This window comes from Pezoporus wallicus, unplaced genomic scaffold (genome assembly GCF_028554395.1).
Source record: "Pezoporus wallicus isolate ANWC-B61680 ecotype Strahan unplaced genomic scaffold, APGP_CSIRO_Pwel_v1 contig_8013, whole genome shotgun sequence".
Classification (NCBI taxonomy): domain Eukaryota; kingdom Metazoa; phylum Chordata; class Aves; order Psittaciformes; family Psittacidae; genus Pezoporus; species Pezoporus wallicus.
This window is the reverse complement of record NW_026636761.1, coordinates 1673788-1793175: the sequence shown is the minus strand read 5'-3', so window position 1 is coordinate 1793175 and position 119388 is coordinate 1673788. Positions and strand designations below refer to the sequence as shown.

General features: G+C 41.7%; 7 protein-coding genes and 1 long non-coding RNA gene across 30 annotated transcripts; 5 read left to right on the top strand and 3 right to left on the bottom strand.

Moving 5' to 3' along the window:
• Window positions 1-3330: 3330 nt before the first annotated feature.
• On the top strand, window positions 3331-5397 carry LOC130595156 (uncharacterized). Its single transcript, XM_057401630.1, has one exon. The coding sequence runs from the start codon at window positions 3392-3394 to the stop codon at window positions 4721-4723; it is 1332 nt and encodes a 443-aa protein (XP_057257613.1). The 5' UTR covers window positions 3331-3391; the 3' UTR covers window positions 4724-5397.
• Window positions 5398-5923: 526 nt separating this feature from the next.
• On the top strand, window positions 5924-14175 carry LOC130595154 (uncharacterized). Of its 6 annotated transcripts, none has more exons than XR_008971238.1 (2): window positions 5924-6016; window positions 6430-6554. XR_008971238.1 is itself a non-coding variant. In XM_057401626.1 (2 exons), the coding sequence occupies exon 2, from the start codon at window positions 11925-11927 to the stop codon at window positions 13290-13292; it is 1368 nt and encodes a 455-aa protein (XP_057257609.1). In that variant the 5' UTR covers window positions 5924-6016; the 3' UTR covers window positions 13293-14175. The 6 variants fall into 6 exon arrangements, 5 of the variants coding, with proteins under 5 accessions (XP_057257609.1, XP_057257607.1, XP_057257608.1 ...); XM_057401626.1 differs by lacking the exon at window positions 6430-6554 and adding an exon at window positions 11925-14175; XM_057401624.1 differs by lacking the exons at window positions 5924-6016; window positions 6430-6554 and adding exons at window positions 8196-9293; window positions 11925-14175.
• Window positions 14176-16481: 2306 nt separating this feature from the next.
• Window positions 16482-24195, bottom strand: FBXW2 (F-box and WD repeat domain containing 2). 2 transcript variants are annotated; one of them, XM_057401622.1, is made up of 7 exons: window positions 24043-24195; window positions 21959-22468; window positions 20363-20557; window positions 19684-19817; window positions 18978-19064; window positions 18194-18363; window positions 16482-17971 (listed from the first exon to the last, which is right to left on the bottom strand). In XM_057401622.1, the coding sequence occupies exons 2-7, from the start codon at window positions 22446-22448 to the stop codon at window positions 17683-17685; spliced, it is 1365 nt and encodes a 454-aa protein (XP_057257605.1). In that variant the 5' UTR covers window positions 22449-22468; window positions 24043-24195; the 3' UTR covers window positions 16482-17682. The 2 variants fall into 2 exon arrangements, with proteins under 2 accessions (XP_057257605.1, XP_057257606.1); XM_057401623.1 differs by lacking the exon at window positions 24043-24195 and having other exon boundaries at window positions 21959-22675.
• A 219-nt stretch (window positions 24196-24414) lies between these two features.
• Window positions 24415-41292, top strand: SLC2A8 (solute carrier family 2 member 8). Of its 3 annotated transcripts, XM_057401616.1 has the most exons (12): window positions 24415-24488; window positions 24642-24801; window positions 25892-26098; window positions 27438-27537; window positions 27677-27888; window positions 28581-28724; window positions 29217-29325; window positions 29520-29795; window positions 30243-30416; window positions 31043-31188; window positions 31320-31459; window positions 41162-41292. In XM_057401616.1, exons 1-11 carry the CDS (start codon window positions 24430-24432, stop codon window positions 31455-31457), a joined length of 1725 nt encoding a protein of 574 aa, XP_057257599.1. In that variant the 5' UTR covers window positions 24415-24429; the 3' UTR covers window positions 31458-31459; window positions 41162-41292. The 3 variants fall into 3 exon arrangements, with proteins under 3 accessions (XP_057257599.1, XP_057257602.1, XP_057257601.1); XM_057401619.1 differs by lacking the exon at window positions 29520-29795; XM_057401618.1 differs by lacking the exons at window positions 24415-24488; window positions 25892-26098.
• GARNL3 (GTPase activating Rap/RanGAP domain like 3) lies at window positions 34206-70930 on the bottom strand. Of its 9 annotated transcripts, none has more exons than XM_057401607.1 (29): window positions 64862-64996; window positions 55913-55982; window positions 54966-55040; window positions 54781-54880; window positions 54250-54368; window positions 53430-53494; window positions 52682-52745; window positions 52398-52424; window positions 51931-52006; window positions 51696-51794; window positions 51101-51204; window positions 50350-50458; window positions 49516-49561; window positions 48011-48117; window positions 47061-47182; window positions 46192-46296; window positions 44806-44880; window positions 43779-43890; window positions 42963-43061; window positions 42186-42302; window positions 41415-41587; window positions 40966-41124; window positions 40585-40651; window positions 39381-39488; window positions 38838-38956; window positions 38289-38424; window positions 37565-37774; window positions 37162-37273; window positions 34206-36451 (listed from the first exon to the last, which is right to left on the bottom strand). In XM_057401607.1, the coding sequence occupies exons 1-29, from the start codon at window positions 64933-64935 to the stop codon at window positions 36295-36297; spliced, it is 3006 nt and encodes a 1001-aa protein (XP_057257590.1). In that variant the 5' UTR covers window positions 64936-64996; the 3' UTR covers window positions 34206-36294. The 9 variants fall into 9 exon arrangements, with proteins under 9 accessions (XP_057257590.1, XP_057257591.1, XP_057257595.1 ...); XM_057401608.1 differs by having other exon boundaries at window positions 47067-47182; XM_057401612.1 differs by having other exon boundaries at window positions 50350-50407.
• On the top strand, window positions 60114-97703 carry LOC130595152 (uncharacterized). Its single transcript, XR_008971237.1, has 4 exons — window positions 60114-60277; window positions 85991-86209; window positions 89351-89565; window positions 97521-97703. It is a non-coding gene; the product is annotated as an uncharacterized LOC130595152 (long non-coding RNA).
• Window positions 74982-85945, bottom strand: GFI1B (growth factor independent 1B transcriptional repressor). Of its 2 annotated transcripts, XM_057401620.1 has the most exons (7): window positions 85808-85945; window positions 80376-80504; window positions 78972-79118; window positions 78153-78415; window positions 77757-77894; window positions 77125-77290; window positions 74982-76688 (listed from the first exon to the last, which is right to left on the bottom strand). In XM_057401620.1, exons 2-7 carry the CDS (start codon window positions 80488-80490, stop codon window positions 76510-76512), a joined length of 1008 nt encoding a protein of 335 aa, XP_057257603.1. In that variant the 5' UTR covers window positions 80491-80504; window positions 85808-85945; the 3' UTR covers window positions 74982-76509. The 2 variants fall into 2 exon arrangements, with proteins under 2 accessions (XP_057257603.1, XP_057257604.1); XM_057401621.1 differs by lacking the exon at window positions 78972-79118.
• Window positions 97704-98559: 856 nt separating the features above from the next.
• TSC1 (TSC complex subunit 1) lies at window positions 98560-118114 on the top strand. Of its 6 annotated transcripts, none has more exons than XM_057401596.1 (21): window positions 98560-98865; window positions 99507-99610; window positions 100248-100400; window positions 102116-102260; window positions 103287-103441; window positions 103787-103860; window positions 105312-105490; window positions 105926-106035; window positions 106274-106397; window positions 106788-106900; window positions 107237-107309; window positions 108625-108723; window positions 108824-109394; window positions 109901-109944; window positions 110585-110751; window positions 111630-111812; window positions 112180-112290; window positions 112862-112984; window positions 113966-114153; window positions 114267-114428; window positions 115015-118114. In XM_057401596.1, the coding sequence occupies exons 1-21, from the start codon at window positions 98760-98762 to the stop codon at window positions 115499-115501; spliced, it is 3471 nt and encodes a 1156-aa protein (XP_057257579.1). In that variant the 5' UTR covers window positions 98560-98759; the 3' UTR covers window positions 115502-118114. The 6 variants fall into 6 exon arrangements, with proteins under 6 accessions (XP_057257579.1, XP_057257580.1, XP_057257578.1 ...); XM_057401597.1 differs by having other exon boundaries at window positions 106785-106900; window positions 113969-114153; XM_057401595.1 differs by having other exon boundaries at window positions 98561-98865; window positions 106785-106900.
• Window positions 118115-119388: the final 1274 nt, after the last annotated feature.

The following is a 119388-nucleotide window of genomic DNA, read 5'->3' as shown; positions in this document are numbered from 1 at the left end:
GTGTTAGTTATTAATACAGCCCCACCAGCCCATCGAGTGTTGACTCAAATTACGTAACAGCCTTCCAGTACATAAAGGTAGGCCTTACCAGGCATCTGGAGAGGAACTTTTTACAAAGGCACGGAGTGACGGGACAAGGCAGAATGGCTCTAAAGTGACAGAGGGGAGATTTAGCTTGGCTATAATGAAGAAGTTCTTCCCTGTGAGGGTGCTGAGGCGCTGGCACAGGGTGCCCAGAGAAGCTGTGGCTGCCCCATCCCTGGCAGTGTTCAAGGCCAGGTTGGACACAGGGGCTTGGAGCAAGCTGCTCTAGTGGAAGGTGTCCCTGCCCATGGCAGGGGGTTGGGACTGGGTGAGCTTTAAGGTCCTTTCCAACCCGAACAATTCTATGATTCTACATCCACCTACTGTTTCAGACACCTTCTGTGGTAGATTTAAGGTTGATGTGATGAAATACTAGGTTGGGGTTTTTTTGTTTCACAACTGTGCACACAATTGCTCTGTTGATTTTGCGTCACTAGAAAGTGAAAGAGAGAATTTTAACAGAGGAAGCTTACCCGAAAACGCCCCAAAATTGTCATCTATCATTCTCTCAGTTAGTAGAGAAGCTGACATGGTAGAAACATCAGCTGAAATGTGTATTAATTCAAGTTGCTTATGTGAGAAAATAACAGAACAGAAAGCAAATTGATTTGCTGTATACAGGAAGCTAACAAAGTTGTGGGATTTCCCCACAGGCTGACAAAAGTACTAATAGAATTGTAGAGGAAGCAGATGCTGGGGAATGAGCAAAGTTCCAAGGTCTCTCATTTCAGTGGAAGCATAAAGCAGAATTGGACCAGTGGAAAGCATGAAGTGCTAGATGAAGAGGCTTGAAACTGTGAGTAAATGCACTGTCGTTTGATTCCTCTTATAAGGACGGCATGATTTTATGTGTTTGAAATACCAAGATTGCACATAGCAAACATGAACTCCATTGTTTACATAACGACTGAAAAATGTTGAGGTGTTATTTAACTATTCCAGGCAAAATGGGTGTCAGATTTAGAATGTTTCAGTAAGAACAAGATACTAAAAACAAGGCTTTTATTTTTTTGTGCAAGTAAGTGTCTTGAACTGTGTTGATATAACATACCTTGCAGTAAAAATTTGTCTTCCAGTTTCTTCTCCGTCCTGCGAGTGGTATTAACCCAAACAGGCAGAGAAGGTCCAGAGTCGCTGAAGTATTTTCAAACTCTTTTAAAGAGGAAATATATTTTTCTGCTTGAGAGCACACAAATATTTCATTTAGTAGCAGAGACCACAGTGATATCAGACACAGCGAAACAGCAGTCGTTTGCTCAGCTTATTATTATTAAGAAATATTATATTATTATTATCTTATATAATATTATTATTATTAAGAATATTATCTTATATGAAGTGAGGCTTTGCCAGCATATGTTCATTTGAACAGAGAACAGTACAAAGCAGTACAATGAGTACCTCTTAAAAACTTCACAAGTATAATCTTTTATCAGAATGACAGTGGGTAATTCTGCTTAGAAATTACTGCTTTGAAAATAGTTGAACTGCTGCATTTTTTTAAATGAACTTGGAACAACAGAAACAGCATTTTTAGTCCCTTGTTCAGTGGACATCAGGTAGTGGTTGCAGCCTGTGGATTCAAAAAGAAGTGGCACAAGCCTGAACCCAAAATCATATTTCATATTTGGGAAATGATGCCCTTTCTTGGAAAATCAGCGTACTTCCCTTTGAGTAGGTCAAGGTGAAAAACAAATGGATGAAAGTTAGCAACCACTGGAGGTTTCCAGACATGCCTCTCTTTGAGGAGAAAACACTAGATTATTTAAAGAGAGTACATAGATCTCTGTGCTTCTGTCGTTTTTATAGGCTACTTTATGTAAAAGGGACTTACTTGTTTCTGTATAGTAACTGTCTGTAAAGTTTTACTCACAGTCATCATTCATGCCCTAGGAGGCCTCTGGTTTCCAATAGTTTACTTTTTTTCCAGATCAAATGCTTCATAATGCTTTTGGCATGCTAAAACTGCTCGTTGTTAGTCTAAAAATAAGCTATTAGGATGAATGTGCATAGTCCAAATTGGGAAACACATGCATACAAAATTCATTAAGAGAAACAATATCAAAAGGTTGCTTGCACATAGTTGAAACAAATTGTTTAACATACAAGACATGAGATGCAAGGGAACATTTGAGTGAACTTCCTGCCTTATGTAACTTACATGTAAAACTAAGATGGAGACTTCTGTGCAGATGAATTTACAGGAATTGCTCTCTTTTTGTATTGGTGAGAAAGCAGTCCTTGCCGTGGGTGGATTTTAACATTAGGTCTTTATTGCAGGAAGAGAATACTGGTTTTCTAACATTCCTTAAATCTTAAAAATGCAATTTTATGTAAATTTCCCAAGCCTGATTTAACAGGAAGTCTTTGAGGTGTATTTCTGCCTGGTGTAAGACTGTCAGTGGAAAACATTTTTCACCAAAGCAATGTAGTGGTTGTTGCAGTTAGCATCTATATCAAAAAAAAAACAAACAACTGAACACTATTTCTGTAAATAAAAGTGACAGGGATTAATTAATGATGAGGAACTTTATTAGTGCCTTATTTCGTTTCACCATTCCATAAATTTGCCCCATCTCTTATGCAGTAAATTATCCTTCCCAGAAAAGTTTCTGTCAGGATTCTGTGATTATCTCTACCTTCCTCAGTCACTTCGAGTCGTACTGAAAACAACGGTGGATTCAGAACTGTGGTCTGAGCATCTTTAGTGGCAAAAGCAGTTTACGTTTAAGGTAATCTCAGCCCTCTGAACGAGTGAAAAGGTTCATTTCAAACCTCTTTTCCTAGGTAACATTGACTAACGCAAGATCCTACTACGCTCTGAAAACATTTTCTTTGTGATTTGACAATTAGGAGACTGAGAGACTGTGACAATACAAGAAAAGGCAGTTTGAATGATAACTCTACAGTTTCACAAGCTTATTGGAATACCAAAAGATAGAAATTGTGGGTTTTCACTAACATAAAATTTCTTCCAGGCCTTAAAGTGATTCAAATTACACTGTATTACCATTACTATTTACTAAACCAGCTGAAACTGTTGCCCTGGGCTCAAATGTAGAGTAAAATATAATAGAGTTTGGAGTGCATTCCAAACCTGTATGAAAAGCCAGGCTTTCATACTGAAGTATCAAAACAGTAACTACTGTGTTTAAGAAAATGCAGTTGAATACAAAACATTTATTCTTTTTGGCAAATACTGAAAATGAAGGGGGGCGGTGTGTTTGTGTTTGTTTTTTTTTTACAGAAAGTGAACAGAAAACTGAGTGTAAAGACCTGTGAAGTTCCAAAAACGTGAAATTCAGCAATGATACACTGTGGAAAGAAACGTATTTGTGCTGTTGCCACGTGTATTCTTATTTTTGCAACTGGTTTAATCTCCTACTGGAAAGATCCTCAGCTACAGAATAACATCGCCAGAAATATCTTCCCCCAGGCAACAACAGCCAGTCCAGCAGGCCAGCTTTGTAGGGGTAAACCTGCTCAAGGTGTTATAACACCATTAACAGATAACAGAACTTTTATTATATCCCCATACTTTGACAACAGAGAAGGCAAAGTCACTCGTGTGATCGGGATTGTTCACCATGAGGATGTAAAAGAACTGTTCTGCTGGTTCTGCTGTCAGCCCGATGGAAAGATCTATGTATCAAAAGCAACAATCGATGTTCACTCAGATAGGTTTGGGTTCCCTTACGGAGCAGCAGATATAGTTTGTTTGGAACCTGAAAACTGCGACCCAACGCATGTATCCATTCACCAGTCTCCACTTGGAAATATTGACCAGCTGCCAAGCTTTGAGATCAAAAACCGCAAGGCTGAGCCCTTCCCTGTTGACTTCACTGTGTGCATCTCTACCATGTTTGGCCACTACAACAATGTCTTGCAGTTTATACAGAGCATGGAGATGTACAAGATTCTCGGGGTACAGAAAGTGGTGGTCTATAAGAACAACTGCAGCCACCTGATGGAGAAAGTCTTGAGGTTATATATGGAGGAAGGAACTGTAGAGATAATTCCCTGGCCAATAAACTCACACCTCAAGGTTTCTTCTAAATGGCACTTTTCTATGGATGGGAAAGACATTGGCTACTATGGACAAATCACAGCTCTAAATGACTGTATATACCGTAATATGCAGAGGAGCAGGTTTGTGGTTCTTACTGATGCTGATGAAATAATTCTTCCCCTTAAGCACCCAGACTGGAAAACCATGATGAGCAGCCTGCAGAAACAGAACCCAGGGACTGCTGTTTTCCTCTTTGAGAACCATATCTTCCCAGAATCCGTCTCCACTCCCATGTTCAACATCTCATCCTGGAATACTGTGCCGGGTGTTAACATATTAGACCATGTTCACAGGGAGCCTGACAGAAAAGAAGTTTTCAATCCCAGGAAAATGATAGTTGATCCACGAAAAGTGATTCAGACTTCTGTCCACTCTGTCCTCCATGCTTATGGGAACAGTGTGAATGTTCCCATGGATGTTGCCCTCATTTATCACTGTCGGAAGCCCCTTCAAGCAAACCTTCCCAGAGAATCCCTCATCAGAGATACAACACTGTGGAGATACAACTCATCATTAATTACGAATGTTAACAAGGTTCTACATCAAACTGTACTGAAAGCTCAAAAGTGAAACCTCAGTTATAAGGAGGGAACGTGAAGAGCTGCCTGTGTCATGGGGAGGCAGGGGAGATCATTTGAAAATCATAAAATGAAATTCACTTCCACGTGAAGTTTAGACCTCACAGAGGTTTAGGAGAACATCCCTGCTACATACTATACAAAGGTAAATGCTTTTGATTTGTGAACTGAATCAAGGTATCGAGGGAAGAGATTTTCAAAACTGAAAAAATCATTTGATCCAAGGATGGTTGAGGCCTCAGCCCACTACTTTTCAGTCCAGTTTTGTGGGGATGCTTGCACATGGTTGGGAAGGGCCTGATAACATTGTTGTTCCATCAGTGTGACATATGTCATAGCAGGGATACATCCTTCTGGAGATATCTTTGGCTCTGAAACTTAACTGTGTTGGGTTGCTGCAACTTTTAAGTGCAGCAATGAAATTTAAAGGTGTTGCAGTAGGCATTTAATGCCATGTTCTCTCCAACAATAAATGCACTGTGTATTTAAGATGATTGATTACTCACAGGAAGAAAGGTCTGTAACGTACGGCCACCACCAGAGAAAGTCCCATCCTCATACAGGGTCTTATATGAATGTATTTTGTTGTAGGAATGATTCAACTACCAATTGCTGTCTCTAAAAAGTAAAAGTACCGGTGTCAACGACTGGGTTTATCACCTTCAACTGTCAAATTTTCCTTTGCTTTTTCACGAGTGATTTCCTGGAGCTCGCTTCAGCTTTTCCATTTCACACAAGTTAGCGAGGAGAAGTGACCGGAGCCCTCCTCCTCCCCTCTCCCTGCGCACTCGCGCTCCCTGTGCTGTTCATCCCATGCGGGGCGGTCCACGGCGCTGCGCGGGGCATCCCCCATAAACGCATCGGGGAACCCTCGACGGCGGCGAGAGCGACCGGCACCAGGGCTGCGCTGCTGGGGGACCCGCACCGTGCGCGCCGTGCCCCGGTGCGCAAGCGGCAGTCCCGCCCCGGCAGGGGAGGGGCCCGCGGGGTCAGCGGGGCTGGCAAAGCATGGGGTGAGGGGGCCCTGGTGTGCGGTGCTGCCCCAGTGTCCGTCCCCCCCCCCCCCCCCAGCCGATCCCGCAGGATGGAGGACGCGGGGAGCAGCGGGACATGAGGCACATCCGTGTGGTCGCACCGCGGAGGGTGTCGGGCTGCGGCTCCTCAGGATCCGGTGACCGGCATCGCTCCCAATAGAGGCTCGGCGGGCTCGGAACCTTATTTCTGCTCCAGAAGTAACAAATCGGTGCTCAGCTGTAGCGTTGTTTTTGGGTACTGATGCTTAACGGTAAGTTAAAGGTGTACGTTAATTGCGCAACACAAGTTTTTGAAGTCTCACCCTCCAAACCTGGAGTTTAATTTTAGATTTAAAGAATGTGTACTTCCTCACAAGAGCGGTTTCAGCCTGTGTTGTAGGCAGCGAAGCATCACACAGCTGTTCACTCACTGCCTCCGTCCTCCACCCCCAGCAGGATGGGGAAGAATGTTGGAAGGGCAAAAGTGAGACAACTTGTGGGTTGACATTATTTAAGAGGTAAAGCAAAGCTGCATGGACAAGCAAAGCAAGATAACGAATTTACTGCTTCCCATCGGTAGGGTTTTAGCCATTTCCAGGAAAGCAGGGCTCCATCACAGAACAATGATTTGGGAAGACAGATGCTATAATGCTGCATATCTCTCCCTTCCTCCTTCTTCCCCCAGCTTTAACTGCTGCCACAGCATCTGGAACAGGCCTTTAGTTAGGCTGGTTCAGCAGTCCCGGCTGTGTCCCCTGCAGACTTGTGCTGCCTTATGCCTGGGAAAGGGAGGAGGGAACAGTATGAGAAACAGAGGTGGCCATGACAGTGTAAGTAAGCACTGTTCAACATCAGCTCAGTCATCAGTGTGTTCAAAATTTGGTCACAAATCTAAAACACAGCCCCTTACAACCTGATAAGAAGAAGATTAACTGTGTCCCAGCTAAAACAAGTGTAATGTGAAAGACACACAGCTGAAAGAACGTCATGCCTGAGCAGTTGCTCCTCAAAGGACACAATGTCTGATTGTTTACAATAGCAGAAACTTGCCTAGGGGATGTACAGTGGATTATAGTGGAGAAGTTTATGACTGTACAGGAAAATGTGTGGTTTGTCAGTTCCAATGGCACAAATTAAGTAGATGGCAACAGTATCTGGCTTCCCTTCTTGTGTTTAGAATAGAAAGGGTCAGCTTAAACTTTTTTTGGAGCAATATTTTAGGAATAGTGGGATAATACTGCACTCAGCTTAATAGCATCTGACTTTGGGTTGTATGAGAGAGGAAGGACGCTGGTGTTTCAGAGAGTGTACCTGGAAAAAAGATTAGCTTCCAAAAGATTAGCAACAGACAATCTAGTAAAGATGGTAAATGATTGCTAGTCTTTGGAATTTCTTATTTAGTTAGCAGTTTGTTACTTTTGGTGAAAAATGTAAACCAGAGGATAGAGAATAACTTGTTTCCAAAAATAAGAAATTAATAAGGCTATTTGTTAATGGTGACTTTTTAGTTAGGGCCTGGATAAACCAAGGATTAGGCTGTTTCTTCTTTGTATACTCTTGAATCTAATACTAGATACTAGGGACTGAAACTTTGCAGTCACGTCCTCTCCAATTGTGCCCCATCCTCACCCTAGGTAGGGAGATAACTGAGAGTTACCAAAAATCAGACTCAATGTAGGCATTGCAAAGATACTGAAATGAGCAGCACAGAAGGTCTTCAGCTGTCTCAGTGCAAAGAAAGCAAATGACAAAGGAAGGCCACAATGCAGAGAGCATGTGAGGGAGATTAGACCTTGGAGTGGCTCTTGAGCTAAATTAGCACTTTGTTCCACCTTAAGGACAGTTCTAATTGTGGATGGTTAAGGGAAGATGATGGAAACTAAAGTTTGAAAATAGAAGTTGTACAGCAGAGGTAAAAACAATATTCCAATTGGAAGGTGATACTGAATAATTTCCATTCCAAAATTCTAAGACACACAAGCTATCAAAGAACCTACAATGGGTGTTTAATAAATGTTCATGAGCATAGTGGTGCAATGTGGCAAAAGAAAGGATGAGTGGTTCCTTGGTTTAGGGAGGGGAAAACCCATGATTTAGATATATACAAGTTTTTAAGTACAGTCTTGGTCACACACAAGGTTTTGGAATGGGTTGTAGAAGGACTATGGCAAAAGAAATGAGAAGTGTGATTAATTTGAGCAACCTGATCTACTGAAAGGTGTCCCTGCCCACAGCAGGGGCTGGAACTTGGTGATCTTTAAAAGTCCTGTCCAACCCAAACCATTCTGTGACTCTGTGATTCTAACTGGGGCAAGAGATCTTCATTAGTATGACCTTGCCAATGAAGAAAACACATTGTGTAACTGCACCCAGCTGAAAGACTGGCTAGATGTGTTGATCCTTGGCTGATGACAAGATTACATCTATCTGTGCAGTGTGATGCATCTGCAAAAAAATATAATCCTAACATGTGTTGAGAAATAATGTTTCCAGCAATGATAAGGGCTTGTCGCTGTCACGTACAGATGGACAAGGAACAGAGATTTCTGGTCTCCTGTGCTAGAGGTTAATTGAAACTGGGCCAACAGCACAGAAGCAGCTGTGCAAAGAGTGGTTCTTAAGAAATGGTATTAGAACTGCCTGTCTCATTTAATGGAAAAGTAGGAGGTGATCTGACTGCAGTCCGTAAATGCACTAGGGAGGAAGAAAGGCTCTTTACTATTAAAGGGAATACTGAAAAAGAACAAACTGGTGCCAGGTAGCCACTGATGCCATTAGCTAAATTGACTGTTAAAACAAAGCTCTGTAATTTAGACCATGTTCTGTCTGAATAGTAATTGGGATTAAAAGATGCAAAACCAGAATGAATTATTGTTGTTATTCTCATTATAAAATAAACCCTTCTAAAGATGCTGGAAACATATTTTTTTGAAGTTAAAACTTGCCAAGTACTCTCCATAGTGAGGAAACACAAATGTAATGTTCCTAATTAATCTGACTTTATATCTGACTACACATCTGTGCTGTTAATTTCAAGGGACAAAATTCATGGGTCACATGTTGGGAAAACCATTAATTTCACTCAAATAATTACATGCTTCTTTAAGATTCTGTGTTCTGCTGTGTCTTGAGTTCTGTATTTTGCTCTTTCTGCTTCTAGAATCTTCTGTTGTTTCAGATATCTCTCATACTTACTCATCTGTATCTACCTATTTTAATTAGGCTTGTAGTATGTTACTAAAGAAATGATTGCCCAAGAAGCACTGATATATAGTACATTTTTCTAGTTCTCTTGAAGTATGTGTGTGAACTGTGGCTATGTCAACACGCAGCATTCAATCCCAGAAGATTAAGTAGCCTGAAAAAAAGTCCCCCAAGTGCTTAGGTTTGATTTGCTTCAACAACCCCACACTCAAGTTTGTAATTTATAAGTTAATGGGAGGCAACTGTGCTTTACACAAGAGAAGGAGAACTTGTTTTCCCAGTAGGTGTGGCAGCTGTTACTGATATTAAAGAACACCAAGCATGGAAGTGAAATGTATCGGCAAGGTATCGTACCAGCAGTTTTTGCTTCAGTGTTCTTCTGAATTGAATGACTCTTGCAGTTTCTCTTAAAAACATTGAAGTTTTTGCCTGGTTACAATAAACAATCTATAGATCATACCTTAGCAAAAAATAAATGGAGGACTGAACAGAGCTTCACTCGTCTATCTGCTTTAAAAGGTACTTTTTCCATACTGATGTTCACTGCTCAAAACACTGTTGAAAAGATATAATTTTAATTGTTTGTTATTTATAGCTAGCAAAAGCAGAAGAAACAACAGGTAATAAATGAAATTGTATTATTTAATGTTGATAATGAATGATAATTCTCTAGTAAAAACTATTTACAAGACTGAACAATATTTTTAAATCATAAATAGGTAAGACCGAGATAAAAATGTTGAATATGACCTACTCTGTGCTGTAAGAATGGTGGGAATGAGAATGTTCAGGGGAAACATTTTGTTTAATGAAACCATTCATGTTTAATGAGAGGACTTAGAAAATTGAAGTTGTTCTCAGTCACAGATCTCAAGCAGAAAGTTGTGTGACAATGTCAGGCTCTTACCCTGTATCTGCAGTTCTGCTCTAAATTGTAAGGACTTATTGGGGGGATACTTTAGATGAGTCAGTGCTGGCAGCTCTGCTTTGTGTCTAGTGTGATGTAGTGAGATTTCTGGTGTAAAGCAATTGCTTGGTGGCTGGGAAAGCCTGCTATAAATCGCATCAGCTTTGGCAAACGGGGCATTTTAGCAAGTACGTTATGACAATAGTTCTCCTTTTTCAGGAAAGAGCAGTTGTGACAAGACTGCACAGTTTTCTGAAGGCATGAGCTGTTGGTTTTTTGCCTAAATTCAGTTGAGATTCAGAAGATTGCTGTCTAGAGGCAAGGTTTTACTGGTTGGGAAAAACTGTGTTTAAGCAGAACACGAGACCCCAGGAGAACTTTTCAACCCAAGTAGTGAAGTGCCAAGGAATTCAGGTACCTCCAAAGTTATGAAGCTGCCAAGTATGATATCTGGATCATAACTATCGGTTGAGGTTATTTCTAGTTTTCTACCTGTCTTTGAAAATGCTAGTTTCCTGTTCCATCGCAAAACTATGTTGAGACAGAGGCTCTTAAAAGAGCTTTACACAATGTGTGAAATGGGGGGGGGGAATCAGATTTAGTTATTATTTTAGAATAGACTAATATGCTTTGGAAAAAACATTGTTAGACATTATTTATCATGTGCATGCTCCCTGAAGATGCTTAGATTAATAAGTATTTAAGCAAGTGATTTTATTAAGTCTTGAGAAGGGAAAGGACAAGAAATATGTGAAACTTCCAGTACCTGCCTCACCTATGACATTACTACCTGTTCTAGCTATAAAATATAAACCTAGAAATCTGGGCCTTTTAATGGTATGATTTATTTTCTTCTCAGGAGCTGGCATTACGCAGTAGTGATATGTCTATTAGAAACATTTCCTTCATCTTGTGCAGTCGAATCAGTTTATGGTGTCTTGGCATTCTACCCTACATTTCTTGCTGGCTGTCTGGACTACTCTTTTCTACCAGTCCAGTTTTCTGATCTAACATGCATCTGATTAATCTGGGACATTCTTCTTGCAAGAATCTCTGTGGTACAAGCAGGCCTTTGAAGAGACTTGCTGTCACCTAATGGATCATATCTGGATGCCTAAAGATTAATTTGATGGGGAAACTTCAATTTGGGCCTCATTTACACAAGTGACTGCTTGAAATTGCCAAGAGCTCCCTGTCAGGCATCAAAGCTTGGCAGCATGAGTGCCCCTAAATGCTTTGGCCAGTTTCTGGGAGGCATCCAGTACTTGGGTTCCTGCAGCAGCAAGAGTTTAGCACCTGACCCTCAAGCCATGCCAGGATCTGAGCCAGCAGTAGTGCAGTGTGAGGAGGCCCAGATTTCTAGCAAGCACAATATGAGGTGACATATTCCTGCCTTGTACAGTGCGGAGTAGGGTAGAGCTAATAACTAAGAAGTCTTACACCTGTAAAGGTTTCACCTGTCTCCTGCTGAATTATATGAATTGACCTTCCTCTGTATATACTGGCTCATCTGTGGTGAGCTGCAAGTTAGGGAATTTATGCATTAGCAATTGTATCTGGACCGTCATGTGCAATCCCCAGTTACTTTGTTTTTAAGGAACTCAGCTAATTCTGTATACATTTAATTTTTGTGTCTGCCCCTAACTTTTCTGTGAGAAGTCTGTTCAGGGTTTTTTTTCCTGTATAATTTACATTTACACCATGGGGAGGGAGGGGGAGGGAGAAAGCTTTTCTTCTGTTTAAACATTACATTATAGAATATTAGAATATAATGAATAATGCCTCCTTGTTCTCCTGTATACAGACCTGAGTCATACTCTTTCACAGACTCCTCCACGTACAGAAACCATTCCGCACATCGACATACAGAGGCATTCAGTGTTACATACACTGTGGTGCAACCCACTGAAGGTGTGTTCTGGGATTGATTTACATGAAAGCCCAGTAGCTGGGTCTCTGATGAAGTCAGTGCACAATGCTAGAGATTTGCCCCACATCTTGTTTGTGAAGTTCTTGAGCAATGATCACAAGTCCATCTGATCTCATGCTACCTATTTTCTTTTCTACAGATGCGGCAGCATAAAGTGCAAGGACAAAGAAATGTGCATCCACATTTAGTTACATTCAGAATGTTGTGTGGTGGGAGAAAATCTTACTTCGCTGCTACTGTGTGCATTGTTACTCTAACTTCAATGATCACACTTTCTTATCTTAGGTTACAGAGACCTTCTCACCTGCCAAAAATAATTTATGAAGTTAGCAAATGTAGAAGGGAAATTGCCAATAGCACAATAACACCATTAACAGATAACAGAACTTTTATTATATCCCCATACTTTGACAACAGAGAAGGCAAAGTCACTCGTGTGATCGGGATTGTTCACCATGAGGATGTAAAAGAACTGTTCTGCTGGTTCTGCTGTCAGCCCGATGGAAAGATCTATGTATCAAAAGCAACAATCGATGTTCACTCAGATAGGTTTGGGTTCCCTTACGGAGCAGCAGATATAGTTTGTTTGGAACCTGAAAACTGCGACCCAACGCATGTATCCATTCACCAGTCTCCACTTGGAAATATTGACCAGCTGCCAAGCTTTGAGATCAAAAACCGCAAGGCTGAGCCCTTCCCTGTTGACTTCACTGTGTGCATCTCTACCATGTTTGGCCACTACAACAATGTCTTGCAGTTTATACAGAGCATGGAGATGTACAAGATTCTCGGGGTACAGAAAGTGGTGGTCTATAAGAACAACTGCAGCCACCTGATGGAGAAAGTCTTGAGGTTATATATGGAGGAAGGAACTGTAGAGATAATTCCCTGGCCAATAAACTCACACCTCAAGGTTTCTTCTGAATGGCACTTTTCTATGGATGGGAAAGACATTGGCTACTATGGACAAATCACAGCTCTAAATGACTGTATATACCGTAATATGCAGAGGAGCAGGTTTGTGGTTCTTACTGATGCTGATGAAATAATTCTTCCCCTTAAGCACCCAGACTGGAAAACCATGATGAGCAGCCTGCAGAAACAGAACCCAGGGACGGCTGTTTTCCTCTTTGAGAACCATATCTTCCCAGAATCCATCTCCACTCCCATGTTCAACATCTCATCCTGGAATACTGTGCCGGGTGTTAACATACTAGACCATGTTCACAGGGAGCCTGACAGGAAAGATGTTATAAATCCCAGGAAAATGATAGTTGATCCACGAAAAGTGATTCAGACTTCTGTCCACTCTGTCCTCCATGCTTATGGGAACAGTGTGAATGTTCCCATGGATGTTGCCCTCATTTATCACTGTCGGAAGCCCCTTCAAGCAAACCTTCCCAGAGAATCCCTCATCAGAGATACAACACTGTGGAGATACAACTCATCATTAATTACGAATGTTAACAAGGTTCTACATCAAACTGTACTGAAAGCTCAAAAGTGAAACCTCAGTCATAAAGAGGGAAGGTGAAGAGCTGCCTGTGTCGTGGGGAGGCAGAGGATATCATAAAATAGAAATCACTTCCATATGAAGTTTAAATCTTACAGAGATTTAGACTAACAGCCTTTTAATGTGTTGTAGGTAAATGCATTTGATTTTTGAACTGTGGCATGGTACCTTGTAAGAGTCCACAGTGATCAAATGCTGACTAATGATTTAAGTTCCTCAGGTAAAGTCTCTACTGCAACCTTTTAAGATGTGAGAGATGAGGCATAGTGAGAGGATAGCTCTTTTGTATGCCTGTAACTGTGAAAGGGCATTATTCCAGCCATAGGAAGTGTCCATGCAGAAATTTGAAATTTAATTTACCAATTTCCAGCTTTCTCTCTTTTCCTGTTCCTATCCTCATGCGTTTTAACTTGTACCATGAACTGTAAACTTCCTGAAGAAGGAATTAATTGAGTTTTGGTTATTTGTCTCTGAAGGACTTGGTGGTTAACAATATACAGCTGTGTTTAATGGTGCCTTTTAAAAGATGGCTTGGGACAGCATCTCCCAGGTGAAGAGCATTAACACTCTAACCCATTATAATCACAAAGGCAGGGTAAGCAAACCCACCACCTATAGCACTGGAGCTGTCACTTGTTAGAGGTATTTCTTCTTAAGGGAAATGAGAATTCATAGCAGAGCCATAAGTCATTTCATGAAACCAAGCATCAATGCAGATGGTATTCCTTCTGGAAAATGTAAAATGAGGTTATTTTCACTAAGGAAAAATAAAAATCAGTATTTCTCAACTGATTCAAATAATGCAAAAGGCTGTGCAGAGTTTTCAACCAGTGTACAAAAGATAACCACTATGGTCCTTAGTATTAATGTTGTTTAATTCTTGCAGTTTGTATGTCACTGTTCGGGTACAAAATTTCTATGTGCCCAGTTGAGTAAGAGGCAAACTAATAAATTGTGAAAACAATTGAGCACAATCTACCAGTTTCAATTGTAAAAAAGGAACCTTTTATATTCTTGTAACAAGTGTTTGTTCAAGTGGTGATGTATCATAACACTAAGCATAGCTGTTGCAGTTTTGCCGATCCAAATGGCTGCTCAGCTGGGGCTTTGACACATGTGATTTTAAGAAGAATGGTGATCCCTCTTGTTGCCCACAGCTGTTGTGAATTCCTTAAGTGATAAGTGCTGAGTTGTGCTGGAAAGCTTTAAAACAGAGGCAGGGGGTACACGTTAATGTTGAAGAAACTGTGAACTGAAAAGGTGGCTGTTTCCGGGTGGAAAGATGGATGGATGGATGAACAACTACTTATAACAGTTGTTTTCTTTTTCTGTGACCTTGAAGCCTCCTAACAAACTGCTGCTTCATGGAAATTAGACACCAGGTGGATTTTAGACCTTCGCGTGATGGGTAAGTTAAATTATATTGTTTCCTTATGTAGGTGTAAGGGTACAGAAACTGCATCTTTTCCAACCCTTATCTAAAAACAGTGCCAAATAGTTACTAACTTCTGCCAAACGGTCATAAGGACAGAAAAGCAAACAAAACCCATGTGTTCACTGTGGTTTCACAAGTTCAGTTTCTGTTTTTTAAATGCTATGTGCATTGTACTGATGGTGTAATGTATTAGAACATTCCTATGAGGGGACGTCTGGGGGCAGTTGTAGTCTGATACTGATATGTGACAAATGTGCGTGAGAGCAGCTGTGCTTGGTTTAATTTCGACACCAATGTCATGTTTTGAGTTGTTTTGAGCTGTCATTAGTGGGTTAGTATCATTAGCTTGCAAATGTCCAGGGGAACTTTCACTTGGAAGTCTTCAAGAGACAATCTGTAAATAACTGTTTGCTAATTGTGTTTACAACAATCATCAGCTGCTATGTAACAGGCTACAACTTCATTTGTAAAGCTAAAGGGGTAGAAGAGCAATGTTGTGTGGATTGGATGCTTCTCATCATGGTTTTCTGCTTGTATCCTCTGGATAATGCTTCCCCCCTATGCCTACTACCACTTTCCCTTCCCACCATTCTCTCTGGAAAGTTGAATTCAGCTCTCAGATGCTTTGTGCTCTGCCTCTCATGGGACTTCCTTGTGTGTGTCAGTGTTTGGTACTGGGCAACTGAACATTGGACTTGGGTGTGGCTTTGAGCACAGAGGTGAAGAATCCCTTCTCTTTGGCGTCTAGCTATCTACGTGTTAGTACAGCTCAGTGTAGTTGGCCACCTTTGCCACAAGGGCATATTGCTAAATTTGTTGTGCAATAGCATTCCCAGGTCCTTTCCTGTAGAGCTGGTTTCCCTCTAGTTGGCTCCAACGTGCCTGTTGTGTGGGATGTCTGTGTCTCGGGTGAAGGAGTTGCTTTGGCTAAACTTCATGAGATGTCTGTCAGCCTACTTGTCCAGTTTGTTGAGAAGCTTGGAATTAGGATTCCCTGATCTCTTGCATATTGATCGCTTGCCCTTCCCATGGTTTCCCCTTCCCCTCCAAATAAATCAGTATTGTTGGAAACTTGCTGAGAGACTGCATCATAAAGGTCACTATTAAATTAATCAGTTCTAGCCCCTAAAGAACACTTCCAGTAAGTGGTTTGCAGTGTTTTACAGGTGGTCCATCATCACATGGCTCCTTTAGAGTTAACTGAGTTACAGCCCCCATCATACACAGTATAGTTACACCCACATTAAGAATGAGAACTGAGTTTCAAGGAAAGTTATCGAAGCTGTTTCATGTAAGCTTTCACTTTCCACTGAGAAAACAAAGCTCATTAGTGCCCCAGTCAGTGAAGGCTGTGAATTTGGCTTCCAGTGGGTAAAATCCTTGACAACAAACACATCTGAAAAGTAAGTTCATGTGAATAAAGGTGGAAAACAGTTCCTTGAGACTAGCATTGTATTCAAGAGACACTGTTCCACTGTGACTTTGTACAGTTCCAACCCCACCACCCAAATGCTTACTCTTGCATGTAAGAATTTCCCTTTCATTAGTATAATTTATACTGTATACATTTGGGAACATTGGCCTTTGTTCAGTGCCAAGTATGGAATTAGATTTCTTTGGATGGTGGGAAGAAAAAAAAAATCACGCTAACAACAGTAATGCCACGCAGTTTGGGCAGTTTCAGCTTTTCAAGGATTTGAGCCAATCTTCATGAAAACTCATGTTTTCAAGTTGTGAAAACAAAGAAAGACATTAAGGGGACATTTTATTATAAGGGAGGAGGGGAAACCAACCTAAAGCATTTCTAAACCAGATGTTGTCATAGATACAGCTTTTAAGTACATGTCAAATACCACAAAAGTATGTTGACAGGCATTTGCTACTCAATAGTTAACTGGTGTGTACATCAGGTCTCCTATGATGATCAAAGCAAAAGACCTTTTCCTACTCCTATGCTTTTCTTCAGACTTTTACTTCTTATTTTCCCCCAGAGATGTGGCATTCTCACTGTTATTTGCCCCCACTTTCCAAATCTAGATGTAGCAACTACATGAAGTGCACGATTATCTTAAGTGTAATGTCTGGAAAGAATGAATGGCTGCTAGACATCATTTACTATAAGAAAGTGATGCTGTAGAGATTGAAAATCATTTTCCCATTCATCAGCTTTCTACCTCCCTGTGAACTAAATTATGTTCTCACACAAACTATAGGAAATGTGGTCTATAAAATACTGGTTAAGCCATTCTGAGTTACCATCAGCAAATATGATGAATACTCAGAGGTTCTCTACGGTTAATTGTGATGGCAAGCTCTATCAGACAGATGAAACAGTGGCTCATTCTCACTGAGGAGTTCATATTGACATGTTCCCAAACTTAAATTATTATAGTTAGCATCTGATCCTAGTTAAAGGACTCACTTGATTCCTTTATTTCAAAGGCTAAGTATTTAAAGCTATCATTAGGAAAAAACATTTTGAAGAGGATGCTGGAGAGAGAAAGGGTTTGCTGTCTTCCCATTTGCAGTGAGCAGCCATGCACTGTAACCAGTATTTGCTGTTACATGTACACAAGCCTATGGTTCTAAGATAGTAGCTTCACCTCCTGTTTCAACATCAAAAAACAGATCAGAAGTCAGGTCAAGCACTACTTCATTTCAATCTCGATGGTGGATTTGAATGGTTTAAATGTTACAAGCTATGCTCCAGAGCCCAAATAGGTATGTTTAAACATGAGTACAGACAGAATTTTGTGGAGAATACTGTTGGCATGCTGTATTGCATTATGTCCAAAACAACCCATTCCCAAATGCCCAAATAAAAGTAAATGATTGTGCATTGCATGATGATACCATTAGGTGTGCAACTTTGGTTCATGCAAAGTCTCGTTTTATGGAAACGCTGCTGATAGTCCATAGATTCCTGAAGATGCTGCGCATGTGAGTGTCTCAGCAATGTTCTTTCCATAACACCAAATGGATACTATGGTCTGGCATACTGGTGGCAAAAACCAGGCCCATGTCATTTTGTCCATTAAGTCCATTTAACCAAGACATTTCACCAGCCAAAAAGCTTGAGCCTCTCTTAGATTTTCTGTACTCCGGTAGAGGCCAGCGGCTTATCAGTTTTTCTGTCCTCAAGTCCATTATATACAGGTATCTGTTATCAAACAGTAGAGCAAATATCTCTCCAAAGCCCAGCAAGGAAACATTTGAGAAGTCAGGAGGCTTGATAACCCTAGAATACAAGACAACATCGTATTAACAGATGGTACATTAGAATTAAACCTGGCAATATGCGTAGAGAAAGATGTTTACAGAATTTTCACCAATATTCAGCCTATATCTAAAATTATTAAAACTAGTATGTTCCACTTCTCATTTATTTAAATAGAAATATTAAATAAATATATATTCTACTTCTTATTTAAAGACGACTAAGTCTTAAACAAAGGTTTACCTGAGAATATCATAGCTGGCAAAGTCCCACTGGTATAATCCTAGGGCTGAACTGCACACTATGTATTTGCCATCAAAGTGCAGCCTGGGCTGTAGGGAGATGCTGCGATCCTCAGAAACAGACAGTGTTTTTAAGCATTTGCAGTTTATTTCCCTTCCAATAGGCCAAATCTACAATTAAAACAGAGTTTAAGGCCATAAAACATTCCTGTTATAAACAGTTACACAGAGCAAGCCTCACAGTCTCTCTTTAAGCATCAGGTAAATGTGTGCATGTTTCCTCAGAAGTACTTATTTCCTTTAGGGAGGAACATCAGTTCTGTGACTCATCTTACAGTGTTGTTGCAATATGTGATGTTTCTAGCCTAAAAAAAAACCCAGTGAAAATGGGCACTTTAAAGAACAAATCAACCATCCAATTGGACAAAAATGTGTTTCAGTTGTGGAGCACATCCATAGCCACAAACTACAGCACTCTCCCACCCAGAAGTCCCCAGCCGTAACAGTACTTGCAGTTAAGTGCTTTGCTGTCAAGATAGCACATTAAGCATGCACTGAAAGCACTTGTTTTTTGCATTACCATTCATGTAGAGCTGTGATTTAAATCTAAATGTGAAGGGAAGCATTGGAAGGTTCGCTTCCAAAGAGCTGCATGTCTTGTACACAACTTTACAAGCAGGGAATGCAGGAGAAAAGAAAGCTTTATATTATTTGTAAACTCCATCAAAGCACTCAAGCATTTCTCTCAGTACTGAAATGATGTATGTATGAGATATGGTACACACCTTGATTTCATACTTATCTGCACTTAGAAGAATATAATCCCCAGGACTATGCATAAGAGATTTGACTTTGCACTTCTGCAAAACTACCTGTAATTGAAGGATGTAACGATTTATGTTGATGCTGTTAAATAACCAGACTTTCATTTGCATTTTTCATTTAATTGACAACCTGTATTCTGTACTCTTGTACAAAGGCAACTGTAATACTTTTAGCTACTGAAGGGAACCTACAGTTTACACTCTTCTTGTTCCTACTAGTGACAACTTTATTAATAAGCAAACGTGTGCACTACACCTCTAGAACACCCCCCCATCTTCCAGTTCTGAAATACTCTGAACTAAAATACTGTTTCTTGACTTCACAACAGTTTTCATGCTCAGATTTTGGTTATCACCACAACTTAGTTTTTCTACATTATTTTTAAAGTAGATTTCTTTCAGAACCATTGTTCTTACTTGGTCTTTGAACCAAGAACTGATTCCTAATGTTATTCCACCTGCTTTGAACTAGAAATATCTTCAATGGTCTGAAAGGTTTAATTACAGCTTCTTTCAGTGGTTTTTCTGCTGTATTTTGCAGTATTTCCTGAAGTTCTAGAGATTCTACACATACGTGTATGGTTAGGATTAGGAAACAGAAACTTGGAACATGTTACAAGCTTATTGCAAGTGTTTTGCAAGATTAATTGAAAATCATTATTCCCACCTTAGTGACCCATTCTGTGTGTCCAGTGAGGGTATTCAGGCACGTTCCTGTTGATAAGGCCCATACTTTCACAGTGAAGTCTGCAGAGCCACTGACCAGAATATCAAGTTCATCATTGTAATCCACACTAAAAACTACAAGCAAAGAGGGTACTGATGAGGAAGACCAGTCTCTGTGCCCATGGTTTTCTGTGAGACATTAACTAGTAGCCTCTATATGAATTTAGTAGCCTCTAAATTCATAAGCTACTGCAGCTTTAACTATTGTTCTTGAACTGTAGACATGAATGGTTGCTCTGGATTCCTAAGTTTACATCACAAAATGACTGATTTTTGTCCAAATTAAGAGTATGTACATCAGTGGTTCCTTTATGCTTGGATTATGGCAAAGCATAATTTAAGATAGTTCCTCTTTTAAGAGTTCTAGTAAATCAATTCCAGTGGGATTAGTACATTTGATATACCTTGTTTCTCACAGGGGAACAGACCTACACCTGAGTTGAAGATAATTTGCAGTAGAGGACAGAGAAGTTAATTATGAGGGAAATGCAAGTAACAAACTTGGGACAGAGCCTAGAAGAAAAAGGTATTATGTAAAGAGCTAACTTACATTATAATTTGTTTGATGATGATTTATGTTACTTGACTGGTGAAATTACAACTTGAAAAGCTCAACATACCTGCACCAGTATGTCCTCTAAAATGCTGTGTCTTTGCCCCAGAGCTCCATTCCCAGCAGGCTACTGTGTTATCAAAAGATCCTGTTACAAGCTTTTGTTCATCAAACTTCACTGCAGCACAAGTGTGTGTCTGGATACCATATATGCACTGTCCTGTGCTTACATCCCACAGTTTTGCAGACAAGTCATCTGATCCTAGAATATAAAAGAACAGGGTAACTGGAAGCAAAGAGTAAACAGCATTTCCAATTCTTTACTCGTCTTCTACATTTGTCTCAAATTTTATGGAATCACAGAATGGTTATGGTTGGAAGGGACCCCTGGAGGTCAACTCTTCCAAACCCCCCTTCCCCAAACTGGTTGCCCAGGACCATAACAAGATGGCTTTTGAATATGTCTAAGGATGGATGCTCCACCATCTCCTTGGGCAACCTGTGCTCAATCACTATCACAGTAAAAAAGAGCATTTTAGAGGGAACCTCCTGTGTTTCAGTTTGTGTCCACTGCTTCTCGTCCCCTCACTGGGCACCACTGAAAAGAGCCTGCCTCCTCCTTCTCTGCACCCTCACTTCATGTATTTAGGTACATTGATAAGATCCTCTCTGAGCCCTCTCTTCTTTAGGATAAAAAGTCCCAGCCCTCTCAGCCTTTCTTTGTATGAAAGATGCTCCAGTCCCTTCTTTGCCTTCATGGCTCTTTGCTGGACTCTCCAGAGTGGCCGTGTCTCTTTTCTAGCCCAGAACTGTACACAGTACTCCAGGTGTAGCCTCACTAGTCTGAGTGGAGGGGAAGGAGCACCCCCTCCAACCTGCTGCCAGCACTCCTCCTAAAGCAGTCCAGGATACTGTTAGCCTTTGCAGCAGGGGCACACTGGTACCTCAACTTTGTATCCATCAGGACCCCCTGGTCCTTTTTGCCAAGCTGCTTTGCATACTGGTGCCATGGAGTTTCCTGTCCCCAAAGTTTATTTTCTTTTTTGAATATGCTCTGGCAGCATCTTAGTTACTGTTCTTCCATATTTAAGGTTTTGAATTTGTTCTGGCTATATTTTTAAGTTCAAACTGAAATCTTGAAGTCTGCAATCTTTGGGGAGGAAGCTGAAATTATCATTACAAGTCAGTCTAGTAGCAAGTTTAAATGTTACAGGTCTTCATACAAGCTCTTGTGTTAAAAACTGCAAGTGCTTACAGACTGTAGCAGAGAAACTGTCTTGTTTCAAGTAAGAAAATAGCCTTTTCCTGCCACATCTTACGAGACTGCAGCGATCACATAGCCCAAACAAGGATCCTTTAACTGGAAGTTACCCTCTAAGAAAACTAATGTATCTTTACTTCCCAAATCTGAAGCACGAAACCTGCTGTAACTGGCTTTTGAGCCAATAAAGAAATTGGTTTCCTTTTTTTTTCTATTAAAGTTAACTACTAGGTCTGTTGGTGTGCCAGGGGTTACAGAAACCAGGAAAAAAAAGGAAGTAATGTTGCATCATCTTAACCTGTGTTAGCACTATGGAAATAATCTGGTAAAGGAAAAGCAAACCCTCATTAATCATAGGAGGAGGTGACAAATGTAAGACTCCCAAGTTTTCTGTCTTCCTACCTGTACACAGAAGTCCATCCTTATAGTAAAGTGCATATACTCTGGCACTGTGTCCAATTAAAGAGGATGTCTCAAAGGCTTCGTGGTCCTTCAGTTGCTTCATCCTTAAAATAGCCTTTAGGTAAACCTTCTTCCAATGTAGAGGATCCTGAACAGAGTCATCTATTTGCCAACCCAAGTTCTTACATGCAGTCTGCCACACCTCTGTACAGGCACTTATAACCTTGTTCCACTGCTTAGAGACGAGGCAACATGTGAGTAAAGTCTGAGGATCAAGCCATTTTAACAGATAAAAACTAAGCTCCAATGGAAGAAGTTTGAGGAAGTCTCTCTTGAGGAGAATCTCTAGATTATTGGAGAGGTGCCTGAGCTGGACTGCTCCACTCAAGCTAATCAGGTGATCCAGAGTTTCATTTTTCTGCAAGTCCGTCAGAGAAAGAAATGTAATAGAAATGTTATCAAGCCATGCTTCAAAGTCCTTTTTCTCCATAAGGTTATGGAAAAATTTACCTGTGATACATCAAAATACTGTATTAGTTCTGTTCAGAAAACAAGGTAAGCATCACATCTTTATTACTGGTACATCAGTATTCCAAATGGCATGTTAACACAAAGGCAGAAGTTACCAAACATATTTTAAGATACACATTATACCAGGACTAACCATTTGCATGCACTCTCAACTATCATTTGTCCCACATCAGACCTAGAACAGAACTGTATGGAATGCTGGTGTTCGTTATGAATGGTAACAGCGTTCTTGTTCTAGGTTAACACTTTCAAATCCAGAATCCAATAAGGTAAGGGTTAGTTTTAAACCTATTAAAGCAAATAGAATCATAGAATAGTTAGGGTTGGAAAGGACCTTAAGATCATCTAGTTCCAACCCCCCTGCCATGGTCAGGGAGACTGCCCATAATAAACACCATCTTACGGTTTACTGATGGATAATACTGGTAAATGGAAGAAACCAAAGCGTTATAAGCAGGGTGATGAGCTCGCTGCTGACAGAACTTATTCATACCTCTGTCCTGAACTATTTTAAACACAAAGCAGGTAACTTTGTGTTTAAAATGAAGAATACATACAGACAGATGTCTGCAAGACTGTGTTGAAGGATATGTTGGCCATCTTTCTAGCTGGCTTGTGTAAAGACTATAGATTATGCTGGTCTAAGATCACTTGACATGTTTGCACTGTTTTGACTTAAAACACTTTTATTTCTTTTAATTCCTGTTTGGTTGGGGTTTTTTACCTATTTTAACAGGTTATTTTTAATGAAAAGAATTAACTTTGAAATTGAAGGTCTGAAATGCCACCTCCTGACCTACGCAATCTGTTTGCATTTGCACTATTGGAGTTCCTACAATAAGCTTGGACAAGACAGACATGAGGCAAGTTACAAAGCCATAGTTACTTTCTTTTCCCTGGGAGATCTAATTCTGCTCATTAGACTGGCTGAATTTCATTCACAGAGGCTCCCAAACCCAAAGAACTGAGGAATCTGAACGGGAGTCTGTGTTGTGTCTATTTCTGTACAGACTTTTTACCTTCATAGAGTGAGCCCTTAGAGTGCACCTCTTAACGTGGCACAGGAGAACAGCAAGTGCAGCCTTTGCTATGCACTGCTGCACAGGACACGCACTGCTGATAAACGCACAAGAAGGTGCCGGGGGTCAAACGCACTGGAAGCAGCCGCTTCTATCAGGTCGCAAGTTCATACATACAGTAGCTCCTACAGCTGACAGCACTTACCGGCTGTGCTCAGCACATAGGGCAGAGAACAGACCGGCTGTGCTAAGCGCCATGGGCTCGCTTTAAAACGCACACACACGTTTCCATCAGGCTCCCTCCGAACTAAACGCAGGTGAGCTCTAAGGGTCTGCCGTGCTCAACCCGGGAAGCCGATACTGAGCTCCGGTGAGGCCCCGGTGCCGAGCTCCGTGCACAAGGCTCGTTCCTCGGTGCCCCGCTCCCCTTCCCCCGCCCGCTCCCCGGCACCTCCGCACGCAAACGGCTCAGCCGAGGCGGGTGCCGGCAGCTGCCCCGCCGCTCGCCCGAGCCCCGCGGGCCGCGGCTCTCACCTCAGGTACCGGCCAGGAGCGAGGCGTCCTTCAGCAGGCGGCAGCCGCCACGGCCCCCCCGAGCCCGGTATGGGCTGGGGCTTCCCCGCGGCCATCGCGCCCTCCGCCGGACGGGGCCCGCACCGCTCGCTGCGGGGTGAGGGGTCGCTCCCGGACGGCGCTGGCGGGGCGGGACGGGTCGGGCCGGGGGAACCGGCCGGTACCTGAGGGACGGCGCTGCCCGGGACCCGCGGCGCTCCGTGCGCGGCAGCTTCCGGCGCACCTCGGTGTCGTCATCGCTCCCCGCTGCCGCTCTCCATCCGTTTCCGGCGGGGCTGGAGGCCTGTAGCGCCGCGCCGGGACCCTGGCTCGTACCGGCGGCCCCTGCAGCAGCGGCCGGCGCCGGCCATGGCTGCAGAGGAGTCCCGCTCCCTGCTGGGTCACCCCGCTCCGGACCCTGACCCGAGGTGAGCGCGGGCGGGCTGAGGGGCAGCGCTGGCGGCCATGGGGCGAGAGGTGCCGGGCCTGCTCGAGCGTTACGGGCCCTCCTGAGGGGCTGGGGCCGGGGCCGAAGCGGGAGGTGGGAGCGGCGTGATCCTTGTGGGCCTCTCCTGCCTCAGAGTGCAGAACAAGAAGCTGTACCTGGCCGCCTTCGCTGCTGTCCTGGGACCGCTTAGTTTTGGCTTCGTGCTAGGCTATAGCTCACCGGTTATCCCAGAGCTGAGGAGAATCGACGACCCTAAGTTAAGGTTGGACAGCGATCAGGCCTCGTGGTTCGGGGTAAGTCTCTACGCGATGATGTGAGTTCACTTGAAGGCATGGGTCAGGACGATGCTGTTTGTACGGTGGGGTCTTACTCCTCCTAAGAATGAGGGTAAATGCGGGTCCTGATGAAATCTAGCTTCTTTTTTTCTGATTTCGGTGGCTGGTTTGAATTTTCCCAGAGGAACGGTTATGCTCTCTTAGCACGTATTGTTAGAGCACAGGACTGATGACAGGAGCCTAAGGGAACTAGCAGGGTTCAGTCTGGGGAAGAGAAGGCTCAGGGGGACCTTGTCGCTCTCTACAACTGCCTGGAAAGAGAATGGGGAATGGAGCCAGGAGAGGGCTGGGCTCTGCTCCCAAGGGACAGGGCATGGGACAAGAGGAAATGGCCTCAAGCTGCACCAGGGGAGGTTTAGATTGGATATTGGGAACAGCTCCTTCCCCAGAGGGTGCTCAGGCATTGGAACAGGCTGCCCAGGGCAGGGCTGCAGTCACCGTCCCTGCAGGTGATCACATGCCGTGTACTCAGCGACCTACTGATAGACTTGGCTGCGCTGGGAAATGCTTGGTGATCTTAAAGGTCTTTTCCAGTCTAGCTGATTCTGTGAATAATATTCTTGTTATTTGGACTTAAATGCCTTCTAACTATTCTCATGTTTCTCAGTTGAACCTGTTAAGAGACCACAGGAAATAAACTTGTTAATGAATTAGTGCCATCCATTAACATGGGGAATATTTACAGGCTTCATGTTAGTCAATATAATGAATTCTTCAGGACTTTACATCAGCTTGAAAGGCCTGTTTGGGAAGGACAGCTTCGTGGACAGGTGAAGAATCAATTGCTGCTGCTTCTGGGCTTTTTTCTTAATTGAAAGAGCTTTGTACGTGATGTGAAATGCACTCGCCATTCACTGTGGTGAGAGGTGCTGCTGGGCTGGGTTTTGATTAAGAAGTTAATGTCTATTTTGACTTTCAAAACACCTGCATAGTCTTGCACAGTTTGTAGAAGCTGTTGGTACTTTTCAGCACGTTAAAAGCAATTGCTGTTATTTCTATATTTATTTATAACTGTATAACAGTATTTCTTTTTTACTTATTTTTGAAGTCAGTAGTAACATTAGGAGCTGCTGCTGGAGGAATACTAGGAGGCTGCCTGGTGGATAAAGTGGGGCGAAAGCTGAGTCTCATGCTGTGCTCGGTGCCGTACGTTTTTGGGTTTACAATTATTATATCTGCTCAGAATGTTTGGGTGCTTTATCTTGGACGAATGCTGACAGGCTTAGCCAGCGGAGTGACCTCACTTGTTGTGCCGGTAAGAAGTTTTGCTGGGCCCTGTGCATCTGTGGCTGCTTTTGTGTGTGTTTGTGGGGCTTTTTGTTTCTTTCTCCATAGCAGCATTATAGGTGGCTTGGGTGAAGGAACTGTGCCCAAGGCGGGTTGTGGGTTTAGAAGAAACTGATTTCTATAGAATCAGATTTTGCTTGGTTTTAATCACAAAGAAATCCAAAATAAAACCAATTTAGTTTCTTCCAGCGGCACTCCTGTGCTGTGCATTCCTGGCACAGCGATGTGATCTGTCAGTAGTGCTTTATTGGATTGCTTCTGTTGACGTTCTACTAGAGTAGTATCTCTGCAGCTTCCTTCAGTGTGACTGCAGTGATGAGGGAGCAGTGTCATCTGTAACACCAAGTATTTGTAGCTGTTCTTGAAATAAGGATTACTTATTGTCTGTGCAGCAGAAGTAAGAACTGTGACTTTAGGAAGAGTTGTAAGAAATAAATATGCATAAAAAATATGAAGAATTTCTTTTTTTATGCATACAGCTAAACCGTAGCTGTTGACTTGGGGTCAATGTATTAAAAGATAGCAGAAAAGTTCAGGTTGATCCCAAATGGTGGATGCTGTTCATGGTCTGTGCTAAGACGAGCGGTCAGCTTGGAACTTCAGGGAATGAAATCATTTGTACTCTCAGTGCTGAACGTTCCCTGCAGGCAGTTGGGCTGCACGTTCATGCTCTAAGCTCTGCTTCGTGAAGTGAAGCAGCTCTTGCTAACACCAGCTCGTTCACCTTCGGGAAGGGGCGCTGCATCAGGAGCTCCTCAGAGCCCTGTTACCCGTTAGTGAGGTGGCACCTTCCTGCCTGCGCCCTCTGACTGAGGCCCTCTTTAAAGAGGGAGGGAAATGCAGCTGCGAGGTCTGGGTTGGTTTTTTTTGTGAGATTTGTGTTTTGTTGTTTTTTTTCCTTTTTTTTCTTTCCGCCCCCTCCCTCCTTCCTATTTTTTTTTTGCCCCCGGAATTTTTTTTTTCCCCTGCTCTTTTTTTTTTATCTTCCCACCCCCCCACCCCCCGTTTTTTTTTTGTTTTGTTTTTGCGCCACCTCTTTCCCCCCGCCCCTCCCCCCCGGCGTTGTGGTTTGTTTTTTCCTGAAGGGGTGTGTGGGTGTGTTTGTGCCCCTCCCCCCCTTTTCTTTCCGCTGGTTTTAGTTTGGGGTTTTTTTTTCTTTTTTCTTTTCCCCAGGGTGGGGGTTTGGGTGGATTTCTTTTTATTTGATTTAATTCGGGGGGTGTGGGGTGTTCCAGAAATGACTTCTCAAGCCCTTGATCCCAACTTGCCACAAGTTGTTATTTGACATTTTTTTCTCTCTGCTTTAGGTGTATATATCTGAAATATCTCATCCTAAAGTCCGTGGTATGCTGGGCTCCTGTGTGCAGCTGATGGTGGTGACAGGCATACTGGGAGCCTACATTGCAGGTACCAGGCTTAGGGCTCTGGGTTACAAACAAGAATCAGTGCATGCAGTGAGAGCACTGCACTGAAGAAAGTGAATGTTAACTTGTTTGTACAAGTCACTGATGCTCACAGCCCTCTTTCTTTCCTTTTTATTACCAAGGAATAGCACTACCATGGCGCTGGCTGGCAGTGCTGTGCTCCTTCCCATCCTGCATAATGCTCTTGTTCATGTCCTTCATGCCTGAAACACCGAGGTTCCTGCTGAGCCGGAGCAGGCGCTCGGAGGCTGTAGCTGCTCTGCGCTTTCTGCGGGGGCCACTTGCGGACCACGAGGGGGAGTGTGAGCAGATTGAAGCTGGTGTTCAGGAAGAGGTGGTGAGAATCTCATTTACTCTTGAAAACACCTTTCTGTGTGGGTGTAACACCTGGAAGCAGACAGTGTCATTAAAATGGGGTTATCAAAGCTTCGTTAATGGACCTTTTTGTAAGCGGTGGCCAAACCTGTTTTCTCAGACAAATGATACTCAGGAAGCAAGTGAGATTCTTTGAATCTTTTTCCTCTGCCTTTCAGCTGTCACTGTTGGCTGCCGTCAGTGCACACGAGTAGCAGTCAGGCTCGTGATCTTGGTACGACAGCTATTTACTTTTTTGCATTATTTAGCAATGTGTAGGCTTGCTGCACACCTCTGACTCTATGTCCTGTTGTTTGTGTTGTATGAATGCATTTTCTCTTGTATCTCTGATTGCATCGCTGACCCTGTTGCAAGATGAATGCTTAAATAGGCATTGAAGTTCAGTTTCTGCAGGCTGTGGATTCGTGTTAACTTTCTCTGCAAAGTACTATTTATTTCTGTCCCTAGAACCTGAGAAAAGGGGAAAATGCTTTTCTGGAGTTCTCATAGTCCAGATGTAAACGTTTTTGCTGCTAAGGCACTTAGTTTTGCTAAAGGGGTTGTAAAAAAACTGAGTTTGAACAGATAGAAATGTTATGAGGAGGTTTTTTGTTTCTTTTGTTCTTTGAAACGATGAAGTTTTCCACCAAATCATTGCTTTATTTTTAACAGGGGCTGAATGTCTCTGAATTTAAGAACCCCTCAATCTACAGGCCACTTCTTATTGGTGTGGCTCTGATGTTCTTCCAGCAACTCACAGGCATTAATGCAGTCATGTTTTATGCAGAAACTATCTTTGAAGATGCAAACTTCAAGGTAAGTGGGGTCTGCTTCTAAACTGACAAATGTCTGTAATAGTTTCAGCTTAGGCAGTGCTGTAAGGAGCCTGAAACACACAACAAATGACTTGATAATGATCCTGCTGCCTGGGGTGGGAGGTTGGGGAAGTAAGTTGTGTTTTGCTAGTCTGAAACTTTGGTACTGATAGAAATCCATATTATAGGCATCTTCCTATATATTTTTTTTAGTTGGAGTTGCAAATGCAATGTTTCAGAGACAGTGAAACTAGAGGAAGAAGTTGTGGCTTATTTTAAACTTTTTAAGAGGATTGTATGTTGCATTAACTGAGGATGGGGTTTTGTTTGGGGTTTTTCCCCCTGTCCCCTGTTTTCTCCTCCCACCATTAACTTCTTTGGCGTAGTTTGTCTTCTTTCAGATTCAAGTAACAAATGCATTTGTAATGCTTGATAAGTGATCCTCTTGCCAGCCTGAAAGAATAAATTCTCCTTCCCTCTTACTTTCTTTCAGGACAGCAGACTGGCTTCTGTTGTTGTGGGTTCCATACAAGTGTGTTTCACTGCTGTGGCTGCACTTATCATAGATAAAACTGGACGGAAAGTGCTGCTCTACATATCTGGTAAAACATCTTACTGAGTTTTGGTCAGCAAGGAAAATTACCACATAGAGTATCAAAAAATGTCTTTTCTGTTGGGGAAATTAAGTCTTGCAATTTATGCATTATTAAGTGGTTTGCTTTTCTATTTATAACTTGGTATAGCTATAGGTTTGAACTCGTAAGAGGAAACTATCATAATTATATAGATGTTGCAGGTGGAACCCCTGGAAATCACATACGTCTTTTTGTCTTCTTACCACGGATGTTTCAGTTGGTGCTAAGCAGAGCTTACCCTAAGTCAAGGACTTTCAGTCTCTCATGCTCTGCCAGTGAGGAGGGCCACAAGAAGCTGGGAGGGAGCAGAGACAGGACATCTTACCTGAACCAACCAAAGGGATGTCCCGCACCACAGCACGTGCCCAGTGTAGAAACCGGGGGGAAGAAGGAACTGATCGCTGCTCAGGGACTGGCTGAGCATCGGTCAGCAGGTGGTGAGCAACTGTGTTGTGCATCACTTGTGTTTCTTGGGATTTATTCCTTCTCTTTTTGTTGTTTCCCTTTTCATTACTATTGTTATTAGTAGTAGCAGTAGAAGTAGTATATTTTACTTCAATTGTCAATCTGTTCTTACCTCGACCCATGGGTTTTACCTCTTTATGACTCTCTTCCCCAGCCCATTGAGGGGGGATGGCTGTGTGGTACTTAGCTGCTGGCTGGGGGTAAACCATGACAACTGTGTTGTGGGGCTGGTGTTTAGAATGTGTGTCTGGCACCTTTCACTCCTGTCAAGGCCAGTGTTCATTTCTGCTAACGGTGTCTTTTAAGAAACACTTTGTGAGGGGCACCACATCTTCTGTTTGGCTGACCAGCTGTGTTCTGTCTCTCAGAGCATACCCAAGTGGTAACTAGTGACAACTTGGTTATTGCTTACTTTTCAGGGGTAATCATGGCTCTCAGTACTGCATTGTTTGGGCTTTACTTTAAAATGGTTCTTCCAAATCCAACCAACTCATCAAATCCTGACGTATGGGCCGCTCTTAATTCAGCATCGCCAGGAGCAGAAAGCAGCATATCCTGGCTTGCAGTGGTGAGCCTGGGCTGCTTTGTTGCTGGTAAGTGGAACAGGCGTCTAAGCAGCCATTACACCAAACTCAAACCCTCTGCTGAATGTGAGGGGTTTGTTCCATTTTGTCACATTACTGATTAATGGGAATGAGTTGTGTCTCTGAGACTTTTTCAGGGTATAATGCAAAGTTGGGCTGAGCATTCAGAGCCGTGGTGGGAAGAGCTAAGAGCTTAGTTAAGCCAATTCCCTGCAAAAGGAATTTATACCTCCTTGTGCTAACAGTGAGTAGTGATTGCTCAGGTTAAATTGCTTTGCTGTTAATGGACAAACAGACTTTGTCAGTGTCTGAGCCACACTGAATTCTGTGATAGCACAAAGCAGCAGCAGTAAGAAACAAGATTGGATTTTAAGCTTATCAGTGACTTCATGGCAGGAAGCCTCTCTTGTTAAGAATACTTGTCATTAATTTGCTGTAAAATGCACTGGGATTTATCACGCTGCCCTAAAATAATCTGCTCTCTTTCCTTTGGGCAGAGGTACTGTGTTACTGGAATCATCCAAGAATCTAGAGTGAAAATTGCATCCCCCTTGCTTGACTAACTCGGGCATCATTCAGTCATCCCTTTAATATATATTTAACATGCGTTTATTCTCTTCTGTTTGTAATTGCAGGTTTTGCCCTTGGCTGGGGTCCTATTCCATGGCTGGTGACATCCGAAATCTTCCCCCTTAAAGCTAGAGGCGTATCAAGTGGTGCTTGTGTATTAACAAACTGGGCTATGGCCTTCCTGGTAACCAAAGAATTCAATGATTTAATAGTAAGCATTGGGAATTATTCTTTAGAGATGCTCCTGAGAGGGGCTTGAGCCAGTCTTTTCAGGCAGTACAGAACTGCACTTGTACACTTGTGAGCTCTTAATAATGTGGGGTTTTGTTGTCTCTCCTTCAGGGTTTCTTAACATCCTATGGCACGTTCTGGCTCTTCTCTGCCCTCTGCTGCCTCAACATAGCTTTTACAGCCTTTTATGTTCCTGAAACAAAAGGACAGACCCTGGAGCAAATCGAGGCCTACTTCAGAAGATCTTGAGCGTAAGGCTTTTTATATTGATACGAAACCTTTATATTGAGTTACGGTGCTGCAGCTGAAGGTAGCTGCATCGCATGGCAGACATCTCAGTTACTGAACTGGCTAGCAAATCATTTTAATGAGTTCTGCTAAATATGAATTCTGTTTTTTTTAAACACTGTCTCTGGGGATGTGCAGACACTTTGCATAGCCCCTGCTCGTCTCTCTCCGTGGGTGTTGCACACATTCTTTCTGATTCTAAGATGTAAATTAAAATCTAATTTTGTAAGTAAATAGATTTAGTTTCCTTGCTGCACTTTACCTTTCCCTTATGGCACAGTTTACAGTGAAGAAATGAATTACACAGCCTGGCTCATGCTAAGTTCAGACTGCAGTCCTTTACCTTTGTGGTGCTGCTACTGTTTCTGGGATGCCTGACCATGGAATAAGTCTTGGTCCCAATAGGAGATGAATACTTGGATTTCATGAGTGTTAGTGTTAAATTGACCTTACTTTTTCATATTGCTGTCCAGCTAGCCAGGAATACATCAAAATCACAAGAAGGGGTGTAGCTCTTAGGAATAATGTATTATAGAATTAAAGAAAGAGCATTTCTTTTTCAAAAGGAGTTACAGTATATTGCAGCCAGAGAATATACCCTTAGCCAGAAAAGGAGAAAAAACTTGTAATTTAAGGGGTAAAGATCTCCAACTGGAGGAGGTCTCTGAAAGTCTAAAAGATGCCTGGAAACACAAACCAGTGCTTGATTATAGTTCTTGTCAAGGATGGGTAATGCTTAAGACACAAACACCAGTCCCCCAGGTATGATAAAGCACTTAAATGAATGACATCTCTGAAACACAATTTCTAGAGAACTCAAATGGAAACCGTAATGCAGAGCTGTCTGCAGTAGTTCTGCCTCCTGCCTGCTTAATGTCTTGTCTGATAACTTAAATTCAGAATAGTCATTAGTTCTGCATGTGTGGAAAAAAAGGGAGGTCAAATTTACGATTCATTCTGTATGAAGGAATAAATCTGCTACTCCTTCATAAAGGTGATAAATGGCACTTAAAACCGTTCCAGCTGTGATAGGACTGTTTCTATTTGGAAACACAAACTGTACACGCCGTCACATGACATTAAAACCAGTGGTAATACAGCAGCAGTTAAGACAAGTGGTAGGTAAAGAGATTGTGTCACAAATGTAGCAACAGTCTTTAACAATAGGCAATTACTGAATTACAGAGCAGTCTGCTGACATTCAAAGACTTAGTTAAAACTGACACTCCAGGTTGATAACACTGTTTGCATAAACCTTTAGAGGCACAACATTTTCCATTCAACCAGATGAATGCCTAACAGAGCTAGAAACCAGGATGCAGAAACTAATCTCTCAAATTTGCTCTTTAACTCGTGTGCTGATGTCATGATTTCCAGTAGCAAACAGGAGTCAGCTGCAGGTCAGCAGCAAGTGAAGCAGGTAGGCAGTGTACAGGCTGGTGAAGCTGCTGTGCTCAACTAGTACAAATACTTTCTAACCCGCATGCAAGTACAGATGTTTGCTGCATTCTGTCACATGGGCTTTCCTGTACTGTTAGTACAGTTTATTCCCCCCACAAAATCAGGCTAAGCCTATCTGAGATAACACTGCTTCGACCGTAGCAAGCATTGTGTGTATGAACCATGCCATCAAACTGGTAGTAATGACAACAGCGTGGTACTCATTTTCATACACAGAAGGCAACAAAAATTACCTTATCGCTTGCAGATGTGGCAAGATCACATTACTTTAGATTCCTATATATGCTTAGGACTTTTAATCCCTTAAAACTTGTGGTAAAAATTACAAATATACACACAAGTATATATATATAATCCTTTGGATTTGGTTTTTACTGTATCTCAAATGCAGACTAAGGCAACAGCTCTGGGAAAGCTGCTGCTCAAATTAGAGACCCACACCTTTAGGAAAACATGCAGGAGTTTGTATCCGTGGCTTGGTCAGAGAGACACAGACCAACAGAAAGTAAATGGCAGGAGCAGCACCCTGGACCCTACACAACTGGTTATGTAGCAGTGTTACACTTCCCATGGGTGCTACTGTCCTGCTCTATTAAGAACTGTTTAAGTATTGATTCGGTTGACTGGCCTAGTAAAACTCAACCATCAAACAAAGCCATCCCCCAACAGCCCAAGAAACCAATCTGAAAACAGCAACCCCAGCCCCAAAGCAGGGCAGATCCATAATCCAAACAGGCTCTACTTGTTCCTTGCAAACTGAAGGTACCCGTTCGTCCATTCAGCCTAGGGGCACAGGTATGGGTTCTGGACTAGATGATCTGCAGGGATCCATTCTAACCTCAACTGTTGTGTGATTCCATGAGTCACTACCCATGCTGGTAAGGAGGCACGAGTACACTCTATACACTGCCTGTACAGTCTAATGCTTGCACCAAAGTAAATGACATTCCTGTAGTTTGGTCAGACTAAGGCACAGTGCTGAAGTGGTGACAATCCCATTAGCCAGCAGAGGTTAAGAGCCCTGCCTCCTCCAACAAATCCAGCATGTTGGGATAGTAAACATTTCTTGCAGAAACTCATAAGAGTCCAGAATGGGCCTTCAGGTGAGCCTGACAGCAAGTGTCCAACTTGGTAACAATCCTTCCTATATGGAAAGGATTTCCATCCATCTGTAGCAAGGTTTTCCAGTATTCCTCTCTATTAGAACAACACCCATCTTACACAGCTGTAAATTAAAGGTTATCTGCCCTCCCATCCATGAGCTGGTCAGCCAGCGTCAAGAATGCAGGCTAAAGGCAGCTTTAACAGACATGAAAGCAGGAAGGGTTGTGCTTAGGGTGGACATGGCTACAATTTGTGCCCACAACTATTTCCTAAGTTCTAATGAGCAGATGCATGCACATGCTGGAAAAGCAGAAGGGAAACAACATGGCTCTAAGGCTGGAGTGAACAACAATATAGCTGTGCACACCAGCAGGCTTCCAGAAAGCCTTGTCATCTACCACCAGTCTGAAGCAGGAGAGGTTGCATAGATGCATAAAAACCTTGCCCTTTATAAATGGTGCACAAGAGCTTATGTATCAATACCACCCATTGGCACTGACTTTTTTAATTGGAATTAGCAGTCAATGGTATGTATTTAAGACAATGTTTTGAGCGAAATAGTGGTTAGAAGCTAGTTCAGAGGATGCCAATTCATCACATCAAGAGGCACAGAACTCATGGGCGTCTGATGAGACACACTCTCTGGAAATAACGTTCTCACACAAAGTTACAAGCTCTTGTAAAGACTTGGAGCTGGCACTTCCTTTTAGATGCTTGTTAAGGTTCACCCCATACATCTATGGGTGCAAGAATACTAAAATCATAGTAGCCACTGGTTAATACTGTTTCTGCTCCTAGATTAGTTACTGCTTAAAATATTGCTTCTTTCCTTATCAGCCACTCCAGCTGAGAGTAAGAAATGATCCTTTCAGATAAGGCATTGTGTATTTTCTTAGGTGAAGCAATTAAACCATTATACACAATAATCTGGGCAAAAAAAATACTTTGCAAAAACAGTTTTACATTCAGACAGACTGAAGCAAAAGGCACACATCTCCAGATGGTCATGCTTGGAAAGAAAGTGAAATCATGACACAGAAATGGTATTATAAATTAAAGTCAAGGATACAGAAGTATTTCTACATATATAACAAGAAATACCTGCTAGTAAAGGTAAAATCTTTCTATATATATTAAAAGCCTGGAAGCATCACTCTTTCATGGAAAAACAAAACAAGCAAAACAAAATCCCCCCAAACAAACCCAAACCCTTTCAAAATAAGGTTTAAAATAAAATTATTGGCATAAAGGGCCGAAAAATAATAAGCTTTAAAAATGAAACCCTGTCCTTTAACGTAACAAAATGTTTAAGATGACTGTTTCATCATAGAAAACTAGCTTCTTAGCAGTGCAGTTTCCATCTGGATCTAGTTAGAAAAATGCAGTTATCTGGAATAATGACTTACACTGTTGGTGCAGGAGCAGACAACAGCTAATGCAGTGTTCCAGGAAATCGAGAAATGCACTTGGTTTGGGTTTTTTTTGCTTAATGTTGGGTATTTTTTTTGTTGTTTGGGTTTTTTTTAACTTCCAATTCTTAAAAGAATATTTTGAGTTTGTGTTTTCTATAAAAAGTCTCAGTTCAAGGATTCTTGACACCAAAACAGTTTTCAAGTTTCTCTAAAAAATACGCATGGACAGCAAAGGAAGCAGCATCTTCTTATCTTACCTGTTCTTTATAGAACATCCTTGATTCTTCACTGAACATACCACAGCTCCATCATTTGGAGGACAGACTGACTGGTTGGAAAGACCTTGCCTGCAAGCCTTTGGTTTGGTTTGTTTGTTTTTTTAAAGGCTTGAAAACCAAAAGGAGTGATTTATGTTGTAAAATTCCTCTTCCCTTATGACACACACTGTTGTAAAACAACTCAAGATAGTAATAACAGTATTAACTCAGCTCTTGTCACTCAGGTACTTCAAATTACAAGAAGCTCAGAACAAGTAATACTTTTTATTCATTTTCAGCCTAAATCTCTCATGAATTACCTACTGTTAGAATTCCACAAAAAGTAATGGTTCATTAACTGAGAAAACAAAACATACCTATGTCAAAGATATAAGCATCACCAAATCAGGCTGAACTATCCAGAACAACATGGGCTCTATAACGATTAATCACCAATACTTCCAGCCACATTTCACCACTAGAAGCAGTGTTTGTGACGTTCCCACAGAGCTCACAGAGTTGTAAGAAAATGTGAAGTAAGGAGGAAAGGTTTTAAGACTGTCTTCACTTCAAGTCAATGATGTCTTCATCGTATAAAGAAATGGGCTGAAAGGGACAGCTAGATGGTGAGCTCTCCTCCCTGTTGGCCAAGGTATCTGGATCTGAACTAGTGGAAGGATGACGTCCTTCAGAACAGCTTTCGAAAGAGCTTGAGATTATCCTGCAGAAAGGAAGACAGAAGTCACTAAAATACACAGATCAGGGCAAGTAGGATCACTAGCTACTTCTAGATTTAATCAAGTTATCTTAAAGACAGAGACAGACCATTAAAACTGAGTTTCTCTGGTTTACTCTGCTCAGTATCACCAAAAGGCAATTGTTAATGAAGTCCCTGCCCAAATAATTTCCAAATAGCACAATCAATCACACATGATTTTACATTGCAGCAGATTTTGTTTCATTAATCTCAGTCTGCTGTATCTTGGCTAAATTCTGTCACTGCTCTACACAAACGTAGGTTACGAGGCAGTGGAAATAAGAGAATGGCAGTGGGGTCAGGTAAGCAGAGCCAGACCCACCAATGCTGTGGTATTTCTTTGGAAAATACATCCTGGAAATAGCAACACAAGAGCATACACAGAAACCAGCAAGTGACCTGCACAGCGCAGACCTAGCAGTCAAAATCACATTACAGGCTCAACCACAGCAGGTCCCCACAAAATCCCATTTAGTGCTGCTTTGGTCATTAACATGTCTTTAGCATGAGTTTAGGTGGAGTTGTTTCAACAGTATTCAGATACTCTCAAAACACATTAGCATGAAACTCACATCAGTGTACAAAGGTCTCAGCACCAGACCAAGGCAAGCCTGAGCAATCAATTCTGAAAGCATTTACAGTCCAACAGGTTCTTTTCTAAAGACAGTATTTACCTGTCACTACTGGTTGATCTTACTGCTCCCTGCTTAGGGTCTGACTGTCTTCGAGGAGCCTTTTTTTGCTTCTGTGCAGTTTCTGTCTTGGGTATAGGCTCATCCAAGAGGCCTTAATAAGGGAATAAAAGTTACTCTTAACAGAAAAGCAAGCATCCAGGAAAAAGTTAGAAGTATCTGTTGCTGGTTTCTATTAACTAAAGAGCTTCTACCTGGTTTAGAATATAATCTGTGATCAGATGCTGGCTAGACTACTTGCAAATTCTGAGAGTTTCATTTGTTTGTTCGTACCTCTTAGTTATGAATACGGGTTGCATGTTACAAATCTGACTGTGATGGCCCAAAGATTAGAAATTCTGTACTTAGCAATTGCTACGTGCACTGAAGAATGAGGAGCGTTTACCCAGCAATTCTTTGCGTGTTCTGCTTGCAATTTCTTTAATTTCCATACGAGATAAGGATAATGAGTGAGTAACTGGCATAGAGGGAGTGCCACTGGAGGTTGTAGTAGTGATGACCTTGGGAGCCAAAGGTGACTTCAGAGGTCGTTCAATGCTTCGCCCAACCAGGTTACTGAGAGGAATTTTGTACAGGTTTTTGCATGGAACTTCACCTGCAACAGGAAAGGAAAAAAGAATGTTACATTTTCACAACAGAATCAATTCTTAGTATTTCCAAACAAAAATTATACTCATTGTGCTGGGTGCTTTTTAACCCAAATAACAAAGATCTTTCTTGCATTATCTACTTGATGAGCCCTTGTTTCTCTGTTATTGTTCCCCTACAGACTGATTGTTCACAGATCATGTTACACTACATTGACTGTGTAAACTCTTTCAAGGCTAGAACTTCTTAACTTCTTTCTTTAGGTTCTCAAAGGAGCTTTAACCATCCAGTGGTAATTTAGCAACAGTGCTACCACACAGTCCGAACTGAGATACTTATGGAGCAAAAGCTCAGCCAGGTGCTTTATGTCTGTGGAGAAACTGGAAAATCTCTCTCTTCCAGACTCTCAACCAGGAAGTCAAAATCTTCCACCTAATCGATTTCATCTTACTAAAGATCAGATGTGATAGCTGTTGGAATGATCAGAGATGGTTATTCAAGCTGCTTAGAAACCATGTTACCTTCTAGAGAAGAAAGAGGACTTTCTGGCATTTCATAAGCTGTCGGTGTTTGAGGAGAGCTCCTTGAACTCATTTCCTTAGCGCTGCTGTCACACGATCCACTTACTGCAGCAGTCGCTTTAAAGTAAATATCTGACTGAAATGACAAACAACTCATCGTTAGTACAGCGAGACTTTACCTTCTGAGTAGGAGCTCAAATGTTTGTCCACTGTGTTCTATTGCTGTAATGCTGCCATGTCAGCTAGGGTTGGTCATGGAAATGTTACCCCACTATAAGTGTGAGGAACATCTGTGATGTTGAGGATAGCATCTGCCCCATAAATGGTCAGATACCTCGGATCTGCATTACTGGGAGCATTAAAGGATAGTGAGATCAATCTTGATTGTACTTGATATAAACCAAGAGCACAAAGATGAATGGTTATCACAGATCAAGTAGCTCGTGTTACAGTTTTTGGTTGGTTGGTTTTTGGCTGCAGCAACTTTACATGTGAGTAAGATCCCAACACATCACAGAAATAGACAAATGTGATTTTCCTGTGTCTTACCTTTGATGCCACAAGTTGAAGCTCAGGCACAACTGCTGTGTGGACTAAGTTCCCATTCACCACTAATCGGATCTCAATGGAATCAGTAGTGAAGGCAAGGATATAAGGGAAAGCACAGACTGCAATGAAACAAAAATTATTTGGCAAGGAAAAATGGTTAATGGAAATGTTTGTTGGATGCTCCATCAAAACTGTTCTTGAGTATCTGACCTCTTCGGGCATCTCCCTTTCCTATGAAAAGGGTTGTCTAACATACTGATGGACATTGAGCTACATCAAGCCTGAAGAAAACGTCACTCTCCATGCCTGGCAGAACGCAGACTGAGTGGAAAATGAAAAACAGAAAAAAAGAGAAAGGAAAAAAAGTTCAGCAAAGAAAGAACTTGGCACCAAGACTCCACTTTTCAAATTACCATATGCAGAAACTTAGCTAAAGTGGCATCATGAATGCAACATGCTTATTCTTAGCACACATACTGTGATTCCACTAAAAGCCAAGTGCAAATCTAAACAACCACCTAGTAAAAAGAGATCTTTTCTTACCAACAGCATAAGGAACTTGATTCCAGCTGAAATGGAAGTCGTAAGCTGATGGCTGGATCAGTGGAGAACCTCCATTGAAAGGATGTACCTTTCTGTACTGGCAAACATCTGTAACATAAAAAGAGAAAAGGAGCATCCATCACCTTACACTGCACATGACAAACACCCATCTTACAGGCATATTTTCCATATGTGCGGGCATTATATGCATCATCAAGCATTTATGTAGAAGTCCCTTTATCTAAACAAATAAGGGAAGTGTGCTTCCTCTGGGAACAAAACATTTGAAAGATCAAAATGAAAGGCCTACATTTTAGTAAGTTGTCCCATTCTTTACTTCTTTACTCACATACTCTGTGAGGGTGGTGAGGCACTGGCACAGGCTACCCAAAGAAGTGGTAAATGCTCCATCCCTGGCAGTGCTGAAAGCAAGGCTGAATGGAGCCTTGGGCATCTAGTGTGAGGGGGTTGGAACTAGATGATCTTAAGGTTCTTTCCAACCCAAATTAGTCTGTGATTCTACAAGTGTAGTGGGGGCTCCAGGTAAACATCTGTGACCCTCTCAAATACATGCTGTTTTTAGCTCTTTTCTATTTTTAGGCAAAACTGGATTTTTTTCCTGTAATTGCTGTTCTTAGACTGAATCAAAGTTTATGCCCAGAAATGTATTATAGGTCTTTTTCTAAATACAAACTTAAGCCACTGCCAAATTCTGTGTCCCATTTTATAAAAGAAGATTCAGAGAATTACAATGAAATAATACCAGCAGTGCCAAGAGGCAGGCTGAAGGAAAAGCACAAAGACAGAATGGGGTAGCGCACAGAGGAAGAAGGGGTGGAATTCTAAATTAAATTGTACATGTCTGGCAAAAACCTAGGAAGTGTGTAACTACTTAAAGAATGAACTAGATGTGAAGAAACAGGACTTTTGTGATTAAGGTGGTAACATATATAAATATATACATACCCATCCATATACCTGAAATTAAAACCTAACAGCTAGTATGTCTACATTCAACATACCCTGAAATAATAGTTCAATTTTTAGTCTGTCTAATACACATCTAAATTCAAAAGCATGTATATTGAAAAGCTTCCCATGAAACAATGAAACTTACTTAAAAAGACAGATCTAGACTCCAGTGAAAAAGATTTACATATACAGATTAAGGAATTACCATTTTCAACCTTCCCTAAATACTTACAGTTGTAACACAACAGTAAACCAGCTTCACCATCTTCATAGACATCAATAGCTGCAACAAAATTAACCTGCAGAGATAATGGGAAAGGTTAATGAACAGGCACAGAGGATACTGAGATAACCTAACTGAAAATAACCTATTCACAAGGACCATCAAATGAAGAGAGAGACTCGAACTGCCTCTCTTGGGAGCGATGATTATCATGTATTCCAAAAGGAACAAATATCTCAGAGTGCCCTAAAGCAGAGGTGACAAAGTGAAGAGACATGAGGATGTCCATAAATTATCCTTCCAGGAGGCCAGCACAGGATGCACTGAGTCTGCAAAAAATTATGTTCAGTGTGGTTCTGCAAGAAAATAGTCTCAATGTTGAAAACTTACCTTGTTTGTTTCAACATGATGCAGTCTATAGGACTCCCCAGTGCTCTCATTAACTAAATCAAACTGATGCCGATACGCTACACAGATCATATTGTCACTGTCTCCAGTAGGTCCATCCACCAGTGTCATAACCACTGGAGGGTCAGAAAGGCATATCTCCTATAATGTAAATAACAGAATTATTCTCTTTTTTCAGGCTCGTGCTATTGGTGCTGCAGGTACTACGTGAATTTAAAAGGATGTGCTCTAAGAACAGAAACATGAAGCACAAACTTCATTAAAAAAAAATGTGAAAGGTCTCTTTGGCATACACGTGATGGAACTCCATCAGTCGGCTTCTCACTTTTATTTGTCTGGAGGTTCAGAAGATAAACCCCATGTTCTTTGGCTTTCCTCCCCCCAAGGGCTACCCAGTCTGTTAAGGTAATTAGTGGTTAGATCACACATACCCGGATGTACTGGAACTCCTCTACCGGAGATTCAGATGAGAACAGCAGAGAGCTGCTAGTTAAACTGTTGCATGGATTGTATTTCTTTGTGACAAGAAGTAATTTGCTCCGAATAGCCACGACAATCCTCAATTCACTCCCATGGTGAGTATTAATGGCATACAAATGGCAGCCTGAGGAAATAACGCGCTAGATCAGAAGTCTTTGGGGCAGGGTCTGTTTATCTGTATAATGATTAGTACAACAGGGCTCTGATATATGAATTAGAAACACAATTAAAAACCTCCCAAGAGGATAACGTTAACTTCTAGAAAAAGACAAAAGGCAAATTCTGCAGGCTCCAGATTTCCAAAGCAGCTTGCTTCTGAAGACTAGAAAATGGTTATGTCTACTAATATAACAGATGACATCCAAGTAATCTAAGCACTATTTGATGGAGATTTGTCAGTGTTCTTCCACCTTAAAATATTCAGTCTCACATAATTCTTCTCCTATTCCTCAATCCTGAAAGCAACGTATCTATTTTTCTCTATAGAGTTTTTCATCAACAGTGACTGCCAAGTACCATGGTATTTTCATACAGTTCTAAACTGTCATGCTGGACTACACCAGACTTACTTTCACATCTAAGCTTAACGAAGTTTGAACTGACTGTCCAGAGAAAAATATAAAGGTGAACACCTACAACTGCCTCAAAGGAGCTAGTAAGTCCCTGGCAACTACAAGCATCATACCACAGTAGATGTTTTTAACACAAGAGAAAACAATTACCTTTTGTTCTCTCCAGTTTATTTTCTCTGCAGTCATATTTGCTTCTTATGATTTGCTTTGTTTCTATATCCTTTTGGACAGCACTGAGCCTGAAGACAAGGAGACGAGAGTCTTTGCCTGAAGGATGAAGAAGGACACAGCAAATTAAAAAAATATGATGGTAGTTTGAAATTAATAATTCCAAAGAGAAGCAGCACCTCCCAAACAGATTTTACAGAGAATATCATGAAAGTTTTCTGTTAACTGAGTCCTAATCCTGTCAACCTTTGTAACAATTACGTAGGATTATGAGATACCTGCTCAGAAAGTCTTACAGCTTTTTGCCAACTCTTGGAAAGTGCAGATTATAATGGATGACTGTGGTTGCTGCCTAGCAATTGGTAGTTCTTGTCAGTCTAAAGTCCCTAACAAGTTTGTGGCATCTTTGATACCTGCTGCATTGGTGCCTTCTTCAACAGCATTAAGTCATTTCCCCAGCATGTTTGCATAACTGAATAAACATAATTCAGTCAAAGAGATTTCCAAGAGTGTCGAGTTCCAACAATGGCAGAAGGAAGACCAAAAGACCACATGACCTGTTTCAGGTTTGCCTTGAAGGAAGTATGAACGAGCATTCAGGGATTCTCCCTCCCAGCCTGTCATAAAATAACAGCAGTTGCTGTATATGCTCCCCTATTCGAAATGAGGCATCTGACACAACTGCCTCATGAGACATACATAGCCAGCACTAGCCACATTCAAATGAGAACAGAATCAAAGAACAGGCACCTCCCCTACCTTTGTCTGTTCGAGCAACCAAAAGATCCAGAGTTTCCAGCACATGCATCTGCTTTACTTGGAGAGTTTTATCAAATACTTGCACTGATGGTTGACCATCTAAAAATGAAACATATACATGTATTCAAAAACCTGCTAAAATTTGCTGGTCACTGGTTCTGACTTGTTTATTTCTTGTAATACAAGCCTCAGGGTTGTTTTTTTTTAAATAAAAAAGCTGATACATATACCATAGCATCATAGCCAGCACTTGCTCATGGGAGATTTTATCATCGTATGGATCAGATTATGCAACTGAAGCCCAAAAGGGACCTTCCTTTGGAAAGCCTGAGAATTATCACCAAGAACTGACATCATTCTTTTGGTACTGCTGGCCTTATGTGACACGCAGAAGACAAGGGGTCAAACTAGCAATATCATCACTATGGAAAAAGCAGGCTTTCTTTGTCACATAAGCCTTTGGTTTCATGCTCACTATTATCAAGGGCTAAGAAATCCAGACAAGCCATTTAAATACTCCTTGAGCTTGGATGTGACTTCATGAGTCTTTTCAGATGGTCAAGAAAACAGCACCTGAAATAACAAAGCATTCAACAATCTGCATTAACACTGACTGCTCAATATGGCTTGATTCTGGTGCAGTGAGAATTTTTGCAACTAGGTTACTTAAGTGCAATAAATTTACTTGGATTGGGAACTATCCCTGTAGGCGAAGACCTACCAATACCTGAACGCTGCTTATGAACATACATTTTCAAGAAAGTGGACAGATATATACATAAAGATTGACACAATAACACTGAATCATTTACTAACCATCTATTAACAAGATGCCAGCATCTGTAGAAACCAGCAAGGACTGGCCCCAAGAATCTGCACAGACAACCTCATGAGGAAAATTACTGCAGAAAGATTGAGATTCCCAAGGCTATGAAGTAACACAAGGGATACATATTAAGTACACTAGGAAATACAGATCATACAGACACAAAATGTGATGGACAATGGCAAGTAGTAACATAGAAATGTATCCTGCCAAAAAGTATTTACAGCAGTCTACTTTTCTGAATTTGAAATATCAAACTTAATTTTCTCGCAGAGGAAATAATTTCTGTACTTATCGCATCTGGAGACTAGTTAAATGTAAGACACATTCCTGAAACACTGGAATTACAACACATGCAGCTGATACCCAGTATGTATTTTACTTAAACAAAAAACTGTACACTTAAAAAGTAGGTACCACCATGCATATGCAATTTGCTCATATTTTATGGCTCAGTTTGTGATGTTTAGTCACTAGCACATGGTACAGTTAAAACTTTCTGCCAGACTGTTCTTTCATCATGTTCTCTGTACTTACCTCCCAGTACAGAGCCCCTCCTCCCCCAATTTAAATATTAGCTGAAGTCTCTGAGATTCTAGAAGTGCTTCTGAAGCTTCTGTATATAAGATGCATGCAGGAGAGCGTGGTTTGCACTTCTGACTCCCTAATGCCCTTGAACAAAATCTGGGACTACAGGAAATAAAAACATAACTGAATTTTGTTTTAAACTTGATGCAGAATTTGAACTAAAAGATGACTGCATATGGAAAATGGTACTTTCATCAAGTATTCTCAGATATAACAATATCCACACTTGCTTTAACTTGGGGAGTGCTTCTGCCTCTAGGCTCATCCTTTATTTGGTATTGGCTGCAGAATCACTTTGACACTACACATACCATCTTTGATGCTACAGCACTAATTACAAAAGTAAATATACAGATGCAGGTATGCAGTGCCATACTTGACAGTGTTTAATCTTTTCATAACTCTCTTCAGACAGACAGGTTCACTCACCTCCTTTTTACAAAAGCTTGTGGTTGCCAAGTTAGCTGTCGCATCCCCTTTCACAGTCGTTTTCAATTTCAGTGCCTAATGCAAACAGATGTTTTATTTAAATTGAGTTTCTGTCAGCAATACCCAAGCTAAATACTATAAAGAAAGGACAGTTTGGGACCACAGAGTAGCTTCAGTTTGAAATTCTTGTCACATTTCAAGTAACTGGGGAAGAAACAGAATCCTGTATATCCTGAACAAAGTCTATATGAAATACTAGAGGGCTGCTAGATACCTTCTCAGCCAAAATACACATTGGTTGGGGTTTGGTTTGGTTTTTTTTTTTTTGTCTTTAACTTCTGTAAAGTAATTAGTAAACTTGGGGAATAAATTATTGGTTACTTTTATCCGAACATTACAATTACTCAGTTTTTTTTCCTACATCTTCCAGGAGTGACCAGCTGGGGAAAGGGTGAGCAAAGCACAGAGTAGACTGAGATTTCTTTTGTACCAGCTCTCAACCATGTGGGGCCATTACCCGGATCTGGAACTTGTCAGATTCTTCCACTCTTTAGCTTACTAACTCAGATTCCAAAAATGGGAGGGAAAGGAGGAGGCCTGGGTTTTGGTGATGGTGTGGGGGTTTTTTGTTTGTTTTGTTTCATTTATTCTGTTTTGGTTTCCTGCTCTGTTAAATCCTGAGTACCCTTAAGATAAGCAGCAGAATCATGTCATCAGTCCAGGATCAAGAAGAGACAAGCAGGAAAGGACAAGGAAACAGATGAGAGTAGACACTGTCTTTCTTTCTGCTGCAATGAAGCATCAGATTAAACAAGACTAAATCATCATGAAGTTTTACTCCTCACTGAGTCAAAATGTCAGTAAGCCCATGGAAGACTGGAGCCAGCATCAGGTATGTTCAAAGCTGTGTGGTAATCTCTGACTTAGCAAATAGACTGTTGAAACGTCTTCCTGGCTGAAGTAGAGCAAATAATTTCTAAGAAATTCAACCTTAATAAAATACATAGAGGAAATCCATGAAACGTTCTGCTTCTCCAAAGCACAGAAAAAGACAAGAGCTGCTTGGAGGCAGAAAGCATCTGCTGCACAAAATACAGAAAGGCCTTTTAGGTTTGATCCTAAGGTATGATTTTTCAAACTTTCTTTAGCTTATGTATTTTGTAAGTATTTGTAATCATGTTGTGTACCTCAGGTGTTACAGATAAATACTTCTATTCATATTTACCTGAATGTAGCTTAAACAAATAATACAGTACTACAAAACTATTTCTAACCACAGAGAACTGCATTAAATTCTGACATAACCATGCAAGCTAACCAAATTCTAACAAAAGCAGCGATGCAGCCTTTGTAAACATAGGTGCATAGCTCCTAAACTGATCCTACCTGACCAAGTCGGACAAACTCTGCTTGCCGGGCTTCCTCTTTCTTCCGTGTTGATTTTGGTGACTCTGGTAACACATCACTGAAGGATCTTCTGTTGAGCATGTTCTAAACCAGAAAACATTTTTAACTAAACCACAAGTTTTCGTAATCTTTTAGTTTGAGTTAGTGTGGTATCACTTAAATTTTCTTCTTCTGGATATTTTCTTGTAATGATGAATCTAACTGTAGAGCTTTTCAGAGAACAGATAGTGCAGTTCTTTCAATCCATGACTGCTTTACTTTCCAACTTGTCATAGTTTGTCACTGTCACATTCTGTGTAATCGTAAGAAAGACCTCGGACATGAAGATAGGGACAGAAAAGTTCAAGCAGATCTATTTAGCTAGGAAAAATAAACTGGGGGGGAAAAAAAGATAGCACCTTGCTAATTTCAGAAGTACTAAACTTCTTTTAAGTATTTAAGAATCACCTTAATAATGTCTTCATCATCTAAAAGGAAGTTATCTCATTGTTACCCAAGGGTAAAAATGATTCAAATTTACACACAACGGGATGAGTAAGGGCAGGTTTTTTGGTGACAAGACTGATGTATGTATTTGCAGAGCCTAAATTTCCTGCCTGTTGCAGGCAAGCTTACACAATTGTTATGCTTCTCCTCACATCTGGATAAACAAAAATGCATGAAAAGTCCTATCTTGAAATGACTGTCTGACAACTTCTATGTAACTGTAAAACAAGTTATATGACAACTGGCATTTAGTCCAGTGTATGAAATCGAGTGCTCATTAGGATTACAGTCTTTTAAAGCAATAGAACATTGCATTTACTAGTGAGAACAGGAAAGCACATATGAGGGATGAAACGACTTACATTTACCTTGTGTAGATCAGGCATCAGGTCTTGGTATAAAGAGCGGATCAGCATGTCCAGAGTGCGCTGACGTTTCTGAGAAAATGTTGGGGTTTCCAAGGTGGCTTTTTCCCCATTTATTACTAAAACATGATGGAAAAGAATATACATTACCTAAATGGTGAGAACTCCCACTGACTCTAGTTTGCCTCTGCATAAAAAAACCTGTTCTACCCTTAGTAATTTAGAGTTGCCTTTTTTTTTAGTGAATAATGACACCTTAAGTTTAAAAGGGAAAAATAGCAATAGGAGAATTCTACAATAACCACTTAACTAATAATAGAAAAAACAAAGGAAAAAGAAAACACAAATTGCTGATCAATTTAGGTACTAAACCAATTTAAATCTGAGAAATTAGTTATTAGTCAAGTTCTTGTCAGCTAAGCATTAACTGTAATCATCATGATCCAAAAGATTTTGTTCTCGCTGATTTAGCAGGGCAAGTCAGGGTCAATGAAAATGGGAACTGAATCATAACAGAACTGAATCATAACAGAAGTGAAAAGTTTTTATAGGTGCTGAAGGGCACCTATGCAGCATGCATTCAGGAAAGTTTATACTTTCAGGTTCCCAAGGCTGCCAACCTAACAGCTTCTATTCCTAAATATCAAACAGCGTTACAAATGCCTTCAGATCTACAAGTCCTTTAAGAAAATGCAAAGCTAAATATGGCTGCACATTCTGCAGATGAGAAAGTCAGATTCTGTCTAGCAGCCCGAGAAGCATAATTGCAAAGAAATCAATTTTTTTTGTTAATCTGACTGGAACTGTTTGGTGGAATTGACATCCCACTGATGCTACAGACTTGGAAACAACTGTATACAGAACAAGAGCATACTAGGAAAATGTATGTACTTTTTAAGCATCATTCATTTAGAGCATTTTTTTTAGCAAAAGAAAAACTGACTTACATTTCACTAACAAAAAATCCCTGAATTCCTGGTGATTTGTAAACACAGGTGGGGATGGAAGGGGAGGCCCAAAAAGAGGAACACTTTCTTCTGAAAATATTTTCAGCCTATTGAAAGAACAAATCTTTATCTATATTGAAAGTCACAATCAAAATGCACCTTTTTTTATAGATGCTGTTCAACATAGAAGAACTGCAAACTGTTATCTGGGTATGTCTTAGGTAACAACTCCCATGGGTCTAACAAAAACCATTCACTTGGAATTATTCAGTAGAGCAAAATTCTGCTTCCTTTACACAAACTCATACGGAGTTTGTTACTAACAAGTAAAGCAGAACTTTGCAGTTCTACCCGTAGAACAGTGCTTTTAATGACATGAGCAAAATCTCGTCCTTTTCCAAAAAAGCTGTAAAACAGCTCTTCACCTACAAAACATGTTGTCCTAATAGATTTCTACCTGTGCACTCAGCAAGTACATGATGTATTTGTTTCTTTATGAAAAATAATGCCTTACTACAGCTGAATATGTATCTTGGGAATAGCAGATTCATTTTCACTGAGGAACAGAGTCAGAATGACTTCCATGCCAGCTGGACCTGCTGAGTTCTTTCGATCCATAAGGAATCCAGCATGGATCTTGTGTGGTATGCACTATGGGAAAATGTGTCAAGACTGGCAGAATGAAGCAACTAAGGAGTAAGATGGACTCCTCTAGTAAAAGCAGTCAGTTATTCACAGCAAGAGAGGTAAATTTATCTTATTTACTGCTACTCCTTTTCTTCCCAAATAAACAGCAGTGTAAAATGTGTGTTTACCATGGACAGCCCATCTACTGACTATGAGCTTATCTGGTTAAAGCCACTTTGCTCATTAAAGCCTAGGCACAAGGCTGCAGAAATACTTGCTTTTTAGATTATGATGAGACCTAACAGACTCAGACCTGGACGGCATGTGCCTCCAAGAGTGAGGGTCCCAAGGCTAACTGAAAAACAGATGAACACCACATTGTCTACCAGCAAAATTCCAGTAGGTTTTAAGTATGTGGTGTCCAACTGTACTAGTACTCTATGAAGATCCTAAAAATTAACTGGTTTGCTTACCTACAACCAAACCCAGACCTGTAAAAGGATCTGCAGTCCATGGCTATCACATCACATCTAATTATCACATCACACATGTAGTTCACTGTGTCACTGACCTCACCAGGTCAGAATATTCCAGGCATATCTTCCATCATTTTGTTACATTTCATCTAAAAAGCAGTTTTGTTTTGACCCTTAGCTTATGCCTGTTTCAGAATTTCATTTTTCTGATGGAAACAAGCATCTATTCAGAGCCAGTTTACAGCCACCCGCATCCAGGTCCACATTGCCCTTTAATTTCTGAAGTTCATTTAGCTTCCTTTGGCATAAAGACAATACAAAATATTTTTCCTTTATCTCTAAACCACTAGAAATTCAGTGTGAAGTTATTTGTTACTGTTGTGGTTTATAATCAGCACCTACCTGTAACTATCATTCTGCTTATTGTATCTCACTAAGGCAAAAATATCTGACATGCAGTTAAGGAAGTTAATCCAGTACTAATAACTCACATGTATTTTAATACAGCTTTTTTTTCCTGCAGCAGATTACAGATTTAATAAAGGTAAATTATATTAATCGATGTAAATATATAAAATATTCTAGACTATACACATTCTACTGTTTATAAAGGAGGTCCCATACAAAATTATAACACAGCCTGTAAGTTTTCAGTCCTCATAAACTGTGTCAAAGAAAACATAAGTCTGAATTAACTTCATTGGCTGTATGGGTTTGTTCCAGATAGAATGAAGAGACCTTTGCCAGCAGCTGTGATCAGCACTATAAGGGACTGCACAATAAAACAGACTTATAATGGGAATCAGTTATTTCAATGTAAGCATCCAGTGCAATTTAGGATGCTTAAGGGTATATTGCCTAGTCTCCAGTTGCTATTCCAAAAGGGACACAGATCTCTTGTAGGCCCTGTGTCATCTCTGCCAGACCTGTACAGGCATGTCAGATATGCCGGGATATCTCAATTGGTGCTGGATGCCTTTACCTGGGTAATTCAGGACTCCACTGACCAGTTGTGGATTACTTAAAATTACCTAACAATACCATATAGTCCTGAGGCAGACTCAGAGACGCCTACTCAAGCAGCTGAAGATAAAGAATGCAAGAATGCAACTGTCTTTCTAAAACAGCTTTCACTCCCATAACCAGCATGCAGGAGGGACTTTGGGTAGAATTAAAAGTAATACAAATCTCATAAGTAAATAAGTAAGTCACTAGAAAACGTAAGGAAAAAGATACGTGTAAAATGAGAGCGAATCATGGATGGCTTGAATGCTGGAGAAGACTCTTCCCCTTCCTGAAAGACGATAGTGACAATGTCATTCCCAATGTGTCGCTTCCTTTCTACCTGGAGAAGAAAAAAAAAAAAAAAAGAAAAAAGGAAAAATAAAAAAATAAAGGCGTAGGGAGGAGAAACAGACATAATGAATTAAAAAACATATCTAAATACCTTAACAGTTCTGTGAGGGATTGGTCAAACAATGTTCCTAAACTGCAAACAGAATAACTGTGATATGAAAATTATGTCTGAAGCCAGTATAAATTATAGCAGCACCAGCTGCTAAACCAGCAGCTATTGCATATTAAATTAGCAAAACACATATTTTCCATAATTTCCATATTTAATATTCACAAATGGGGCATAGAACACCCCATATTTCAAATAAGCAAATCCACCACTTCAAACAAAGGAAACACCCTGATGCTGAGTTATGGTTTAAAAATAATTAATGTCCTGATTGGCTTCTGGTTTTTGCTGTGATCCTGTCTGTCATAAAGCTGATACAATGCATTATCTTCTAACAAACATCATTACATTTTCCGCATTATAATTATTGTTATAATATTGAAGAAAAAAATATAGCAGAAGCCTTAAGGCTTAAATTTCTAAAGTATTAATAGGCAAGAATTCCCTTATTTTCTTCTGAAGTTTTAGAGTTTGTGATTTAAAAAAAAAAAAAATGAAATAAACAAAGAGAGAACCACGTACCTGCTGTTTGTTCTCTCTAGAATATGGTAGCATAGTTGAAACATGGAACATGATTTCATGCCCTTGAAAAACCGTATAGATGGAAAAGATTCCTGTTGTATCATCTGCAAGGGAAAACAATATTCTCAGCAGGGATATGAACTTTAAGTTTTCTAAAGATCAAAAGATATTTCAGGTCCTTCTACCAAACCTTCTTTAGTCGTCTTTTTCTGATCCATTCTAGAAAATGTTCACACTGCATGTTCTACAGGGGTCCAAACCCAAGTTTGCAACTTGATCTGCACATTCACACACGCACATAAAACCTATGATGTCCTTCACCTAACCTATGATGTCTTACTATCATGAAAAAAGTAACATGTCAGGTATTCTTCACCCCATTCCAATATAAAATGAAACCATTCACCTTGAAAATACAGGTCCTATAAATACTTTTCTTCAACTGCATTCCATACCAGTGATTTAAGCTAACCTGACTTTTTCCTAGTGAAGCAAAGCATTTAGCATCCACATATTTCTGTAATATATACATGCAATAAACAAAAGCATTTATACTGCAGCCCCCCCGACTTTTTTGCTTCAGACGGGTTCTTACTTTTAGTGTCCAGTCCTCCTCTGTAGCCTGTCCAGCCTTTCAAAGTAACTGTGTCACCCAAGAGATGCAAAAATCTTTGAAAGCTTTCACTTCCCATTTCTAGATGTGAAAGGGAGAAACGTTACAACAGACACAAAGCACACACTGTAATAGAACAGCTATAAAAAATAATAAAGATACAGGAATATTCAGATTAATAGAACAATTACTAAAAAGGTGAAAGAAGAAAGCTCACCGTTGCTGAACATTTCATCATCTGTAAGCTGCCCATCCTTAGCATAAAGGATTCCAAATTTAAAATTTACAGATCCCTGAGAAATAACACCAAATATTGTATGATAAATAGGAAACCAAAAGATATAAAATCATGTTTTCTGTAAGGACTTTTATATACATACCTTTGTATACATGTGAATATACAATTCATTCCAACTTCATGCTGACATAGCAGAAATCAAGTCATTTATCTTTGATCATAGATTATGAACTTTATGATATACCAAGTTGGTGTTTTAGTTATGATCTATTAAGTTGGAGCTTAAAATTATTTTTGATCTTATGTTGCAAAGAACTATTATATTTTTTTACTGCAATAGCAATTGATTTCTAAGTTGTCACAAGCATGTCAGTGCATATAGTTTAAATAGAAAGTTGTTTTTGTTGAATAGGTCATGAACCACGAGTGGTTAAGTTTGTATTTACCTCTTGCTCTTCAAGAACCAGTAAGTCCTGTAAACAAAACAGTATCTTTAGCACATTGGTATTAAAGATAACTCAGATTTAAAAGTAACATCCTTGTATACTTAAGTTTTGTTTTGAAGTGTCTAGTTCAGCTGATAAAGACAGTTTATAATATCATGTAACCTTACTCATCCTTCTTATCCTGCTACTGAAACAAACCAGTAGCATTTATAGTTAATGACTTTTTTTTCCAGAAAATAATTAAGAAAAAGAACCAACCAAAAAAAAAAGTAGTTACCTCCTACCTTTTGTATCTCAGGATGAAAGATTTCCCTTGGGCTCCTCTCAAATTTGTCAAGACTCATAGCACTGAAATGCAAATGAAATACTGCTTTAGAGAAGGGCAAGCATGCATTTCAGCATTAAACCACTCACTGGTTGCAGTCAGAACTGGTTACAAAAGGAACTGTTCGAAGAGCCTCTTACGTACTGGTGTCAGGCTTGCTCACTTTATATCCTCTTCTGCCACAAAAGAGGCAGGACAGACTACAAGCATGCCCATACACACTGACCATGAGAAGGAATTTTCTTGGTTTCACTGTGTGTAACACACCCATAGCAAGACTTACATGGAGAAAAATCAACTGAAGAAATATTTATTCCTTTTTTCCCCTGTTTGCTTCCTCCTGCTAGGGTCACATAACCACTACCTCCCTAGTCAAAAATCTCTGGTTCCTTAGGTCTGTTAATTCCTATTTAATTTTAAAAGGTATATCCTCACAACCACTGCAGTTCCACTTAGTACCTGATTTCCAATTAACTTGAAAATAGTCCGTTGAAAAGAGTGCTAAGAATTTTTCTGTTTTGTCACTTTGTCTATTCCAAAACAGGCTTTAAAACCACTTTTTGCTGCCTTAATGACTAAGATTTGTAAGCCTGGATTTTTACTGATTTTATAAATCTATCATGAAAACTATACAATACAAGCTCTGAATTACAGAAAAAGGCATACAGACAAATATCTTAACTGGTAACTTATTTGTAAATACATACCTTAATATAGATTTCACTGATAATGTTTTTGTGGGACTATAAGGGAGACATATTTTCTGAGTACCCTATAAAGAAAAAAAAAACTAGGAGCTACTACAAGACATACTGACTTGTTCTGTATATTTAAATAGGAATATTAATAAAACAATTAAGTAAAAAAAAAAAAAGAACACCAAAACTGTGCTCATTTTACTTACTAGTTTGGAAAAACAAGCAAACAAAAAGCCACAAACTGAATGTAAAAAGCCATGGACTGTGCAAAGTTACTTTTATCCACATGCCAAGGTAGTCAAAACTAAGTATAAGGCCTGCTGAAACTATAAAACATTACAAACTATGAACCATGCATGCATACAGCATACAGCATAATTTTAAAATCAATTGCTTGGATAAAGGGCTCTTATGGAATGTTAAGTGGAAACATATTTAATTAAACAATATTACTGAATCCAGTATCACACCTGCCTACTTTCTTAACATTGCATAAGAAAATCCTAAAAGCAGTATAAAGTTATTGCCTAAATTGATCACAGGACATAACCAAGAACAAGTTAGGCAACATTTCTAAAAATGACAGAGTCAAAGGTAAGAACAATTAAAAAATATCTGACATTACAGATTTCTGTCAGAAATTTTAGTATAATGCTATCTACAAAACTAGTTTAGTTTTATCTACTATGGTAGAATTTTTCATATAAATGAAAAATATGTAATAAATACTGAAATTCTGAATAAAGCAGAAAGTGCATGATAAATGTATCCAAAACAAACAAGCAAACCAATATAAAGCCAGAGCAACAGTTAAATATTGGTTTCTCACAGTTTTTCTCCAAAGTATTGCATGGTATTGAGGAACACGCTGATTATTTTGGTCAGACAGTACAACAGACAGAAAGAAAGGGTTCTTCTCTGCATCTGTACCTACGTAATTTTGATGAACTGTTAGGGAAAATCAAGAAGCATTATCAACCATAAAGAAGACACACACACCCCCTCGCATACACAGATGTGTATAGATGTGTAAATATATGTATTCAGATATAAAAATATGTACTCATCTACCAAAATAACTATGTATTTATAGAGAGATGTATAAAAACCCCAAGAGATATGTACAGCCTTAAAGGCCAATGGTTTCAAAACATCCCTTTTTGGTAACAGGGATTCTGCCCCTTCCAGAAACCCTCTATCTTCATGGTAAAAATATGTGAAACAAGAAATTGTTTTCTGTACAGCATGGAAAATGGATACCAATTTAATAATATACTTTTTTTCCCCAGTAATAGCAATTAAAAGCTACATTGCATTTTCATTGATCAAAACTTCAATAAATTCACAAAAAAATAATTACCTTTCCCTAAAAAATATTTGAAATACCATCTTGTATGATATTCTGGGTTTTCCAAATGCACGTCCGTTCTGTGCCATGTGCCAGGAGTGTAGTCTGTATTCTGAAATAGAATTGGGAGAATGTTAGATCAAATGCTGAAGCTGAACCATTTTTTCAGCTTTCTGTAAGTATCTTTAACCACTTACCTCACCAGAGGAGCCATTTTCCACACGGAACCGTCCAGCTCTTTGAATGGCTCCATCAGCATCGCTAGATATAAGCTATAAGAGAGTTTAAGATGAGGTTCTAGTTCCAAAAATAGCCATATGATCAGCAGTCAAAGCTTACCACAGTTTCTTCTTCTCCCAAGCACCAGATGACTACCCACAGAAGGGATCAGCACCGCTATTACCAATTTGACTACAGATTTGGCATGACTCAATTATAACAATAATCAGGTAAGACAGCTGGAGTGTAGCTTCTTTACCTCTCCCCAGTTCTGTTTTCCTACAGTAAGTTTATGTATTTTCATTAGAGCCTTGTCTAGCTTCATTAGAGCGACATTATTTTAACTGCTGATATACTGCTACTTTCACAGTAGAGGAGAAATTTAGATACTAAAAAAATGAAGGGCCAACTTAATCTTAAAATTTGAAGAAAATATAGAATAAGTGATAGATTCTAGGGAACAGCTCTCCATATCCTTATTCTAACTACTTCTTTTTAATTTTAAACCTTCTCCCACTGTTCTAAGGCACATACACATAAAATCACATACATACATAAGTACACGCACAAGCATGCACACAGTTTTTAACCATGTAATTGCAAGTACTTCATAAAATACTAGCCTAATATTTTGCCATCTTCAGCTCATAAGAGGAAAAACGCTCAAATGGAGGTAAGCACAATATTTATATAATGCTTCCTGTCCCATTATGATGAAATATTCATGAACAAGGTAGTGAAAAGATTTCCTAGCGCAGGTCAATATATCTATACTGAAGCTTCCTTTTATTACCCTCTAACTTTCAAGTCCAGCTTAGAAAGCACATTTTTCTGAACTAGATCCAGTTTTTTACCTGGAAATGAAAAGGATCTGAGCTCTGCATTATAAGCTGCTAAAATCAAAGGACAAGCTGTATAAACTTACAAGCTCCACAGATCCGTAATGCTTTCTGCTAAACTCTCCACGTCTGCAACCCAGATCTTCAGAGACAGAGCTGGAATAGAAACACTTCATAAGTGTACACAAGCAACTTGCCTTCCATCTCCTGCAACGCTATACCCTGCCATTAACAAATATCATTCCTGCAGAACAAGGTTTGCAGTGCATAAACTCATTACTGCAGGGAACACTCCTTACAATGTGCACAACCTCCAGCAGCCATTGCAGTCTGGCTTTCATATTATCCCCAAAAGAAAAGAAATGTCTGTCCTGACTGGAGGAAAAAGCCAAGATTAAATTCAATATTTAGTCATAATTTGATTAGAGTTCCAAAGCAGATGGTGGCTTATAACCACATTTGAAAGCTGCATTTAATCTAAGGGAAGCAGAACCAATAATAAACTTAATGCCTCAAACAGGACAACTGCACTATGCTCAATAACCCCATGCTTAGTACTTTGCTACTGGTTTTTTTTTCCGAGTCTTTTTTTTGGACTACACACAAAGATAAACTACACAACTACTTTAATTCAAAAACATAAGGAAAGCATTTCATAGGTTTCCCCCACCAAACTTAACAAAGATAAAATTGTCAGCAAGTAAAAGTAATCCTACCATATGAAGTTCAAAATCTACATGCATTATCACATATAATCTCATACCTTCACATGACATTAAGGACATCACTTCATGAGGTCAAAACGGATAGCAAACACCTCCTCTAACTATAAACACTAAGCCTCCTGCCTTTGCAATGGGCATATATGTGTTACAACTACAAGCTGAATAAAGATTCAGATGCAAATTTAACAGAAACAATTTAACAGAAACAAAATGAGAAGAGAAACAGGATTAAAAACTTAGAGATATATACATTAAAAATGGCCAGGCAGTTCCCATGAGTAAGGCTACTTCAGGTTGCTCCCTGAAAAACAACATGCCCCAAAGATGGAATTTGCAAAGTTTGTGGCATCTGTATCACGTTTGTGACACTGAGGATCTTCAGAGCCTTATCAATTGGATAAAACAACCTTAACAGAGACCAGTGGAAGAAGCTATTCTGAAGTCAGGAAGTCTGAGCATCCAGAAGCAGGTTCAAATCTTAAGTGATCACACCACAAGGACTTCATGTCCAGTACTTCTATACACCAGCCACTACTGCTGCTGGGCCCTTGAGTGAACATTACCATGTAATCATGCCACGGTGTTGCACAGCTGTGACATTGTAGGTTTTCTATTCTTTTTTAACTCTTACAGGAAAATCAAGTAATCGTGGTAGTGCCAGCTTTTTTTTTATGTGCTACTTTTGTTCTACACAATTCCTTTTTATGGGTAGGTGTGCTAGTTACCTTAGAAACCACTGTTTAAGCAATTCCAATCAATGAACACTTGTCACCCTCAGTACTGGTGGCAGAATGCTATGGAAACAGCAGTCAAGAGAGATATTGCTGATGTCTGAAATTCAGCCTTTGATCAAATGAAGAAATGGATGTAAGATGACAATTTAAGGAGTGTGAAAGAAAAAAAAATCAAAATTTAATAATCCAACAACAGTCACTAGCACAACAAATCTCCTCAGGCCTTGGGAAAGCCAGGTCACTGTTGTGTGTGTCTGTATCTGGACAGCTCCACACACAAACATAAAACAAGTTAGAAAGTCACCACAAAGAGCATCTGGCCTGCTGTGTTTTGAACAGAACCATCTCTGCCTGGATAACTTTGAGAGACATTAATCAGTCATGTGATGGCTTCACAAAGCAGGAAAAGCAGCAAGATGAGGTTTATAAAACTGAACTGCTTTTGGTTTGAGGAAAAACCTCAAAATGCATGAAACCAGAGGAAAATGCCATCTTATGAAACACCTGCATGGTAAACCCAGGTTGTTCCAAAGGCATTTTAAACTACTGCATAAACACAAACTAAGTCCTGTACCTTAATTTGGTGACATTTTAGCTGAAAGTCAAACTCCATAAGGAAAATCATACCGAGATCTGAGCATACTAATGCTGCAGGGATAACAAAATCAGTAGCTAACAAAAAGCGTTACAAAATAAAATCTGGAGAATACTCAAATCCAAACATTGTATAACTAAGAAACAGATATAGGTGTACAAAATATGAATACAATAATGTAACATAATATGGGCTACTGAATTAAAGAACATTACATGACAGCCATTAGTATTTTTCCAACACTGCTCTCGCTGTTTAAAAAGCAGGAAGATGTTCATTAAAACAACAGCGGTTTAATACTAATGTTCTTATCCATTTGTGTCCCAATTCAAAGTACCTAAAACATACCAAACTTTCAAATACAACAGCAGTCCTTTTAAAAATTGGAATTATACCAAATAGCGCACCTCTGCTTCTTCTCAACCTAACTACTTCATGTCACACTTCTGCTTCATGTCATACTGTCATCTGCTTCACATCAAGCACTTACAGCAAAACCACACACCAACACAAATGCTACACAGAGAACCTCATGAAAGTTAAGCATCTTAGCATCTCTTTATGCATAGGTATGATTTACATTATCAGGCTATTTGCATTAGTGCCCATATTCCCCAATGAATTCTAGCCTGCACACCTCTTTGGCTCTTCTGTTACCACCAACAGTTCTCTGACATATCACATCATTTAATTTAAAGAAATATGGTGTGATTAATACTGACTTTTCTTATTTTCTTCACTGGATTACATCATTCCTCAGTCCCAACCTGATTTACATCAGAAAACACTGTTGGTCCAGTTATGCCAGTTTTAAACCAGTTTTCGTTGTATTAATAGGAACTACCAGCACTGAAATACTTACGTTTACCAGTGGCTCATATTAGTTTGGTGCAGTAATTTGTAACTTACTTATATTGCAAAGTGTTTTAATACAGATAAACCTTTATTCATGTAGCAACAGGACATGGGGAAATGGATTCAAGCTGACAGAAGGTAGATTTAGGTTAGCTATTAGAAGCTCTTCCCTGTGAGGGTGCTGAGGCGCTGGCACAGGGTGCTCACAGAAGCTGTGGCTGCCCCATCCCTGGCAGTGTTCAAGGCCAGGTTGGACACAGGGGCTTGGAGCAAGCTGCTCTAGTGGAAGGGGTCCCTGCCCGTGGCAGGGGTTGGGACTGGATGAGCTTTAAGGTCCCTTCCGACCCCAACCATTGTGTGACTGTCACGGAGGAGACAGAGGCGGGTACGAGTTATGAGGCAACCGCCGTTCCCCTTCCTTCAGCAACGCTAACGCTGAACAAGCCCCTGAGGGCGCCCGTCTGGCCCCGCCCCCGCCACCTGCGGCAGCCCCTGAGGGGAGCCGGGGCTCCCGCTGCTCCGCTACCTCAGCGCCACCGGCCCAGCGCCGCCTTTCCGCCATGGACAGCGGGGGCCCGCACCGCATCGCGCCGCAACCGAGCTCGGGCCCCGACCTCCCTCCACCGCTCCGGTTACCGCTGAGTGAAGCCGAGGAACCGTGTGGAGGCCGCCTCTGCGCCGCTCAGCTCCATGCGGACGCCCAGCCGCAGGCCTCACCCCTCCAGCGTACGGAGACGCGGCTTCGGCCCGCGCGGGAGCAGCGGCGGGAGCTCCGCGCGCACATCCCGCCACACGGCCGCCGCGCACCCGCCCCGGCCCGTCAGCCACTCATGCGCCGCCGCGGCAGCGCCCGCCGGGAGCTGTAGTCCCGGGAGCTCCGTACCGGGAGCGAACCCCTCCGCCCGCCTGCGGACTGTGCGCTGGGAGTGAGGCTTAACACTCCTGCGTCAGTAAAGGCTCACAGAATGTACTCTCAACCTGCTCGCACACAGCCCAGAAGCTTTAGAAGCGCAATCACCTCACAGACTGAGGGGCTCTGCCATGTTCAGTCGCAGTCACCTCACAGCCTCATGGGCTCTGCTATGTTCAGCTGCGGTCACTTCACAGCCTCATGGGCTCTGCTGTGTTCAGCTGCAGTCACTTCACAGCCTCGTGGGCTCTGCTGTGTTCAGTCACAGTCACCTCACAACCTCATGGGCTCTGATATGTTCAGCTGCAGTCACCTCACAGCCTCATGGGCTCTGCTGTGTTCAGTCACAGTCACCTCACAGACTGATGGGGTCTGCCATGTTTAACAGCAGCTGGCCAGGAGGGTGAAGCCTCACCGGGTAAGAGATAAGAGCTCAGCTCAGCATTCCTGATCTAATGAAGCAGACATGCCAGGCAGCACAGAGCAGGGTCCTTGGCCTGTGAGCCAGCACCAGCCTGCTTCATCACAACTGGGCCCTACACCATCGCCACCTGTATGACTTCAACACAGAACAAACCAGCAGCACCTTCAAGCGTGTGAAGCTCTGCCCTCTGCCTTCTCCTTTTACACAGGTACACACTACTGTTTTCTACCTTTTCAGAAAGTAAACATAGCTCATGCTTGCCCTGAGACACAAACCCTGGAGTAGGGTTGGAACCCCCGCACTGGGAATCAAACCATGGCACAGCGACCGAAGGTATTCTTACTATGTGAGGACTGCCTTTAAAACTTCTCAGTAGGAGCTGAAACCAGTATTACAGTCAAGTACTATGGCTAAAGATGAAGCAGTGAATAGCTTCCTGTGAGGGTGGTGAGGCATTAGAACAGGTTGCACAGAGAAGCTGTGGCTGCCCCATCCCTGGCAGTGTTCAAGGCCAGGTTGGACACAGGGGCTTGGAGCAAGCTGCTCTAGTGGAAAGGGTCCCTGCCCATGGCAGGGGGTTGGAACAGGATGAGCTTTAAGGTTCCTTCCAACACAAACCAGTCTGGGATTCTATGATTCTGTAATGTTTTGCTAGAGTAACAACTTCCCAACCATATGTTAGATGACTGCTGTTTAGACAAATTTTTTCAGTAATTTCAATTGCTTTTATGTTCTGTAACGAACTGCATTGTGATACTGTGTATTGCTAAGTACTGCAGCCACCTACGTAGTAAACTGTAACGGGTTATTACATGATGTGATTTGGTATATAATCTTACCTTTCTTTACAGCAATTATTACACAATAGTAACTTCAGGTAATATACAAAGACTCTACTTTGAGGTTTGAATTTCATGAAAAGCTTCCCTAGTGTTAAAAGACAATTCAGTTCAATTAAGAGTGACACAAGGGGGCAAAGGACACCCATTATGCAGTAGAAGCTACCAAAGAGTAACTTTGAATTAATGCTGATCCCAGCTGGGTTCAGCTGGTGATGTACTGCTGAAGAATTCTGTTAAACAATAGCCTTACCTTAAAGAATTCAGACAATGTAGAACCTAAAGCTTATTAGAGTTAAAACCCATTCAATAAGCAGTTTCCAACATACTGACACCTGGGATAGTTTCACAATGGAGCCTCTGACAGCAATTCTGTGAGTCTGCACCTTCTGTTAGCTACTTAACTCCTCCTTCTCTATGATTCTATGCCACAGCATCACCCTTTGCTGTCAATTCTGCCATGGTGTTTGAGGTGTAACACTTAGCAGCTGCTCAATTAAGTAACTTCGGGTTAAAATTAAAAAGTCGTAAAACAAGTCTTAAAAAATGGTAGGAAGAGACTTTTTTGGTTAGCCAGGGAATTGTTGGACTCACAGCTGGACTCACAGTTGGACTGTGAGTTTAATGATAGACTGATTTGAGCAAAGTGCAAGCATGAATAGTGATAAAATGCATTCTTTTATCCCAGCATATTATTACTCTGAACCTCACATCAACATACAGGACCACTTACAAGTTACGTGGCCCACAGCTGCTCAGTTTGGCAGATGGCACCTCAGGTCCAAATCAAAAACTTGTACCTATACACTCAGCATATGCAGCCTCTCAGGAAAAGCTAATACAGTGAGAATTCCATGCAAGGGGCATTCTTGGAGTAATATCTCGATTTCTCTTGCATACTGCCTTTTCCCTCATACAGGTAACTGTAGCATTCCATATTTTATCTACCTAGAAATAATCATAACTTCATTGTCCAAACACAAATCCAACCCTATGCCACTTGAAACTACATTTCAGCTAGTAACACCATAAACTCAAAGCTGACTGCTTATGCATCACACCATAAACTCAAAGCTGACTGCTTATGCATCACGAAATACCATAACAGACTAAGCATGCAAACCCAGTAAAATAACTTCAAAGGAACTTCCAGACTAAAGAAACAAAACTCTTTATTGAAAGAAATACCAATAATAACACCTACTCAGTAGTCTGCAGTGAACCATAACTTACTTTCGTTCTAAATATCTGTATTGCTTTACAAGACTGCCACAAATGCAGTCTCATTTCTCTGGTTCCTTCAGAAGAACCTAGTTCTTCCACTTACTTAATTTCCACTTTAATGCAGTTTTCATTTACCCTATTCCTCCTCCCTTCCATGTACTAGATATAAAACAGTTACTATGAATACACGCACTCATTCAAACTGAAGTATTGGTTCTGTGGTGCCCCTCTGCCACCCTGGAGAATGCCAACTTTTAAAACACAACCACTCTTTCAAACAGCAAAGAAATAGCCTGATTCTGCACAGATCCTCCCAATTGCAACAACAGCTTTTTCTCAGACAATTTCTAAGTACACCTCCTGAAATAGAAATACCAAAAAAGTTATGGGCTGGTCTTAGGCTGTATAAGTCTAACAGCTGCTAAAATTCTACACAGGATGGAATGCAAGCACAGACCCTCTGCATGAAAATAGCCACAAAAAAATTGAAATTTGAACTTTGGAGATTTTAAAATGTTTGGGGAAGAAAAAAAAAGGCATTTCTGTAGCATTCAATATAATTTCAATGCTGCAATAAATCTTGAACACCATAAAACCCATAAAATTCTTTACACAAAGGGCTGCCTCCCTTTATAACATGCTGCCTGCAATTATTTTCCCCTTTTCTCAAACAAGTAGCACACAAAGATGAAAATTAGAAAGGTCATAGCAAATGAGTAAGAAAATAGAGTATCTAAAGAGCTATTCTGCAAATACATTGGCTTGGATGCTGTCTAGCTAAAATTTGGGATTCCTGTTGGCAGCTTTTAGCAATGACATGTTTCTAGTACCCTGTTGAAGGATACAGTATGTCTCTGCAGTTAGAGGCTGGCAGAGACACAAACAGTAGAACTCCTGAACTTTATTTCTAATGATTGCTGATTCTATGTCAAGTTCCTTACTTCCCCCAAAAGAAAAAAACCCAATATATTTCTTGATACCAATGTGGCATAGGTTGGCCACTGCCTGGGCAAGTTTGAGATTCTACACTCAGTGTAGCATACCTGCCATCTCTGAATGCTTTCACAAGGCCAAAGTGCAGCCTGCTTGCAAAACAACCATACAGAATGAGAGGCAATGTACTTCACGTAAGCTCTCAAACTAGCTAAATATATATATTTACTTGGTAAAAAAAATGGACCAAGACCTTCAAAATTACAATGATTGGCACAGAGAAAGTAGGAAAATAGTTTATGCTTAAAGATTTCCAGAAAAACCTATAGTACTAGCACGGCAAGAACCCCAGAAAGAGCAGCCCCTCAGCTACTTCTTACTAGCCTGCAGCACACTGATCATTTACTGGGTTGTAAAAGTAGAACATAATTTCAGCCATCTGCAGGGAGTTTTCTGGGGAAAGTAAACCTGTTCTATCTGCCTGCAAGTAGCAGAAACTAGGCAGTTCCAAACCAGCCAAGCAGGTAGGTTAGTCGGATTTACTGTGGAATGGTGCTCTCAAGATATCACACAAACATAACTTCCATTTGCACTATGCAACTAAAATTATGGGTGCATGTGGTGATTTGCCTGCCAGATGGAAAGCAACGGAATTGTAGTGAAACTAGAAGCACTACAATAGCATTCTCTTAAGTGCAGTCACCATCACATTTGACACCAAGCAGACAGGCAGAACCTCAGTGGAGAATTTGGTACATGAATGACAGTTCTGGTTTACTAGAAACAGGGGGAAAAGTTCTTGCAGTGACACGGCTGATGCAGAGAGGGGTGAAAATCCAAATCAAATCCAGTAAAGCAAATAAATCTCAAACCAGAATACTGTCTGTTAGGAAAAAAACAACCACCAAGGGCAACTCCAACATGGGGATAAAAGTTCAATGAGTATTTTTAAGAAGGCTAATGCACAGGATGTGTAACTTAGGAAAAGCCCCACATGACCATGAAACTGTATTTCTTCTGGAGGGAAAAAATAAGGTATGTTACATAGCTAGAAGAAATTATCTTCTAAAACGCACTGAGAACTTCACAAGATTGACTGAACTCTAGCTACTTCTGCAGGTAACTGGTTGAGCCATTTCCATTAAAACAATTGTTCTCAGTAATTAAAACAGCTTATCAAAACAGCTGATGAAGAAAAAAATACCAATTTTTAAGAAAGCAACAAAACTCCTTCCTTTTTAAAAATTACAAATTTCCCAACAGAACAATTCAGCTGTGCAGTTCTTGGTGCAGATTTGAGCGATTTTTAAGTCAAAGGACCAGAATTTCTTTTCCAATGGGCAAGACTTTCTTATGTCACTGAGGATACGCACGTGCCAACCCATACGTATACGCAAAGACATAAGTGCAGTTGAATACATATAGAACACACGTGTCAATGAAAGGAAACGCAGCTTTATCGAGGGTTGGAGCTTCACCCAGACCTCATTCGGAGGAGTTCCTCAGAGATCGTGTTTGCTGGTTTATTCAAGGCAAATCCCTGAAGGCTTCTCCTCAGTTTCGTAATGCTGCAGGGTCACCATCAGGTCGGGCAGGCCGCTGCCACAGGAGCAGCACGTCCACCTCACCTGCCCCCGCCAGGCCGCCGGCTTCGACCCCGCCGCCCCGCCGAAGCCCAGCGAGCGGCCGCCCGGCCCCGCCACGCCCGCGGCCCGCCCGCGCTCCCGGTGGCTCCCGGCGGCACCCCGCCGGCCGAGCTCCCGCTCCTCTCGGTCGCTGCCGAGCCGGGTAGTTACCAGAGGACTCCCAGAGGCGCCGGGCACCAGCAGCAGCTGGCGGGGAAGCTGTCCGGCGCCCCTGAGAAGGGCATCGGGACGCGCTCCCGCCGCGGCACCCCCAACGCTGCCGTCGGTTTCGGCGCTTCCCCGCTGACGCACCGGGCCGGGGGTGCGCGGCTGAGCTCCCGCCCCTTCGCCCCCTCCGCTGCGGCGGCGCCTCGGCAGCCGCGGGGCCCTCGGCAGCGGACCAGGGCGCAGGCCGCTGAGACCCGGGTCCTAGAGCCCGCGGGTACGCGGCGCCGGCGGCTGGGAGGGCGCGGCACTGTGTGTTAGCTGTCCTTGATCCAGCCAGGGTCAGCTTCGCCGTAGCTCAGTCCCTCCAGGGTCTGGAGGTTTTAGAGTCGGTGTTTTCATCGTGTCTTGGCTGGACACAGCCGAAGGTTAGGCTGCAAATACCGGGTGATGTGGCAGTTTATGTGCCAGCGCTCACTATAAAGACTACGGTTCCACTTGGTTCAAAAGCATAAATGGACTTAGGGGTGACAAGGCTGGGGAGCTGGCGTTGGTGGGTAGTCTACTGGCTCTGTATGGTTGAGAGGCACGCGTCTGGTGACAGCGCGCTGAGTAGCACGGTGACAGATGGTCCCCCTGGCACCCCTTCTGCCTGTGGAAAGTGAGAGGATGGCTGCGGCACCGACTGCTTGTCACCGGGCGGCAGCACCACCGCAACGATCGTGTTCTGAGCAACGGCCGCACTCCCAGCCCGGTTTGTACCATCCCAGGACAGTAACTCCTTGCTGGGCGTATAGGACGCACCTTTCTTTGCCCTTTTTCCACTCGACCCAGGCAGAAATATTCTGCCTCTGTCCCAGAAAGCATCCCAGTGGCTCAAGCTTTTGCATCCTTTGCGTTTGACCACTTTAAAGGTGGGGGGATAGTTCCTGACTATTTCCTGTTGTTCCTTTCTCATGTCCCTGCTGAGCAGCTCCAACTCTGACACATGCAAACTGACACCACACACAAACAAGACAAATGATTCCACCCAGAGGCATAATAACACTCCCAACAAGAAGAATTACTCCCAGAGGGAAGGCACCTTTAGTGAGAAGACATGGGGGGCCATGAGGAAGAATCTACAGCTGCCATGGCCTGTTACAAAAGGATACAGCTGCAACTGTGAAGATGGATGCATGAGAAGCCAGGCCCTAAGACCTAAGGCCAAAAGGATGCAGAGAAGAAGCAGCTTCAGAAAACAGCTCAGGAGTGGTGCTGACACATTCTGGATTGCCACTGCAAGAGAAGGCCATCTGTAAACTGCTTGGACACAAGACACACCAGACAGATCTGTGCAATCAGCCTGTAACAGAAGTAAGGAAGTACTCAATTGGCATTGTGCAGACAAGATCCTTGGTATGGCTAGCACCAAAAAACAATGGGATCATTGAGCCCTGAGTAACCTGAGTCCTTGAGTCAGGGTTGGTGGCATGTCTGTGTGTTAGTGTTACAGCCACTGTTGTTCCTCTTGCTCTTCTCAGCAGGGTGGGCAATGAGTGTGTTAATTCTGTGAGAGCTCTGGGATAGGGCAGAAGCAGGACCAGCAGCCCCGAATACCCAGGAGCCATGAGCCAGCCTCCCTCCCCAAAGAGATGAGCATAGCTTAGAAATTGTGATTTAAAAACCTGAATTATCTATTCACTGTTTTCAGCCTGTAGAGTGCAGTAGTACCACGTTTTCACAGAATCATAGAATCCCAGCTTGGAAAGGACCTTACAGATCATCTCACCCAACCTTTCTTGGCAAAAGCATGGTATAGACAAGAGAGCTCAGCACACTGTCCAGCCAAGTCTTAAAAGTGTCCAACACTGGGGAATCCACCACTTCCCCCGGGAGATTATTCCAGTGGATGATTGTTCTCATTGGGAAAGCTTGTGCCATTACCTCTCAACTTTTTTTGCCACATGACCCCTTTTAAAATAGGAGTCTTTGTGTTTTTTGTAGCCACCCTTTAAATACTCAAACATAGTGACATGGTCTCCCCTATTGATCCTAAAAACAGTAATTCTCTCTCATTTTCATTAGGATTTCATGGCATTCTTGGAACGCTGGGCTCTGGAGTGTCAGGCTGAATGCCATTAGGGGAAATAGTCCATCTCCTAACTATGGTCTGGCTGAAGTTTTGTCTTTACTTTCTATTCTATAAAGTTCATACTGTATTCACTCAGGACTGGTTGCAGCAGGAAACAAAGCTGATTATGGGAAAGACCTATAATATATAAATGTGGTACAGTGGCCAAAACTTTCAGAAGTTAAAATATCCATTCTAACTGCTTTCTGCCATGCTTTGGGTAAAATTACTTACAGAACTTTTATTTCAGGAAGAGTGACGTTTGAAGTGCCTGACAGTGGGCTTCCAAACTATTGAAAGTCTTGGTTATAGGCGGCAGAAACTCCTGAAAATAGTTTGCTTAGTGGAACTTTGTTCCAGAGTAAACCAGAATTGACTATTCAGTTCTCATCTCTACTAGTAAAAATCCATATCAGCCCTTTGCAATGCCCAGATAGCAGAAGGCAGAATGTGCTTCATTTCTTTCCACATTGTGTTATTTTTTGTTAGCAATGTTTCACAGTGTAAAGAATCCAAATTACAACCCTTTATCTACATTATTATTGCTCCCCTCTCTTTGCCAGGCCTTGGATCATGCAGCTTCACCAGTTTTTTTTTCTCCCTCCTTGGAGCCACAGCTTTTCCCCGCTCATTTTTTGTAATCTGACATAGTGATTTGTTCATTTATGTGCTTGTTTTTCTCCTTGAAGAAGATTTGCTGAATCATTGGGGAGGAGGCAGGAGCTCTACAGGCAGCTGGTGGCCAGTGATAAAACCAGGGCCACATCCAGTCTTCAGGGTTTGCAGATGACAGCCATTCAGTTGAAGGCCTGAGTCACATTCCCTTCCGAGCTAAGATTGCTGGGGACTTTGGGATTGAGGAAGTGAGGCTGAGGAGATGGTGCCCCAAAAATATAAATTATTGATCTGAAAACCACAAGGTTTGTGTTGTATATCCTGCAAAATTTATAGTGATGCTGTGAGAAAACTTGCTGGCTAGGAGCTAAATCCTGCTGACTCTTGTATGTTGTGCTCACTTCAGTGGGAACACATGGTTAAGAAAATACGAATTTGGCTTGAAATAGGTCACAATATGTAGTGCCTGCTTCCAGACTTGCAGTAGCAAGGTGTCGTGTGAGCAAAGGTGTACCAGAGCTCCAAGCCAGTCATCTGCCTGCATATTTGGAGAGAACACACCAGATTCCACTGGTATAACTTACTAAGCTGTTTATATTGCAACAGGGCTGAACTTTGTCCACTACCTAATGACTGAAATAAGAACTGGGAACTAAAATGCTTTGCTTCATTTTTTAGGTCTTTTACTCACCCTGTCTACAGCCTCTAGGTACTTTATCTCTCCCTGGCCCTTAGTTTCCTTGCAGTAAAACAGGGATAAGGTGTTCCATCTTTTCGAAGCATGTGCTATTCAAATGCAAAGTATCATTAGTATTTCTGAGTCTGCAGTACCACTGCTTTGTCATTATGTGGCTGGCATGTGGACACAGCTCTCTGACTTTCCAGATAGTTGTTTCCCTAAGATGCAGTTAAGATGGGAGACCTCAGCTGTTCCATGCACATTCACTCTGAAACCAAAGGCTTTCTTCTCTGTCAGCTCTGCCTCTAATGGAAGGCACTAGAAAATAAGTTTTGTGCATAATTTTATAAGTATCTTCCAGAACTATAATCTTACCAATAGTACATGATACTTTTCCTAAGAACAGAGTTTTAACTGGGGATGTTCTAATTAGTTGTACTTCAAGGATGTAAAATAGAAAGTTGGTTAACAAACAACACTGGAAGTCCAGGTGATCTGAGTTCCAATTCTAGTTGCCCTATTCAAATTTGGGCAAGTATTTTAAAGGGACAGATGACAATGCAGACCTCCCTTTGATGCTTTCTGCATGTTCTGTGGGATGCTTTCACAATGCCACTCCAATATAAGGTTACTGTGCTGGTCAGCAATTCTACCTTGCTCTTATCCACAGATCTCAAAGCATGTCTGTGTCATTATCCTCACTTTGCAAACGGGAAACCTGAGACATGGGGAGGGATAGTGCCTGGTTCAGATCAGCTGACAATGTCAAAACCAGGAATGCAATCCTTCTTTGAGTTTTGAGTCTCCTATGTGGTGTTCTCCATGATGCTACAGTATCAGTTTCTGGACTCTCTTCCCCAGGTGCTCTCACAGCTGGGTGTCCACCGAGCCTGATGGATTTACAGTTAAGCTACTCCAGGCTGGATCTAAATAAGGAACTGGGTAGGGATTTGTGACTGACACACTGGTTCACCATGTTCACGCTCTCAGGATGGAGCCCTTTCAATAACAGGAATGCTCCATCATTTCTGACTTCCCCTTCCTCAGCTGAGACAAGAGATAATTTTTATTTTATAAAGAAAAGAAACCAGTAGAGTTGACCACTGCCAAAAATCCCACCAAAGCTCCTAATATAGAAGGGTCTGGGATGTAAGATAAAGTCTCATTGCTTTAAAATTATTCAAGAGGAAGGCAGAATCAATGGGGTAGAGTTATTTTTAACTCCTTATTCTTCATGAGAAAGCCTTGAACCTCAGAGTTGTGTTGGCCAGTGCTGAACGTGGCTGTGTGCTTAGGGCTTGACTTAGGAGCCCTCAATGCACAGAAGAATTAAACGGCTTAGAGGCTGTTCATGGCCTGGAGAATAGTAGATTATGGATTGGAACAGAAACAGCTGTGAGAAACTTGGCTTGAGAGTGGTGCAGAAACCACAGGGGTGTGACTCATCTGGAGACATCTAAAGTTACAGGACAAATGAGGCTCCTTTTCAGGGAGAAAAGTAGGTGCGTTGAAGGCATGACTTCTGTCCTACTCTAGGTAGGTGCTTTAGGGGGAGCTAAATTGATTCCTAGATATGTTACTTGCCAGAAAGGGAGCCTTTAAGTGACTAGCTCACACTGGAGATATCCTGGCCTACTTTGCTTCTGCAGAGGGTTTTTTGCCTTGTATCCCATGGAGGGCTTGGGGCAGCACTTGCACCCAGGCAGCCAAGTCTGAACACATCCTCCCAGCACAGGTCAGGGCTTACACTGGGGCCAGCTCTCAGTAAAATCCCCTGACACAGGCAGGATCAAAGTCACCAGCTTGAACCCAGCCAGAGACCCAGCAGTGGTGGGAGGCAGGATGACAGCAGTCCATATGGTCTAACTGCACAGTGACCTGGTAACAGCGTGATGTGACAGGCTGGAGTAATGCAGAGTGCTGAAGCTGCTGATCTGACAATGGTTCAATGCTGCACAGCCTATTGTCATCACAGAAACCAAGGATGTGCCATGTGGGAATCTCTTGTTACCCTCTCTGTCACAGCTGAGGTATCTGGACAGGGAGTTTGCACAGGTCCAGGGGAGCTCATCCAAATGTAGCAGAGTCTGTCTGCTATGATCTCGAATGTACTGATTTGGTTATTGCTGCCCTAAGAGTAGTGTGAATAGTCATTTGTTGGCCCATACTCTTGCAGCTCAGATGGGAATGGTCAGGTTTTTCCTCTTTTGTTCACTTGGGTGTTTTTACTGTTTGGGTTGTTTGGGGCTTTTTTTCCAGAAACAATAAAGGGAAAACAAAGCAATTAACTATACACCAAAACTTAGTGACTAGTGTTATTCTGAAGTGCTAAATTCCTCTCCCAGACCTAGGGAAGGCAGTGTGGGGGAGAAGTGCTGCTCTGAGCACTGAACAGGAGCAGCTTGCTCAGTAAACATCTGAATTGTTTGCTGTAAATCTGACTCTCCCTGCTGTGCAATGTTCCTAAGAAAGCCTACCCCCTGCATTCCCTTAGGCCCCTATGTTCATGTTTGCAGTTCTCATACTGCACTTACCAAGGTTATTTGTGTGGATGGGGGCTCCCTGTTGATGCCTGGGTGGCAGAAGCAAAGGGCTGACAGGCCTTTCCTGCCAATCTGTCTGTTGTTCAGATGAAGTGGTTGGAAAGTGCTCACTCTCCAGTTCCCTCTTTGGCTCAGGCACTCCGATAAGGCATGGGCTGTCCTATCTTGCCCTGGGAGCTGTTCCTCCTCCCTAACAGGCTCACTTTGCTGGCTGACAGTTAGCAGCCGGCAGTGCTTGATAAACTTATCAGAGCAAAGCTGAGCCCAGTGCACACTCAGCTCCTCCCCAGCCCCAGATTTCCCCATTCTTGGGGACTCTTTGCTCTCTGCCTGTCTGTCCATCTGGTATGGTGAACAAGATCACCCTGGGGCCAACAGGTCAAAATCAGCCCAAGGACCAGATTGAAAAATGCTTGTATTGAAGTAACACCTTTAAAATGAGTATATCAAGTGAGGTATTTGTAGCATCTATATCCAGTTCTGTCTCTGTCTGGAATATTATTCACTGGTGAAAATGCTGCTCATGTCTGATTTGTCCTCAGTGTTTCTGCTTGCCCTGTTTCTCCTCTCAATTGGCAGTTTAGTGGTTTTAATGTAGGGGTCTTGCTGTGCTTGGAGGATTTCTTTCTAAGCCAGTTACAGAACTAGGTTGCTTTGCTGAATTAAGTTTCTATCACTTGTTATTAATATGGCACTTGGGCGTTCTAAACCGAGATCAAGGCTTCATTGTGAAGGTGCTGTATGTAGAAGATAAAGAGGGGCAGGCCCATTCCTGACTATCTTACCGTTGAAATAAACAAGTGAAATGAAGGGGAGAGGGGGAATTATTATCCTCTTCTCACAGATGGGTGACGCTTTTTGTGAGTCTCATAGTGAGCTGAACAACTTCAGAAATCCAGAGCTCATATCTTGCCCTAGGTCATGCAGGAAGCATGTGGTAGATCTCAAGTCTCAGTTCAGGGTTGCAGCCTTAACATCAGTGTGTCTGTGGTGACTGTTAGTTGTGAGATGGTTTGTCAGAGCTCTGCAGGGATATGTGTTTTCTTGGCTCTCATTCAGCTGAGATGCAACTGATAGATTTATTATCCTTCAGTAATTTTGGTGTGGCTGTTCCAGGTTGTCTCTTCTGCGTGGATGTGCTATTCCAGGGCAGAAGTGGGAAAAATTCTCTGCTTTGTGAGCAGGAATGTTTTCCCTATGCGAGGAAATGTGTGCATGCAGCTCTTTCTGGGAGATTGTCTAATTCTTTCAGGTTTCCCCTTGTGTGCCATGCTGATGGGCTAGAACTAACCTGCTTGTGTGTCCCCATCACCTACACTGCATGGCCCTGTGGGAATGACCTGCTGTGAGGACAAGGGACTCTGCTCTTATCACTTTTTACACTGAAGGCTTTCTCTGAAGTCTGGGCGGGAAGCAACTGGACTTAGCAAGTTTTAGTTTACTTCCCCCCTTCCCCCTCCAAAATACAACCTGTACCTAAATGAAGCCTAATTCTTCCCTGTCCTTTCTGTCAGTTCCTTTTAGGCCTTCCCTAACCATTGCCAACACAATGTGAAAACATCAGGGTTTTCCTTCCTTAGGATTCCACTCTGTGGAGGTTAATACAACCTGAATGTAAGTTCCAGTGTAATGGCATGATAGCTCTGCTTCCTGCAGGTGTCCTGTGGCTCTGTCTTCATTAGGAAGATGCATCATGTGCCCACACTTAAATCCACCCTTGATCATAGTATTTCTGGGTTGCTGTTCTCAGTGCCTAAAGGGTGTCTGGAAGACACAGAGGCACCTCTCTCCTTCTGACAAATGCCCGGGGTTATTGCTTTGCATGTCCCTCATTTGCTAAACAAAACAGCCCAAAGACCAGGATTTTCTTTCCCTGGCAATAAGGGAAGAAGGTGTGAGGAGGACTGGGGAAGGGCAGGATGCAGGGAGGGCTTGGAGGGAGGCAAAACAATCAGCTCTTTCTTCAGCTATGAAGATTAGTTGAGATTTTGCTCTTTGTTATCTGTTTCCTTGATGGACTGACCAGAATGTTTTTGATGCAAGGGGAGATGGTGGGGAAGGGGTTGTTTTCAGAGTGGTCAGAACTGGGGAGGATTTGCGTGTTTGGAGAACAAGGGCAGGTGTGTTTGGAGTTAGTGACAGCCACAGCCTGATCCTGGCAGGTTCTGAGCATTCTTGGGTACCTGTCATGTGGATTCAGCAGCTCCAAGGACCATGGAAGCCCTTTGCCCGCTCCATACAGCAGGCCTGCCTTTGACTGGTGCTGTGTTGGGAGTGGAATGCTGTCCCCCAACCTGGTGCGGTGAGATTTGGGTAATGACAGATCTGTTTTATCCCTTGCTCCTTCACCTGCATTTCCAGAGCTTCAGGGGGTGCAGTTGAAAGCCCAGGGGTTTCCTTTGGTCTGCTGGCATCATAGTCCTGAAGGAAGCAGAGCATTACACAGTGGTCTGAAAGTGCCACTTTGTTACTTAAGAGGAAGAAATTGTAGTGTCTTAGTAGAAAACTCTGCAAGTTAATTCCTTCTCTTCCTCCTCCTCCTTCCTTCACAGGTCCTGACTCTGGCTGTACTGTCTCGCTCTACCTTTGCCAGCTGGCCTCCATCCACATTCCGTGTTCCTAGAGATATACTCCCAGTGCTGGTGGGAGTGGGTCACCCTGGCCCCCCCTGAGCTGCTTTGGCCACAGACATGTTTTCCTGAGCACAGCTCTGCAGCAGCATGCTGCCTAAGGCCATCCCAGCGTGCTTCTCTACGCACTGCCCATCCATCTAAAGCAGTCCTTGCATCTCCTGGGGATGTGCCCACCAGTCTCCTCACAAATGTATGGGTACAGCTGACACTGCCTCCTCCAGTGTAACTAACTCCTCTTCAGTAAGCACAATAATGGTGAGAGCATCTGCCTGCCCTAGAGTCTTGGGCAAATAAAAGACAGGACTGGAGTAATCTTGCTTGGTTAGGAGGGAGAAGCAGGCTGTAGAACGAAGTGAAGACCACAGCTGCCCATTGAAGGTTATATCTCCTCTGTATCATGGAAATCAAAGATAGGAATGTAAATCTAATGGCTAGAGTAGCCCTTGTTCAGCAGGCTCAGGAGAACCAGCTGCCTGATTTGCTTTTATGAGTGGTTTTACAGGCAGTCTTGCCACAGTGCCAGTCTGTGTGTGCCAGCACTTCCTTCCAGAATGGCCCTAAGTGTGCAGCTTCAGAGGAGTCAGACACACCTACTGTGCCAGGACACAGGCAAGGAAGTCTGTGCTGTTGTGCCTGTGTGTTTTGCGGCTGGAGGTTATTTACTGCTGAGCAGTTCAGATGCTGACATGCTCTTTAAATATTTCTGTTTGCAGATTTGTGGAGGATAAACAGGGTTTGCATTTTTGGCAGCAGTTTCAATAAGCTGAAATGACTTTACTTTGAGTAAGGCTTGTGCATGTGTGAGTGTTCAGGTGTTACGGTCAGGACCTGGGGACCAGTTCCTTTAGCCCAGTTCTGTCAGAGGTCATACACCTCCCCTGGAGTCTCTGACCAGAGAACCTGACCAGGTTCTGGCATGACCCAGGGAAGGACAGCAGTTCTGGTAACAAAAAAAATGGGGGTTTTAGTAACGCTGTCTGCTGGGCACACAATCCCATGTCATCTGTGATTATAGCTACACAGCCCTCTTGCTCTGCAGAGCTGCCTTGCTGCCTGTGTGAGACTACACTGATTTGTCTCTGAGAATGAATGTCTCTTATCCCAGGCTTTGAGCACTGTTTGTGGCTGTTCTTTAGCCAATAGGCCCCTGCTCCCTGAATTTGATTTCTTTCAAGTGTAAGTTTTGGAGCCTTGTTCTGCATGTGAACTTCCATCTTTATTTCCACTTGAACCATATGGGAAAATGCTGTGCTCTCTCCCTTCTCCTTTTCTCCTCCATCCTCACTGCCTGAACCTCCAGAACCAAGTGTGAGCTTTTCTTGAAATGGGTATTTTTAACATGGAATACACTATGTTAGCCCAGTTACCAAGAGGAAACAGATTTATCAGATAAATCCCAGCAGGCCTGTACATGTTATCACTGTCTGGTATAGTGCAATAAAAATATACATTAGAATAAGTATAAATACATATTTACAGTGTACAAGTAAAGCCAGGATTACAGACTCTTGAGCTTCCAGAATGAATATTAATGACTAAAAGGGGCAAGTACATTTTAGGTCTTAGGAGAATAACTGGAGTTACAGCAGTGTAATTGAAGGCAGGACGGACTTCTCTCCTGGCAATAAATGAGTTTTCCACTTGGACCATGTCTTCTTTGCCCATGATGGCCCATTCTCCAAGCTACTTCCCACTGATGTCATTCATTGTCCAAGGCCATGTGTTCAGCAATGTAGTTATGGAGTGGGCTGTGTGCTGCTACAATGCCCTGCTTAACTGAAAGCACTTGTCTTTTTAATGCTATAATAATACTTTGTCCTTCCCATTAAGAACTGGAGGGACCCTATAAACCTGAGTGAATGACTCCACATCACCAGGAGGGGTGGAGAAATAAAAGCCCAGTGCAGTGACTTGCCAAAGGTTATATAGTGAGAACTTAGCACAGCTTGGAGGGGAACTGGCTCTTTACTTGTTCCAGTGCTTTGCTGTAACCCCTAGACCTGGAAGAAGGAGGAAATACCACAGCTGTTTGTACAACATTTGTAAGGTACTTGCGTACTCTGCCAAAGTGTACAGGCTGTGTCACTTCCTCCTTTAAGAGAGTGGCTGGAAAGCAGAACTCTGGCCCTTGACACTGATATCCAAGGGCCATTCCTGACCATGCAGTGATATGGGATTGCCCAGGACACCTCTAAGTTGGTATGTCTAGCATGCAGCGAAATACTGTGGGACATACCGGCCTGGATGCCAAGAGCAGCCAGTCTCTCTTGTGTGGTACTGAGACATGGGTCTTATTAGCTTATGCCTCATGCTGTGGCATGGCTCTCTCTGGAGCTTGGCTGGTTACCACTAACCCAGGGATCTTTGCAGCACAGTACATATGGGGAATGCATTTAGAGACCCCTGTTATCAGCTAGGGATAAGGAGCTGTTTTCTCAGTGTTTTCCTCCCACTCCAAGCTAAAAATACAACACAGTTAACTTGTCATTTGATCACAGTAAATGTTCTGCTGAAAGAAAATTACTTTAGGTGCCTGTTGCCAGAATTTATGACCTGGGCAAGTCTCTGCAGAAGTCTTGTCCAGGTTGAACACAGCTCACTGAATACAGTCTATTTGCATGCCCTGGCCTTATCTTCCTAACCATCAAAGCAGAACATGGTTACAGCACTAACCTGGCACAGACTGTAGCTGCCACTAGCCCGGGAGTTCCCATCTCACTGCTGGTTCAGTCTGATGAACCAAATCCTGCACATGGTATAAAACCAGAGTAATAGTGACCTTGGAGGAACTCCTCTGGCTTTGCACGTGAGCAGGTGATGTTAGATATGGGCTGGTACCTGTTGTTAATTGAAAAGTGAGAGCTCCTGCAGGTTTCTTTGTCACCTACTGGGATGCGCAAGGCCCTGGTGTGCCAGAACTCCAAAGCCAATGACATGACTTTGCCAGTCCCCAGGGGAACACAGAACACTATATGGGCTTCACAGGGTAGGCAGCTCCACAGTGGATGGAGATGCTGGGGAGAGTCTTCTTCCCTGGAGTAGAAGCTCCAGCAAAGGCTGGGAGCCATCCCTCACTTGAGACTGTGTTGGGTCTCTCGGTGCCTCCGTAGATCCACCTTGCGCTGGAAGCCCTTAGCACAGAGCTCACAGCTGAAGGGCTTGAAGCCGGTGTGCTTGCGGCTGTGAGTGATGAGGTTGGAGCTCTGGCTGAAGGCTTTACCACATACCTGGCATTTGTGGGGCTTCTCCCCTGCAGGGCAGAGAAAATGTTAAGAAACACAGATGAGAAAAGGGAGGTAGAAATGCCCTTTAGCAAATGCAGACCTGACTGGCTATGCTTGGGTGCAAGGGTGCTGCCAGCCCAGCTGTCCTGCGCTCTGATCTAGCACCAGAGGGTGAAAAGAACCAGAGGCAGTATGACCCATGCCCTGTCTGCATCCAGGGCTAGGTATAACCATGACAAGCACCAGAGGCTGGTCAATAACCACCTCCTTGTCACACAGGAGGACATGCATCTCAGTGATGCTTAGACCTTCTGCATTCTTACCGCTCAGGGAAGAAGGACAGTCCAGTGCCTCTGGGCGCCTATTTGCAGTCCAGTATCTCTGTGTCTGGGGTCTATGTACGTGTATCAACATGATGGACTCTAATTTGCATTTGCTTACTGGGACTATTTTGTTTCTCACCAGTATGGATGTAAGTGTGTTTCTTCATATCTGACTTCTGGTGGAAGCGCTTGCCACAGTATTGGCAGGGATAGGGCCGTGTGTCTGAATGGATCAGCAGATGAGTGGAGAGGGTGGAGGAACGTTTGAATGTCTTCCCACACATCTTGCACTCAAAACTTCTTTCCTGTTACAGAAAGAAAATCACAGGAATGTCTGTGGCTGCAAGACGTGACAGATCTTGAAGAGTGTTACAAGTGTTGAGAGTAGTAGATTTGCTAAGCAAATCTCCTTGGCTCATGGACTGATATGCGAGGTGCAGTACAAAGAGAATGTGGGAGGGATACTTATGGAAATGGATTATGTCTTGTGATCCAAACTCCTGTGCCCTTTAGGAGGAGATGAGGCACAGAAGAGAACAGGTAGCAACAATCCTCCGCTCCCATCCAAGGAATTCTCAAGGGCAGTCTGTGATTTGTGAGACCATGATCTATGGTCTTCAGAGCTCCCACCATTGTCATTGAGTGCTACAGGAAAGCCACCTCGTTTGTAACCTTAGAAATGTCACTTCCTTTATGATGGAGAAAGCAATAGCTAAGGTCCAAGCACTCCTGAGCTCTGGAGAGCTGGTTCTCTGGAAACATGCTACCCACCTGGGAGTGAATATTGGTATGCTGTTCCAGGCTTACAGCGTGTCCAAAGGTTTTGCCACATACTTCACAAGCAAAGGGACGTGTCCCACTATGAGACCTTCGGACATGGACCTCTAGTCCATGGGGAGTGGAGAATACCTGCAAAATAAAATGTCAGTGATTTTTTTTAATGAGGTAGCTGCCTTCATCTCTGTTTTAAATTCCTTTTTATTTGAGTCTTCCCTCGCATGGGCCGTGTGAACTGCATAATTCCCAGTACCCTAGTCAGGAGAACAAGTAGGTACCCATTTTGAGCTGCATGCATTGCACTTTGTTGTAACCCAGTGAAACACTGATGTATGCAATTAAAATCACTCCAGGCGCTCCCCATCCCTGAGGCTCTTGTCTGACACGCACCTTGTTGCACTTCACACAATGGTAGGTTTCCATGTCTGAGGAATAATGCATGCTGTAATCCAGAGGGGGCTCAGTGCTTGGCAGGAGGTGGCTTCCATACAGGCTAACTGGGTGCTCCAGAATGGCTGACTGCATGGTGGGAGACATCTGTCGGTAGCTGTATGGCAAATGGAAAGCATCCCAAGAAAAGCCGGTTTTGTAGAACGAAGGGGTGCTTGTCGTGTTAGTGCAGTCTTTGATCTGCAGACTTGGGATGGCCATCTCTGAGTTTGCAAAGGAGAGGGAGAAGTGAGTGTCACGCCTGCAGCTGGGCACCAGCCAAAATGTTCCACAGGTACCACTCCTCCCCCATTTGATGTCTTGCCTGACCTTGGGAATTGCAATTGGTAACTCCTCCTTTTTTCATTCAAATCCTGATTCTCATACAAAGCTCCTATTCTGACTTTGATTTCAGTCTCAGGAAATTTTATGGGAGAGAGAATGCTAAGAGAATATTAACCTCTCTACTAGCCCTGCTTCATATGATATTTGAACAAATATCATGAGAACACCTGCCTTGACCCATACAGCTACATTAGTCCTTGAGGTTTGGAAGCTCGCTCTTTGGGAATCAGCATCATCCTTCAGGGAAATGCTGATCTAAACCAGAATCATAAAGGGAAATACAGAATTCTCTTGATGAGCTCTGCCTAGGCCAAGTTTTACCACTGATGTCAAAATGAGAGCTGCTATTTACTGAAAATCTGGACCCAGATGTAGGGTCTCCATAAGTCAGCCCACCCCTGACCTCGTTTGCAATTGTGGCCTTGGGTAGCAGACCTTGAGCTGAAGGGCCCGGTGGCATCCTGCTCAGGTACTGGACAGGGACACTTTCTTCTTTCAGTTCAGATAGGTCATTTTCTTGTTTTGGAACCGCACATTCTAGGTCCTGTTTCTTTATGTCCTCCGGTGTCTTGTCACCTATGTCTGCAATCACATAGTAGTGTCACAGTTAGTTTGTTCTGGATGTTCAGAGTTTATTAAGGTGGGTTTTGTACCTATGTATGAGCTCATGCTTGGATACATGAGTCCGTGCTCATTTCCCTGAATAAGTGCAGAGTGGCACAATCAGCACAGCAATCAAGGTCTATCCGTTGCTGAGAAAGGGAAATTCCAAGCAGGATGAGATAGGTAAGGTAGAGGGGAGCAGGAAGAAATGATAGAACACTTGATATCCTTTATAGTTAGAGAAAACCCTACAAGGCCACAATCTATAACAATAATTTCCCTATTTAAAACTATTTTCATTTGTGTGGGTAACTAACAATCACTGATTTATTAACCTCCCCACCCCTCTGCTAAAAGAGTTCATTATTGTTAACCTGAATTTATGGTCAGCCAAGTAGGGAAGCAGAGAGGGGAGGTAACTGCTTACGCAGCTTTGCCTCCTGCCCGCACTCCCATTTCTCCCAGCCCCTAAAGGGACCAACCAGCATTTGTTAGAGGTAGACTTTATAATAAGAATCTAAAATGAACAGAGATCCAGTTTGGTTGACATCTGGCATCCAAACCCTCTTGTGAGGGTCACACAACAAATGGTCAAAGGATGATGGAAGCAACTAAAATTTAATGTCACCTTTCCTTTTTATCAAACTTATCATAGGGCTGGACTCTGATATGACAGTCAGGGCTAGAACAAAGAGTATATTGATCCTGGATTTGAATAAAGAAAATTTGAATGGTGCCTGAAGGAAGAGGGTAATTGCCCCAGCCTTGCCACTGCTGTGGGACAGCAAGAGCAGGAGCAGAGGGAGGACAGCAGGCCTAGGCAGAAGCAATGTTGGTTTGTGTTAGTACAGTATATAGCAGCTGGCCCTTCACCTGTGAGTGTGCAGGACTCCTTTCACAGTCAGTGTTAGGGTATCGCTAGTATTTTCCCTCTCTAGCTGTAACTTTTCTTGCAGATCATCAGGAGGAGGTGGTAACACTGAGGTAGAGAAGGTGTAGGTCCTGCGAGAATGTGTGCAATGAACATAGCAACAATCTAAATTTAGTTTCAGTGGGACAGTGTGAATTTGGCCTAAAGAAAAAGGGCACACAGCAGGGGATCAGTCTGTCCTTAGACTAACATCCCTGTGTGAAACCCGTAGCTGCTCTCTAGCTCACTCATCCTACTCAGTTTGCCACTCAATTATTGATCTGCCTTGGTGTATTCTTACAAGCCCAGTGGATGGATTGACTCACCAGTGAAGGGAGAGGTTACTGGATCCCAGGTTAGTATAGGCAGGTCATCTTCCATGAAGCGGTGCTGATGGTAGGTATGAGCCTTTTTGCTCTTCACCAAAAAGGAACGTGGCATTTTCCATTCACTGCCTGGGCAGAAAGATGGAAAACCGGCAGGTAAATCTCTGTGTTTGGGGGGTATTTTCTCATGTATTCCCCCAGCACATGTAGCAGTGACAAGTATTAAAACTCTTCTACTAGGGAGACGGAGAGTTCATCTCAAAGGTCCATCCACCCAGCTGAAGAGCAGGGAATGTTCCATGTGTTTAGGTGCTTGGTGGATCTCAGCTCTGGGGAAAACAGAGAGTTGTGGAGGGGGCTAAGCAAATAAACTTCTCTGCCACTGCATGTAGAAATGGGATGGCAGACTGAAATGAGATTGCAGATTACAGTATTCTCTGTAAAAACTACACTCCACAATCTACCCCTAGTTTGAGGCAAAGGATTACTGCTGTCTTTATATTATAGATGGCGAAACAGAGACATGTTTAAATTGAGTTCTGTGGCAAAGACACATTTGAAGCCAGAATGCCTCTCTGGTAGCTCTCTGCTCTGGCTACAGGACGCAGTGCATCTGAATTTACCCTCCCCAAGAAACACTGGTTTGAAGGTTGAAGATCACCCCTTTGAGAAAGGATCTGTCTTAGTGTTTGTATTGCACCTTGAAGAGCACAATCCTGAGCCATGACATGGGCTTCTCTGTCAGATTGCTGCAAAAATAATTCTAGAAACAACATCAGTTGGAGAGACAAAAATCCCCACAGCCACACTGTGTGGCAGGTTTCCTTCTTGTTGGTCAAAGCTGGAGTATTTTGTGTTCTGGCTGACAAACAGCAGTCAAGCAGAGGCAGAGCAGAAGTGCCGGTTAACAGAGGTAACTTTTTGGATCTGATTCAAGTATCACAGACCGTTGAAATGTTGGGTTAGGAGCAAATATAAAATGCTGAAATTTAATCAAACAAAATTCTCTTGCAATGCATCTGTTATCTTTACTACCCAGAACCCAGCCCGCCCTGTGCCCGCTCCCCAGGGCTAGTAACTGTTCTCATGGAGGCAGTATGACAACAGGCTCAATGCTGTGTGTGGCAATATCAGCTGGCACCTTATTTGCATATGTATTTGCATTTTCCCTTATAATTGTTCAGGATAGTAGCACTAAAAGCAAATCTTACTGTATTTCATATGAAAAGTCAGCATCGAGTCTGGCTCTCTGTTGACCGGAAAGTGCATTAAGTTTCTTTTCATGGAGCAGCTCAAATGCAGCCTACTTATTTACTAAAAAACAAAGAACAGTTTGCTCCTGTTAAGTAGGAATGACCTGAAACATCTGTGTAAGCCGGGACAAAGCAGTGTAGGCTCCTGGAATCCCAAACAGCCAGGGATGGGTTCTGAAGTGCCCACATTACCTCTACATGCTGAATATAGTCACACAGCCCAGTGATGTTTTGTTTAAAGGTCCAAGAGCCACATTTACACTGGTGCCTATGGCTGCAGGTGCTGTGGAATTCACACAGTGAGGTCTGCTGTGGACAAATGATTGCCAAACCTGCTGTGGTTGGTGAGAGTCAGGTGCTCACCAGCCCAGCTGCCTTTGGAAGCAGTTATAGCTGCCTTTTAAAATCTGGTCCAAGATTCCCACTGCTTCTTCTATGACTTCAGGGATAACTCTTGGTGTCTCTTAACCATTTTTTTTTTCTTATGCAATGACTCACCTGTTTTTCTTCATCTTTTTCCAAGAAATTTGCATGTAACTTGAGATGAGTAAGAGAAAACAGAGGCCAAGAGTAGATTTGTTAATTTAATTTTAGAAAGAGGACAAAACAGTGCTGAGAATGAACCATAAGTATGCCCTTGAGGGAAGGGACACTGAAGTACATTGCTGTATTTGCTGTATTTACTCTCTTCTAACTCTCTAATGAGCTTACTTCAAAGATTTGTAACGTGTGTCTCTGCCTAGTGAAAAGCTGCAGGCGCAGAAATACCTCCAGCTTGGAACAAACACAAGTGTTCTGCAGTGGGTATAACCCTGAAGCAGTGGGTATAACCCTGAAGCAGTGTGCTCTGCTAAGCCTGTGCACCTCATGTCCTACCAGAAGGGCTTAGCTTAGAGGGTCTTGCTGCTCTTGGTTAGTCCCTGATGTGTGCATGGACCTGCACTCTGCATCACAGATGTGCCCCAAGCTGAAGTCCTACCACAAACCTTTTCTGCGTGGAATTTCCACTCATAGCAAAGGGATTTTCCCATGTGGTGGGGCAGGCTGTGTCCACAATGGAGGGTGTTCATACCAGTAAGCTTTAGACATTGCATTTTTCTGCCTGAATGAACCAGTTAATTTCCCATGGCTTTCTACACAGTGGAGGAAGACACTCCGGCAGGAGGTAACTCTGAATGTAAGGTGAAAGCCTGTGCCTAGCGGTGTCTGTTGGAAGAGTTCCTCTTCCTGCCCACTGGCTGAAGGACCCTATGGCATTAGCTGGACAGCTTAGCCAGGTAAATTACCCAGAATTGGAGATGAGTGCATAAACAGTCTTGCAGTTCTTTATGATAGTACCCATATGCTAACTACACAAAGGCAGTAAGTGCAACCTCTCTTTTCTGATGGTGGTTGGAAGTAGATGCATATGAATCAATGGGATTTTTCTGGATGAGTTTGCCCCAGCATATGTGAAAGTCAAATTTGGTCCAGTATCTTGACTGCTGATAAGGGCCTCTACTGAGCACAACGATCTTTAATGGACTACTGAGCGTTACAAAAGGAAGTTACCTTCCCCCACCCCATTTTACAGAGAAAACAGGAACTGGGAGCCCAAAGCATAGTTAATTAACAACTGCATTGGGCTGTCTTTGTGATTCACACAACCAGGTTAGAGGAAAGCTAGAAGCACAGATTGTAAGAGGAAAAAATACTGTCTGTCCTTGAAACTGAAGATTATCTGTAGCAAGTGATCAGCTGCTACTAATGGCTAACTATATTTCACAGGGAAAGTAGTGCTATGGACAACAGACCCCGCTATGTCTTAAAGTCATTGAAGCTTCTGGCAGAATTTAGCTTCAACCTTTTGCTAAAAATTGAACTCTATTTTTATGGAGTCTGTTCTTGCCAGCCCCTGTGGCAGCAGTTTCTACCTTGACTGGCAAACACATAAGGGAGCTCATTGCTTGGGCAGGAGCGCCTACTGCAAATGGAAGTGTCATGGCACTTTTTGTTTCAGTGCAGGATATAAAAGCAGTAGCTTGCTAGAACTGACACTCTTATTTGTTGCCATTCATGTAGCTGTACAATAGTGTTGTAGTAGTTACCCCTGAGGGGAAGACAGCCAAAAGGACCCAAGAGAAAAAAATTGTTTCACTGTTTTAGTGAAAAGAAGCACCTTAGAAGGGCTTCTTTTACTGGTTATAAATATCAGACCTCAAAGCAGACCCAGCATTTGTGTGTTCCCCTCCTATGTTCAAACTCAAAGTTCCTTAATCCTCAGTGATGCTCTCTGATGACTTTGCAGAGTATCACATGAAAAACTGTAATGTAATACTGGAACACTGGAGATTATGAAAAAAAAACCAAAACCCAAACCCCAAATTAAAAGATTTTTTTTTTAGGGGGTGGTTTCTGACTTCACAATATGAATTTCACTTGATCCCTGGTGAAGCCCTAACTTCTGCTCCACTGCACGGCATCTTGGAGTATCCAAAAATGCAGGATTGTGCCCTTTGGTATAATTCAGAAGACATCCATATTCTCAGTGAATTAGATTGGGAATCTGTTCTCTCTGATTCCTTCAGTGGGTAAATTTATAATACAAAACACTCTACTTGGAGCAGGTGTTTGCAGGATTGTGCTACCCTGAATCAGGAACCCTGTTTGCAGCGTAAGTTCCATTCTAAAGCTGACTTCCATTTCCCTCTAAATTCAGGTAATCCTGTTCTCAAATTTTCAAGGTTAACTGTAGAGATTAAACCCTTCTTTCTGCTACACTCAGTGGAAATACTTAATTTTAACTTGCAATTTATATATGTCTTCATGTGAGTTGATGAGTGTACAATGTTTTAAGCTAGAAGAGGTTTATTTCCTTCCCATTGCTTAATTTATATTGAAATCTTATTATTGCTCTTTTCTGTTCTTTCTGGCAAAGGTGAAGTTTCCAAAGATAAAGAATAGTTTGTCTTTCAGAAGACATTTCTGAAGAAAGAAAATCACAAAACCAGAACACAACCTGTTTCTGGAATTTTTAAGAGCCCAAATAAAAGGTTTTATGTATTCCTGATTCTTTAAATATAAAGTCATATTTAAAAGCATTTCAGTTCATTATAACAAAATTAATCATGTATCACTCATCCACCCTTGCAAAATCAAATGTTCTTGGGGCAAGATATTTGAATGTGGGAGTTTTTTGTGGAAAAATGAGCAGAACATCTGGAATTCCTGTGGTAAAACTGGGCAAATGGACATTCTGGCAGGAAGAGTAAATTATGATAGAAGATTTATCCAGTATGAATGGAAATCCTTGTACATCTGTAGTATATAGAAAGATGTTCAGAATGTAACTGCAGCATTTGTTCTTTAGAAACCTCATTTAGCTCGTAGTGATGTTGGGAATGCCACTGGTTTTACCAAACTTTGCCTAGGCTTCCATGGATAAATATATAGTGTGATCTAACCAATTCCACATCCCCTTAACATAGAGATGCACTTACTGTGTGAACTTGCAAATCTTTTGCTTTCCTGCTTTAATGTATTGAATCAATCTGGTGGTATATGAGGAGCATCTATAAATAGCTAATTCCATATGCTAGAAATTGTTACCCTAATCAGCGTATCATCCTTGGGAAGGATGGAAAAATAAGAAAATGAGAGATTTGAAGCAAAAATCCTAAACAGGAGAGACTGAATTTGTGTAAAGCACAACTGGCACAGATGAACTGATGTCAGCAGAGGTGTGCTGGTTTCTGAGTTCAAAAGTCTGGCCCCGTAAAAGAGCAATTAAAGGGAAAAATATAGCACACCCTCGCCTCAATACTTAAGTATCAAAGTTTACATATAGAGGCTATTCCTGCTGCATGAAGCTTGCTGGAACACAGGTGTATGAGACCATTGTCACATCTTTTCTATTTTGTTCTATTATTACTATTTTCATATGTGAGAGTGAAGTAAGTATATGGCATATACTGAAATAAGTATATGAAGTAAGTATCTGGTATAACTTTAAAAGGCTTAACTCATTTGAATGAAGTGAACCATTATCATAAAGGAATCCTCAGGACAAGTGATTTAAGCAGTGGAATATGTTACATATTTGCAAACACAAGCAAAGAAGAAGAAAAAGCTCAGAAAAACATATCAGAGAAATGAGGAAAACAATTAAATTAAAAGTGTTTAAAAGAATAAATCAATCACCTCTTTGGGGGACTTTGCTTTACTGGGTTCGCCTTGAAATCTCCCCAGACAAGCGAGATGTCGTCTTCTCTCTGGACTCTTCTTCCACTTTTTCACTTAGTCGCAGGCTGCTGAAATAGATACTTCTCCTTTTTTCTCTCTCTGTTTTTTTGCCCCTGTTCCCCTCCCTGATTTTTCAATCAGATTATTTGTGTCAAAATCTGGCGGTGAAGAAACAACCAATAGAGAAGCAGAGCCCGGACAGTATTTGCTTATCAAAACTTTCCAGGACTTTGAAAACTTGAAGAGAATTCACGATGCCCAGCTCGAAACCCTGGCAGCAGCACCCTTCACTCTCTGGGGCAGCTTCGCCTTCTGCAGGAATACTCCTTATTGACACAGAGCATGACACGGTGAAATAAGGTACCAAGCAGACATTTGTTATTTTGTCTTAAAAAAAAACAACCTCTTAAGAAACCTGTATTTTTACACACATTCATCCACGCATCGTGTCTTTCACAAACAGGCACACCATCTGTCTCGCATACACACACTCACATACTTCGGGCTCATAAACAAAGCCATGTAGCACATATGCACAAAATTATTTTATCCAAGAATGGATCTGTTATCTCTCCAATTTCCAAGGCAAAAGGAATAAATACTTGCACGGTAATAACTGAAAAAGATGTGTGTTAATCAGCCTTCATTTTTCTAGGCATATGTGTGTGCAATACGTACGTATTTGAGGCATTGCTCTATCTATATACAGCTGTATAGAGGATATAAATATAGATTTAAGAAAGCTCATTAAGCAAACTCATTAACAGGCATCTTTGCAAAACGCTCTTCAAGAGCAGTAATAAGAATTTGCACTTCTAACACTTGCTTTCAAAAAAGGTTTGAAAATGGGTTTGCAAAAGTAAAATAATTGACTGCCACCCCCTCTGTAAGGGCAGGGTGGAAGGAGGGAGAATGAAGCAGAGGCAATGCCTTTTCTTAGATCACCTGGTTGTTCTCTAGCGGAGGTAGGAACAGGAGCTGCAGAGCAGTGATCTTCTTTTCAGAATCCTTGGTCATGTTTCTTATTTAGGGACAAACTTGAGAGCTGATCTCCCCAAATGCTGAGGGGGGTGTGTGTAATTCCTTGATTTCACCTCTTCTCTGCCACAGTTTTCCTGACTCTGCAAGTGTCCAGTGTCAGGAGTTCTATGTGCTTTCAGTATTCCCTGTGCTTACAGCACACTGTGCATGGCTGGAACTGGGACAGCGAAGATGCCTTCTGAGAAGTTTATAATCTAAGACATATATAAGCACACAAGCAGCTGTTGAGTGCCAAGGGACATCACCAGCAGAGAAATACCTTTAGAGCATGGAGTTTTTCTGCTGTATGTGAGCTTTCAAACACTGCTTTCTACAGTCAGTTGTACTAAACCATGACTCAGTCAGGTTCCTTTTCCTACCACAGCTCAAGGTGGTGAAAGCACCAGGAATCAATAATAACCTTTTTACTGCCCTGCAACAGGGTCGGCAGCAGGCTGGCATTTCCCTGATGGAGCAGATGTGGTCCAGAGACGCTTCAGATTGATCACGGAGGTATTTTGCATCCCGCCGTGGCAGGCAGTGGTCAGGTCTGATGGCCCTAGCGCTCTCTGCTGGGACAGCCACAAGTAACAGCCCTTGTCATCGCGGCTGTCATTGCCCCATGGCACTGGACAGACTGTGCAATGGGGTTTGATGCAACGCGGAGATAGGAGTGTAGATTTCACCCACATTGAGAAAGATTCTGATTTTGATCTTAACCCATCTGTCATTTACTGAACATAATTAATTCTTGTTGTTTATAGAAGCAAACAATCCCTTTTCCCTCTCCCTCCTCCCCTCCTTATTTATCTAGCTGGGTTTTGCATGAAAGAAACATTCCCAAGGCATTGCACTAGCACACTGATTTGCATTGCCTTAAACACAGGCATGTGAGAGATTACATTTCCCGCTACAAAAACAAGCATTGTAACAGAAACCCAAAATGTACATTGCAGCTTCAGGGTTTCATATGAAGACAGTTACAGGAATTAAACAAAACAGGAAAATTACAAGCTGCTGAAAGGATCGAGATGTTATTTTATGAAACATTGGAGCTGGCTTCTGTCAGCACCCTTGAGCATAGGCTTCCCGTTGACATAAAATGGCTCTTAAAACCAAAGACAGTAAAAGCAAGTGAAAAAAAAACCAGTTGTGCAAAAAAATCACATAGAATGTTCAATAAAACCAAAGAACACTGGCACAGTCCTTTGAAGAAGGAGGATGATGAATACACCTCCCAGTGTCAGCAAACTTGTATAGAGCAGCTGTAAATAAAACATCTGTATCAGATGTTTTGCTTCCCAAAGTAGCCATTGTCTCACAAAGACCAGTTATAATTGCATACAAACTGATGCTGGAGATAATGAGCAGAGATACCCTCTTTTATGACTATTACCGCTGTGCTAGATTGCCTGAAGAGGGATGGGGACACTGCTGTGACCAGTTCAGCTCTCACCCACCCCTTCTCCCTTTATTTTATTTCAGGATATTTAGTTTATTTCAGGGTATTTATTACAGAGAAAACAGTTGCAGGATGGGAGAGCAGTCAGCTCTTGCCTTGGCTTGTTGTGTTCTTACTCTTGATTTCTGTTTATGGCTTCTGTTAAACTTATCAGCTCTTCTCTCCATTGAAACCACCATCAAAAAGCATTTTATACAAGCAGAATTAAAAAGCAGAGTGCCAGAGATGCATTTTGGTCTTGAAGGACTTTTGAGCTGACCCCGTGTGGTCATTCTTATTTTATGTTCTTCCTGTTGAGATAAATTTCCCTGTTCTCTTCTAATTTCAGGGTCATCAGAGAGCGTAGAGCCGCAGAGGGCTTATCTGGGCTCGCATAGGCTTGTCCTGGCCCTGACCCACATGGGCCACAGTGCATCTACAGCGAGTTCCGCTTCTATCCGAGGACAGTTTGCTTTTGTGTATTGGTGTGAATTCTTCCTGCATGCCATGTGCTCCAGTGCATCCTGAGTAAATAGATTATTAAATGTGTAACTCGGTCATAATAAACAGGTTAATTATAAAACATCATGTCCGTTCTAATGCAGTCATTTTCCCTTTCAAATGTAGCAACAAACCCCTCCTCTAGCATCCATGTTTTCTTTGTCAATTTGAATGTTACAGCAATTAAGTCACAGTAAAATAACAGGACTAATTGCTTCCAGCTCTTTTCTGACGCTCTTCCTAATTTCCACTCTTTTCTGTGGCAGATTAAATAAACATGTCTTCTGCACAGCAGGAAAAGAAATACCATCACTCATTCCAGACTGTAATAAATATTAATTGCCATGTACAAGGCAGGACTAGATTAAAACACGCTGGCTCCAAGCAGCTCTATCTCATCCAGAAGCAGGACGACCTATTGCAGGTGCATTGGGAAGGGATGAGAGCTGTGAAACACCACAACTAATGTGACCAGAGTTAAACATGAACTGACGCTCTCAGATGTGGTTCTGATCTGCTTTTATTTTTCTTACACCTAGTTTCCACCTTGCAAATTTAATGTCTGTGATTCCTACTGGCATCTGAGGACAATTCAAATGGATTGAGGAGTCAGATGAGCATCTGCACCCTTGGCGCATCCCCATGGAACTGGCCTCAGAGAATGGGGAACACCAAGACCTAGAGGTTGACACACTGAGCCGAAAACCTGCTGGCTATGGCACACCTGACTAAAAGCTGGACAACATTCCCTAAGGTAATTTCTGTTCTTTCCTATTCAGCATTTTCCACAGGGAAAAACAACCTCTATTTACAAGGAATGATGGACTATCTTGTGTCATGTGGTTGCTGCATTTCAGCAAGAAAATAATCTTCCTCCATAGTTTGGATGAAGAAGCACTCAGGGGTCCAAAAGAGGATGAATGACATGAGCTTTGCACATTCATCAAGCACAAAGGCATCCCATTTTGGGTGCCTGCCCCTGGAACGTCTTTCTAGGACTCCTGCAGTACGGCACACAGGGGCGCCCGGTTAAAATCACTCACACACCGAGGCACTTCACTTTATTATTCCCTTTCAGCATATTCACGCATAATAAAAACCGCTTCCAGGCCGCAGCTTAACACCGGGTTCACGGCGTGGCCCGTGGCCCGCGGCCCCTCCTGCCCTGAGCGACCAAAGCCCCGGGACACCGGAGGTCCCGATCCGCCCCCCGTGTGCCGCGGGCGCAGCAGGACAGGCACCGCCGCGTCCCCGCTGGGCGCTCGCTCCCCCGGGCGCCGCCACCGTCCCCTCCGGCTCGGCCTTGTTTACCGGCCGCCGCCCGGCCCCGCCCCGCCCCGCGTGACGTAGGCAGCGCCCGGGGCTCCTCGCGGCACCGCCCCCAGAATCACGCGACCTCTTCGGGGGCCTCATCGCTTCCCGCGCTGAGATACCTCCGCTGCGGGAGAGCGGGTGAGCGCGGTGGCTGTCACCGCAGCCCCGCTGCCACACTGGAGGAAGGCCCCTGACGGGGAAGGGGCGAGCGGGGCGGTGAGGGACCCGCGCGGCGTCGGGCGAGGGGGGGATGAGGCGGAGAAGTGGGACTACTTTCCGCGGCGGAGGGATTTGAGGGGAGAAGCGTCCTGTGAATGGGAGGGGGAGGCAGGGCCAAGATGGCGGCGCCCTGTGGGCTAGAGGAGCCCTGAGTGGTAAACAGCTGAGGGGAGGAGAAGGAGAGGTGAGTGCGCTGGGCCTCCTCCTTCCTCCCCCAGCGGGGCGAGAACGGGGGCAGACGGGGGGAACAGAGAGAAGGAGGCAGAGAAACGAGATGAGGCGGGAGGCAGGGAGAAAGGGCTCGGGGAGGAGGCAGCAGGAGAAAGGGAAGGGGCCGGGGGGATGGGGAAGGCGAGGGTAGAGCCTGGCAGGGGGAGACGTTTTCCCTCCGTCCCCTTTTCTTCTCATGAGCCAAACTTGCCCCTGGTCGTTCCCCACCCCCGCCGCGGTGGGCCTGCCCGGGGGGCTGAGGTCGCAGGGTCCGTCCCCCCCCAGCCTAACGCGCCCCTTTAATTCTATACTGTTTATCGAAAAAGGTTCAGCATCTCCGTTTCAAACGCTGAATAGAGATTGCCAGACCTCCGCCTCCTCAGTTACTTGATGAGGAGGTTCCCTCGTCCGGGGTTAGGCATTAAAGCAGTTGTAAAGCAGTCCCCTTGGTGGAGAAGGCTTGTTTTATTTCCTTGCTCTTGGGTATGTAATGTTTTACAGGATATTACTTCTACGAGAAAACATTTTGCTTCCTGTTATCCCAAAGAACTTGGAAGGCTGCAGTTCTGAAGTTTTAATTCTTTGTTTGCTGTGGATGCAGTCTCTATCATTGTTTTATCAGTTTAGTCAGGACTTCTCCTGTTGTTTGGAGTATTTTTAATGAGCCTTTTACAAGGCAGTGAGTGAAAGAAAGAACATGCCTTAAAGGAGTACATGATTCAAAACCTATAGAAATTTCACAGAAACTGGGGTCAGGTTTCGTGTGCAGAATTCTTACCAGAACTGCTCTTTCCAGAGAACCTCCCAGTGGATGCTTATACCAAAGGTTTTCATTCTTTGCCTGGTCTGATCCTGTAGCTTCCTGACATTGACTTCTGTGGCAGGTTGTTAGAAATCTGTCATAATCAAAGCACTACTACTGAAGTGATCCCATTAGATGGAAAAATTCCTCTTCAGTTTACATGTAGGAACAACTAGAAACTGAATCTTTGAAACCTCAGGAAGTTTTAAAGATCAGTACAAGCATTGGGAATACATGCTCCTGTCTGCAGTTGGCTTTGCTTTGCTAAGCAGCAGTCAGGTACTCTGCTTATCAAAAACAGCTATGCCACATTTAAGCTTAAAATAAAATAATGGGCTTAAGATCCTTTCCTCAGTAAAACACTTTTTTTGGTTTGTTCATTTGTTCTGAGTTTTGTAATGTTTTGGGTTTTGTTTGGTTTGGTTTGATTGGGTGTTTTAACAGCCCAGTTATCCCAGTACTAAATTGTCTTTGTGAGGAGTTGCATGGGCTTACTCAGATGAAAATACAGTCAGAATATTTAATGTGTAATGAGATGAGCTCTAATTAAAATTACTTTATCTCTGGCTGTGTTTAATCCTGGCTTCTTAACTCATTGTCACTTCAGAACTTAGTTTTATGGTAACTAATAAAAAGTAGCATTATTAAAGTGATCCCCCCTAAGAGATACTGTCCAATTGCAGATGTTTTGGTATTTGAAAAGTATTTGACTTGAGTAACTATTTGTAGTTTAAAATGAATGCTGGCCCTGCTTAGAGCTGAACTGCTGCCATGTTGACTCGTATCAGTTCCTGGAATTCCTACTGCCAGACACCTTCTTACTAGCTCTGAGATGAGCTGGTGATGTGGTTACTGGTCAGTCTCTGTAAGAACTGAATAGGCTGTAACACGTGCACATGTTCATGTATATATCCATATATATTGATATATGTCTATATATCGATAGATATTTTTGGAAAAGATACCTTCCATAATAAGCAAATAACCGAAGCACTTTATGATTCTGTGATTCTATAATGGTGGAAGCAGGGGAGGGGTACCAGATTGTATAGCATGTTGCAGACAGGTCTGTATTTTTTGTGATAATGTTACAGTTTAGGGTCTTGGTCTGAGCTCTAACTGCAGTATTTTCATATAGTTTAATAAACATAATAAGGACAAGTAGTAATACTTCCTTTGTTAGCATTAGCATTTCTTTGAGTAGCACATTAAGGTACAGAACAAACTTCTTGCAGTGGTGAACTGCTGTCACTTTCCAGGGTATTGTTATTATTTGGTTTTATTTAAGAAGTTACACATCATCTGGTATTGTTTTGTTTAATGCAGACTTTAATTCCTGGGGTACTTAAAATGCCTCAGCTGAGCACACTACGTAGTGTGCAGAGGTTTCAAGATTTACTGAACTCTCTAATTATGTTTAAAGGCTTCTCTTGGTGGCAAAAAAAAAAATCTGCAGAGGTTTAAGAGTCTTGCTCCTTGTGTTACTGTGAAATCCAGAGCTTTCTGTTTACCTGTTTATAGCTTTACAAAGATTCCTTAATCGAGTTCATTTTCCTTGTGTACTGTTAATTAAATTGGCATAGAAAACCAGGGCTTGTTCTTATTTATTTATTTGCTATTAATATATGCAGTTGTACGTAAGGAATTGAAATAATTCCCTTTCATGCTTGTTAGCATGGCTGCTGCCAAAGGGTGAAGTGTCAGCCCTACCATGTTTGGGCTTTTTTCAACATGCATTGCTTTTAAAGTTTTCCCCCTGACAGGAATTTGATGGGTAGCAATTAGCACTGTGTATCAGCACAGTGGAGTTTCAAGAGAATCTTAAAAATTGCTGAATATAGTTCTCTTTGTTTGGGGTTATTGGTGGGTTTTGTGATCTTTGTGTTAAGTACCTGTAACAAAATACAGAAGAACTTCTATAATACTGAGTTATAATTACTGAGTTCACGAATGGAATCTTGTATCAGAGCTTAAAATAACCAGAAAAATGTGGGCTACTAGAAGCCAGACACCTTCAGTGTTTAAAAATGAATAAATAAATTGTACTGCCAATTGTAACGATCAGTTTGAACTGAGGTTTAAAGTATTTATGGCGTTGTTATTTCTGTGTGGTTAAAAAGGGAATGATCAGCTGCTTATTTTCCTATTGCCACCAGTGGATTTTCTCCCTGCTGTCACTTTTCATTCATTGCTAATGTCACTTCTGTAATGTAGAGTTTAGTTTACCTGTGAAGACAATATAAAAATGAGTGGTGTTGGAAAATATAAAGCAGGCTGGGATTTTTGTGTATCAGAGGGGGAGGGAGTAAGGCTAATCCTGTCATGGTAAACACTTCAAAGATTTGAGTGAGAAGAGCTGCTTTATTGTCAGTCTGAGGGTTTTTTTGTTATTGAAAGCAGTGATTGCTGTAAAATACTTCTGTCCTCATTCATGGCCTCTCCAAAGCAGTACCTGAGGACCAAAATCAGATGGAAGAGTGTTAAGTCTTGAGGTCTGGTATCACTTCATTGCTGTCAGCAGTGGCCTTACGTTGTTGAAAGTCCGCCTTTTCCTTTGGAGTGTGGTGGATAATGATTGACTGTCATGCCCCAAATTTAACTGTGATGTTCATCCCCACACAGAGAGCCCCTCAGAATAAGTGGCTCAATTTCTATGTTGTTCCAAATGCTGAGGGCATTCTGGGAGGAGCGTGCAATTTACGTTGAGTGTGTCCCCCTCCTCCCCACCCTTCAGAGAAGCATAACTGGCACTACCAGCTGCTTTTTCATTTGGCTTGAGATAAAAATACACTGAACAGAACATCTTCTCTTGACAGAAATACTTCCAGAAGTCATAATCTTTTGAAATACTCAGCTATCTCTTTCTCTATTTAGCCTTTTCCAGTGAATATTTTTACAGTCTTTTCCTTTGTCTCAAGATTGTAGCTTAACTGTATTGTGTTGTGGTTAAATTAGCTACTAATTTAAAAAGAATTGTTAAAACAAATTGGTTCTTGACTTGTTGTCTCCTTTATTTCTCTGGAAGCTGGCTCCAAAGTTGTATTGGTACTTAAAATTAACACTTCTTACTAAAATTTGTCTTTATGAAAGCCCTTGAATATAAGAAGTTTCCTACTGGTGTTATATCTTCCAGTGAGATTAAAATGTTGCATTTTAAAATGTATTTAATGAGGGTTTTTTTCACTCTTTAGCCTCTAGTGCCTTGGATCTATTATAAAAAACTCATTTTAAAAGTTAGTGAAGAACAAGTGACTCAAACTATATGGAAGAGTTGCTGACTTTGTTTTAACCCTGTCTGTTCCAAGTGAGGCTTCAGGGATGTGGAAATTCTGCTAGTAGGGGAATGATTGCAATAGCTGGGAATGGAAGCATTAAAGAGACTTATCTTTTTTACTACGTATTTGAGAAGAAAGAAGTGGCTATGATCTGATTACTGTAAAGATTTAAGGGAGATCCTGTTTACCACAGATGTTGCATCAATTCCAGATACAAACTCCTGTACATTATGGCATATACATTGTGGCAATCAATAGATGATCTTGCTGTTTTACAGTATAATGGATGTTCCTTAGCCTGTCCTGAGTTCTGTATCTGCAAGGTGTGAAAATCACGTCACAAATTACCAGTGGGACTGGTCATAAATCATGCTGACACTGTGGGCCCTGGGAACTGTACTTCATTTACCAGAACACGGTGTTTCTGATTGAAGTTAAAAGCCTGTTGCTGGAAAGTAGTTATTCAGCTGTCCTTGCTTAAAAAAAAGTGTGACGTGATTTAAGGCTATTGCTGGAATTTCCTGGTTTGTTCATTTGTGTTGGCTATCATGGACCCAGTATGATTTAGAGGATCTCAGTCTGACTCAGGACTTCAAATCTGCTCCTCACAAATTTAGAAGAGATCCTGCATTGAGAAAGCTGTGATTTGCTTTTTGAAAAATGTGGCTATTTGTGTATAGGGTGACCACGTTGTACTGGTGCTTATAAACTTCAGCAGTTAAACTGACCACCTACTGAACTACCTGTGTGTAATATTGTCCCATTTTTAGATGGGGTTTGAAATACTTTTATTAATATCATGAATACAGGCTTTTGGAGTGGAGCTTGCTCCAGTTTACATCACGTACTTCAATGCACAAGCAACTGATTGACAAGTTCCCTTAACTGTGCTTAATTTATTGGCATAAGATCTCCGGAGGCATGTGTTTCAGTTTAGGGAGTTTGGGAAATTATTTATTACCTGTGTGTATAGTTACCTGCAACTAAGCTTGCCTTACGAACCTTGCTATCTGATTGTCATGTCTGTGTGTGCCATCAGGCCAATAGCATGAAGTTTGAAATCCTCTTACCTACTGAACATTTAAACCAGTGATTTCCCATCTGTCTGCAAGTGTATTGTTGAACCTGATGTCCACAGCCCACCTAGAGTGTCTGTAAAGGGTTGTTGACTTTACAGTGCTATAGCTTTTCCTATTAGAATTAGTGAAATCTGCTGTTGAGGTCTTTACCGGAGAAGATCTGGTATTACTAGAGGAAAATAAGATATAAAAATCATTCTTTTCACTGGTGGGGGGTGGGGAAACAGAGAAGAGTGTTGTCAAGGTCTTCATGGGGTAAAAAAAACAGAGACTAGCATGTATGCTGCTTTAATTCTCCAAACAGGTTTTGCTTGCAGCTGGTTTGGGGGTGTGTTCATGCATCTCTTTTGTTAACAAGACTTTAAACAGCTAATTTATGTTGCTTAGGAAGCTGGTGAATCTATTGCTTAACCATAGCTGAGCCTTTGTCCTGATAGAAATTGGGGCAGCTTTACAGTCTCAGAGATAGTGTTCTCAGAAATAAAAGAATAGATTCACGGTAGTAAAGTATTTCCCCATATGTAGTTCTGCATTTTCTCTGGTATCTCAGTGTAGCTGTAATTTAGTAAATGAAATATTACAGCTGTTGCTAGAAACTAAAAGAGCAGTTGACTCCTGAAAATGAGTAGCAGAGTGGAGGGTTGACTACGTAGGTTGCACAGATGAGTGGCTTTAAACTGTCTGAAAGGATGGTGTCACTCCTCGAACATTGCTTGCCTTCTAAACAGCAAGCTCTTTGAGGAACAAGTTGTAGCTTGGAAGTCTGCACAATGTAGAGGAAAAAAAAACCAACAAAACCTGGGAACCCCAAACCACAACAAATCCCAGCTCTAAAATTTTTGGAAAGCAGGGATCCGTTCTGGTTTGAGTAAAAAGCAGCTCCTTTCTTCCACCCCAAGTTTATCTTTTATTAGCTTTCGTTGAAAGTCTTGCTTACACTACCAGCCAGTTTGAAGTGTGCAGTTGTAACATCTTGCCAGCATGCGAGTTACAAAGAAACAGCATTTCAATCTGAAGTGCTTGGTTTTGAGACTCTGTTGGCTGCTTCAGATGAACTGAAATGTTGTTTGGACCATACAGCTGTGACCATTGAGAAGGGGGTGTGTGTGGAATTTTGTTTTCTGAAGCAGTGGTTAACACTTAAAAAAGTTTGTTGCTACCGAAATGCCTGTTGTGAGTGTGGTGCCATATTGTCACCTTTGAGTTTGTAATCAGTGCCAGATTAAGTAAGCTGATGTCTTGTGGCCCTAATAAAAGTGACCTTGGGCAGTTCTGCAACTACAGAGCGATATGTTGCAAATGACAAAGTTTACTGGTAGACAGGTTAACTCCTGCTGTCCAGAAACACTGTTATAGGCAAGTTTTGAAGAAAGTAATTTATATAAGCAATTACATCACTGTTATTTAAAATTGGCAATGTTTTGACTAGAAGCTAAAGACTTAAACTGTTATGGTAATTATTCTAGGTTCAGAATTTGGTAGGATAAAAGGAGACTTCTTTGTGTGTAATATTTCACCTACCATAAATAAAACTAGCAGGTTTTGAAGGTTCACAGTACAAAACTACACTGTTGTGAAAGCAGTCTTGTTTGAGGCTATTGCATAGCTTAACCTGTGGACAATTCTGGAAAGGGAACTGTGCAAAACTTCTTGGTGTTTTTCAAACTAAGGGCTAACTTTCCTCGTGCAGGACGTTCATAGCTCTTCTGTTCTTACTGAAGAACTTAATGCTGTTCTGAATATCCGAGGTTTGATAAGGAAGAAATAAATGGTTCTTTTTGTTAACCTCTCCATGCTTTTTCTTTACTAGTGATCATGAAAGGTGTGTGGCTATCAGCACTGCAGACAGAAGCTCAGCTTGTCCACAGAACAGGTGCTGTATACACAATTGCAGTAAGAAAAATTGTGTGTAAACTTGGTATGTGTCAGTCTTGCCTTCCGTAAAGGAAGTGAAAAATATGTGCTGACTTGAAGCAGGAGGAAAGAAGAAACCTTTGCTGGTGGAATTAGGTGTGGTGTGGAGACAGTCTCTGCCCTTGGGAAAGGTTCAGCATGGAATTCTTATGGGTAAAAAAAAAAAAGTATTCATTTTGTGATTGGTAGATAGACGTGATACCTGAATCCCTCCATTGCTGGTACATGGGAGAAAGCCATCTTACAAGCTGGAATGGCCTAGATTTATTCCTGCTTAGTACTGTGAAGCCTCCCAGTCATGTTGTTCACACACTGTTGCATTTAGTAATCTCTGCAGGGCTTGACTACAAAGTTTTTAATATATTATGCACTAATTATGTGCAAACTAAATTACATGCACTAAATTACATGCACTAAATATGTGCAAACAAGGTATTTTGTGCTGCTAAGTTGGTGATTTAGTATGCACAGGTTGGCCAGAGAACAGCAGCTGTAGTAACTCTAACTGATTTTCCTAACAGCTGCAGCTTGGCCATGGTGCAAGTATTAAAGCACAAATCTATTAGTATGCAATAATGCAAAGCTGAGGGCAGTGAATTTCTAATCCAGCCGCAGGAGTGGAGAGGGCTCTTGAGGCTCATGTTGTCTCCAGAGTGTAGACAACTATACGAAGGACTTGCACTTTTGGTTGAGGAGAAATTGCTGTAAGAAAGTGAGAATGGAGTTATTCCAGGAGCTATTTGCGTTTTATTCAAAACTTTAGTCTTAGTTGACTGACCTGGAGAGCAAATTAAAGCCAGTATAGTCATGGAATGCTCTGACAGTGTATATGTGCTAGCCAGTGCCTTCTGCAGAACAGATTAGTGTCTCAAAATTACGAAGAAAACCCTGCTCGTGACTCACTGGCTTGTTTGTAAACTTCTCTTACAGCTTTTATTGCAGGTGTGTAAACTCCATGAATCCTTTCAGTATTAAATGGGCAATACTGCAGAAAAGAAATAGGGAAGAGATGGGATATGCAGAATGGAAAGGGAAAGTTCATTCATTTGCTCTCTCTTCTCTTCTAGTATGGTAAGAGACACCAATGAGGAACTCCTGAAATTTTAACCTCCACATTCATGTCAGTACGTGCATCATGGCACAGCAAGGAAATGTTGGTGAGCTCCTCTCAATGCTGGATTCTCCAATTCTGGGTGTCCTGGAAGATATAACAGCTGCCTTCAAAGATAATCTCATTTGTGGTATGTATCCTTTGACGTAATTTGAGGAAGGGTTGTGCTTTTACACCAGTAGAAGTAACGGGTTGTGTTTTTTTTCTATCAAACACAGTCTTTGCAAATGTAACTTGAAAGAAACTCTTGATATTTGGGTTTGAAATTGCTTTAAGGATTAAGGCTTCTCTTCAGTCCATTTTGCTTAATAGCATTCCACTTGGAAAGTCTGTTACATAATTGTTAAAATGCTATTATAAAATGACTAGCTTTTCCCAGGGCATAACCTCAAGCTGTGAGCTGATGAAACTTTGTCAAGTGTATCTAGAAAGAATTAGGTATCCACGTTATGGGAACTAGCAGGATTCTGTTAATTCAAAAAGTAAACATGAATAAAATACCCCACCGAAGGTCAGACAATACTTGTTAGTTATTAAAAAGCCCCACTTACCTTCCCCAAGCCAAATGCAACTGCATGAATGGGTAAGAACTAGAAAATGGAGTTGAGAGGTCTCATTTTCCCAGCTGCTTTGTAAACACCAAGTACTGGTTTATGTTATAAATTGTGTAATAGTTTCTACGAAGTTGTGTAATGTCCCTGTAACAGATGCTTTGTTTTTGGTGTATTGAGAATATATGTGTGTGTTTTTCTTGCTGTAAACAAATGACAGACCGTGGACCTATGCTTGTGAACAGCCTGGTGGACTACTACTTGGAAACCAATTCTCAGCAGGCGCTGCATATATTGTCCACACTGCAAGAGCCTCATGACAAGGTGAAGAAGTCTTGTTTTGTACGGCAAATTTTTAGCCTGGTATTGAAGCAGCCTTTAAATAGCATCTGTTAGACCTCTGTTTTTCCATTGCAGTATAGAATTACCTTGTTGTAGAGATGCAGTATCTTCGTAGTAAGAGTAGTTAAGTTTTAAAAAAGCTTCAAAGTTCTGTGTTTCTTGGGTTTCTTAAATTGACCCAATTAAGCAAAGAACCCCTATAAATGAAAGCTTTTCTGGGGACTGATGTTGTCTTTGCAGTTTTACTGATGCTTGTGCAGTGCTGGATGTGCTAGCCTAAAACAAATGGGGTATTTTGAGAGTAAGTATGGATTTTTAGATAGCTTGAGAGAATAGCACTACAAGTTGCTTTACTTCTGCTGGCCAGATTTTTATTTATTTATGATAAACATTTTGAAGTGCAGTGACAGCTTCTGGACTGAAACAGTTCACTACCAGCAGGCTTAAAGTTATTGCTGGGTTTTATTTGCTCTTAGATCCTGTATATTTGTAAAATGTCCATAGTTTCTGTAATTGGTAGTGGCAAACTGCTGGTTATAGATTGGTGAAAAAGAATATGTGCCAGTTAAAAATAAATGCCTTTCCTTTCTTTACTGTTCTCTGCAAAATCCTCTATCAGCATCTGCTGGATAAAATTAATGAATATATGGGCAAAGCTGCTACCCGTTTACCCACTCTCTCTCTGCTGGGACACGTGATAAGACGACAACCATCTTGGAAACATAAACTTTCTCAAGCACCTCTCCTACTCTCATTACTTAAATGTCTCAAGGTAAGAACTGTCAGTGTTGTCCATAAAATTGTTGTACACCTGATGTAAATATACATACTTGTAATGCAAGGCAATTATTTTCTGGTTTGATGACATTTAGTTAAGCTGTGAGAGAATGTAAAATGTTGATTAAAATACTGAGCCAGTTATTATAACTGAATATTCTGTGCTGATCCTGTTATTACTGACAGTCTTTTCCTAAAAGCCACTGTCACTGCATAACTTTGAGTTAGGAAAGTTTACTGCAACTTTTCTAAAAGGAAGTTAAGGGCAAGGGGACCATCGGTGTAGCTGGTGGATATCTTGAGTGTGAACTTAATGAGGAATGCAATAACTTCCCATTAGTGCATTCTGAAACTTGTGCATGTAAGGTAATATACTTTACTTGCAGTGTAGATGGGTCATGCAAGATATTTCATGGTGCAGTTACCTTGGAATTAGCAGACTTTACTAGCTGCAGATAAGGAGGTGTCTGTTTCCCCATGCTTTGCATTTTTCTTTTTCCCTCTGAAAATTTAGCTGTTACAATCCTGTACAATATTGTAACAGTGAATAAAGAACAGAAAGTGTTTTGAGACCTAGGATGTGTTGTCAGTAATATGATTTTAATAGGATAGTGAAGAATTCATATTAGTCATTAAAGTCACATTAAAATGCATGATGTAGTCAAGTGCCAGTGTGCTTCAAAACAAAAATACAATGAATTTGTAACTGCCAAAAAAGAAGCTACAGGTGCTGTTACTGGGACTCCTGATGTGCCTGGTGAGTTCTGTTATCCTTTTCAGTGTGAGTCTTATCTAACTGTGAGAGGAGTGAAATGTGTGAGAAAGCTGGTGGGAGCAGATCAGAGATGTGAAGTGCTAGGGATGTCAGAGGGATGGGGATGGACATGAAATGTGCTGTGAAAGGTTGTATCAGACTGAAGGACAACAGAGGCAGTACATTACACACAGGAAGAAAAATCCATAGCACTAAATATGTCTGATCAGCCCAAGTGGCTCTTGAGAGATACCAGGACCAGTTTGGTGTCACCTGCCTGCATGCTTACCAGTGCTGTTTGCACCCCTGTCCTCACAAAACAGAGGAGCCAAGGAAAATGTGCATTAAGCTAGGAAAGAGTTTGAACATCATCTGTGTCCTGTCCTAAAATCTGATTATTTATTACTGTTTTATCTAGCTAAAGATTTTTACTGCCACATCCCTTTCTCTTGGTATAAGCCAAGGGGTTCTAGTTATTGTTTAAATCACTGCTTTATGAGATCTTAGCAGCCAGAGTTGTCAAGCAGCTTTAATAGAAAAGCTTTTGACACTTGCACTGGTAATGGGTCAACATCCTTGAACACCCTGATCAGATTTGCAGTTTCCTAGGCTCTGAATGCAGTGTGTTCTTAGCTCTGGGAAAGAAGGAATGTGGTACATAAGGTACATATTTTCTACTCAGTTGTGGAACTGTGGTGATACTCCCTATTTATCTAGGTAAAATCTTTATACAGTGAAGTAGCAGTAGAGTAGGAGCCAGAATCCGGAATCTTTTTTCTTAGAGTTGTGGATGAAAGAGAAGAATCTTGGTCCATGAAGTTATGATAGATTTGAAAGGGACTGTTCTGAAGTAGGGGACTTTTTCCATGATGATGATTCAGTGTTCATTTCATCCTTGGAAAAAAATAAGTTCAACACTTTTAACTGACTAATGCAGGTTTTTTCCCTTCTTGCAGACTGACACAGATGTAGTAGTACTCACCACAGGTGTCCTAGTGCTAATAACCATGTTGCCAATGATTCCTCAGTCTGGCAAACAGTACCTTCATGATTTCTTTGGTATCTTTGGGCGTCTCTCAGCCTGGTGCTTGCAGAATCCAGGTGAGAATTCAACTTTGTTGCATGCAGTTATGGTTTAGTAGTATCCTTGTTGTATTCAGTGCCTAAGCGCTTTCTTTCGAAGACTCTTACTGGTCTGAGATTATTTAAATGCAGGAAATTATGTATTAAGCCCACAAAGTATTTTTGATAGCTAGCATCAGGGAGTGCTGCTTTGCTTAAAATTCAGAAGTCTCTTAGAGTCTTCCATGTGGTGCTCCATGGAAACTTCATGAAGTTTCACTGGACTGAAATGCTACCCTGATGACAGTGAAAAGCAGAGATTGATCTTGATGGATAAGGGAAAATGCTAACATTTGAGGCAGATACTTGGGAAACTGAGATTCCCTGGAAGGATGGGGAGGGGAAAGAAGCAACATGGAAGAGTTTCTGTTAATGTGCAACTATTAGTAGTCATGAAAGTGTTGGTAAAACTAGTCCTCTCAGTTGTAACATTGGGTTTGTTGAATTTGTTGTAAGGTGTCTGATATCTAACACTGCTGTTACCTACGTACGTGTCTTATGGCTGTGTGAACAAGTGCTGTGTTCAGCACATAGAGATGCTATTTAGAGGGCCATTTGGTTGCAAATAGGATATAGGATTGGAACTTACAAGACAGCTGGTAGGATTCAAGTCTGTTGTAATTGCTTTGTGTGGATACAAGCTGTTAGTTTTTCCTTTTGAAATGAAGCAAACCTCCTTTTTTAACCCTTCAGCCCTGCAGACTCAGGCTCACTGTTCAGAGGTGTTTCGGGGTTTAGCTTGAGTAAAACAATAAATGTTATGCTTCAAGAATGACAGAATACTGGTTGGAATTATTGGTCCATATCTTAATATTCGGTTTTGCTGTGAACTGATGAATAGGTGTTGCCTGTTCTTTCAGATTTCACAGTTTCTCGAGGGACTATTTGTGTCTCAGAAGACTTGTTCCAGTTAACATTTCAAATTTTAAAGTACGTTTCTTGCATTCTTAGAAGCTTTGTTCTTTTCTCCAATGTAATGAAAAGTATTTTAATTACTTTTTCCAGGTCATGTGGCAGAGATATATCTTGTCCATCTTCATGCCAGTGTTTATGCTCTCTTTCATCGTCTTTATGGAATGTATCCTTGCAATTTTGTCTCCTTTCTGCGTTCTCACTACAGTATGAAGGAAAACTTGGAGACCTTTGAAGAGGTAGTCAAGGTAAAATGCTATTTCTATATTAAATGCTTATTTCTATATTATCTGAGACAAGGAGTTCCTAGCTGTATAAAGGCAGGTATTTGCCAATTTAATACATTTGTGTGGGTTTAACTGAGGGCTGCTCAACAAAACAGAATAAAAACTGCCTGTTGGAAGACTGAAATTTCAGTTGGCAGCGGGATCATCTCTTGAAGTTGTGATGATGTGCATTAGCTTTTTTATCTGTTAAATGTAACATTCTGAACTATTGGGATCAGTAGATGCTTCATCAGCTTTGTGTAGTTCAGTGCACCCAAAAGATGCTGTACTGATAATACATTCTTCTCCTTGCTCTTGCTCATTCAGCCAATGATGGAACATGTGCGAATACATCCAGAATTAGTGACTGGATCTAAGGACCATGAACTGGACCCACGAAGGTATATACGTTCACTCTGCTATTAGGAAGGTCTATAAATAAGCAGCTCTTAAAGGGGTTATTTCACAAGGCCTACAGCAAAACCTTTTCTGTCAGCATCAGTGTGTGCCAGTGGCGTTTTGTCACCCATATTCATAGGTACACCAGGTAGACGTTTAGACTTTCTTCATCCAAGCCTAGAACTGGATGAATAAGAGAAGACTGTTGTGAAAGGCCATTAAGAACATTGGGGTTCTAAAATTAATCTTGTGTCAGGAGTAGAATCTCTCTTCTGTTTAACAGTTGACTTTGCCTTAATTTTATAACTTAAAGATTAAACATTCTCATCAAGTTCCAAAAGAGTTTGCTTATACTGAATAAACTACCACTTCATTGATTTATGGTTTGGGTCTTATTTTTTTGATTTGTTGAAGTACTTGGTAGGATTTAAGTGTTTAAAATGGCTTCAGTGTGTCTTGTTTTGGTACCTAGATATTGGTTCAGTTAACAGATCAATTCTTTTAACAGGTATGTCTTAACGTTATCAGCTGTATTAGTTTTCTTTAGAAATAGGCTCATTTGCCTGCAGCAGCACCACTTGCTGCTTTTCTCTTGTCTCCACAGGCCCAGCCACTGAAGAGGAGAAATTGACTCTTGTTGCTGCACAGTAGTGCTCTTGCCCTGCTTTTCAGAGCCACTAGGAAAACACTACTAAATGGGAACCTATTGACTATCACAAGGCTCAATTTTGCAGGCTTCTGCCAGATAGGGGGGAGGGTGGCACCACTAAGGAGTACAATTGGCACAAAGCTACCAGTTGAAGCCTTCTCATTTGGTATCTTGCACATAATATCTTACATTCTAAAGCAACTCGGGCATTAGTAGACAGCCTTCAGCCAGACAACTTTCTTTACAGTGAATTTCCATCCCCTGAAATAGCAGGTCATCTAATCTGGCTGCTTGATTTAGTGACAAAAAGTTTTCAGAATGAAGGAAATAGTAATAATAAAAAAAAAAAAAAAGGAACACATTCTAGAACATTGGAGATAAAACACAGACCTGAAACTTGGCATTGCAGATGGTGTTTGCTTAAATAATCTAGGATTTCCTCATTGCTGGCATGTCTAAATTTTGACTACCAACATCTGAGTCTAGTTGAGCTGATTTCTACAGCTGCTGAAGCTCAGGATCAACCAAGTCTTCGTATGCTGTTCCTCATTTCCAGAGTGCTCCATGGCAGACCTATATGGATCTCTGTGTCAAAGCTGTTTTGTCTCCTATTTGAGACCCCCCCCTTACAAGTCTCCTTTGCAATTTCTGTCTGGTGCCTTGTTCCAGTTTTGGGTGGGAGCATGCAAAGCTGTCTGAAACAAATGAGCCATCCTACAAGCCAATTCCTCATAATCTCCAGGAACTCTTGTTTGTAACAATAATTGACTAACTTACTCTTTTGGATCCAAAAACTGTCTGCAGGTGGAAAAGACTAGAAACTCATGATGTTGTGATAGAATGTGCCAAAATCTCCCTGGACCCTGCAGAAGCCTCATATGAAGATGGCTATTACTCTGTGTCTCGGAAGCTCTGCACAAGTTTAAAACATCATCACACTGACCCCAGTGCCAGCTGTTACATTGACACACAGAGCAGCTATGGTAAGACCTGCCTGACAGCTAATGAATGCCCAACTTCTGGAGGAAAACTGGCCCTGTAGCAAAAAGACATCTTAATAGTTTATCCCACTTAAAGTCCAATTCTTAGGCACCAGAACATAAACCATAATTTAAAAAAATATATACATATAGATACATGTTCTGGTCACGCAGACATGCAGCATGTTCACAAAGTTGCCTTCCCACCACCCCAAAACAACCAACAACAACTAAAAAAGCTGTAATTTGCGTGATATATTCAGTAGGTGTTTTCTTGGGCTGGAAGAAAGGTCTCTTGTTTGCTAGCTACAAATGTGTATGTTGAATGGATTTGAAATGCTTTGGTTAAAAGTTTTTAAATACAAACCAGAAAAATCATTGACTTGTATTTGATGTGTTGGATACTTTTAATTTTTCTATTTTTTTTTAAACTTTCAGGGACTTCTACCCCATATTCTACTCCTCGGCTAACACTATCACAAATGCCAGGGCAGCTACCTCAGATCCTGAGCTCTCAGTCAGTACGGCTGTCAACTGAGCCACAGCAGGTAAAGCAGAAGACAAAGCATAGCGCACTTTTAATGCTCTGTGCTGCTTTCATAGCTTCTCCTGACAGTCTTAAAAATTCATGTTTCTGAGATGTACCATGAGTTCTTCAGAACTTAGTGTACATTTCATATTTAATCCCAACTTGATTTCCTGTGTCAGAACCTGGATGCAGATGCTTCATGTATTCCTTTTCTGAGCTTCCCTGATATGTGTTTGTTGTGTATTGCTTTTCCATAGGTTACCATCTGGAGTCCTTCTGCAGTTTGTGGTATGACCACTCCACCAACTTCCCCTGGAGTTGTCCCGTCAGACTCATCCCAGTCTGCATCACAACCTTACAGCAAAGCATTTGGCACACCTGGTACGTGCTGAATTTTGGAATTAGGCCTTCAAAGTTTATTAAAATAGAAATTCTGGCTACGAATTTTGCTGTCAGCTTCTTAAATGGGAATACCACACCATGCTATTTGATAGGCTTACGTCATTACTTCTGTTAAGTGAGTACCTGGTCATACGGAGCAGTGCTAATGCAAACATTGAGATAGGAAATAACTTACAGTGAGTTAAGTGCCAAAGTCTGAAGCAGGTCTTTTGGAAACTGTGCACTTTTATGTTGGTAAATAGTTGAAAGACATTTAAGAAGTAAATGCTTGAGATAGTGTTTAAACGGACAATTCTTCACATACAATATTCAGCTGAAGGGAGGCAGTGGGAGCCTGCTGAGAAAACGTTTGCTCCTCCTTTTCAGCAGGGGGGAAAGGAACACCTTTGGGAACGCCAGCCACATCTCCTCCTCCACCCTGCACTTCAGATGACTTTGTGCATGTTTCACTCCCTTCAGCTGCTGCCACGCCTCCTAAAAAGGTATAACAAAATTCTTCTGCCAAACAAATCTGATATTTTTTTCATTGACTTGCCATACATGCAGTGACCATAACTGAGAAGGAAAACACTACCAAAATCAGAGTAACTGGTCCACAAAAAGTGTTGCATTTCATTGCAAAAGTTCATTTTCTTCTAAGTTAAGACAACTATTGCCACTTCCAGTTGCACAGTTTTAAGACTGCTTGTATTGGTTTGCTGTTTAAGCCATCTGTTTGTTGGAATTTCCTTTCTATGATACTGTCAAGAGGTTTGTTTCCAAGAGATGTCTGATGCAAAGAATCTATTTTTGGTTTTGTTTTGTTGTGTTTTTTTCAGGAGGACAAACCAGATTCTGGGAGGCCTTTACTGTACCGACAGCAAAATGTCATAAACAGCGATAAATCACTGGGTAAAACCGTTTTCCTCTCCCCATTTCAGTACCCTATTGTAAACAAATCCTGTTTGTATTGACACGTGTTCCAGTTGCCAAACACTTTTCCACAGGTTTTTCTTTTTCCCTTTTTTCCACCCCTGAGTTGTTTGTAGTTCCAGGATCCTGCCTAAACCTATGCGTCAACTTAAAACCTTGTGATGCTTTTGATTTCGTTTTCACTATTCACCTTCAGAAATAGCTTACAGGTTATTTTTTTTAACTGGCCCTCATGCATTCTTGTGCATGTTTAAATGCTCAGATCTACACTGAAGGCTGCAAATTACATATTTTTTTAAAGAAAGCTGATTCTTTGAGGGTCATTCTTCTTGTTTTTATGAAAAGCAGCAAGTTGTATATGAAGTCTTACTTCCAAGTTTTGTGTCACATGTTTGGATCAAACTGTAAGGCTGCACATAATGATCAAGATGAGGGTCCCTTTTAAAGGCTTTTGGGGAAAATTATTTTCTATCTACAATTGCATTGCTGTACTTGAAACTTTTTTAAAGGCCTGTGGATTATTGAAATCAACAGTGGATGGTTGAGGAGCTCAGCTTCTAATAGGTATATCTAGAGTCCATTTTCCCTTCTCTGTCATCTACAGCTGTAGAAAAGGATTTTGGCACTGTATTTGAGCCTTCCTTACTGATCTTTACGATCCTCAAAGTGGAGATGATAATGAAATTTATAACTGTTTTTCCTTGGTGAAGTCATATACCAGCACTGGAATCTGAACTTCCTCAACTACATGTTAGGAACAGGCAAGGCTTTTCAGTGGGCTCCTAATCTGTGACTGAGCTGTGAGCAAGAGGTTTCTATCCTGCATGCTTCAGTGTCTCAGAGTTTTGATCAGTAGCCGCGTATTGTCAAGTATGTATTACATCTGTTTGATAAACTTCCTGTTTTCCACAAGTATTGTGTCCTTGTGTAGCCAGATCAGAAGCTGAAAGGGAGTTTAATGCTAGTGTGGAACTATAGTGGTCACACTAAACTTAAGCCATTTTATTTAATGGGTTAAATTGCAAACAACACATCCTTATTCATAGAGGTGGTTGACTACACTTGCTGTGCAGTAGCAAATACTAAGTTTACAAAATACATTTTGGGATCAGGACTGATCTCTGAACTAGTTCCTACACGGAATGGACCTCCTCCTTTGAGGAAGCATCTGAAGGAGCAACAAGTTTATTCTAAGGACCTTACAGCAGTAGAGGACTTCTGTTTTGTGCTGTGCTAAGGCTGAAGAAAACAGCACCTGTAAAACTAACTTTCCTTTTTTTTTTTTTTTTTCCAGACACATCTGGTAGTAAAAGTTCAGTAACCTTAAGTGATCTTGCAGAGTTTTTAGGTGGTTTGTCTTTTGAAGATAGTGCTGAAAAGGATAGAGAGGAAGGTAATAACTCGTCATCCTTACATTCATGTTGGCTACGGAAATGTTTGTAATTTCAAAATACAAGATACGTAATTATGCTTCCCCCTCCCATCCTTCTCAGATGCAATATCTAAAGAGATCTCCGAGATCACAACTGATGCTGAGCACATGGTGCCTAGAGGAGGATTTGACTCTCCGTTTTACCGCACAAATGAAAGTCTGTCAGGCTCTCAGAAGAAGACCCATTCGGTAGTCTCTAGCGTTCAGGGAAACAGTCAGACCTCTGAGCCTTTAACATCTTCTCTGGACAAGTCTGGGCCTGAGAGTGCACGGGAAACACCCAAACAAACATTTACTCCCATAGACAAGCCCTGTGGAGGCTCTGGTGAAAGCCCTGCTGGTAACAGGGAAGGAACCTCTGGAGAGACCAGTATCCTCACTCCCAGCCCTTACAAAGTACCAGCACAAAGAAGAGCGGTGTTTCGGAGTGGGCAGCCTCCCCTCTATGAGCACCTTTTTGAGGTTGCATTACCAAAGACTGCCTACCTCTTCGTTGGCAAGAAGACTGAGGAGCTGCTAAAGAAAGCCAAGGGAGCCCAGGATGATGACTGTATGTCCTCTACTTCTCCTGTGGAAGTTCTGGACAGACTGATACAGCAAGGAGCAGATGCGCACACTAAGGAGCTGAACAAGTAGGTGACTGAAAATCTTTGCAGACTTTCTTGTTACTCCTGTTTGTGCTGGCTTTGTTTTAATAGCTGTGACTAGAAAGCAGCTATGTCTGTAAATCTACAATGAGACTGTCTTTTGGTTTCTGGGGTGGAGGATTTCTGTATTTGCAGTGGTAACATGTTTGCTTTGATACAAAGGGACTGTGACTGCTGTGCTCTTACTGTACTAACAGAGCTTGGGATGGCGAAGCAGGTTTTGGTACCACTGTTTGTGAGATTTGTTAATCAGGTGTAAGTCATGCACAAGGTACTTAAAGGCAAATGTTGAGGCTTATGCCCTCCATGCTCTGCAACCTGCTGCTTGCACAGTTCCTCCTTATTCTTTTCCTATTGACTGACTGTAGTTGAACTTTTATTAGGCTGTACTTTTATTAAGCTCTTTTGAGGTGGGCTTTCCACTTTCAGGTGACTTGCAGAGTGTTTTTATGTTTAAACTTACTGGTTTATGCTGCGTTTTCATTTTTCAGACTGTCTCTGCCAAGCAAATCTGCTGACTGGACTCACTTTGGAGGTGAGGAGGTTTCTCACGTGTTTTGGCAATCTGTTCCTCTATCATTAGACTGGCTTAAAAAAAGACCTGCAACCTATTTTTATTTCATTTTTGTAACTAATGCTGCAGAAAGATGGTGCCTTCCATTAAGTCCTGGTTTATGTGCTCAGCAGATATACTTCTGTGCACCAGTGAGATGAGCTATTTTTTTTCATCTTTGAAAAGTGAAAACTGCTTTCCCCACAGTTCTAGACATTTCTACTTTTGACCACTGAAGATCTGCTAACCTCCAGTGATGCATTTAATAGGTCCTTCCACCTTTCCAATACTATTTAAAAACTCAAATGGTGATTGTTTTTCTTGCTGCTTCACATGTGTCTCATAGTTTTGCACTCTTAGGCATCTGTGGTGATGGTGAGCTTGCCTTTTCTTCCTAAACAGAAGGATCAATCTGTTGGAAGCATATACATGTTACTCTGGGAAAATACTTCAAAACTTTATCGTTTAAAACTTTAAGTTCATGTTGGAGACAAAGGGAGCAGACAGAATTTTCTAAGTTTTAATTTCAAACAAACCTAATTTGCTTATTTTAGAAAATATTTCCTGTAGATGGAACAGGGACAATTCAGTACCACCTTCTGCCTTTTAACTCCACCTCCAGGTTCTCCCCCTTCAGATGAGATTCACACCCTGCGTAACCAATTGCTTCTGCTGCACAACCAGTTACTGTATGAACGCTTCAAAAGACAGCAACATGCCCTTCGGAACCGTCGGCTCCTGCGAAAAGTGATTAAAGCAACAGCTCTGGAGGAACGTAATGCTGCCATGGTGAGCAGAGACACGGCTCTAGCAGTGATTTAAACATGCTGCTGTTAGAACACGTCTTAATTGGTGTGGCCAGCGTATTTCAGTACCACTCAATTAAAAAAGAAGCCTCGTTTCTCCCCTTATTAAAGTCAGTGTTTGTGGAATAACTTGTGGATGAGTTGTGTGCACTGTGATTATTAAAGCCAGGATGTTCTGTTTGACCATAGGCAACTGAATCAGTGGATGCCTGCATGCATGACCCCTGCCAGCACTTACCTTTGGATAATATTAAAGGCTTCACACCTAGAGGAATGGTTACTTAATGCCCAGCTAGACAACTTATTATTGAATTATTTCACTCTTCAATTGAGGAGTAATAGCAAAAACTTTAGAAACTCTCATGTTCTTTTCCAGAGGTATTTACCATTTGAAGTTATAAGTGCATTGAAGGATGTCTTATTACAGATTTAGCCATGTGTTATTTTGTATCTCCATATTATAGCTAGTTCCATCAACAGTTTCACCTTTTGATAAGGCAGTGGAGGAGCCAAAAATAGACTTCCAAATAGGTTTTGAAAGATCAGTCGTTGCTTCTGCTGTGAAGCCCGAGTCCCTGTTGAAAGGGTGAGATGCAGTGGAAGAATCGGCTGTTGCTTACTGTGCCTTTGGATGTGACTCGGAGTTTTCAGTCTGTCTGCTTTATCACTGTTTGATCTATTCTTCAGCCAAAAACCAAACGAAACCCCCAAAACTTTAAGAACATGTTCTATATAGAATATTTTATCTATGGAAAAGTGTTATGCCTGCATGCTATTGATAGCTTTACTTAGGTAATGACTTTAGATGTTCAAACTCAAAGCATGTGTCCTATCTGATGCTTTGTATGGGGTTTTTAACAGAAAGATCAGCTGAAACTACAGGAGAAAGAAATCCAGGCCTTGAAACTCAGTCTACAGAAGGAACAGGCAAGGTACCACCAGTTTCAGGAGGAACATGAAAATATAGTGTCTCAGCTTCACAGCCAGATCAGACAGCTGCAACATGACCGGGAGGAATTCTACAACCAGAGCCAGGAATTGCAGGTATGAAGCACGACACTGAACAAAATTGTGTTATCTACTTACTGGTTTTAAAAATAACCTTCCTAATAATAATATGGCATGAAATGCCTGAGAGAAAGTTACATATTTCTGTTAGAGAAATTGTCCTAATTCAGTATATGACAGTGCATAATTGGAAATGCCTTAAATCATCATCTTTTTATAGTTCTGTCTTGTTCTCAGTTTGGAAATAGGAAAGTGCAGTTTCATAGCTGGATTTGGGCTTTCAAAAGTGCTCAGCATATCTTAATTTATAGTGCCAGGGGTTACAGCCCTCCAGCCATTTGCTGTTGGTAGTCCTTATTAAAGCTTCAGAACCCTGAGTGAGTTGGTTTCTTTGTTTGAGCAGACCAAGCTGGAAGACTGCCGAAACATGATTGCAGATCTGAGGTTAGAACTAAAGAAGGCTAACAACAAGGTGTGTCACACTGAACTGCTGCTTAGCCAAGTTTCTCAAAAGGTAAGAAAAGTCACTCTTCCTAGTGTCCCGTTGTGTCTTCCTGTTTGTTTGCTTGATTCTTTTTTCTGATAGCTTTTATCAGATGCTTTTTCTTTCTTGCTCTGAAAGAAGCCTGTGCTTAGTTCCATAGAATCTAATATTAAATGCATAAAACCAACACGGAGACATGTATTTTTGGGAAAAAACTTCTAATTCGGTTCAGAGGCTTCTGAAACTTCTCATTTTGGCTGCTTTTTCCACATTAGGATTTTGTAGATTGAGCAGTATGAACTGGTAGTAAAGCTCTGCTAAATCTTGAAACTTTAGAGATCTTTTTCCTATCAGAAGTGGCATTCTTGTGTAAGTGGAAACATGGTTATCTTAAGGGGAGCAATGCCTGGTGAAATTCTGTATGGGCTGTCACCAGCTTTATCAAAATTGATTTATTTAACACTTATTACCTATGATGCATTGGATTCTTGTCTGTCTCCCTCCTTTATAAAATACCCTGTGAACACAATGCCTGTCAGATGTGACTCTCCCACTGAACTGTTCAATCCAATGTTTGATTCTGTTCAATTTCCCTTTAAAGCTTTCCAACAGTGAATCAGTGCAACAGCAGATGGAGTTCTTGAACAGGCAACTTCTGGTTCTTGGAGAGGTCAATGAGTTGTACCTGGAGCAGCTGCAGCACAAGCACACAGACACTACAAAGGTATGGTTGCAGAGGAAGCCTTTTGAGGAATACTTCACTTGAGGTCATCATCAAGCTGTTCTCAGCCCTGTGTTGAGAATGGAGAAAAAGCCTCGTAATTTAACAGACACTTTGCAGTCGATTTTCAGGGATTGGATTTAATATTTGATCTTCTGTTCAGATATTTTTTGCTGCAAGTTTATGGAATATCTTCAGTGTCCTGTGTCTGAAAGCTAAGAAGTAGATGTTAGGGTACATCTGAAGTCAGTTTTGGCCACTTGATGTAAGCTATTTGTAATTTTTTTCTTGCTAAAGGCCAAGACTCTTAATGTTCTCTTAATATAATTGGCAGGAGACTTGCTGGATTGGCTGTTATGTTTGTGAAAGTGTATAATGCAGGGTAGTAGTGCTAGAATATGTGGAAAGTTCTTAACCAGGATTTTGTGTTTTAGTGAGGTGCTGTTTTAAAACAAGTAGTCTTATTCTCACTCTGTCGTTTTCCTGTTAAGAGTTAGTATTAACTTCTGTGGTTCATATGGTTTTACTTCCTGACTTCAAAGAAACCTTACTTTAATTAGAAACAAGTAAATTACACAACAATGTAACTGCTCCTGCGTGAGAGCAAGTAATTAAAGGAGGTGAATAATAAGCCAAACAGAAAAAAAGTATTTTAGTGGTATTTAATGAAAGTCATATTGCAAAATGGTTTTAAAATGGAGTTTGTCTGTTCTAAGCCAGTGCAGAACTGCCAAGTTTACTTTGCTGAAAAGAGCTTTTCATAAGGAACATTAATGTGTTAATAAATTCGTGATGTATAGTTATAGTAACTTAATGGTGCACATCCTCAGAGTATCTCATTTTCTGTATCCATTTCTAGAAATACTTCTTTTATTCCATCTTGCTTAAAAATGTACCTATTTATAGCATCTGAGACATGTCTAAATACTAATAAAAGTAACACACAATCAAATTATACTTTAACATTGTGTTCTTTCCTTTGAGGAGGTTGAAATGTTGCATGCTGCTTTTCGGAAAGAACTGGAGAAAGCAAAACTGTGTGTTCAGCAGCAAAGTCAAAGGCTTGATGCTTCCCAGAAACGGATAGCTGAACTGGAATCTCAGCTTGCTAAAAAGGACCACCTCTTCCTGGAGCAAAAGAAATACCTGGAAGATGTTAAAATCCAAGCAAGGTAGGGGTGTCCTATGTAAAATTTGAGAGGTGCATTGACAGATGCGCTATCATAGTTGAGGCAGAATCTAGAGACACTGGACCTGATGGATTTTGATGTGTTTTTCTGTTCAGAGGTCAGCTGCAAGCAGTAGAAAGTAGGTACAAGGCCCAAAAAAGAATCACTCAGGCATTTGAGCTGGAGATTTTGGATCTGTTTGGCCGTCTGGAGAAGAGCAGCCTACTGAAAAAACTTGAAGATGATAAAACAGAAGCAGCTGAAGCGGCAGAAGAAAGGTAAGGGTGATGATGTAAAATATGCTTGGCTCATGAGCCAGAGAAAGCTCTGGTTTGTGTCAAAGCCCAGTCCCTTTAATCTACAAATTGTTACACTTTTTAAGTAGTTGTTTTACATATGTCTACCTAGAGCATCAAGGTAGCGCTGTACTTTCCCTCTGGTCATACTTGGTGTTTTATACACCAAATTCTGCTACAGCATCAGGATAATTTCTTGCATTGCCAGCAGATTCGTGGTGATCACCTGTGCTGGGGTTAGTTAAAAGATCTACAATCCAAGAATGGTCTCCTCCTTTACCCAAACAGATCAGGAGCTAGTTCAGTTCCATTCTTCTTTGGGATTATTGTCAGCTTTGGATTTAAATACTGTATGTTGCAAAGCTGAGTGTGTGTGACACAGAGTGTGTTACCCTCTGTCCCTTCTACTTTGCTACAGAATTGTGAAAGGGAAACTCTTGAAGTACATCTGCAGTAGCAGAAACAGAAAGTGATCAGAATAATCTGCCTTCCCCAGTGTTTCCCTGTTCATTGTAAACAGTTGCTATCATTTTCTTGTCACTGTATCCTCTTTCTTTTTTCAAACCAGGCTGGATTGTGGTAATGAAGATACTGTGGCAGGATACAATGAAGAAACAATTGGTAGAAATGGAGAGACCAAACCTCCCAGCACTCGAGGTAGTAGTAGCAGTAAGGGTGGCAGCAGTGGTGAGCTTTCCACCCCAGAAAAACCCCAGAACCAGAGATTCAGCAGTCGCTGGGAGACATCCATGTTGCTGGAGCCCTCGTCTACTGTCCCACTGACTGTAGGTTCACTCCCCAGCTCCAAGAGCTTCCTTGGAATGAAGGCACGGGAATTATTTCGCAACAAGAGTGAGAGCCAGTGTGATGAGGAGGGTGTAACCATCAACAGGCTTTCTGATGCGCTAAAGACTGAACTATGTAAAGATCCAAGCATGGAGACAAAGGCCCCTCCAAGCCCTGATAACCTTAGCCTCTCGCCTAAGATCCAGGAAAGCAGTGTTGGACAGCTTCATATCATGGACTACAATGAAACTCATCATGACCACAGTTAAAAAGGAAGACAGTCAATCAGTGTTATTTTCATATTCTTGGCATAGAACAGGAGGCGTGAATGCAAGTTTAACTAAAAGCTTTTATGTTTCTTTGGTCTGAGCAGCTAGCTCATGCAGCGGAATAGGATTGATGTCCAGAAACAGAAGAAGGCTGCTGAATGAATGCAAAGTGGATTTTTGGGTCTGGAGTTGAATCGCCCAGCCTAACTCCTGCTTCTTTCTCAAATTCAGTCCTTAGCAGCGTGTACTAATTTGAAGGGACAGCTGTTAGCAATTGCAAGTATTTTTTCCCTTTTTCCCTGTCCCCAGTTGAGTGGCTGCATTTATGAACTCGAGTGCAATATGAGGCCAAATTAACATTTGTGAGTCTACTATGAATGCTTTGTATTTCCTTGCAAGCTTCCAATTTAGAGCAGTTAATTGTGCTGGCTGTCCAGGTGACTCCAGTTGCTTTCATCCTGGAAAGAAGCAGCACTAGAATTTCTAGTGCATTCATCTAAAGGTCTCTATTTTGCCTGTCCACTGTCCCATGTCCCTCAGAGCCCAGTCTTCATTAAGTTGGACTCTGATTGAGTATCTAAATGTTTAAAGAACAGTGTACCTCTGCAAAATGATTCATTCACCCTAATTCATGATCATTGTTTATATTGTCCTTAACATTTCCTGGAAAGTTGCATTTGAACAAACACTTAATGAGGAACTGGAGCTTGTAATGCAGAAGAGACCACGTATGCTGGAGACTAGACTAAAACACTAGCTTCTGATCTTCTTGGTATTTTAAGTGTTTGCCTGACAGAGTGGTACTGACCTCAGACTGGTTCATATGGGAAAGCGGTTGGGGTGGGAGAAGAGGGAAGATGAAGCTTCACTCAAGTAGGGAGAGCACGCAGAACACATATGTAGGATTGCAAACTTACGAAGATTTGCAGAGGAGCATTTGTTTCTCTAATCAGGGAAATGCTTGTGCTGCCTGACTCTCCTTTGTAATTCTGGTCTTTGTTCCTGGTCTGAGCCAGGCCACTGTGTTTTCAGTCCAAGAAATTGGCTTCATTCTTCCTGGGAATATGTTTTCAGACTTGACTTGGAGAATATGGTTTCCTTTGAGTCCTGTTGTGTTCAGACTGCAGCACATTTTTCAGCTCGGCAATGGTAATTTGGCTTTAGGTATCTCCCCTTTGTCCTCATCCTGTTTCCTTAGAGGACAAGGCCGAGGAGGAAGCCTGCTCAGACTGTGGATCAGAATTCCATGTGAAGCCTTCCTGTGTTAATCATATTTTTAAGTCAATGATGAGCCTTCTGTGAAGGAGGATTGTGGGATCAGGGCTTGTCAGTGGTCAGACTCAATCTCCTTCGTGACAGAGCAGAGCCTGCTGTTAGGAAGGCAGTGTGCTTGTTTTAAATGTTAGATATGTCTGGGTCCAGGCGTACTTAGACATATCAGGCTTCACAGTTACTCTGCATCACACATGGCCTCTTTTCTTAAATGTTCTGTGGGTGGCAGCTGCTGTTTGAAAACTGTCTCACATATAAATCAAGTCCAAGTACACTTGCACTTGTAGTTCAAATCCCTTCTTAACCTGAATAGGAACAAGACTTTCTAAGAGCAGCTGGCAATATGCTAACTTGTTCCTGACAGTACTTCTCCTCACCTTTCTGCTTCTTCCATAACACCTAGGGTCTAAATACATTTCTGCCTGTCTAAATTATTCTCAGTGTCCTTTCGGTTGGTCAGTCCTAACTCTGAAAGTAAAGGTGAACTTCAGTGGTTTTGTCCAAGCTTGAATCTGCATGGAATAGAAAATAGAGAGTTGGTTGTAAGTGACAGACTGGTTTTGTCGACATGTTTATAGGCTTTCTAAGACTTAGTGGTAGCAAACGTGGTAGCATATGTTTTGGTCAGATTTGAAGGTTTCTTGCCCCTTACCCCAGCGGGTGCCAGCCCCAGGAGTGAACGGTTTGCACACTGACCTTGAAGGGGGCTCGGCCACTGGATGCTGTTTTGTTGGAGGAGTTCATTGACCCGTCCTTGTGTTTTGCTGAGCCCAGGAGAGTGTCTTGCAGGATGAGGTCACTTGTTGTGCGGAGAGGCGGTCTTTGTTGTCGGTTACAGAAGTGCCCTGGCGGTAATGCAAGCTCAGTGATAAGGTGACTTTTTTCTTCTTTTAAAAAGGATTTTAGCACCGGGATAGTAGTGGAAACCACTTTAGGTTTGTTTATGGACCACAAAGATTATGGAGGAACAAATTTTGCAATTACTTTTTTTTTTTTCTAAGTCTAAAAATCATGGATCTGCTGTATGTAGTTAACTTGCAGTTTGTTTGAAGGGGTCCCATCGGTGAAGTGGAAACAGATTTTTTTAACTGACTGCTTTTAGTTAAATCTAAAATTGCTGTCTTTGTCAAGTTAATCTGTTCCCTGCCTCGCTCTTTGTAAGCATGTTAAACAATCCACATTAAATGCCATAAATATGAAATACAAGGAAATGGTACAATCGTAAGCTAAAGAGAACTTAAACCAAAAGGAGGTTTTGCTGTCCTTATTAGAATGTTCTAAAATGTCAAGGCAGTTGCTTGTGTTTAACTGTGAACAAATAAAATGTATTGTTTTGCACTACTCTGTGTTAAATTCCCTCCAAGCTGACCTCTCTGGGACCAAGCCATGGTGAGACAAAACGCGCAGAAACAAGTTCAGTATTGAAACATCTTCCAGGAGCTGCATAGCACAGAGCAGGTAAGTGGTTCTGCCCCTTTTGAGTGGGGTTCCATAAGTTCTGCAGCGTGGGGTAGGTGAAATGAATACAAAGCAGAAAGTGAATTTGACTTGCTTTTACCTTATTTTAAACCATTTGCATATTCCTTAACAAGCTTAGTCTTGGAAAGCTGTACTTGCCAGTTTAAAAAAAAAAAAGAATTGGATATATATTACCCACAGAAGTACATCCAGGGGGGAACAAAAAGAGAAAACTAAAGTACCTTCCTTTCTCACTAATGCTAAGTAGTGTGTTTGATGGTTTACATCAAAGGTAATAAACATGGAGTAGACATTAGGGAAAGAAAGAAAGAATTTGAAGATTCTTTGCTTGATCTTGATTTATTAGAACTGTTTAGCTGCTGGTGCAGTGGTAGATTTTAAAAGAGGTTACAAAAGAATTTAGAGAATCAGCAGGAGTTACTTCATACATTCGTACACACAGGAACTTCACAAGAAGAGCTTAGTTACTGTTCACCCAGGCTTTACTTTTCAGACAGAACTTTATTTTGTGGGTGGCTGCACAAAACCTGCGTCCCTGAGCTCTACTTTGGTTAAACCTGATTTTCTTGCCGTCCCTTTCAGTCCAAGCACACCCTCCCAGCTGCAGCCACTAGAGGCCCTGCCAAGCTTGCCACTTCCCACTGCCAGCTCTGGTACAGTTTTGGGGATGCTGAGTCCCCCTCTCTTTCAAATCACCCCTCTCCTGCCTTCAGGAGCCCACCCCAGTGCTTGGTCCTCACCTCATGGGGCCTGATCCCATCCCCTCTGCTGGTGAGGTGCTGGGACTGGGTGTTTCACTTACAGGATGTTTTGACCCAATTACAGGTTGAGAAAAGCCTCGTTTGACCCTTGGCTGAATTGAGGGGAGCACAGAGGATATTTATAGTCTGCAGAGGCCAGGATGCTGTTGAGATCAAATGCTACCAGCCCATACCTCTTATACAGTATTTGAATGAAAAAGCAGCACTTATTTCCTGGACTAAGTGACAGATCTCTGGGTAAGTCACTCTGGGGCCCTGCAGGGTTTCTCAGTGTGTAAATTGCAATTTTATGCTCACAGAGGCTAAAGTTAAACTTTATTGCACTTCTGTGTTTGGCATTTACATCCTGTTTATGCAGATTCTTCAAACGGCTTG

What these genes read in the sequence shown, in the direction of transcription:
- GARNL3 (XM_057401607.1), bottom strand. Translation starts at nt 64,935, where the DNA reads ATGCCCTTCTCAGGGGCGCCGGACAGCTTCCCCGCCAGCTGCTGCTGG. An exon ending in GCGCCTCTGGGAGTCCTCTG is followed by an intron (nt 55,983 to 64,861) that starts GTAACTACCCGG and finishes TTTCTATTCCAG; the next exon opens with CTCTGTCTCTGAAGATCTGG. An exon ending in GGTTGCTCGAACAGACAAAG is followed by an intron (nt 42,303 to 42,962) that starts GTAGGGGAGGTG and finishes TTCATCCTTCAG; the next exon opens with GCAAAGACTCTCGTCTCCTT.
- LOC130595156 (XM_057401630.1), top strand. Translation starts at nt 3,392, where the DNA reads ATGATACACTGTGGAAAGAAACGTATTTGTGCTGTTGCCACGTGTATT.
- TSC1 (XM_057401595.1), top strand. Translation starts at nt 98,760, where the DNA reads ATGGCACAGCAAGGAAATGTTGGTGAGCTCCTCTCAATGCTGGATTCT. An exon ending in CTGGTGCTTGCAGAATCCAG is followed by an intron (nt 102,261 to 103,286) that starts GTGAGAATTCAA and finishes TACTTTTTCCAG; the next exon opens with GTCATGTGGCAGAGATATAT. An exon ending in CAAAGCATTTGGCACACCTG is followed by an intron (nt 106,398 to 106,784) that starts GTACGTGCTGAA and finishes CCTCCTTTTCAG; the next exon opens with CAGGGGGGAAAGGAACACCT.
- LOC130595154 (XM_057401624.1), top strand. Translation starts at nt 9,270, where the DNA reads ATGGAAGTGAAATGTATCGGCAAG. An exon ending in AAGTGAAATGTATCGGCAAG is followed by an intron (nt 9,294 to 11,924) that starts GTATCGTACCAG and finishes TCTTTTCTACAG; the next exon opens with ATGCGGCAGCATAAAGTGCA.
- SLC2A8 (XM_057401616.1), top strand. Translation starts at nt 24,430, where the DNA reads ATGGCTGCAGAGGAGTCCCGCTCCCTGCTGGGTCACCCCGCTCCGGAC. An exon ending in TTGAAGATGCAAACTTCAAG is followed by an intron (nt 28,725 to 29,216) that starts GTAAGTGGGGTC and finishes ACTTTCTTTCAG; the next exon opens with GACAGCAGACTGGCTTCTGT. An exon ending in TGAGCATCGGTCAGCAGGTG is followed by an intron (nt 29,796 to 30,242) that starts GTGAGCAACTGT and finishes CTTACTTTTCAG; the next exon opens with GGGTAATCATGGCTCTCAGT.
- GFI1B (XM_057401620.1), bottom strand. Translation starts at nt 80,490, where the DNA reads ATGCCACGTTCCTTTTTGGTGAAGAGCAAAAAGGCTCATACCTACCAT. An exon ending in AGTAACCTCTCCCTTCACTG is followed by an intron (nt 79,119 to 80,375) that starts GTGAGTCAATCC and finishes ATGTGATTGCAG; the next exon opens with ACATAGGTGACAAGACACCG. An exon ending in ATACCAATATTCACTCCCAG is followed by an intron (nt 77,291 to 77,756) that starts GTGGGTAGCATG and finishes TTTCTGTAACAG; the next exon opens with GAAAGAAGTTTTGAGTGCAA.
- FBXW2 (XM_057401622.1), bottom strand. Translation starts at nt 22,448, where the DNA reads ATGGAGAAAAAGGACTTTGAAGCATGGCTTGATAACATTTCTATTACA. An exon ending in TAGAGGACATACTGGTGCAG is followed by an intron (nt 19,818 to 20,362) that starts GTATGTTGAGCT and finishes CTTTGCTTGTAG; the next exon opens with TTTTTAGTGTGGATTACAAT. An exon ending in GCCAGCTATGATATTCTCAG is followed by an intron (nt 17,972 to 18,193) that starts GTAAACCTTTGT and finishes CTTGTATTCTAG; the next exon opens with GGTTATCAAGCCTCCTGACT.